The sequence below is a fragment of the Tyto alba genome, unplaced genomic scaffold, assembly GCF_018691265.1.
Source record: "Tyto alba isolate M040663 unplaced genomic scaffold, T.alba_DEE_v4.0 Super-Scaffold_10, whole genome shotgun sequence".
In the NCBI taxonomy this organism is placed as follows: domain Eukaryota; kingdom Metazoa; phylum Chordata; class Aves; order Strigiformes; family Tytonidae; genus Tyto; species Tyto alba.
Genome location: NW_024881262.1, coordinates 18,085,311 through 18,203,568, shown reverse-complemented (window position 1 = coordinate 18,203,568; position 118,258 = coordinate 18,085,311). Strand labels below are relative to the sequence as shown.

At 37.2% G+C, this 118,258-nt stretch overlaps 2 protein-coding genes and 1 long non-coding RNA gene across 11 annotated transcripts; 2 read left to right on the top strand and 1 right to left on the bottom strand.

The window, feature by feature from the left end:
• Nucleotides 1-8,983: 8,983 nt before the first annotated feature.
• Nucleotides 8,984-62,044, top strand: ZBTB38 (zinc finger and BTB domain containing 38). Of its 8 annotated transcripts, XM_042794259.1 has the most exons (9): nucleotides 8,984-9,258; nucleotides 12,918-13,050; nucleotides 15,305-15,487; nucleotides 34,521-34,659; nucleotides 35,344-35,564; nucleotides 36,041-36,472; nucleotides 40,947-41,056; nucleotides 46,139-49,188; nucleotides 56,086-62,044. In XM_042794259.1, the coding sequence occupies exons 8-9, from the start codon at nucleotides 49,171-49,173 to the stop codon at nucleotides 59,662-59,664; spliced, it is 3,597 nt and encodes a 1,198-aa protein (XP_042650193.1). In that variant the 5' UTR covers nucleotides 8,984-9,258; nucleotides 12,918-13,050; nucleotides 15,305-15,487; nucleotides 34,521-34,659; nucleotides 35,344-35,564; nucleotides 36,041-36,472; nucleotides 40,947-41,056; nucleotides 46,139-49,170; the 3' UTR covers nucleotides 59,665-62,044. The 8 variants fall into 8 exon arrangements, with proteins under 8 accessions (XP_042650193.1, XP_032861278.1, XP_042650200.1 ...); XM_033005387.2 differs by lacking the exon at nucleotides 36,041-36,472 and having other exon boundaries at nucleotides 35,499-35,564; XM_042794266.1 differs by lacking the exon at nucleotides 36,041-36,472.
• Nucleotides 14,611-30,613, bottom strand: LOC116964771. Its single transcript, XR_004408939.1, has 3 exons — nucleotides 30,551-30,613; nucleotides 18,591-18,765; nucleotides 14,611-14,889 (listed from the first exon to the last, which is right to left on the bottom strand). It is a non-coding gene; the product is annotated as an uncharacterized LOC116964771 (long non-coding RNA).
• Nucleotides 62,045-64,870: 2,826 nt separating the features above from the next.
• RASA2 (RAS p21 protein activator 2) lies at nucleotides 64,871-113,857 on the top strand. 2 transcript variants are annotated; one of them, XM_042797246.1, is made up of 24 exons: nucleotides 64,871-64,977; nucleotides 71,553-71,658; nucleotides 77,073-77,176; nucleotides 78,228-78,322; nucleotides 83,235-83,311; nucleotides 92,030-92,113; nucleotides 94,032-94,104; nucleotides 95,365-95,441; nucleotides 96,825-96,923; nucleotides 99,049-99,205; nucleotides 100,379-100,527; nucleotides 101,071-101,185; nucleotides 101,632-101,706; nucleotides 102,409-102,532; nucleotides 103,958-104,064; nucleotides 105,346-105,432; nucleotides 105,513-105,590; nucleotides 106,068-106,141; nucleotides 107,389-107,495; nucleotides 107,784-107,866; nucleotides 108,736-108,944; nucleotides 110,137-110,240; nucleotides 110,837-111,026; nucleotides 111,923-113,857. In XM_042797246.1, exons 1-24 carry the CDS (start codon nucleotides 64,914-64,916, stop codon nucleotides 111,951-111,953), a joined length of 2,469 nt encoding a protein of 822 aa, XP_042653180.1. In that variant the 5' UTR covers nucleotides 64,871-64,913; the 3' UTR covers nucleotides 111,954-113,857. The 2 variants fall into 2 exon arrangements, with proteins under 2 accessions (XP_042653180.1, XP_042653170.1); XM_042797236.1 differs by having other exon boundaries at nucleotides 64,885-64,998.
• The last annotated feature ends 4,401 nt before the right edge of the window (nucleotides 113,858-118,258 follow it).

The window sequence follows — 118,258 nt, the reverse complement described above, 5'->3', positions numbered from 1 at the left end:
TCCCCTTCAGCTAGTTTTAGACTGTTATCAGATCTCCTCTTATTTTCTTTGCCAGGCTAACTAAGCCCAACTTCTTCAATATCTCTTCACAAGTCATATGCTGTAGGCCACTTACCATCTCATCAGCCCTCTGCATGCCACTCTCCTGTTCCCTAACATCCTTCTTGAACTGGGGAACCCAAAATAGGACACATTACCCCAGGTGTCAACTCGTTAGAATTGAATAAGGAGGGATAATAATTTCTGTTCATCTGCTGTTCATTCTCTCTTCCTAATGTCGCTCAGTCTGTGGATCACTTTATTCACAATGAAAACACTGTTGGCTCATACTCAATTTAGTGTCCACTGTGACAGCCACATGCTTTTCAGCTGGGCTGCTGCTCAGGCAGCCTGCCCTGGTGCTTGGCACTGTTCAACCCCATGTGCACAACTCTGCACTCCTTGTTAAACTTCATGAGGTTTGTGTTGACCCAATTTTTAAGTTTCTCAGAGTCTTCTCAACTGCAGCTTCACTGTTTGGTTTGAGAACCACTCCTTCTAAGTTAGTATTGTCTGATAATCTGCTGCAGGTGCATCCTGTGTCGTCATCCAAGTTACAATTAAAGTAATGGACAATACTGGCCCCAGTATTGACCCCAGAGAGTTCTGCTTGGACTGGCCACCAACTAAATATCAACTCATTGATTACTACCCTTCAAGTCCATCAATTAATCCAGTTTCAACCTATGTAATGGTTTATTCATCCAGACCACACTTCTCAGATTTTTCTTCACCTTGGGCTTTAACCACTTGCTTAATCCCCATTTCTCAAAATGGCAGCTGTTCTGGAGAGTTTACAGACTGCTCAGCCCTCTGAAAATGTGTATTGATGAAAATATAAAGTGCTGGCTTAGCTTCCCAGCACTTTTCCTCTACTATTGCTGCACTGCTGATTATTCTCCTCCCTAAAGCTCTCATTAAGTCGCCACCCTACTTCCCATGAAATGGTAGCACTGCAGTGATTGATAAGGAAATAAATATTTGAAATAGCAGCTTGGTTGCTGCAGCATCAAGATACAGAAAAAGCATTTTGCTTCCAGTTTTGTTCGATCCCTGAACTTCTAACCAGTGCAAAGTATCACCAAATAATGTGGTCAATTCTTAATACACAGTCACTGTTGAAAAGAAAGACAATTTATGGTATTTAAAGATTTCACCTCCTCTTTCTTTCAGTAACCTCTTTAGATTACTGAAGAATTCTGTATATTTGGAAGGTCATGTCACAGTGGTCATGCATTAAAAGGAAAAAAAGGAAAACAAGTCAAACTTATTATTTTAATTTTGCATAGAGATTGCACAGCAGTACAACTTGCTTATGACACCCTAAAAGCTTGTGGTTCCTCTTAATTTTGGCAACTCCATACTGCCAAACAGAAGTAATGCTTATTTTCTTGGTTTTCCCTCTGCCTTTCTGAAGAGAATTCTTGCTATCCTTGGTGGATTTACCAGAAAACAACTTCCTCAAAGAATACGCCAAGCAAGTATAAACATTTTCAGCAATTTCTCCACTTCCTTCCATGACAGTTGCAGAGTCTTGCCCAAATGGGAATCTTGCTGTGTTCAGGTTCACTCAAGACTGAGGAATTCCGAAGTGGAAGAAAAAGCAACATTTTTATCATTGCTGGCATGGAGATTTCCATTAGGACAATAACTACTTGTCTTTTCTCTTTCTTCCCTCTCCAAGAGCTGATGCATCATAGCAGCTACAGATATGGGAGGAATCAGAAAGTCCTGTGCAATTTTCTTAGATCCTTCAGGGTTACCATGTCCAAAAAACTATTACGTGAATCCTGTGAGAGAAGTTTCCTGGACTGTATTAAAAGGACAACAGGATGGTCCTCAGCAGATGAGGATGTTGAAGAGGTTAAAAATCCTGCCTCAGAGTGGCATGGCTGTTTCATCAGTACCTTGTCAAGATTCATATTAGAGATTCCCCCAGCAAAAATGATTATTGCTATTCCACATCAGGGGTTGGCGCCAGGTTCTTCCTGCCACAAGAAATGCAGCAAGAATGAAGGGGGAAAGTGAGTGGGAAAAGGACACTGATCTGGAGAAGAAGCCTAAGGAGTTGGCAGGCTGTGTTGGATGGGTAGGAGTATGTATAGTGGCTTCTGCTTCTGAACTGAACTGATGCCACCCACATACTTTTAGGTGCCTCAGGAGCAGCAGCAGCAGCAAACATGGTTCCAGCTTATGGATGTAGAAGCCAGTAGGAAAATGGATGTTCTGCAACTCTGTGGTGGTGCAACGCCCCCCACGCTGTGCTGCTCAGTGTTTGGTGTGATTCCCCCCATTCCTGGGCCACACACCAGCCCAAGATGAGTTGAGAAAGGCAGCAGACCAGAGCATTTAGGCACCCCCTTAAGGTACCTGGCTCCTGCTTCCCCTGTGGCTTGGGAGCGATAATGACAATCGATCACCTCCTGACAGCCCAGTGCATCTGCACCTGGGTCGTGGCCCAGGGCAGGTGATGCCAGAACTTCAGAATCTAGCGAGTTCTGGGCCTGCACAACTGGTGGAAAGTACCAGAGTCTTTCCTCATCCAAGTGGAGCTGAAATGGAAAATTACCTGACAAAAGTCAGTTATCTTTGACCCTATAAATAGCGATTCCAAGCGAGACCCTTTGAGCTCTCCCGGTCTGTAGCGGGCTGTGACCAGCGTCTCCCCTGAGCTGGGACTCTCGGGCTCAGAGTTCTCCAAGTTTGAAGATCATCTGCCCACAAAGCCAACGGAAGGCCAGGGTGAAGTCAGGCTTCTTGACTCTCAGTTATCACCCGTTGAGAAATACTGATACGTTGTGAGTATTTGCTCCAAACTTGAGAAGAGGGAAATCTTAACCGTAGGCCAGCCTCTTCCATCCACCCTTTCATCTATCGGTGGGCTTGGATAGACACACTTACCTTTACGAGTGTGGATGTTTATATATATTTCACTGGATATCCAGGTATTTCCACGCTGCTTGTGTGTGTGTATGTGTATGTCTTGTTTTACATATATATATAAATATGCACACACACACGCTTTGGTTCAGAAAACCTTGTAGTAAGTGTGAATCTTGTCATTCTCAAATCTGTAATCACGTTGCTATTTTAATCGCATTTACCAAATCACTTTGTTAATCTTTAAATTGATCAACCATTATGTGCTGCTAGAATTTAACCTTTGATCTACATCACACCAATAATAAATCTTTACATTGCTATTAAATCATAACTGTGTGAGATACGTTCATCTGTGACAAACTCCTTATAGTCATTTTCCTGCTTCAGAAAGTCATAGCACAGGAGAAATGGCACTTGTTCACAAAATGAAGATGTGATAAAACAGTCCTTTTCTGCAGCGGTATTTTATTTCAACTCTGTACATTAGCAATCCAAGTTGCATATTGAGAAGGTAAAATAAACTATCTTATCAAAAGGTTCTATTATTTACAAGTGATATTGTAACGCTAACATGTTTTGCACATGTTGATATCTCGCTTTTCTGGTTTAAAACGTGTGAGCATAAGGGCGTGGTGGCAGTTGGTTAAACATCAGAAGTACGATACTAGGAAAAGGAACTCGGGGCCCTTGATGTGACTCACAGTTGTGCTGCAGTCACCTCCTCCTCTGGGTCAAACCTCTGCACATAAGAAATCTCAGAGCCTTCAGTGAGAAGTGTATGACTTCAACATATGTTGCAAATAGACCAAATTAACTGCAAATTCCAGAAAGGTCAAATTAGCACTCAACTAGTTAATATAAATTACAGTATTGATTTCAGTAGTACCAGGGTTTAGTCCTTCAGTCTGTGGCATTCAAATCACGGTATTCATCTGTGTGCAATAGCTTTCTTAATTTTCACTCTTGAAATATTTTAGTCCAGTGGGTACAAAGTGTTTTGCATCTGTCTTGTCTAAACCAATACATTTGCTTTTACTGCAGATTAAGCATAGTGTTTTAAATATATTGCTAGCCTTATTTGCTTTATGCTTATCTTGACAGGCACTTAGGTCAAAAGAATCTCCTGATCTGTAAACGTTTTGAAAATACATAAAACATTATTTCTGCTAGTAAACTTGGAGTTTGTCTGAAATGGATTTGAACTGTGTGATTTTCTTTTCTATTTCTCTTTTTATTCTCTGTAGCACCACTGCCAAAGTATTGCATTTGTTTGATAAACAGTTCATGAAATATCATAGCTTTTATGAAACACTAACATTAAAATTCTAATAACTTGATGTGTATAAAATCCTAGAGCAATATATTTTCAGAAAAGGTATTTTTTAAAGACAAGAACTGCAACAATATTATGATTCGTGTTGAACACAGCAAGTCAACAATGATTAGAGACAGGAGGAGAGACATACACAGTCCTTCACTGGAACAAGAGCTGTAAATATTTTAGCCAAGTTACAATAGGTAACGTAGTTCACAGCTGAATTGTGTTGTGTGATTAGTTGGTCAAATCTCATAAGGTCATCCGCATCAGTACTTGAACCAGATATTTTCAGGCTGTGGGAAGCTGACAGGGTGTTCTCACTGCTCCTGGACTTTGCTGCTGTCGCACTCTCCAAAGCTACACAGGCCATTTTGGAGGGCCAGAGCGTGACTGATTCGCGTTAGGCCAACAAAACCAGGGATCACTGTGAGAGTTCAGCCAAAACTATTTGTACAAAAGCTGAAGTTACATGTCCAAGATAGAGTCATTCCTTCCTTCTCAGTAACTGTTCTGATGTCATTTGCTTGTTTTGATGTTTTTTTTTTTTTAAATCTCTGTTTATGCAGCACACATATGTTCAATGGCCACAGTTCCATAAAGAGAGATAGGGAAAAGGAATGTAATCCTTGGACCATCATTTTTCAATATTTATTAAACTGCTTCAAGTTTTTTAGAAAATTTAAATAAATATAAACAGGAGTGCAGAATATAAATAGATTTTATATTTCTTTTATTTGTGAGCATTTTGTAAACTACAAAATTAAATTCAAACATTTATATTAAGGCCTGGGTTATGTTGCCTTGTTAAGTTTTCATTCTCAAGCAGTAAACAGAGGTCTTCCTTTGAAATCAATAAAAGCACAAACTAAACCATTGTTGCCTTGTGCTTAGTTTGTCCATATTGTGGTATATAAATACTTGCAACTTTTCAAGGTCAATTAAATTTTCAGTGCTATATTATCGCTATGCCAATTTACATATGAATCCTCCCACAGCATTTCTTCTTACCCTATCTGCAGTACATTTCTCCAGCGAGCTCCAAGTGAAGTCAACATTTCAACCTTTGATTGTATGCAGGTAGTCCTGCAGGTACTGGGCATCCTGTGCCCTCTTTCCAAAAGACATTCCATGCATCAGAAACTTAGTCTTGTTCAGTAGTCTCTAAAGCTAGACAGAGTGTCTCATGCTTTTGTGAGCTGGATCAGTTCCCATGTGCTGTGTGGGGCACACAGATCACTATCACTTGTTTTCTTACTGTAGGACAAACTGCAAACCAACAGCATCACGAATCTGTAGTACTAAAAGTGATAGACCATTTGTGTGGGTATAGTGGTCTGGACCATGACTGTTTTTATTTGAAAAGGAAACATCCACAAATTCTGTGCAGTTACTATTAAACTGTCTTTGGGGAGATAAGACTTCTCTGAGCTTCTGAGATAGAGGGTGACCTGGTGGATAGAAGAAATCATGCTCTCATTTCTAAGCAAGCAGTGAAAACCATGCAGTACCAGTAAGAATGATTCCCATTAGATACAGAACAGAAAGTACAATATAGGTGATTTTGTTTCATTGTCAAATTAAGAACTGTTTTTCAATATTACCATTTCTGTTACTTTTCCTATTTATTTTATAACTTTTAATAAATATGTTAATATCCATGTATAAAGAAATCAACATGATTTAGTAAATAGAAATAGAAAAAAAATTAATTGGGCCGTCGTTGACCATTTATATGAAATTACATTATCTGTGTTTATCATACAGTCCTAATGATTGCAGAAAATAACCTAGCAGCAATGAAATATTGCATTTCTCGGCTTTAATATTTTAGAAATTACTTCATATTTAGTAATATAATGGACTAAATTGTTGTGGGGTTTTTTTTCCAAATTTGACCTTATTGCTTTAAATGATGTAAAAAGAAATTGTTTTCTGAATCTGCCTAGCAACAAAAGATGCTTTCTCTCCCTCTAGTGGAAGATAATAAAATAGCTTTCTTTACGTTTTTGCATGTGTAAACCATCAAATAATATCAGAGGTCTAAAGCTTTTGTGAAGAAGAAAATATCATGGTTTGTGTTTAATGTAGAACATAAATGTTTTATGACTAGCAATGTAATAAGAGGTATTTTCATATTAATATTTTTCTGCAAGTGCACTGTTTTAAAATTGATCCTTAGTGATATGAATTGTAAATATTTACAGATACCTAGACACATTTTAAAATAACAATAAAGGCGCAGCAGTTAAGAGGAAAAATAATTCCTAATCTCAAAAGTAAAACACAGTGTGATTAATGTTGAACACAGGAGCAGCTTGCATGTGATCCTCATATTCCCATATTGATCCTCAGTTTAAAAAGCATGTGTGTAAACGATAAACTTCTTATTTTAATCCAAATGTTTTCAGAATTTGTGGTGTTCATCTGAAGGAGGAGACTGCCACAGTAATTGCATGCAATGTGCATCCCTCTCTTTTTCAAAATTAGATGTTACAATCTACGGTTTTGTTTCAGTCTCCTAATAAGTATATTTTTAAAGAACAACATAAACATCTTCCAGGCACTTAGTATTCATTGTAAGTGCAAACTGCATAAGTAATGATCTACAGGACTAAGTCCATAATTAGGATAGTAGAAAATACTTCTTATGTATTACTGATTAAACAAGATGTACCTATAATTACTCTACTTCTAGCTTCCAAAATAAAAGACCATTGTCTCTTGGCTAGATTCCTGTTACTGTTTTCACTGGAAAGGTTCTTTTCTTATTCTGCTCCTGAGCTACTTTTTAGCATATTTTTATTTTTTGTGTTTTTATTATCTCACTTTCTCTCTCAGTATTTTTATTTTGCTTCCTTGTTGCTGTGCAAAACTTCACACAAGCAGGTGCAGAAGCTGTTAGTCCAAGCAAATCTGAAAGACAATACACATGCAGGTAACTTGACAGTCTTCTTGCTTTTAGGGAGAGGGGCCTTCTGCACCTACAAGTCACTGCCTTGGCACTGTATGTCACTGTGAGCATTTTAGTTGTTAGTTTGATTTTGTGTATTTGTTGTTCTTACAAAGTCCTGAAAGTGTAACAAAGCTACTTAACAAGAAGTGGTGGGTGACAGTTCTGGGTTGCCACTGTCTCACTCAAGTACCAGCAGAAAGTGGATCTCTTAGCAAGGAGGAAAATCTTTTATTATCTTGTATGGGGGACTAACTCCAAGGGCAGTGGTGCAACGAGTCACTCAAGTTGTAATTGCTCTAAGTAGCACAGAAGCTGAAAGAATTGGGTGAAACAGTATGTGAAGAGATGATACGGAAGAGATGGTGGAATGCTCCAAAATTGCCAATATGGCCTCCTGACTAGGTGTACTTGAAAATCTCCTCCATCATGCAGAGTAGAGGTAGTGGAGGGACAGAGGTATGTAAGAGATGGTGCTTTTCTGGCTGCCACGGCAGCTCTGCACTTCTGTCCGGATAGAGAGAGATAGGCTGGTGTAAACGTATCCCAGGCTCTGGAATTTGGCATACTATTTACAGCTTGGTTAGTTTGTGCGGTGTTTTAGGGAGGGTGACAGAGAACAAAAAGCAGAGGCACAAAGTATGAAAGGGACATTTGTCCACTCACTGTCCATATTATCAAATGGGGAGAGAGAAGTAACATTGCTGGCCAGGATAAAGTTGTAATGTCATCACACACACCAGCCTGTGTTAGTTGTTTGTTTTCCCAAATGCTGTATTCCGTTCCCTTTAGAGTAGTAAGAATGTAATAAAGATTATTATTTGAGAGAGAGAGCATCGGCTCCTGGGGCATTCAAAGTCAGTTAACTTTTCCCTGGTTTCAAAATGGAGTCTCGAGCTCGAGTGGTGGGTAGTTGCCAAAGGACCTGGCAGAGGTTTGGAGATGCCCTTTCTGCTGCTGCAACCACGACAGCTGTAGTGGCACCAAACACACAAAATTAAAAAGAAAAAAAAAAAAAATTAAATGGTCTCCAATTTAAATCAGTTGATCATCTGTAGAGTTGCATTAATAGGGAATGTAAATACAATTTTAATGTAACTTTATTTATCTGTTAAGAAAGGAAATGATTGTTAACCTTTACAGGTTTCATTTTGGAAGTCAATTTTGTTCATGTTCTTAAATGTTTTTTCACCCAATTAAGGGGTTCCTAACTTTCAGACAATGATTACTTCAGCCTCTTAGTGTTTTCAGGTGTACTGTCTTTTAAGATTAAATAGTGTAGACCCAATTCTCAATATTTTCTTTAAAAAGCACATGCTTTATTTAGCTCATTTTGTTGCTGACCTGACAGTTCCCCGAGTTTGTATTTTTTAATTTATTTTTTAACAGAAATGTATCGAGACTGTAATGAGACACTATAATTAGTATTAATGAGGCTTCCTGGTATGAACAGTCACCACAGCATTTTACGGTCCCTAAAAATAACAGGGCCCCCGGCACCCATGTGGCAGCACTGCTCCCCTGAAGGGCTCGCTGCTGGCGGCGGCGGTTTCCCCTCGTGGTTGGGGTGCCGAGGGAGGGCTGCCCCGCAGCTGCCCCGCCGCCCCCCGCCGCCCCCCGCCGCCGCCACCGGCCCCCGCGCCCCTCACGCCTCACGGCGCGGAACGAACGGCGCCCGCCCTGGCGCCCGCCGGCCCGCCCGCCCGCCAGGGGGCGCTGTTGGCGCAGCCCGCCTGGGTGCCGGGGCCGCGGGGCCTCGTGGGGCCTGGCGGCGCGGCGCGGCGCGGGGCGGGGCGGGCGCTGGCGCGGGGTGCAGAGCCGCGGGGCCCTGCGTCAGGGGAGCCTGGCAGCGCGGGGGCTCCCTCGGTTTGGTGAGAGGCAGGACGTGGCACATCGTTCCCCTTGTGTTGTCACGGATAGAAACGGCGGCTCGGTAAGGTCCGTCACGTGCAGGTGTGACATAACAGACTCTTGGATCGGGAGCGAACCGGGGCTAATACCAGTTAAATCACACCACGTCACACGGGAATCAGACACGTTGTGGTTTCTGAAAATGTTTTATTGCTTGGTAAGGATACACTCATTTATTTTAACCAAAATCCATGGGAAAATGTTGCTACTTTGGATGTAGCAAAATAGATTTACATATATTTTAATTCCTACATTAATTTATCTTGCAGTGTTGCCAGATTATTGACATTTTGACAGGTGGTTTAAATAAGGCCATTATAGGAAAAGGGGGCTTATTATTCAACAAATAATTAGTCTGTATCCCTGGAATTATATAAAAGTTTGTTGCACTAAGTAACAGCTGTTAATGCTTGTTGAGTATCTTTAGTATGCACAATTCATAGTGCTTTGCAAATCATTATAAACATTATATTGTTTCACAAACAATGCCATTTACGTCACAGAGAAGCCAAGAGACAGAGCAGACTGCTGAGAAAACTGGAAATAATGAGCTTGTCCTCTGACCCCATTTTGACGATTCTTTGACCCAAAAAGCGGGTAGTGCTTGATAGGCGGGCAAGGCTGATAATCCCAAACCTCTAAGGTTACAAATCGCATGCAGTAAACCTTAGAATCTCTGGTGTTCGCATCAGGCTCAGAAAATTATCCATAGTTTCAATATTTATTGAAATACATCTGACAACTGTTATAAGGGAATGTTCCTTGCTGTCAGCTGCAGTATTCTCAGAGTATAGAATATAATACAGAAAGTGTAAGTCTGACCTCTGTGTTAAACTACCCTGGCCTTTTTCTTTGCAGTTCTGGGCGGGTGAGGAAACTTCTGAATCTCACCATTGACCTTATCCTTACTTCTTGAGAAAAAATGTTGTGGACTAACTAGTCCTACTAAATGATGAAGTCTTCATTTTCCATAGTTACAGCAGCTTTACAGAACCAAATCTAATCTTACTCTGTCAATAGCCAACTGCAAACCTTCGTTACCTTTTGTAGAGTTAGCATCAAGTCCCTTGGCCTGATTCCACCAGAGAGCTCCAGGAAGTTTTAGATAACTGGTCTCACGATATCATTTGTCAGACCAAGGTTTTGACTTACACAAGATCAGAAGGGAGAACAGTCAGTACCCGACTGCCAAGTCATGGTTTCAGTGGGAGAGAAGGGTTTCACAGGGAAAGAAAACTGTTACAAAATCTTTCAGATGTTAAATTATTTGAACTAATTCCACCCTCACTTTAATTCACCACTTATTAATGTTCTGTTAGAAGAAAAAAAAATTCCCACCCATTAAAAAAAATGTTTTATAAAATACTTTATTTATAGTAAATAATGGAATACCTTGGAAGGAAGCCTGGATTCTGTAAATGTATGTTGTCCCAAAATGGGGATTTGTCACACGGTATGCAGACACCCAAGTCACACACAGGATGGAGGTATTTTCCTCTATTATGTGAAGGCACGTGCACGGGTGCCTGTCCCAAGGCAGCAGCCCGTGGTCCCAAAACCTATGATTATTTATACACACAATTTTTACATATTCAGTACACCAATACATATGTATTAATATTCTACTAAGTGATTGGTCATAATCTCTTCGTTTAGCATGTAAATTAGGACACATGCCTAGTTTGCCCCCTCCACCTTGTTTGTTTGAGTCTGGGTGTGATCAGAATCAGTGATCGAAGAGTCGGTGGTTGTCATCTCTCTGTGCCAGAATTACCTTTTACCTAGTCTCCTCCTAATTTGGCGGTCATAGGCAGTTTGTCACAGTTCATTGTCTGTACTTCCCATTAATCCTACCTAGGCTTCTGCTTCTTTTCATGCATATACTAACAGATTGTTTCAAGGTTAATCATTTGTTTCTACCATTATCCTAACAACTAATCATTTGGTTCTACCGTGTTCCTAACAAAGCTGACCTCTGACCTTTTGACATTCCTTTTGATAATCCGACGTGTACACTGAGTATGAAAATTGCCAGTAAGTCTTTATATATAGAGTCTCATGAAAGACATAGGTTTCATTATTGGCTATTACTTAGGAGCAAGTCCGTAAGAAAATAACACATACAACACTAATCCTGCAATGAGCATATCTGGGGCCTAAACCATACAGAATACTGTTCTGGATTTTTTTTTTCCCCCCTTATGTTTAGAGCTATATTTGCATTTCAAATTGCTGCGTATTTTAACTCTCCTGTTTGTTTTAGTAGTCTTATGTCCATCTGCTGAATTCCTTCTGAACTCTGGCCTCTTTAAGATGTTTCAAATTTGAGGCCTAAAAATTGAGATGCTAATGACTTCTGATACTTCAATAGCAGGATAGTGTGTTGTATTGTTAAATGTATCTTGGTTTATGTATTTCTTAGTTCAGTTAATAACTTATTTATTTACAGTTAGCTGGAGTGGCCTGCAGTCGCTCCACTGAAGTCTCTGGGTGTTTTTTAGCTTTGACACTGGCATGAGCCTGGCTGTTCTCTAATCTAGAGGCGATGCAGCTGGTTTTTACCAGACTTAGCTGGCTATGATATTAGTCAGAACAATGAGGAGGCAGAAGCAAATCTAAAATTGACGCTTTAAGGATCTGACTCATTCAGTTTTTGGCACAAGGAGGTGCAAATTGCGCTTCCTGAGTTTGCAGCACACCTAACAAACCTCAATTACAGCACACCCCAAATGCACTATGCTATGAAAAGGCCTGCTCACTGCCTCAGTGGATACCCATATAATTTGCATGTTGTTGCTCCTCATTGCTAATTTAATGTTGGTAACGGCTACTTGCAGGATGTTTGCTGAAAGAAGGTTTCGTGTTTTTGCAATTCTCCTTACTGGTTTTGCAGTCTTTGCTCACTGTCACCCAGAGGGGACAGCTTGTAGTAACAGTCAGTTGGACACTAACTCGCTCTCTGCCTTTTCCATTTGATATTGATAGGCGGAATACTAATAATTGCAGTGCCACTCATGGTGGTAATAAGCAGCGTATTGCCTGGTGTTTTTTTTTTCTCAGAAATAGCAATAAACTTGCTTCTCAGATGTGTTCCATCTGTTCCATCGCCCAGAATAATTTTATGACCCCAATTCCATATATTTATATTAAAAAAAAAAAAATCCCAAAGCTGGCAAGTGTGCTGAGATCTTGCTGAAAGCATGTTGCAGCCCCTTTCAAGTCACAAGCCCTGTCTGAGAAATACCAGCAAAATGTAGTGTGTTGTAGTAATGTAACTCAGATTTAGCAGATGCAGATAAACACAAGGTATGCTCAGCATAGGGAACCATTAAAAGGAAATGATGTCTGCAAATCTGTGGTGGCTAGAGCAAAAGAGGAGCTTTTGAGAGCAAGTCAGAGAAGATGGCAGACATGTTTTAGCCAGTGCCCTTGTCATTGCACAAAATGCTCTGGTATGAGTACTCCTGCTTGCTGCTGTTTCCTACACAGGATGCCAGCTTGCAGCTGGTACTGAACACGAACAAAGCAAAGCATGCTCCAGCCAACTTTTTAGGACTTTCATAGATGTCTACTTTGAGGGAGAGGCTATTGTCATTCTAAGGCTTGCAAACATAATTTGGATTAAATATATGGAGGCTTTGTGGTTGTCTCACTCACATTTCCCAGGCCACTTAGGTTTTTCTTCCACAGTTAAAATTCACCATGTACATTTGAAAGTCTTAAAAGTGATGAAGAGAGTCCCAGGATGGAATTTTCCTTAAAGGTGAGTTAATTTTTCAGTGATACTGTTATTTATATATATATTTATTTTTACAGCACTTAGAAGATGCTTTCTGGAATCTCCCTGGACAAATGGAAGGCCATAGTACTCCATAAAAACAGCAGTGATCCAATCTCAGATGCAGAACTGAGTAATAAGCAGTGAGAATGAGTAGTGCTGCTGCAGAAGGTATGCTTGCTCAATCACGCCTTTCATCTTGCTTATCTATACTTACCTTACTGAGTGCCATGATCTTGTAAGAATCACTCAACCAGTTTCCCATGGGCTATTATTTTCCCTATTCCTTCTTATATTACTTTTAACATTCTCTTATTTAAGAGGACTTATTTCTAAAATGTTTTTATGCATTTCTTAGAAAATTTTGAAACAGCTTTGAAGGCTGGTCTTTGAGCTGTTTAAGCTGGCTGAAGAGACAGGTGAGGTGAACTACATGCAATTAAATAGCTTATATAATTCATGCTGTAAGAAAATACCAAAAGCACTTTTTTTTTTTTTCTTCTACCTGGGTGCACGAAGGAGTTTTGTGAAATTTTCAGAGAGGAATCCTAGAAAACATTTTGGGAACCCAAAGGCTATTGACAGAGTGATAGAATGTCCTACCCTAATAACAAAAAAAATATCGGACAATGGGTATATTTGTTCCATTTTCTGTGAAAGAGAATCAGAGCAGCTCAGTTGTATATAATATGCCATAGGCTATTAACAGGTATTCTCCTTAACACAACTGATTAAATAGGATTACATTCTAAGTAAGAGGATCTGAGTTTTGTTACTTCTTCTGTTTCTATAAAATTTCAGACAACCACAGTAAATCTATGATAGATGTGAGGTTATTGTATTTACTACTATATTTGTATCTCCTCCTATTGCTGTTTTGGTTGAGTCTGTGATGGCATAAAAACATTGTAAATGCCTAGAGAAAGACTCATGTTCTAAATACATAAAGAGATCCTAGACATTCTAGGGTTTAAAGTAACTTCTTTATTTTAGCTTCTTTTTTAATTTCTTTTGCTGCTCTTTTACAATGAGCAGTATTTTAACAACATGGAAAAGGAAACAGAAGCATGAACTACTCCAGTTTAAACAGAGACAAAATACAACGTAGGCTAACTTTTTTGAAAGTACAATCAAATTACGTAATTTTGCTTTAATTATCAGGTATTGATAGGCATGAGTGTACTGTTGAAATGGATATTATCTCTTTTTTTTTAAAGTCATATTTTCCAAATAAAAGCCTGAATATTCTTTACATGAAACTCTTTAACAGTAAAGGGATGAGTTTAAGACTACAGTTAGTGTGACACTGAAAGATTAAAACTGTACCCAGTAGCCTAAACTTCAGAAGAATGGGAATGCACCAGATTATTCTTCTTAGTATTAAGAAAAACTGTTTCTGGAAAATGTACTTTTATATTTAAACCCTGCAGGATATATTTGAAAATTACTTTTGATATTTTTCAGTGAGTCAGCTCCCTAAGATTTGACGACATACATGTCTTTAAATATTGCCTTAGTAGGTTCAAACTTATCAAGTTTCCCTAATTCTGAATTATTTTTAGATCATCCTTACAATTTAAGTTCACTGTGTTCCTATACTCTTTTTGTATTGTGAAACTTCTCCAAATGACATTCCTAAATTTCAAAATAGATTATTGGTACAAATCCAAAAATCCTTTTGAATGTGTCCCATCTTCTTAACTTTTTACCTGTAATTAACATTTTTTCTCATGAGTCTGAATGAAAGTGGGACACAAACTAGAAATCAGTTGGCATCAGTTCCCACACTTCCATCTTGATCCAGTCCTGTCCCATTGAAACCAGTAGTACCCTTTTGCTTCAGTGGAAGACAGCCCATTATTTTAGCAGGAATTTTACATTATTTTCTGGCATCATGTACTTCGGTCTCTGGTAATTTTTTATGTCTAAGGACAGTAAAGAAATCAGAAGGTCTCCTTCCAGGCATCTAGGTTTCCTTCATTCTTAGTTATGATGAGGATTACTGTGGTCCTAGGCAAGAGGAAACAAAAAATCAGAGATCGGGAGTTTAAATGATAAATAATAGACCATTCTGGGTACATATATAATAGTTCTGAGAGGAAATATGTCATCAAGTCTAAGTAATTAAGGCACTTCTGCACTGTAGAGAGATGATTGTCTAAATAATGTGGTTGTATTAGTCCTGTATTGAAACAAGACGTTCCTGCTAGTGTGTTGTTACTATTTCACATAGGTGGCAGAGAAGCCTATATATTGCAAATGTGGATAGTTTTTTCAGAACAGAATTTGATTCAGTCATCTTTATGACATTACAGTTTAGAAATACCTTACATCAAAATCAGTGTGACCTGTTCACAAATGATGCATTTTAGCATCTCACATTGTAATCCACATTTTTTCTTGTTTGAAATCTGTCCCATATTAGGATTACAATTAGGCCAGAATCAGAGCTGTTCATTCAGTCTCCTAACAGGGGCTTCCAGCACCTTTTAGAACACCCTGACTCGCCTAAGACATCCATATGAGGCTGTCAGGATAAGGAGACCCATGTTCTTCTGGAGCACAATGTGATTGAAAAGTGGGACACTGTATAGCTGCCTGATTTTAGGTAGGTGAAATCCCCTCCGTACTGTTAGCAGACAGTCTAGAGTCAGTACTGTCACAACTACCACCACTGTTGAAAGGGGAGCTACTTCTCATGTCATACAGCAGCATCACTGACCACAGGAAGGATCACACAGACTCCTTAGATACAGACACTTCACCGTGATACTGGCTAAGCAGTTAGTGATTACTAGGTCTTGAATGTCAGATTGGCCTGCCCCTCTTGAGAGGGTGAAGTTTCTTTCTGCTGGGAATGTACTCTTTTTGATTTGCATTACCACTTCAGCAGCTAAGTATAGAAGTGAAGTATAAATCTTTTTATTTCCACCATGACCAAACATCAATTTCAGATTTTGAGTTGTTCATATTGTGAAAAGTTTGCAAAAATACTTAGTCAAAATTAGTGTGGAGTTTTGAAAGTCAGTAGACATAGCAATTATAAAAGATAGTATAAAGCAGGTTAGAATGGTAACCTGCTTTTAATTTCCTTTAAATCTTTCCTAATTTATTTGTCAGTGTAATGACGTTAGTAGTGCCTGAAATAATACAAGTCACATATATCATGGATTTATTATTTTGCATGTCCCAAAATGGGAGAGCTTTATGGATAGTCTAATTAAAAACTCCAAGTGAAATCTTTAATGCTTTTAAAATGAAGCTTTAGCTTCATGTATAAACATTGCTGATGCACAAACAGCTTTCATATCCTATAAAATTCAGTCTTAACATTTTTTAAGCTTTTATAATATTGGAAAACCTGCAAGATGAAGACTTCTGTTCTATACTAGGAAACTCCTTCCAACTATGGCAGAGGGCTACAGAAAATTTCCTAGAAAAACAGAAATACTCCTAGAAAAAAATTCCTAGAATATACTAGAAATGTATCAGTGTGGCATTGAATGATACGCAATGTAGACCTTACAAGATGTCCTGGAATTGTTATGGTGAAGCCCATGAAGTGTTAGAGAAACTGCTAAATTAGGGTAATATATATCTCAGTGTCTGCCAGGATGATCCCTACACTGCTTTTGGTTATTTTGACAGTTGAATAGTCTACCAAATGAGAACAGCTCAAAGGTGGCTTAAAACTTCGGCATCTCAGAAATCCTGCTTCTTCAAGCCAGACAAGTAGAACCTGTGGGGCTTTGTTTTAGTATTTCTTATCCACACGTAATTACTATTAAGCCAATATAGTCACACTAGCGTAAAGCCAGTCCAATCTAAATAAGAGCAATAGACAGTGATTTCCTTTGTGGCAGATGAAAACAAAACCGTGTTTCCATCCCAGTGCCTCAACTCTCAAGTTTCCACTGAAAATCCTGGGGAAGCTCTGATATGCTGAAGTCTCTCCTATCCCAGACCATGCACTTAATCTTGCATTTTATAAACAACAAAAAAAAAATCACTTTTGCAAAGTGCATATATGCCATATATGATAGATTAACACAGTCTATGAATTTCTAATCATACAAGTAGTATAAGGGCATGTAGTGCATGGAAGTTTTGCTGTAACGTGATAATGCTGAGTGTCTGTATTGAATCAGTTTGTACTGTTCACGAAAGATTCACTGAGGTAAGACACATTGATACTGGTCATTCACTGTTAAAGATCCTTCTGATTTTGCAGACTACCTCCTGATAACCATTTTACATCTAAGCACAGACCTGAGGTTCCTGTTAAATCCCAACTAGGAACACTGTAGACAGCGTGGAGCTGCTGCCCACACTGGGTGCAAAGCCATGCTTGAATGTGTTGTGGGTAAAGACTTACATGAACGGGCCCCTTGACTCCAAGAGCTGTGAAGATTCATAAAGTGAAATTTTACAATATGCCAGCATACTGATCTAAATCAGCATACAGATCTAAACTGCAAATAAGACCCTTAAGCTACCGTTTCCTTTTGCCCATGCATAGGAAATGACCAACTGGTAGATGAATGACTAAGCAAAGCATTAGTTATTTATGCACACATAAAGTTTACTTTCTAGGGCCCCTGACAACCACAGGAGACAGTGGTTTAATTTTACTGTGTCTGTTCTGCATATTCCAGCAAAAACAATAGCAGTTTTCTGCTTATTTAGTGTATACTTTGAATGAGTTCATCCTTCTACACAATAAGTGAAAGATAGAGTGCCTACTCTGTATATATAAATATATATACACACACACATATATATATATTTTTATGGCTGAAGTATCTAAACATTTCGCTTGCTAAACAAATTATACTGGGACACCAGGAGACTGATTTGTGACATTTAAAAATAGCTTGATGCCAGTATTGACACTGTTGAACTGAAGCTGTTTGACTGCACGGAGCCCCAGTAAAAATGGAAGCTGGCCTGTGTGGAGTAGTTTGAAGCTTTGGAGCTGTGATTCTGAAGTGAGGCATTAGTGTTAACAGGTTGACAGGAAGAGGTGACTCTGCCTCCTGTGAGGGAAGCTACGGTTGGTGACCACTGCTTTCCCTTTTGCTTAAATAAAATAAAACGTGTTAATGTTTCTGTTTTTGCGAAAAGCAACTACACATGCAATGTCTGTTCCTGATGTATTAATCAAAATAAACTTCCTATACTCTCTAGTTTTCCCAAAAATTTGTGCACATGTAGATCATTTTAAAGCTGGCTTACCTCTTCTCCATGTGCTCAAAGGCCACATCTGTCTATGGAGACTATATGTCATTTTCTTGAACCATTCAGACTCAGTAAGGAGGTGCTGACTATACCCCATTCATATACTGACTGTATTCAGAAGGATTCTTGAAGATAACTATATGTAAATTGTGTAAAATCTAGCTATACAGTTTTGTCAAGTCAGAAACTATAGGTAGTACCTGTGTTTATGGCTTACTGTTATATAACAACCAACCGCAGGCTGGTCTTAGATCTAATAAAAATTAGGCCACGTTTTTCCCAGAAGCAGCCATCTTAGTTTGGAAACCTGCTTGTCTGTAGTAAGACTGTGGCTAACAGTTGAGTGACAGCCATGAACAAAATGAAAGCTTGCATGAAAATTATTATATGACTTCTGAAAGCAGGACTTACGCTCTAAAGTTACCTAACTGCTTTGGAAATGCTTAACCTATAGTATTTGTGTACATACATACCTCCTTAACTGTTGGTCACACAGAAAAAAACTGAGACTCCTCAGATCATTTACAGTATCCTCCTTGCCTCTGAAATATCTTTTTTTGTGTGCTTGTCTCTGTTCTCAAGTATTAAATTCATCCTTCTCAGCCATGTGTACTTTGGTTAAATGCAGAGAGCATGTATTAGGGATGCCTGAAAATCAAACACAAAATAAATTACAAGTTTTCTTAAGGAAACCCCACATTTAAGACTACATTTAAAAGATTCTGCATTTAAATAAAATTAAGAAAATATTTGAGGTTGGGGAGGAATTCATATATCAGAAATACAAGATCCTGAGACAGCTAAACTTCAGTGGAGGACCGATGCTTACAATAGAATAGCTACAAAGACTTGGTGCACATAACGTTTATATTTATGTAATTTTTATATATGGAGCTTTTTTAAGTTGGTAAGTAAAGTCAATTGCTAGTGATAATTGGCAAAGACAGTTTGTCTTTAAATGAAAAATAACGTCCTGCTGACTAAAATTTTATCTCAAATACTGTTCAGAACGGTCATCTTGTTTGGATATTTGAAAGCAAACATTCAGAGCAGATTATGGCATACTAAATGCCAGATGGATACTGTCATGAATGTACCTTATTTTTCTCGTAAATGTAGTACTTGTAAAAGATTCTGGAGTCATGCTTTTGGAGGCTGAAGTATTTTAGCCATTAGGGTTGTTATATTGCGAGTTTATTTCCCTGCACTACCCAGCTGCCAATTGAGGGACCATCAAGAAGGCTCAGTGAGCAGCTTATTCTCTTTATTTGTTTTTTACTTGCTTTACCCTATGAAATACCATCAAATTAATCAATGTATCTGTCAAAAAATGGTGCTTTTTATGATGAGGATACTTTTCATTTCCATGCTTTCTGTATTCATCTTTCTGCTAAATGGCCATCAAAAGGAGACAGTTAAGGATATGCTTTACAGGTTCTGGTATAATTTTCTTTCAGCCATGAAAACCAGTATGTCACATGTAAAGGTTACAGTAAAATCAGCTAACAAACGTGTGCAGACAAAGTACTCTTATTGTGAATAGCTGCTGTGTTTGTTGTGGGGAAAAATTGCATCAAGCTCACTGTACAAATTATTATACCTTTGGATTTTTTGTTGGTTATCTTTTTTTTTACAGGACCTGGAATCTGACTTTAAAGAACATGAACATGCTCAGTATCACTGCATATAGAAAATATAGTAAAAACCATCCCTTTATACAGTTGATTTCATTTTTATTACTTCAGTTAGATTTCTAATAAGATAGTTTGAAAATGCTTTTAAAGGCAGAAAGAAATTTGGTATTTTCTCTTGTGCCATCATCTCCTCTGTTGTTCTGTCTTCTGTGACCTTGGTGCCGTCTGTTATACAGTACAAGTACTTGATACGAGAACTCCACCATTTGTAATCTGGATGATTTTTGGAGTACAATGAGCAATTGGTAGAAGAACTCTTACTTTGATGACACTTAACCAGTGTCCTGCTGCATATTCTGGCCTTTGCAGTATTTTACCACTGGTGCACTCAGTGAAACACCAAGTCATCATTTGTGTCTGGATTGTAACAAAGCTTAAAGCTATTTGCCTATTACTAATAGAAGGCATAAAAGAAAGACCGGAAGATATATTCAAAACAGAACCTCCTTGGCCAACTGTGCTTGGAGCTACTTTTGCCAGGACAGCTGGAATTGTTTTAATTGTAGTTCTTATAATCATCATTGTGATTAGCTACTGCCTCTTCTGCAGAGGAGGAAAACATGATGGCCATTTAAATAGCTCAAATAAAAAGACCAGAAAAACTGTCATTATTCATGGACTGCAAATGAGTTTGCATCTTCTGCTACTTCTGATAACAGCTGTTGGAAGACACCCTGATAACACTATTTTACATTTATCAGCTTTTCTTGTTTTGTTGTTTGCACTATGCTTTAACCCTGTGGTTTATGGTCAGCGAAACATAGAGCTGCAAACCAAGCTGTTCAACAGGCAAAGACTTTGTGCACTCACCACACGGCAAACAGTAATGACACAGCAGCTATTTAGTTTACTGAGTTAGGTGACTGATCTAGGTGTAAAACTCTAGCTCTTCCACCTCCTAAGAAAGTATGATCATCAGCACTGTAAAATAAAGAAGCAAGCCATGAATGCTCCTGCATAAAGTGTTTTCATGACACTGGCTGGAACTTAAAGGAAGTTGAACTGTTTGACTTGAACAATTTGTGTATCCTTGTTATTATGACCATACTACTATAAAGCTTACTATGAAACAAGATCAAGGAGAAGACTGAGTATGGGTTGGCATGTGAAAATGCTACAACTTTGCCAAAGGAGGTCTAAAACAGGATTTATTTTGAAAGAAATTAAAACCTACTTTCATTTGGCTGTAGTAAAAATGATGATTATAGAGAATATAGTAGAGTCCAGCTGCAAGTAACTATTGTTAGATAGGAAGATAAAAGCAGTAAAGTTGGGGTCACAGCCTTTCCAAATGCAAAATCAACTTGCAGAATCAAGTGTCAAAATTGGTTTTAGTATTTGAAAAGATGTACACTATTTTGTCTTCACATTTACAACAATGAAGTCTTATTAAGTCTTTAGTGAACTACCCTTTTTTTGCAAATCTGTCCCTTTTACAGTTGAATTCTGAAATACATAAAAATTAGGAATACGAATCCTTTTTTGTTTGAAGCAATGACTTCTTGATCTAACAAGGCTGATACATTGTTCTTGTAGGATCTCTGAAAGTGCTGTACTTGAGGGAAGGATGTGTATTTTATACCTCTTGCTTCCCCACAGTCACTATATCACCTGGAAAGCCTAGAGGTTGCCTTTTGGAGTAAGGCAAAGATAATAAAGTCTTTGAGTTTTTATTTTTAAAGAGGCCACCTAGACTAGGTAGACTAATTTTTGCTGAATATTTTTCCGGCATTGCCAGCCCCAAGAAACTCATTCATGAGTATGTACATCAGAAAATTAATTGTCAGTTTTTAAATTATTATAAAACTAAAGGAAAGGAAATCTGGTGGGCACTTGCCTTTTAATGTTTAACCTTTTAGGCTATGCTTGCTTTTAGCTTTGATATACATCTGTGAAACTGAAAAATACTGTAAAATAAATAAATTTAAAAAGAAAAGCTAATATTCTTCCTAATAATAGGATGCCAGAATCCTATCCCGTGATGCTGTGATGAGGAAAAAAAGTTACACTGTACTTCAGGATAAAATTTCAGTAACTGCTGCATTACTGTGTGATTCACTACATATTTATATGCTTAACTTGTGACATTTAAATTTGAAAGCAGTGGCCTTGTGTATGTGATCTTCTGCAGATCTAACAACCAGATGAAAAAGAGAAGAAGAAAACTGCTTATTTAGCAGTGAGTTTAGACGAACCAATGAGATCCTCCACTGAAACCTAAAGTATGAAAAAAAAAAAGGAGGAAGTAGGAGTCCAACCACTTGCCAGTTTCTTCCGTGATCAGGCAGCAGATAAGCTGTTTTCAGCTCGGTGTTTATTTTAGCTTAATGTCATCCTAAGTACAGCACAGTTTGCAGAGGAACTGAAAACTAAAGCCAGCTGATAATGAGCTCTACTTTGCCGGTTGGAATGAGCCCTGAATTTTAGGTACGATGAGGGGAAAAAAGTTTCCTGCCTCACAGTATAGCATAAACAGAGGGAGTGGTATCCAAGTAATGACTTGGGGAAAAAAGTGGCCTGAGGTCTGTGTGTAAGCTGAGCCCTGCTTGGAGGCTGGTGCTGCCTGGTGCCTGGCCGGCACCTGCCTGGGGCTGCAGCCCGGTGCTGCTCACTGGTGCCCCCGTGCAGCCGCCACGCAGGGCCGTGGGCGCAGGGCTGTGGGCTGGGCTGCTCCGCCGAGCCTCTCGGGCTGCACTGGGACTGCGCTGTCCCCAGCGCTCGTTTAAACCTAGAGCTCAGTGAAGAAAACATCACAGGATGTCGGAAACGACAGATGAGCTCTGAACTGTACGTTCACACCTACTAAACAGGTCTTCCAGAGATAGACACGTTTCAGCATCACTGAAATGCCATGTTAAAATATGAAAACAAACTATATAATGATACCGTATGTCCATATTAACAATGGAAGTTGAGAATTATTTCAGACAGATACTAGAAAATAAAAATGTTGTTTTCAATTATTGGGGTTTTTTTTACCATAAATAAATTTAATTCCTGCTGCTTTTCTCATTTCATATTGTTATGCATGGTGGTAAAATGAGGCGGGAGGAGGTGAGAAGAATTGTGCTCTAGGGAGGTGGGAAAAGCCCAAGCTGATAGATGGAAAAAAGCGGTGTCTGTTTGAAGATTGGAGTAACACAGTATGAAGCGGTCCATTCTGAGTATCACTTAACTGCATTGCAAATACAGTACCAGATTTAGAATAACTGCAAATTGAAACCTGAATAGTGGTGGAAACTGTTATCTCTACAGAATTTTGGTAACATGAGTAGAGTGATCGATGGGGTCTCTCTTCTGAGTGTCTTGTTCGCAAGCTTGTCTTGTTGCCCTGGCAAAGAGTCTTTTATGTCCTAGATACCAGGAAGCAGTTCTCAGTTTTCCCTTTCTATGGCTTCTTTGGGGTTATAGGCCTAGGAGCAGATGGTACTAAGTTCAGCCACTAGTGCAGATTTAGGGTGGCTGCTACAACCATAATAATTTCAGTACCTTTTAAAGGCAGAGTTTGCAGTTAAATTAAATTCCAGTTGAGAAACCTTTAGGTAATACCAGATTTTTGCATAGTTTCATCATTAGTAACGTGATTATAGAACACAGGCTAAGGCAACCACAGACCTTTTCAAACAAGTATACTCAGCAAGTTATATTTAATAAGATGCTAAACATTCCAGAAGCATCAAATCCTTTTTTCCAATGGAGCTCGACCTCATGAAGGTAAAAGGTAATGCCAGTGGCATTTTTGTCAAGTAGGCAAAAGCTAATGAGGGATGTAACTAATTTCTGACTTTTTCTCCTTATCCCATATGAGAGTTCTAAAATTGCTACTTTTGCTTTGTTGCATTTTTATGTTTTAGCTATTTTGTCCCTGCTCTTCCTCTGCATTTGTCCGGACATTGGTCCATTTTGTAGCAGCAGAGAAGCTCAAATAGCAGAAGCAGCCAACCTTTTTTCCTGCAGTGAGTAACCACAGGCTTGAAACAGCTGAGAACTATATGCCACGTAGAAAAAAGAGACATAGAGACTGTTTATCCTTGCTCTGATCCTTTTCCCTTTGGTGGATTATTATTGTTAATGCCAGTTATGATATTCATGTATTTTCCATTGTTAATGGTGAGGTTATCTTCTGATGATTTATTTTTCTGAGGATTTCAGAGTAGTGATGGCTGTTGATGCGCTGTCATTTCAGAGAATGTAGATAGGAACACCTTGGAGTGTATCTTCAAGCTTGCCTTCACTACAGATGTTCTACTGTCCTGCAAAGCTTTTCAACACTGGTTCCAGGAAGCTCTTTCAGGCATTGTGGTTTTGCCCACATGTAAAGATAGGTTGGGAGATTTCACACATGCTGATTGAAACCAGTCCTTGAGTATAAGTAGGATGGAGGCTAGACAGCAGTTTAATAAACCAGCAAATATGTTCTCCTCCACAGGAGCTGACATCTGCCAGCAGTAACTGCAATCATGGGATTAGTTTTCCAAATTTTAGGTATTTCAGTAGAAAGCATGTTTTTATATATATTTTTACCTTTTAGTCTTTCTACTCTCTGAAGTAAAGCTGGAATCGTGCATATCAGGATTATTCTCAGTGTTGTCAAAAGGTGATGGGTTTTGGTGATGTGTCTTTTTTTCTGTATTTGCAAGCACAGTGAATAGTGTGGTTGCTGACAGTGAAGCAGTGTGCTTTTCAGTACGTTTTTTCACTGATAACAGATATCCTGTAAAACAAGTTGTGCCGTTACTGGTATGTGTTCAGCCTGCCTTCATAGGCCTAGAGCTTCAATAGCACTTACAGTAGGACCATACTGGCTTCACTGAATTTCAGTGATGTGACAGATTGAAATTCAGCTTGAGAAAGAAGGAAGTAGATTCTCAACTAAGTAGAAAGACGTTGAACTTCCATGATTACTTTCCAAAACAGATTCACTCACAGCATTAGCTGTTTCCAACAAAGCTGGTTAGCACATTGCTGGCAAAAGATTTTGTGAGCAAGTTTTGCTTGGATTGTTTTGCTTTGTCAGTGTGGTTTGGAACACAAAGGCTATTGTTTAAAAAAACATGCATGTTAATTTGCATTCCATTGCTGGGTTATTACACAGGATGTGGAAAGAAACAGCAAGCTCCGTTTTTGAAAAAAATACATTGTTTCCTTTTCCCTTTCTTCTTCCTTGTGCCTGGTTCTCCTTTATTTTAATGCTTCTTCTCCAGACTATGCAATTTGAGATGGTGACTGCCCTCTAGCACTTTTAGGCAGATGTAGGCACATGTATAACTGCGCCTGTAGAATAGAATTTTTTAGTTGGAAGGTACCTACAACAGTCATCTAGTCCAGCTGCCTGTAGATCATCAGGCAGAGCTATATAAATGTAAAAATGAATTTAACTTACAGAATCAATTCTATAGTGATGTCTGTGAGCAGTGACACTTGCAATGTACCTGCTCTGAAATTGGGAGGTAATTGCAGTATGAAAATCCATATCCAAGCTATTCCAGAAAACTCTGGGTGTAGTTTCAGAAGTGGCATAGGTGCCATTTACACCACGCTGCCACTACATCTGGCACCATCCACTGATTCACAAACCCAAGCCAGATGCTCCCGCTGCCTCTATAGCCCTGGTTCTAGTGTTCATATAGCAGTGTGGTCAGATGGATGAGCTCACTAATACAACCAGAAATAACCTTACCAGAAGAGGGTTAGTTTTCAGTTGAACTGGTTTGACTCAACATGCAGACTCACAAGCACTAAGGCTAGTATAGGGATAGTGGGAGGAACAGGACAGAGGAAAGGGGAAAGGCTAGGACTCTCAGGGCCCTGAAGGCACTCATAAGCCTTTTTTGGCCCCCCACCTGGGGTCTCACCCCCACCCCCCTGCCCATGGGCCCAGGGGCTCTATTTCAGTTCGTGTGTACCTATTTCTACTACAGCCGTGCCTGTGCCTGTCTGTTGGTCCTGTTGATCTGGGTCATTGTGGACTGTCCTGACCCCAGACCTGTGGGCTGAATTCGCAGCTTGACCTTGGCTCTCTCCTGTCACTGTGGACCTGCCTAGTGATCACGAGGCTGGGCCTCATCCTGAGCTGTAGACCGGCTTCCTGGCTTGACCTCAGCCCTGCTCTGGCACCACGGACCTGCATGGCAATCACAGGGCTGTGCCTGACCCTGACCTGCAGTCTGACTTCTCAGCCTGACCTTGGACCTGCCTCACTGCCATGAACTTGCCTGATGATCTGGTTTGACCCCGGCTACTACCCTTAGCCTGCCCTGCTCCCTTATTTTAGGACAGTAGGGTGGTGTCTGGTGAGGTCTCTGCTCTGCTTGCTGTGATACATCTCCCTGTCCCTTAGGGAGCAGCCAGCCCTCACTGTGCCTTCACAAGGACCAGGCACTGGTAGCAGTGTGGTCTCTGACTGGCTCCTACCAGTCTAAAGTAATTACAAGACTGTGTTAAGAGGTGGCAGTAACAATGAAGATGATGTTACTTCTTCCCAGAAGAAGCAATCTTGCCTTTTCCCTAACCACACCTTTCCACCCCTACTTGTTTCTTTGTGCCAGCACAAGATTTTGTGTAGCAAGGCAGTGAACCAGAGCAAATGTAATGAAGTTGGTTCTTGAAGAAAATAAGGCATGGATTTACTTGGGGCAGGAACAAGCACCTAGTGTTGAGAAGAGCGGCTGACAAGCTTCAGCCTCAAGTGTTTGTGGAAGTCTGGCTGAAAGATCACCAAGGTTAGGGGTGTTCTTGTGATCACACCAGGCCTGTCTGGGACCCTGGGAAATTGTATAATTAGCCTAGGCTGAAGTGAGTGATGGCGTGTCCTCCTTTCTGTCACTACCCAGATTAGCTCAGGCATGAAGGTGCTGCTGCAGTTACATCCTGCAGCTGGCAATGTAGATACAGCTGTGGTTGTTTAGGCCTTTCTTACATAAGTAAACAAAGCAGCAAACATATCCATCTAGACACAGATGTGCTGGGCACAGGGTTTATTTTCAGCTCATATTGAATGAGGAGAGGGTCAAAACTTGAGTGTTCTGTGCTTGACTCTGCCAACTTAGTTGTGTGACGATCAGCCCATTCAGTACTGATTGGTTTTGGGTTTTTTTACTGCCTAGTATTTCTATTGTTCTTTTCAAATGTCGTCTTCTGTCAGAATCAGCATGGAAGTAATGTAATGACTGGTATGTATCTGAAGCAGCTGTGTTCAGAAGATGTTAACTTCTGAAATCTTTAACCCACTAAGTGAAATCTCCAAGAAAAAGCTCTCACCATACTTGTAGCAGGGAAGATAGTGATTAGTTGGAAATGGAGACTAAGCTATGCTCTTGATCATGAAGGTGTTCTCTCTGGATCTGGATTTAGGCATGCTGAGGAAGCTTGCACTGCAGTTGACAACTCTGGATCTGCTTCATGTCTTTAGTATCCAGCTCTTATGTTATGCTAACTTAATTTTTATTAAATGAGGAAGGAGGGAGAGTTCTCATAAGAACTGATAAAGCCAGAACTGGCCAGCAAATAAAATGTGTCTTCAACATAAGCAGGTAAGAAACATTTACGAAGATTAATGAGGAAAGAAAATAGTAATCAACAATAATTTATTCAGTATATTGTAGGGGAAAAATACAGTTCAGTACTTATTTATTACTTGTTGGATATTGATAACAGAACATTTTCTTTCTTCTGCCATTAATATTGAAGAATCTGTTGAGGACTTAAATAAAATTATTTGCTTTGGGACTAACAAGATACATTTGCATAAAGACTGTGGTATTCTAGAAAATTCTGAAATTCCAGAATTTATCGCATATCACAGACATATAAGGAAGGAATCATTGAAAAGACAGTCTAAAGGGTAGTAAAACCAAGCAGGCATGTGAAACAAACTGCCAGTGTAAGAAGCAAATGATGAATGGTATCAAGCGTGGAAGAAAGACTAAGGATTATTTTTCTCTGGAATAGAGTCTCTGATGCTTGGTAAAGATGAAACTGTTGCACATCTTATTGTGAGCTATGTTAGATTAAGGTTCATGAGTGCCAGATAAAGTGTTTTTGAGGATATTCAGTATGGAAAGGAAGCCAAAACAGCTGTTAATTTTTTATTTTTCCAAGAGCTGAAAGTGTTGAAGGAGATCAGAATGGTACTTGGAGAGATATTTTATTATTTTAACTGGTTTGCCCTTCTTTCTATATCTAGCTTGATGTTTTAAAGATAAGTGGGTACAGTCATGTTGTCGTCTTCTTTGAAGTAATAAATAATGTGAATAACACAGATGATTGATTCAGGCCTAATGGCCATTACTAGAAATATCCTCCACTTTTAGATTTGCACCTGAGTAAACCAGTATAACCAGCAAGAAATTCTCAATGTTTATGAATGATCCTACAAAGGTCCAGTGAGAATTACAAAATGAAAAAACAAATGAAAGAAACTTACCTGCTATTAGTCCACAGCAACACTGTTTCCTTTTCTGGTGGGCACTTCCTTGGAGTAATTGTATCATGGTTTTGGAAGCCTTTTATAATGTTCATATCTGACATCCCACTTCCATTTGTCTGACAACAGTTCTTCTGGATTGGTATAACCCACTTGTGCACGTGGTTCTGGGTTCTGTTCCTGAGTGAATCACTTAACCTCTCTGTCTTTTTCTCTTTCCATCCATAAAATTAGCATAATAATGCTAATTTATTACAGGCTATAGTTAGGCTCAATTAATGTTTGTAATGGTCTCTGGGATTGTTGGATAAAACATGCTGTAAAAGTGTATTATTATTGTTAATAGAGCCTTTTGTACAACTGCACTCTAACAAAGCACTACCACTGCTCACTAGCTTTAGTCCTAAAATTTCACTGAAATTCCTAAGGACTTAATGGGATACAACTTTCTGTTAGTGTTTCTATTTCTCTTCCTGACTCATTCATACCATCAGAAGAAGAGTTTCAGTTCTGAAACATGGAAGAGCTGTGGAGTTTGTGTGAACAGAAATTACATAATTTAGTAAGTGATGTAGGACTGAAAGCATTTCAAACAGGGCCTCATTTACACTGACCTCTGTTCCGGCTGAACTAGTTCAGACTTCAGAGAGCTGTGATTTGTAGAACAGCTTTCTTAAAATGAGGTACCTGTCAAGTTGGGAATATAAATAGCCCTTACCCATGGAAATGATAGCAGCGTAAGAGAGCGGTAGTAGGCAAAACTCAATCCGTGCCACTGAAGGAAAAAATCAGTAATCTGGGGTTCATAGTTAATGCGCTTGGGTTTTGGTTACATACACCAGGTTAACAGTTGGAAGGCAAAGGCTTAGAACTCCCATCCCATTTGTCAGGAGCAGATGAAAAATGAAGGAACGAGCTTTGCAACTGGACTGGTTGGGAGAAATGGTTTGAGCAGATCTACTGGCCTCAAAGAGCAGCTCACACTTAGCAGCATAAGGGATAGGCTGAGTTTGAGCAAGTGAGCTTGAAATGGATTTTTTGTTGCTTTGGTTCTACATTTGTTAGACAGTTTGGAGTTGTGAGACAGTCATCTATACCCATGGGTTTTAGGAAGTGAGATTTCTCTGTCCTGTTATGTGACATTTGAGCTTATTGAATGCTAAACAGTTTTCTTGGAACTTCCAAAACATTTTCTCTTCAGCTGACATACTTCAGCTTCCTACCCCTCCTTGTGCTGGTACTTGTATTATTCAAAATTGATTTCTTACTATTTTTAATAACGAGAAATGTGTATTATTCTCATCCTGTCTGTTCTTCAAAATAGCTCAGTAGTCCCTACTCAAACTTTAAGGAAAAAAAAAAAAAACACCAAACCAGTAATTGAGAAAGACAGTGTCCATAAAACTGATCCAGCTTAAATTCATATGTTTCAGAAGTAACTTTAATCAGGAATTTATAAAAGGAAATTTTCTGCTGATTTGAAGATGTAAAATGTCTGAACTTTCTTTTGCAAAGTATAGATTTTATGTTGACTGCTCTGATTTTATGTTGACTGCTGAGAAACTTCTTCAGCCTAATTCTTATTGCCCTCCCTGTCTACTGTCTAGTATTAATGATCTGGCTAAAATGTCCATATTTCTCTCCAGGATTTTATGTGACTAAGTGGTGTCTCTTTCCATATAAAATCTTTGAGTCCATTATTCTCTAAATGAAAACTCTGCCCCTTAAAACTGGAGGAAAAGAAACAGGAGGTGATGTGAACATGGAAGTGCTGATCAACATGAGGGAAGCACAGGAAAAGCATAGGTATGGGCATCAAGCAAGTTATGCCATTTAGTACAGACGAAAATAAAATTTATATGAACAGATTAAAAATACAATACCTAATTTCACTAATCAGGTAAATTAGACAGGAGTGATAGGAGACAGAAATTTGAAACCTCTGGCATGATGTCTAGCAGCAGTTTAGAAAGCAAATAGGGCCTTAGGAGGTATAATTAGAGGGAGAGACCATGCTCATCAGTAATTAAAGCACTATTCAGAGAAGAAGCAAGACAAAGCCACTTGTTATTGCTAACTATTTTGATTGTCATGTTACACAGAAAATACAGAAATAGAACCTGTAAAGGTGAGTGCAAATATCTATAAAGGCATCACTTTTTTATATTCTATGGATGGATTTACAGTTTTTAAACAAATTCTCTTTGCCATTTGTTTACAGTGAAACCCAGGTCTTCTAATACTTAAAGATTTTATAGAGTACTAGATTGTAAGTGGCTGTTAGAAATGTTTCACAAAAAAGCATATACAGCACCTTAATATATGACTTGTCTGTGATTCTTCAGTTTAGGCAGGCCCATGCTTTTCCATAATGCAGATTCATAACTCACTGATACAATGCAGTACATCAGAATACATTTCACAACATTTACATATTTGCTATTTTTGTAGAACCTCAGTATTTGCCTTTTATAAGAGGAATTGCCTTTAAAGGCTGCTCTGCTTTTAATTCAGTAGTGCTGAAAAACATTCCCATCTGATAGGAATAGCAAGAGTTTTAACTTGCATTTTAGACCATTTGGATATTATTTTTGATGTGAGTGTGGCAATTAAGAATGAAGGTGTGTAAATCATGTATAGGAATAACTAAGAACAACTGTTTTCCGTCCTAGCAAATAATAGAAAAATTTGTTTAGCCCTACAGAGACACAGAGGAATTGTGGGAAAGCCTGGGAAAACTGTCAGCACTCAGCTGATTTAGTCTGTATCCTTGGGGCAACTTGAGCTAGATGTGTGCACAAATGGAAGTCTAGGGCGTGCTTTACTTTGGCTCTGAAATGGCAAACAGCTGAGGTTCTATCATCAGTCCTTTTTTCTCCTTCCCTCCCTGCCTTGTTGCCCAACAACAACTAGCTGAGGTTTCAGTACTGAAGAAAGTAGTAAGCAGTGGGATTTTGGATGGAAAGCATTTGCCCAGTGAGATGATTCCTAGCCTGGATGCCTGGGCATATGGGTCCTTTCCTGAACGTGAGTGTTAGATCAGAGAATTTAGTTCATGATTAAGGGTGTGTTTTTTCTTTTTCGAAATAACTCTAATTTCAAACTGAGTATTCATCAACAATGTGTTTTTTTGCAATGGCTCTAGAGGTATGAAGAGACAAATAGAATCCATGTAGCTAAATTCAGAGGTTGAAACTATCATTCCAAGAGCAGGTTTGTTGAAAGGCTGTAGCCAGTTTTGGTACACACTTTTGGAAACACCCACCCTGGATTCCCAGCTGTGCTTCATGTCTCCTTGTCATTGCTTTGCAGGGATGGTAACACAGAACAGTTGACAGTTTCTTGAGGGCTGGGATTGATTCTATCCTTTGTTTTCTGTTTGTTGCTCATTTACTTGACAAACAGTTAAAAAACCCAAATGTAAGTACTGAGGTGGGAATGAACCCAAGCATATGTATGTCTGTCCAGTCATTATTATATTATCAAGCATAACTCCCACATCCAGCATATCTTCCGTAGCTAGAGGGGCAATTTATATCTTGTTCCGGCTTGGCCTGGGTTGAATAAAGACAGAAGTGAGCTGATCCATATAAAACTGAAAGTGTTTGTCACTTTTTTCTCAAAGTCTTCTAGTCTTCCTTCCAGATATTTACTGCTACAAGGTTGGTCCTTGGCAGAGTTCCCAGTCTATCAGACTGCCCTCATGTATTTCCTTCTAAGGATGACAAGGTGTGGCAATACTTTCAGACAAAAATCAGTACAGTTTTAGAGACTTTATGTGAGTCCTTCCACACCCTATCTCCTTTTGCTTCTGCTCTCCAAATGACCAATGTGGAGAACTAGGACTTTTCCTCTAAGAAACTATATACCACAGGGTGGAGGCGGCGATACAAAGTGACTTTGGGACTTCTTATTCCTCACCAATTGTTGTTGCCCTTGTGGTGATAAACAGAGGAAGAGGAAACATGTTTACAAGTAGGAAGTTTGAAAGTTGGAAAGGTTGCAGCACAAATGGCCTGTGAGATCCAGGGAAGATACTTGAAATGGCCTCACCTTAAGCTGATTGAATAAAGAATTGATACAAGCTCGTGGCATGGGCTGAGATAGTTCCTGACCCAGCAGAAGCAAGGAATTTTGAAGTCAAGAATCAAGAGAGCCAGTGCCTTTGGACTTTAGCAGTTTTGGCACAGATCGGGTTAGAGCTTAAATCTAAGTTTCTGACTGAGAAATAACAGACAATACTAGTGTACCTCTACCTTGAAAATTTGGGCCTACTTTGTGCAACCTATGAGTGCAGTTTTTTGAATTTATTTATTTACTGTGCCATATATCATACAGCTGTAGGAAGGCCTGGAATCTGATTTCTGGACTGAAATTATGTTGAGGCTGAAGCAAAATCATTGGAAAATCTAAGCCTGGCAAATTATTAGTTGGCACTGAAAATGGCCCATTAAACCAAGAAGTGTGCAGAAAGATTTGGGCAGGCTCACTCCCCTGGTTCAGGGTGAGATGTTTATTCCTCTGCTGCATTCACTGCCAGCAGGCAGGCTTTTAGTATTTCCTAAATCGCACAACCCAAAACACCTTGCTGTGGCTTTCCCAGAATAGTACTTCTCTGGGAGAATGAGAATGCTGACTTCAGGAATGCAGGAACAGATATATTTGTTGTGAGACTCTGCTGAAATCTGTCTTTTGCTGAAAATCATTGTCTTTAAACAAACCTATCACTTGGTTCTGAAATTGTAATATCATACTTCCTCATAAACCTAACAAACTGCTATAGAAGTCCTAAATCTTCTCTTCTTGAAATCTACAGACTTGCCATGGTTTTAAACAGGGCATGACTAGCTTGATTGCATACATTTGACTAAGAGATGAACATTAAAAAACCCTCAAAATTAACCCATATTTAACATTTTTAATTTAAAATTGATACATGGTGGCATGTATATAATCAGAGAGCTCTTAGTTTAAAAAGGTCAAAACAAAAAAATCCAAATAAAGGGTTGCTAAAATCCTAACTTACTTCGTAATCATGTATTGGAATAGCAGTTGTTTTTGCTGGTCTGGTCTGCCTTTCTGCTGGCTGGGTTCCCTTTCTGTGTGACAGATGTGCTATTTATGGAAGGGGATTCTGAATATTTTAAAGCACTGACTGTTAGGATCATCTCATTCCCAGGCTTTAAAATGAAAGAGAACAAAATGCCAAATAACTTCCCAAAGAAAAACCTCCAAATTAAATAGATACCTGTTTAATCATTAAAAAAGAAAGAATAGGGGAAAAAAACAAAACAAAACAAAACAAAACCAAAACCAGATTGTTTGGTTTTTACAAGAAGTGAATACGTACATACAGCAGTCTAGTTGTTGCATTGCAACATTTTCTGATTTAACACAATACTTGGTATTAGTTTTCACTTTTAAAAGCAGGTGCTCTTTTAGAAAAAAAGAAAAATCACAGGGTACACAGGTTCCTAGAGAAAGGATATGTGGATGAAAATTTGGCTGCTTTCTTTCTCAGCTGTATTGGCAGGTTGAATGAAAGATAGCGCTTCTCTGTACAAATGTAGCCTCACAAGGATCTATTTATTTCAGCAGTTGGCCAGAAATTATTTATATTCACTTACACATATGGTAAACAATATTTACCTAAGAAATCTTCCAGGGAAATATTTTCAGATGTAATTCATTCATCTTGACAATTCTGTTTATGTGTTGGGTATCAGCTTGCGGTATTTGCAGGTAGAGAGATAGGAATCTGTGAGAAGTCACTGAAATAGTGCTGGGGGGGGGGTTCTGCTCTCTAAACAGGTAGATCTTATGTTTTATTTTACTTCACCTGATGGTTTAGCCTTCTGGGAAGGTAATTCAGGTTATAGTAAACTGCAGTACGGTTCTCTCGTTCTCCCTTTGGAGACATGGTGACAATGAAAATAAAACCAGTTTTGCTTCATAGGCATTTTTTTAAAAATACAGATAAGCAGTTTTTCATGCTTTTTTCTCTGTAAATTTTTCATTATATATGCAAAATATTTTATTGTATTTTGAAGTTTTTCAGCAAATAAGCCTTTTTTTAACATTTATAAAAATCTACTTCCCACAATTAGGCTTGCAGTCTCTGCAGAGGGTGATACCAATTTAACGTATGTGGCTGAACAATGTGCATGCTATTTATTAATCTAGAAAGGTAGCAGGAAGATGTTAAGTAGGTGATGTGAAATTTTTAATTATTATTATTACTTCTGCAGCTGTGGTTTAATATTTCAATTTTTTTTTTCTTAAAGACGACAGCACTTTAGTATCTGCATTGACCTCCATGATGTCAGAATGTCATTGTGCAACCGTAGCTAAGAAAAGCCTCTGAGAAAAAAAAAAAAACAAAGGAGCTTTGCATCTTCCAATAACATGAGATGTGCATATACAGTACGTAGCATTTTGGAATTCATACCGTGGAAGTGAGTTGTTGCTTTCAGTTTGATTAGACAATCATTGTTTCGCTTTCCTTGCTTTGACAGTGAGTATGCTTGTATGCTGCTTAAGTCTTCTTAGTGCTATCTAGGTCAGTATACTTAGGATAGCTTTTATGTTCTGTAAGTCTGACAGATACCGTGCCTGACAGAGATCAGCACCAAATTTTCTTTTATTTATTATATCTGAGGGTAGGAAAATATTTTATAATTAATCAGAATTGTATACCACATAGCACCTACTGTTTCTGCATTGCAGATATATTTAGCTCTAACACTGCTTGTGGTTAACAGGGTGTAGCGTAGACACAGACAGCTGATCATGCAGTCAGACCCTGTGCTCGTGTGGTTTGTCAATACTGCTCAGGATTTTGATGGACTGTAAAAGAGAGAAAACAGAAAGGAAAGAAAAAAATGTCTTACTTGTATGAACATTAGACCTTTAGTTATGCTATTTTTGCTGTCATTGTCTTTTTATTTTATTTTTTAACTGTGAGACTTAAAAATTAGGAAAGCACAGCAAATGCATCCAGGATTTAATATGTGCGACGTGAAATCCTTCTGCATCAAGAGGATGTTACTGTAGTCAATCCAGCGTTTCTCCAATAAGCAAGAAGATTGTTTTGTTTTTCCTCGGCAGGTGGACTCAGCCATTGCACACGCAGATTTTGATAAGAGTTTGAAATTCCTACTACTATATCACTGTAGAATTTGGAGTTTGCTAACAGTGTTAGTGACTGGAGCTCATCTTGCATCACCAGTTGATGACAATTTTCTTTGTTCCCTCCCACCCAGTTGAACCAAGACTCTGTAGCTGATACGCAATGTCACTTACAACATTAATCAGATACTGCATTTAAGGTGAGCTGTCCCTTGCCTCCTCCCTTACCAGAGCTGTGCTGCAGTATGTATCTTACTCCTGCAAGCCTAAAATGGCAGGCAGGATTAACGTTGCTTGTGCTGTGTGCATGCTGTGTATTGAATTCATTATACTGTGCCTAGTATTTCAAATGTGAGTATGTAAATGGTCTGTGTGCCATGTCATGCAGGAGTGAAGACTGGTTTGTGCTTCATTACAGGCTTAGATATTTGAGCATCACCTTAAGAATTCTTTTTTCATTTGCAATGTGGTGAGCTGTTAGCTTGTCATCACATTCAAACTACATTATTAGCCCTTGGAAAGGGAAAAAAAAAAAAAAAAAAAAGCAAACTGTGCTTCCAGATGGTGTCACCCTTTTTCTTCTTGCGTTTACTGTAGTTTAAATAATGTATATTGTATTGTTAATTAATGTGAATATCGAATTAAAGCACTTGAAAATTACATCTTTATTATGCAGGTAGGAGGCACGTCGAATCTATTTTTAACTCTTACGCAGTCCACGTTGTGCAATGGGCTTTGGTTGTTGAGTTTATATTTTCAGCTGTGATATCAATAGGCTGATTTTCAGTAAATGTGACAAGTGGCCTTTGCAGTGGTCAGCTTCAAGCTTTGAACCCTCTGAGGAGGAGAGAAAAAAAAAAAAACAACCTTGTGTTGCAGTTTCGGAAAACCTTGGATGAGGACATTTTTTTTTCCCCACTCCTGCTTTCCCTATTGATAAACTCGGTTCTCCTGATCACGGTCTATTCAAGCTGCTTCCCATCTGATTTTTGACAACTGCTTCTAAAAAATTATCAAGAAGACCAAGAATAGAACTTATCTCCATCGCTTTACATAAAAATGGCTGGGTGCATTGCCATGCTAACACTGCACTAAGTGGTGCACGCAGGTAGGTTGAGATTTGCATGTTTTACTGATTTCTCGGTCAGTGTTGCAAGAACATGAAATGGGCTTTGGAATGTAGCTTTCAGTTAAAAAATGTATTAAACTGTTAATGAAAACAACCGAATATTAAACTGTTGGGTTCACATACTGGCATGACAATCATTCCTATCTGTTTTTAAAAAATCAATTGTGAAAGTAGAGCAATCATGTCTGTTAAAATAATCATATGTACTAAGGGCGTGGCAACGCTTATGCAACAAAAGAATTTTTGAAAACCCTATTGATTCAACTACATTTTAAAGCTGACTATAAGCATTACTAAGCTTCCAGTTAAAAAGCAAAAATAAAAATTGAGGTAGATAAGAAAAATGAAAAATATTTAAATTCTGTCGTAAGCGGTTTTGTGTTTTGTGCGAAATCTTAAATAAAGGTTAATATGCTTTAATGCATATTTTAATATTTTCACTATTAGCTACAAAGACAAACCTGCAGTATTTCTTCTTATTTTAAGGTAGAAGGACTTTAAAGAGAGAGATTGATATAGATGGCCCTGTCAGCTTAAACTGAGTATCAGTTCACTGAAGTGTGTTTTAGTTCACACAAAAAAGGTTATGAAATAAAAACTTAACAGCCTTAGGTACAAAGACCTGAATTTGAGCATTAATAATAAAAAGAATTATGAGTATTGTATTACTTACACCAACTTTTGTAATATATTTGTTTCAGATTAATACTGGGCCAGAACCAGTTTCCTTGGCAACCAAATCCTTTTAAAAGGTGCAATAGTAGAGATGTAGAAAGATGTTATTCTCTTTAATAGCAATATCACAATGCAAATGGAAATTTTGCAGTTGTTTCCTTTCAGTTCTAAATGAGAATCTGATCTCATTTTATGTTTCCATGCGGCTATCATTTCTTAAACGATGCCATGTTTATAAAGCTGTACACAGCAAAAAAACTGTTTTATTCCTGTTTTGCATTGTTTGTTTCCAGAAATGTACCCCAGTTTCTTTTTTTAATTTAGCCTTGTCTTGCATGTAGGTCAAGGTTTGTACTGTGTGTATATAAAGTGATAGTTTCATTATCACAAGTATAAAAGTATCACTGAAATATTTAACAGCTGATAAATGTAGAGAATCAGAAGTATGTTTAAACCTTCTTTCACCTTTGCTGAATTCAGCCACAGTAATGCTAATAAACCTTTCTATATACAGTGGACCCTTTCTGAAGTTCAGGTAAAGAACTGTGTTTAAGCATACTGGAAAAGAACTTCTGTTGGATCTTAAACAAGCCTTTATAGAACAAGCTCACTTGTGGTCTGCGGTAATCTGAAGACCCTATTGATTTTGCAAAATTGAAGTATCAGAACTCCTTATTTCTATTTTTAGCTAATATTTTTAACAGCATAAGTTAAATCGTGTATGTACCACAGGTAACTGCTTATACTGAATCAGATGTTACCAAACGTCTCCACTGAGCTTATAACGTAGTGTATCTCCTTGTGAATCTCCTCTGTACATGACTTGAGAAATTCTCACTACTGCAATGAGACTTTTGCAGCAGGGTAGCCATTTTCCTTTCATGTCCTTGACTTTAAAATGACTAAGTATATTTTGTGTGGATGAGGACCCAGCACTGAAAATGAATGCAGAGGAGGTATTTATCAGCACAGCCAATTATCAATAATAGCCTTGACAGTGTCAGTAATATCAAACCAATTCTCATTTATTTCTAAATATTTCAGTTCAGTGCATTCCAAATAAATAGAGTGTAACTGTTCAGGAATATGACTTGTCTTGATAGGCCAATGCTTAATAATGATAATAAAACCATTTGATTCATAATTATGAGATTAGTTTGACAGAGTGCAGTGTTCCCTTGTTCCACCTAAAGAAGCAGAACTGAAAATGTAATAAACAGCATCTCTCAAGTGACATATTAAAGTTTGCATTTTTCTGTAATTTGATTTATCTCCAGTAGCTTGCTTCTGCTGATTATTTTAGTATCTGAAACGTTAATACGGAGTGCAGCATTACGTGTAGTTATCAAAATTGCATTTCTTTGTTTATTTCTTCTGTGGTTATTTTTAAAGGAAGTTGCTGAGCAAACGCTATGTAGAAGCAATCTATTTATTGCTGCTGATATTTATCTTTAGAAAAGATGGGGCACTTAGCGATAAACTGTTTTTATGTCTTTGTGTTCAAACATACCCACTCAAGACATTTTTAAAAAGCGTAGCTCTGTTACATGAGCATGCTTTGCTATGGTTGTTTTAAATCCATTTGTAAATTTGCTCTTTTGTTAGGGGGTGCAAGTCCTCTTGTAATTAATATGACTGAACTCAAGTGCTTTCATGAGTCGGGAAAAACTCATTGGCAGCCTGTGAAGGGTAATTTCTTCTAGCTAAAGAAACCGATGTATTTATTACGGAGGAGTCTGGTAATTAGTAAGCTGTTTCCAATTTAACTATTATACGTGGGTTGCTGTATGTATTTTAATGGTAGTTACATCTAGCTAATGCAGAGTGTCAGAATGTTATAGCCAGAGGTGCCATAAGAAATCTTGTGTAAACTTCATCCATTTTACTCTCTTTGGCTAAGGGGGCACGTAGGAGCAGGTGCAGTTTTTCACACCTCCAGCACAGCCTGCAGATGTTATTGTTATGGGGGCTTGTGGGTTTTTTCAGTTTTATCATAGAAGTCTAATTGTTGATACTGAGTCCTCCCTTTTATAATTGAAATGTGTTCTTTTATCCATGCGAATTCCATTTCTGCCTACCAGAATATCTATACAACGCATGAATAAAAATTAAATACAACTACGTATCATTCACTCAGACACTATCCTACTTGCTTTTCAATGACCTTTCTGATTGAGGTTATTTCTGCCTCTAAACTTAATTTTGATTTGAAACTGCAGGTCTCTCAGTGTGAAACTATGTGTTCGGATAATATTCGTCAGACTGTTAGACAGACTCTGGTAGTAATGAACGGGTACCAATTAACCCTTTCGGGGCATCTAGTGTCTCTTGTACTTTATCATGTGATTTGCTTTATTATGTGTAATATTACTTTTGAATAGAATTCAAAAGCTTTTATTATCAAATTTGGGAATTCTTTAGCTTTGGTAAGATCTTTTACTGCTGGATTCCTCCAAATGTGATGTTTTGGCTTCCCATTCACCATAATATTTCAGTCATTTGTGAATACAATTTTATTGGTATTTGAAGCAATAATAATGGCTTGATGCAATTTTCTTTCCTTCAGGCCTTTGTTACAGGCAGGTGTGAGCTATAGAATACTTACTCAAATCAGGATATACTACAAACATACTTAGCTAAGCCAACCAAAAAAATTAGCTCACCTTCTTACCTTTTAAAGCCAAAGTAATGGATCCTGTATTTCCTGTATAATGCTATTTTTAAAACTATATGGTATATTTGCGAATGAAAGATGGATCTGTGTATTCTTAATTACTGCTATATAAATGTCTATCAGCTGAGTCATAAGGCCTAATCAGTAAGATTTTGCAGTTGCTCTATGGAACAATTTAATTTTGTTTAGTATCTTTAAAACAAAGCCCTGTTCTGAATAATTTTTACACTATTACACAATAACCTTATTAGGATGTTTGATACATAATAACATAAAATCAGGATGTTTGACAATGAATAATCATTTAAGCAGAGATACAGGAAGTGTATTCCAGAGAACAAGAAATGCCTAAAAATGTCATTATCACAGAGTACTGCAATGACATCTGTGACAGAAGAGACCAAAAGAAAAGTGGCAGAATAGAAAGAAGAGAAAGAAAAGGCCTTTTGAGAGACTGCAGGAAAAAAAAAAAGATTAAGGCTTTGAAGATAAAGGATAACTTGTAATTGGTTTCAGCAGTTTATGTGGAGTCAAGGGAGTTGGCTATCAATGGTGATTGTTTCTCCCTGTACCATGGTTTGTTTTCTAAACTGGCAAACTGTGAAGCTAATCTTAAAATACACTTGCTTTTCCACTGACTTGACTTAGTGAAACTCAGGAGCAGACTAACTGAGGAAGCTGTGAAGCCTCCATTATTGACATCTGATTAAGTAAATGTGTAAGGAATAATTTAGATATAGTTGAAGTGGGGGAAGGGAAGTAGAGGCAATGATTGTTTTTACCCTGATTTTTCCAGTGACCCCAGTGAAAAATTATTTTAAACTTGAAACTGTTCTTACATTTCTGTCTAGAACTTACTATGAAACATTATGTCCAGTTTGCACTACACGGGTTAAACCATAATAAAACAATGCAGGCAGAAGTAGTATTCACAACTGTTTGGTTAATGGTATTGTTTTATTGATGATGTTTTGTAAGCCTCCCCAATGTAGATTTGGAGTCCTACAGCACTCCAGGGAAAATTTTTATGAATTCTACAATGTATCTGGAAATTAGTATTTATCTAATAATTTAGTGATTAAATTTGGATTTTCCCCTTTGCAGGCTGATACACAGTAGCCACAAAGTTCACAAAATTACTGAGATGGTTTTGCCGAAAATACCTGTTGATACCACATTTAAAAGACTCTAACAGAAGAACAACCTGATTTTAGGTGGGTAAGTTCATGGGGTGATTGTAGCAAGCTGAAATCTCCTTAAAACTCAATAGAAACAGTGCTAAAATATTTAATACTTTAAAACCACTGCATTATGTGATTTTTTTTTTTTTTAGTTCTATCTTTTTTAAATAATATTGTAAGGGTTGTTCTCGCTATGGTACCACATTGCTCTATTCTCGTGTCAATATTGTTGGACTTTTCCAGCTCCCACTGGATTTTTATTGCCACAGAGGTTGGACAAACAAAATCAGGCAGAACAGATCTCTGAAACAGGTTGTTACAGCCTCCAGTGGTCTGTACAAACCAAACATATTGGCAGGCAGGCAAACCTCCTGAGCTTGCCAGAATGTGAACTCTGGATCCCAGTCACTAGTGTTGGTTACAAATCCGTGCCAATCAGTAGAGGTAGAGGAACTCCCTTAGTGCCAATGCCCATTTCTAATATTGTTGTTTTGGTTAAGCTGTGTATAGTTTATCTGATCTCTACCTTTATACATGACTGCAGTTGGGGTAGTAAAAACCTCTCGAATCATGAGCTGCAAAGATCACTTTGTAAATTCAAGTATAGTATTGTGATAAATGATCAGGATATTTCAAAATAAGAGTTTCACATTTTGCGTGGCTTTTTCAAATATTAGCAGTTTGCTTTCTTCTTACTGTGAATGTGCAATAGTCATCTTGGTTAAAATAAATTGTGTGGTATCCGTGCATTAGATTTGAGATATGTATGTACTGAATGAAAGAATGAGTGAAATCCTGATTAATTCATTAATTTTGAATATGGTTCTTTGTATCGTAGAGTATAATTCGCGTTACAGAAAGGGAGTAGTTTCATTGATTTCAGTGGCACTATTTGCACAAATTTCTGCAGGAAATAGTTTGTTGCACCATAGTCATTAATGCTGTGATATCACTAAGCAGAAATAAGTAATTAAGGCTACCAGGCAGGATGTAAGATAAGGAACCAAATTTAAAAAACAAAACCAAAACAAAACCCAAAACCTCTTCAATTCCTAGAGTATCTCAAAATGTTTTCTATATTTAAATTTACATTTAATACACAATGTTGTATGATGCAGAAAATTGTAATGGATTTTCAGAGACAATAAGATGGCATTGGTTTAAACTAATCAGAGAAACATTAAAATTAGATAAATTCAGGTTACCTGGACTTACAGAAGCAATGGGCTACAAAATCTAAGTTGTACCTATTTAAGTAAATTATCATAGAACACTTGCTCAGTATATTTTAGATAGAATACTGGGCTATAACCTGTTTCCTTGGCAACCACATACGAATAAAAGGTACATTAGCAAAGCTGCAGATGTGTGTCAGTGAATGCTTATTAAGCAGCCCAATGCATTTACATACCATGTGCTCACAATAATGCATGCATCTTGAAAATCACCATTTAAAAGGTTTCTGGACATGGCCCAATATGGATTCTTTATACTCAAAGTTTTTAACCTAAAAACATCATGTTTTCAATGGAAATATCTCTTATTTTTTTTCATCACACTTTAAATTGGACTTGCAATAACTGGACAAAAGTGGCATGGTAGCCTTGGTCTGCAAATGGAAACCTTTCTCCAAGATTCTGAATACTTATAGCATTGCTTTAAGACAACAAAATATGAATGGAGATGAAGGTTTACAGTGTCTTTCAGAAATGCCTGAGTCATTCTGAATTTGAATCTTGCACCAGCATTCAGAAGTAAGTATGATTATACTGTTGTACACAGTGACAAACTAGAGCCACTAAATAAAAATGAAACTGGTGTTGCTTGTAGCACTCTCATTCTATTCAGCGTTTCCAGGCAAAGGGATATGACCAAGTGTTGTTTTCTAACAGCCAACAACAGAAAAAAGCAGGGGGGAGAAAAAACTGTAGAAGTCAAAATGGCCGTTGTTCATGGACTTTCAGAATAAGATTTGGATGTAGTGTTGAGGCAGTACTCGCTCTTTCTGGGCAGGTGTTTGTATAGTAGTATTTTGGTTTACATTCCTGGATGTAAAAGAAGCTCAGATATATAAGATTAGTTTTGACAAATTTGTTTACTGACTTCAGCAAGTTTATGTACAGGTTATTTTTGGCCTTTCTTCAAGTATTATGTTGTATATAAAATGGAAGGCATATACAAACCTTCAAGTTAACTATGTTATCCCAGGATTATATATGTCCTTAAGAAATAAGTCTAAAATGCTAATCATTAAAAAGACAGGAAAAATGGGAATCTGAAAATCCAGATCTTAAATGCAGTTGGTGTAATCTGAGAAGTTGTTTATGTGATCAATAGCCTAATTAAAACCCCCTTGAAATCAATAAAAAGATTCCCATTGACTTTTTTTGGAGTGTGCAATGAGAGGTGGCTTTGTACATAACAGTGAGATTTAGCAAATAAAGATTATCCTGACAATGTTAAACATTTCCATAACTCTCAACAGTCAAGTGTACCAGAATCTAGTATTAATTCCAGATACTTTGAACACTATCACATGAATGTTTTCATGATCCTGAACCATAAACAATGTTATAACATACCATCATGCTTTTGAGTGAATGAGATTGGGAAATTATTAGGGAGATGTAAGTCAGCTGATTTTTTTTCTTTTTATTATTTGCTGCTCCCCATCTGAGCTGAGCTCAGGGTCAGGCCAGGATTTGTGCCTGGGGTAATTCACATTGGTGGTGCAGCATAAACCAGAGCTGGAGTCATCAAGATTTTCTTCTTCCTGATAGCTGCTACCTGCTTTTGCTAGAGTCTTTCTCCACTGCATGAGTAGAGGCCCTGGTATAGCTTTTAGGTTGGAAACGTGCAGCAGGATGGAAGAGGAGGAGTAGGGCTTGGGCCGGGCCACTTAGGCCAGCCCAAAATGGAGCATAAGAATATTCAAGAGCATATAGCCAAAGTAATTGTGTGTCCAGTAAGTTGTCATAATAAATGGCCACACTAAAGCAATGATTCAGAGCAAGAGCCATCACTTGTGCATTGTTTTTGGCATGCTAAAGTTTACCAATATAACAGCAAAAACATAAAAATATATTGCAAAATTTTAAGGAATACTGGAGATCAGTGGTGGCCAGTTAACAGCTTGAAGACCAGTTCTAGCTTTCAAAATGGCTGTGTCCAGCCATCTAGCAGATCAACTAGATCAGGTGTTTCCAGGGGAAGGGATTTAGCTCTATTTTCAGTCTAGCATGATTTGCTAGATTAGCTGTAGGAAAGGGCAGGAATGGCTGCGTTGGCCTGGCCCCCAGCACACCTGACTGGGAGTAGCAGCAGCCGCTGAGCGTGCAGCTTGGCTGCTGCTTTTGTGGACAGTGGTTCAGATAGTCAAAGGATTTTTCCTCTGAGAATTGGAAATTGAGAAGCTAGATTCAACGACTTTTATTTTGTCTTTCTGATAACTGAATGGGCATCACAATACCATGTAGTAATTGTCAAAAATTAACAAAAATTAAATGTTTGATCTGTTACTTTTGTTTAAAGCTATTCAAATATATAAATTATATTTGACAACAGTTAAAACAGAAAAATGTGTCTTCTTGTCACTCTGTCTGTAAACAGAGCTTCATGATTGCAGTTGATCTATGCTAGCTAAGGACTGTGGTATGTCCCAGAAGTGTAGGAGGCTAGGAAGTGGCTTGTCAGCAGCACATAAAGAAATGAAAGGCTGTTGTGGTTTAGGCCTAGATGGCAACTGAGCACCACACAGCCCCTTGCTCTCTCCTCCCTCCCAACAGTGGGATGGGGAGGGAAATTGAGGAAAAAAACCCTCATATGTTAAGAACAGTTTAATAACTAAAATTTTCAAATATAATAACAATAATAATACATATAATAATAGTTGTAATGGAAAGGGATATAACAGAAATAAAACCAAAGGGAGAAAAAAAACCCCAAACTACCACCCAAACTCAAGTGAAACAAGTAATGCAGAACATAATTAATGTAATTGCTCACCACCTGCTGACTGATACACAGACAGTCCCTGAGCAGTGATCTGTCCCTCCTGACTAACTCCCTCAGTTTCTGTACTGAGCATGATGTCCTATGCTATGGAATATCCCTTTGGCTAGCTGGGGTCAGCTGTCCTGGCCATTCTCCCTCCCAGCTTCTTGTGCACCCACACCCTGGCAGAGCATGGGAAACTGAAAAATCCTGAATTTAGGATAAGCAGTACTTAGCAACAACTAAAACATCAGTGTGTTATCAGCATTATTCCCACACTAAATCCAAAACAGAGCACTGTACCAGCTGCTAAAAGAAAAATAACTCTATCCCAGCTGAAACCAGCATAAAGACTTAAATGGAAAATAATACTGAGATTGTTCAGAGATAGCAAGATGTAAAGTCAGCTGATTCTTAGTAGCAGTACAATATAAGCTTTTGTACTGTGTGCAAAAGAAGAATTTGGATTTATGTCACTTACTGCTGTTGCTTCATTTTCTTATTTAGACTGGTGGAGAGACAAAGGTATAGTTATACCTTTAAAAATTGCTTGCATGTCTTTTGTTTAGTGTTAACAGGACTCACATTAGGCCATGCCTAAATTCTAAGAAGGCCACACACCTTGGATAAAGGCTTTCTTTGGTGCACGTGCACAGCTCATGCACCAAAGAGCAGGCAGCAGGTCTCCATGCCTGTGCGCCTTCCCCTCCACATGATGCTCGAGGAGAAGGGCTACACAAAGGAACTCTTTCCCTTGCTCATGTAACAGAAAGGGGTGTGAAGCCACTTTAGGCTGCTGGGTCCTTCTTGCGCCCCACTTCTGAGTGAAGTGCTGGCCTGCCTGAGGGGGAAGAGGAGCTGTGTTTTCCTTCTCAGCAGCACCAGTGGCTGCTTTGACCTCAGCAGTGAGAGCAGTGAAGACAGTCCACCCAAGCGCTTTCCTCACGGACAGGCTGGCCTGCGCTAGGCACCAAGAAGGAAACCAGTCAAGCCCTGACCAAAATCCTGACACTCATGAGGAATTTGCAAGAGTTGGTAATGCTATATATGTTGTTTCCTGCTGTTGTTTAAGAACTGAAACTGCTTGACTAGAGAGGAACATTGGAACATTTTTTTCCCTAGGCAGTCTGAAATACTCTTAAGGAAAGAATACCATGTGCCATGAGTTGCAGAAGTGAGATTATCAGACCTCAGCAAAGCATCCAAACAGCACCACTTCAGTAACGCTGGAACTGTTTTATACATTTTAAAGGAGTAAAAGTTTGCTGATGATTTTCTCTGTATCTTGCAATTTCACCACATAAGTAATCCACTGATAAACTACTTGGACTCTATTTTAAAATAACATATTTGTGTGATGTTATGTGCAATCATTTATATGTCTAGTGGGAATTGGTACACATACGCTAGCAAGGTTGCTATTTTTAAAGTGTGTAATTTTTACTGTGGCTTATACCCTGAAATCAGGACTGCAGATGCAGATAAATCTTGTCCAACTTCCCACAGATACCAGTGCCAGTCCATTCACATAGGTCTGACTACAGCACCAGTTCCTCCATTTTCTTTTCATGCAATTGGTTCTACATGAAACATTATAATGAGAATGTAACATCCTGGGTGCGGCTAAGATGGCCTTATAAAGAATTTCTTACTCTGAAGAGTATTTTTAATACACCAGGAGATGCTGGGACTGTGAATTTCAAATAGCTCATACTATTTATATATAAATGGAAATTAGCACCTTCAATTAAAATACTAGTCACAGAAAAATTTTTATTTTTTTAGTGGATGAGCTGAAATTGCCTTAAGAAAACACCCTATCAACTAAAAAAAAAAAAAAAAAAAAAAAAAAGTCCGTTTTCTCCACATCTATTACATTGTCTATAGATATTAAGACTGCCAGAGCATCAAATGTATCTGCTATACAAATGATGGTTATGCCTCTGATTTTCAAAACAATTTTAAATAACCAATTTTACTTAAGATTTAGGAGGAATTCATAACCTTATCTTCCTTAAATGTTTCATGTAATCTAAAAAGATACTTGTATTTATTGTTGCTTGCCTTGCTGCTGCTCACTAATGCATTTCTTTCTTTAAAGGATTACAACAGGTTTAATTTAATCCATATTATTGCATTGTTACGGACAACACATTTGTCACAAGCACTTCTTATGAGACTTGTGTCAGAAATCTTTATTTATATATATATTACATATATGCACCTAGAACAATATTAAAGAAACAACAGTAGATAAGCAATAGACAAAGTCCATGTTTAAAAGTAACCTACATGTGAGTTATGAAACTCTGCTTCTTAGTTAGGTTGGAATAAAAAATAAGGTTGTGAAAACTTTGGGACACACTTTGCTTTTGCAATCCATATTGCTGTGTTCTTCAACTGTTCCACCTCCCATAGCTGTTGGTAAACAGCTACTGATAAGAACAGCAGTTTGTCATGAGATGAAAGAAACTATTTTTTGGTAGCATAGAGTCCAAAGCTAAAAAGATACTTATTGCTTCAGTACACAAATTTATTTGTAAGAATTCCAGTGATCCAGAAGCAGTAATTAACTCTCCACAGAGATGTTCAGTATTTCTAAGATGTTTTTTAATGTGGATTGTGTAAAATAGTTAAAGAAGAGGGATGTACACGAGTGTTAAATTACAACAATTTCCTGACAAGAATAAATTTATTTCCATATCTTTTAAACAACCAGGAAAGCATATGATAGTTCCAAGGCAGAATTGCTGGGAAAAAGACCTCCCCTCCTTATAATAGTGTATATTAAGTTGATACAGTTTTCTCAGATAAGCAGCATTTATCATGAAGGAGCTCTAGCAAAGTTCTAACATCCAGGCCCATCAAGGGTGACAATTGTGAAATTGTTTATGCTTCTGGATTTTGTTTAAAAGGAACTGGTTCCTACTATTCAGTGCTCCTAAGGCATAGGCTTAATATTTGAAAACGAAGTAAACTGTCCAGCAAAACCTCATACAATATAACATGTAAAAATGAACACAGGTTAGTCTTAGGCAAAATTAGTTTTTTCAAGCAAGCTTTAAGACAAAAGCAAATTGTCACGTTTTTCCAACAGTGTTTTCCATCTGTCTCAAAGCTGTTTTTCTCTAAACTTTATGATTCCAAGTACTGGAAAAACAGGTTTTGCTAACTATGTAAAGTGGGAGGCAGAGAGAGAGAATATATAGTAAGACTGTACCAAATATATTGGAGCATCTGGTTAAATGAAGTGAAGCTAAGCATTTGTTAGTGGTTATGAAGCAGTAATAGTATTGTTGTGTTTGTTTCCTGAGGCAGTAAATAATCTGAAGAAACCGAAATTTGAAAATAAACATCCTCATGATACTGTATGAGTTTCTGTATATACTTAAAACAATATATATATAAACAGGTAAGGAAAATAAAGTAAATGTGACTAGGCTTCAGTAACAAATGTAATTTATTCCAGATACTGATTTTTCAAGGAAGTACTTAATCTGTCCTTTTTAGTGAGAACTTGCAGGAGTTCTGAACGGGACTACGTACCTCCGCAAATGCTTTCTCCCTATGGAAAAGGCTTTGAAAGAGAGAAAGAAAGGCAATAAAAATCCTTTTGTTCTGTTTAGGAGGAATTCTAAACGATGTGGACAAAACTGGACCGATGACCATGGAGGGAGGGGTTGGATATAGGGCACACTGGATTTCCTCATTTTTCTAAATTTACAGTCCTTGCATATAAACAACTTGTCCGATACGCTCCGTACCCCAGCTGGCTGCGTTAATTAAGCACAACGCATTTGCTGTGAAATAAGCACGTGAAAAAAAAAAAGAAAAAAAAAAAAAAATAACGCAGCCGCCAGCCGAGGAGGAAGGCGAGCCGGGGCGCTGGAACCAGCCCGCATTTCACAAGCCACAGGCAAATCTGATTACCGGGGATTATCGGAGCAAAATGGCTGCTGCGCCCTGCTGCTGCCGGCCGCGGGCCGCGCGCCGCGGCGGGGCTGGCGGGCGCCGGGGGCCTCGCGCCGCCGGGAAGATGGCACCTGTCACCGCGCGCTGCGCCCGCGCGCCCGCCGCGCCCGGCCGCTGAGCCGCCGCCGCCGCTGCTGCTGCTGCTCGCCTCTTCCTCCCCGCTTAGCGAAAACCCCGCAGGCATGGTTTATAATCGCCAGGTAGCGCAAAAACAGTGAGTTGTTCTACGTTCGACCGTGAGAGTTGCGTGAGCGTGTCTGTGACTGCGAGGAGGAACCAGACTGCGCGCTAACGTGCACGGCTTCCTCGGCTGGAGGCTTCGTTTAGTCCCGAGCACAGTTATTACCCATAAACAGGAAGTGTCTCCAAGTTATCTGCAGCTGACGGGGCGCCAAGAGTTTGATGTCTCGAGAGGCCCCGCGCTCAGGCAGGCAGACAGACAGACAGACAGACATCCTGGCCTCAGCGCGCCGCCGCGGGAGCTCGTGTTTTGTGTAATTCATGCAGGATTACGAGGCGATCGCGTTTGAACCCTGCGGCAGCCGCCAGCATCCAGCGCGGCTGAGAAAGCCTTGATTTCGTATCTTGCTTTAATGAGGAGCGGGGCCGGGGGCTTAGCGCGCGCGGCCGGCTCCCCCGTGTGGGCGAACGGCGCGAGGGAGCGCGGGCCAAGGGCGGGGCCGCCGCGCGTGGGAGCGGGGGGGTGGGCAACAACCTTTCGGTATTGGAGGGGGCATCGGGAACTGCAGGGTTTGGGTCGTTTGTTTCATTTTATCATGATCTTTAGAGCCAGGTGAGTGACGGGGTGCCCCGCTGCAGAGGCGGGCCTCGCTTCGGGCTGCAGAGGGAGAAACGTCCCTCGACACAAAGCGTAAACCTGTCCAGAGCACCGATAAGGTTTTAAAGGCCGTTTTCCGTGTGGTGGGAAACGGTCATAGAAAGTAAAGTAGGAAGTGAGAGATTGAGTTAGGGATGCTAATAGTTGGAAGGAATTACCACTCTGAGAGAATGGCTCAGCTGGTGGCTTCAGAGATCTGCTAATACTAACATAATGTTCTTTTGCTAAATTCCACACCCTCACCCCCCAGCTGTCTGAATTAAAAAGTTAGAGGAAACAGTATGAGGCTGAAAAAAATGATTTAAAGTCTAGAATGCTTATGAGGATGTAACAAATAGAAAAGTATTCAATGGTAATAGGGAAGGATGTGAACAGCAAGAGTCTGAAAGAGAAAAAATACAAATGTACTCGTAGAAATAATGTGTAGTTATGTAGACAGAAGCACTAAGCTACATGCCGCTGCAAGCTATTAAATATAATTAGACATCATTAAAACTTCCCTTCATGCCTGAGGTGGTAAGGAGACTGCAGGGACCCTGTCCGAGGCAGCCCTGTGTAGTCGTACTGTCCAGAGGGGGCTGGCGAAGAGATTCCGTAAAAAAACAGAGCTACCATCATGAAAGCGATGGTCGGACAGTAGGTTTCCAGGTGGGCAAGATTCAGGATACTAGAACTGGGGGGCATGTGGTGTGAGAGCACGTGGTTTTTGTTTGGCTTTTTTTTATTTGTTTGTGATGCCTAGCGCCATTTCTGCTCTAGAACAAAATAGTGCCCTTTAGGAGAGTTAGATACAGATACATGTTCATCTTAGCTGGGGAAACAGGCCGGAAATAAAGCAGAGGCAGCTTTCAGAGTAAGTTAATAGAGTGGAATGAAACTGAATGTAAGAACCTTATGGCATGAATGTGTTTCCATAGTGTCACGTTGGTAAGTACCAGAAAATACTAGCAACTTTAAAATCCCAGTAGAAATGCATGGAATAAGAAAACAGAGGAAGAACTGTTACTACAGTTTATCAGGTATCTTGCTGGTTTTTATTTTGCCTTGGTACTAGCAAGTGGCCCTAATGTTTGGGGTTTTTTTGTTGATGCCACTAGCTTGTCATTCGAATTTAGGTGGCCAAAGTGGAATAAAAGAATCTCTTCTTTTATGTAATGGGGTACACTTGCCTGGCAGTGGACTGCAAAAGTTAAAAAAAAAAATATTCCTAGATTGCAACAGTCTTCTTTGGTAGGAACAAATTTTATATTTGTTTAGTATTCACTGGCCAGTAAAACTGTGATCTCTTTGTTTACTTCAAAGTACTTCTAATATAAAAATTAATAGTAGCTTCTTCCCTCTGCAGTTTCCATGTACAGCTGTCTGCTCTTATAATTAGCAGTGTCATCTGTGAAGAAAGTATCAAAGTAGTCAAATATGTGTTTGAATACATCAATCTCTGATCTTTCTATTAACTTTTAGTATTACTTATTTTCACTTATGACTGTTATCCTGGAGTGATATTCTGTTGATGTCAGAAAAGGTAACATTATAGTTTAATCAGCCTGTTGACCATTACCCTTAAGTTTCAGATGAATAATTAAATCTTATTTCTCAAAGTGATCCAACAAATTCTAATTATGGGTTAAGTTTGTTATTGTTTTCACAGAAGATGCACAAATAGTAAGGTAACTCCCAATCAAAAATTATACCATTCAGAAGCCAAAGTTATCTATAGGTGCACCAAAGACTATTAAGTTATACTACAAAGGTATTGTTCAGATTCCTAAGAAATTATTTATGTCTAGATTGAGAGTAAAAAGTATCAACACACATATTTGTGTCAAAAACGAATGGCTTAGTAGGCTGAAGGTTTTGTTGACCTATAATAGGTCAAATGGTATTATGTTTTGGGCAATGTTATAAATACTACTAGAATTTCTTTAATAATTCTATAATAAAAATCATACAGAAAAAGAGTAACATTCTAAATTGACTTTCCATTGTTTTAATTGGAAATACTGAATAATAATAATAATACACAGGGATCAGACTTTTCAGTTGTATCTTCGTCTCAGCAGAGCTCACTTGGAAACTGAAGAGCAGGTTTTGCTTTTGAAGAATGAACTGCAAATGGAATGTAAAATATTCCTAAAATATTCCATTTATGTGGGTGCTAGATAGAGCATTCCAATTTTGTTGCATTTCAGACACATTTTTCACAAATGCAAGAAGCAAGATAGAATAAAAGGCAGTAGAGAGAGAATCATTACACACGTGAATAAACGGACTGTTTAGGGAATGCATAGGTTGAAACAGAGAACCAAGAAGTATTGGCTGGAATTTTTCTGTATAACTTTCCAATGAGATACATAGCAAATAGTTTAGCACACAGTAAAAAAAAATTAAGCCTTTAGATAGCAAATAATAGTTTCTACTACATTTATACAAGGAATCTAGTTTCGTATTTTACCGAGTTTACCAAAATATCCAGGCCTGCAAAAACGCAATTTAGGTACATGCAAGTAGAAACTGAAAATATTAACTTTTCTCCTTAGGAGGTTAAATTTTGAAATAGATAGCTGAATAGTGAAACAGCTTGGGTTTGTAGGCCTTGTTTATAAATGCCTATTATGTGTGGTGGTGCAACGCCCCCCACGCTGGGCTGCTCAGTGTTTGGTGTGATTCCCCCCATTCCTGGGCCACACACCAGCCCAAGATGAGTTGAGAAAGGCAGCAGACCAGAGCATTTAGGCACCCCCTTAAGGTACCTGGCTCCTGCTTCCCCTGTGGCTTGGGAGCGATAATGACAATCGATCACCTCCTGACAGCCCAGTGCATCTGCACCTGGGTCGTGGCCCAGGGCAGGTGATGCCAGAACTTCAGAATCTAGCGAGTTCTGGGCCTGCACAACTGGTAGAAAGTACCAGAGTCTTTCCTCATCCAAGTGGAGCTGAAATGGAAAATTACCTGACAAAAGTCAGTTATCTTTGACCCTATAAATAGCGATTCCAAGCGAGACCCTTTGAGCTCTCCCGGTCTGTAGCGGGCTGTGACCAGCGTCTCCCCTGAGCTGGGACTCTCGGGCTCAGAGTTCTCCAAGTTTGAAGATCATCTGCCCACAAAGCCAACGGAAGGCCAGGGTGAAGTCAGGCTTCTTGACTCTCAGTTATCACCCGTTGAGAAATACTGATACGTTGTGAGTATTTGCTCCAAACTTGAGAAGAGGGAAATCTTAACCGTAGGCCAGCCTCTTCCATCCACCCTTTCATCTATCGGTGGGCTTGGATAGACACACTTACCTTTACGAGTGTGGATGTTTATATATATTTCACTGGATATCCAGGTATTTCCACGCTGCTTGTGTGTGTGTATGTGTATGTCTTGTTTTACATATATATATAAATATGCACACACACACGCTTTGGTTCAGAAAACCTTGTAGCAAGTGTGAATCTTGTCATTCTCAAATCTGTAATCACGTTGCTATTTTAATCGCATTTTACCAAATCACTTTGTTAATCTTTAAATCGATCAATCATTATGTGCTGCTAGAATTTAACCTTTGATCTACCTCACACCAATAATAAATCTTTGCATTGCTATTAAATCATAACCGTGTGAGATATCTTCATCTGCAACAGTATAGAAATAGCAGTCTGTTATATTTAGCTAACAGTGTGTCAGATGATGTGTCTTTGAAATAAAACCAGCTGTCTCCAATAAAAAAACAGAAGAAACACAGTCAAGTTCCTATGGGCAGTTCACTGGGAGGTAGAGTTGACATCACTTATTTCCTATACTCCGGAAATAACTCTATCAATAGCTCCTGTTGTGAAATGTTTTTGATGTCCGACAGTTGGTTTCTAATACCACATCACATGAGCAAGTCAGATGTAATCTCAGACATTGTCAATGAGAAAAAAGAATCAATTATGGGATAGTGGCTGCTTGCTTGAAGAAAAGTGTTCTTGTCAGTATTTCTTCTGTAGAAGACTCAATACATTAGAAACCATCTACAATTATATATGGGTTTTCAGATACAAACCAAAGTAGATAGCCATACCTAACTACTGTGAATTTCAGGTTATTGTTCCAGGGGAATAAACAGTATTTCAAGCCAAATAAATGTAATAAACAAATACATTATAAACTATGATTTTAAGATTTAAAGGCACAAAACAATCCATCTAGTTTTACATCTCTTGTGAGTGACCAGAGAAGAAAAATAATATATGTCTACATTTCTATCACAGTTATACTGGTGAATTAATTTCCTGACATCTGTGATAGAAGCATCAGAAGTATTTTTTTGTGAATCACAAATTTGATTTTTCTGTATTCTGTGCATTGAAAATTCTCAGCTACTAAACTGTATTAGAAATTTTGGCCGTTTGCATAGGGAATACCTTCCTGATGGAAACAGTGGCCGTACTACAAAGTACAAATTTTACTTCCAAGTTTCATCCATAACGTACCAAATTATGATCGTTTTCATAGTACATGGTGTTTGTCTTCACAGTAGGGTTGTCACTCTTATGTAGTTCTCTTTGCAGTGAAGTAGGTGGTGGATGTGTGGTAAAGTGTCCCAAGTGTAACTAGATTACCTAGAGCAAGGGTGTATGTCCCATATTACTTACTTTGTGATAAAGACCCTAATTACAAGAAAGGATTATTTCTGAATAGCTTGTGTGAGAGTGCCAGCGTGTTCTTAATGGCCGTTGCTGTTTGCTTAGTGAATATGGGTCAAACCCTTGTTTCAACATTGGGATTGAACCCACCTTAATAAATATATTCACATTTTTAATGTAAACCATTTGAGGGTAAGAGTCATTATAAACATTTTCAAGCTTGTCATTTAAGTTTGGAACAGTAGATGGAATGTTTGGAAGGTATTCCTAACTTAGACCACTGCAGTGTGGTACTATTTTAATCTACCTTACAAAATATCTGTAGTTGGTCATTTTCTTTAAAGGTACATTTTGATTCAACAAGTTGAAAGAAAAAAGGTCTTTTCTCTATGCAGATTTTTTTACTGTAGTGATTGGTGAGTGCCAGCAGGACTGTTTCTCCATGACTTGAAGTCATAAATGGGCAATAGTAGAAAACACTACTCAGAGATGGAAAAAAAGGAACAAAACTCATTATATGGTACAGATCTGAATTTGAACAAAACAAAAACATCATCTGGTTAAGTCAGATTTTTCTCCAGATACCTACTGTCAAAATCATCCATTTTTTCAGTCTATTTTTCATTCATGTTTTGCATCTTTTATCTCAAATAAACCAGTATATTCATACAGTAGCAGTCTGGCTAATCTAAACTTTTTTTGTCAGCATTAAACCTTATTATTATAAATTGACAGTTATTTAATGGTATTTACTATTGCAATTAAATATTATTTAGTAGAACTTAAGAACACACTGTCAAATAATGAAGTGTGAGCACTATAAACTGTAACTGAAGAAAAAACATTCTATTACTCTCTACTTCTTTTATTCACTGAATTTATAAATTCAATTATAAATTTTCAGTCATTTTAAAATAAGTGTAAACTATTTTAAAAAATTTAATCACTATTTTAAAAATAATATTCTCTATATGTAAAGAGTGTTGTACGTATTCCACTGTTGTTTACAAAATTTGTGTTGCTTGTGCATCAGTTTGTTTATAAAGCCTTATCCTGTCACTGAAACTTTATTGCATGGGATATCTGATTCCTGTTTTAAATATCAGCTTAATAAGGGGATCAGATGCAGTTGTGTTGTAAAGGCATTGTCTGACAAATAGCCCCAGAAAACAAAGTCCCCAGTATCCACAGAACCACAGCAATTCAGCCTTCCCCATCATGTCCACCGAATACCTCAGCCACATGCTGGGGGAATTACCCCAAAGGCTCTGTGAGTCAGTCAGTGTGAACCTGAGCAGATGCACCAGCTGGCGCAGCAGAAAGCTGGTGGGTGCGGTCCCCCGTGGAAGGCATGGAATGGGCGATGGACCCACAGGGGGACAGAGAAGAGCGTCTGCCTCCTGCTGAGGAGCTACTGGTGTTCCTGCATCCCTGATCTGCACAGAGATTACCTTCAGTATTGTTGGCATGAGTGAACTTGAGATGACTTCAACTTAAAAGGCTGTGACAAAATTTTGCTCATTCTTATAATTTGAAAGCTAATCAATTTTAAAAATATATAAATATTGAACTATAGACTGTATCTGTACTTGAAACGAATGAAAAATGCTTTCTAAATCTATTTACTGTTTTTTTTTTTCTTCTCGTAGATGACAGTCATGTCCCATTCAAAGGATCTCAAGGACGACTTCCACAGTGACACTGTACTTTCCATTTTAAATGAACAGCGTATTCGGGGTATTTTATGTGATGTCACCATAATTGTGGAAGATACCAAATTTAAAGCCCATAGTAATGTGCTAGCAGCTTCAAGCCTTTACTTTAAAAACATTTTTTGGAGTCGTACTATCTGTATTTCAGGTCATGTGCTGGAGTTAGATGATCTCAAAGCTGAAGTGTTTACAGAAATACTGAATTACATCTACAGTTCCACAGTAGTTGTTAAGAGGCAGGAGACTGTAACGGACCTTGCAGCTGCAGGGAAAAAACTGGGGATATCATTTCTAGAAGATCTTACAGATATTAATTTTTCAAGTTCCCCCTGCCCCTATGCATACTGTATTAATGAAAAAGGGACTGTCAAAGAGGAAAAAAACGAAAAGAGACATGAAGACTCCGCTGTGACAAATGGACCACGAATTACGAATGCATTCTCAATTTTTGAAACGGAAAACAGTTTGTTTTCTCCACTTGATTTGAGGGCAAGCTTTAAAAAGGTATCTGAGACAATACAAGCTCCCAACATCAGCCTCGACAGAAGCGACGCTTGCAAGGATGCTGAGCCAGCCAGTACACTGGCTGAACATTCCTATGCAGTTTCTTCTGGGGGAGATTCTTTTCAAGGAACACCTTTTCTTGAGCAGGACAGCAGCCCTTCATACAAGATGGGTGAAGACCACTATGAAAATCTCCAAGCCACACCCCTCACTCAGCCGGGAAAGCAAGCATGTAGTACTCCTAAAACAGCCTTTAAGCCCCAGGGTACTGGTTTGGCTATAGCAAAAGTACCGGCCTCTACAGTAACCACTACAGAAGCCCAAAATGAAACAGTTACTGATCAGACAATTATTTCTTTTCCAAAACCTCAAAATAAAGCAGGAGATTTCCATTTACCCAGAGAAGAGGAAAACAATTCTGCTAATGTATCTGGATCCACCGCAACTGTCGTTCCACCTGTCTACAGTTGTAACTGTTGTGCACAATCATTCAATGACAGGGCATTACTCAGTACTCATCTCCAGCTCCATCCAGAGCATCAGGAAACTTTCATATGCAAATACTGCAGCAAACAATTTGCAAATCTAAATATACTAGAAAGTCATGAACAAGTCTGCATGAGATCCAGTAGCTTATCAGTTCACAATGGAAATGAACAAAATTTTGCAGATAACTATTCTGCTACAGACGGAAGGAATGGCAGTTCATTTGCAAACGCAGAGTCTCTATTGTCTGAAAACAGCATCACTGATTACTCTAACACAAACTGCACTTTACCAGAAACAGATCATTTGGTTAAAGTTGTTGATGGGCAGATACTATATACTTGCATTGTTTGCAAGCGTAGTTATGTAACACTGTCTAGCCTTCGAAGACATGCAAACGTGCATTCCTGGAGAAGAACATATCCTTGTCACTACTGCAATAAAGTATTTGCATTAGCTGAGTATCGGACCAGGCATGAGATATGGCACACTGGAGAAAGACGGTATCAGTGCATTTTCTGTCTGGAAACTTTCATGACTTACTATATACTAAAAAATCATCAGAAGTCTTTCCATGCAATTGACCATCGTCTCTCAGTAAATAAAAAGACAGCCAATGGAGGCTTAAAACCAAGTATGTACCCATACAAACTTTATCGACTTTTACCTATGAAATGCAGGCGACTACCGTATAAGTCCTACCGAAATTCTTCATATGAAAACATTCAAACAAGTAGCCAGGTTAACGAAACTGCTTCTTCTAACTGTTTCATTCCAAGTTCTCTAAGCTCTGAGCTACCACCGCTGAATTTTCAAAGTAATATAATAGCAAACAACAGAACTCTTGCCTTGGATACATCTTCATGTAATGATACAGCATCTTCCACAAATGCTCAGAATTCTTCCTCTTGGGGAGTAGGTATCTTAAATTCTGACCTGCAAAGGGACTTTTTCACAGCTGAAAAAGGAGTTTCCCCTACTGTAAATGACTCTGGTTCTCAGGAGTGTGATTCCTCAGCTGTGCCTTTAACTAATGTGAGTGAAAATTCAACCTCTGTCATCAGTTACAGCAGTTCTGCACCCTCTGTTATAATGCACAGCAGCAGAGTATCATCAGTAATAATGCACAGTAAAACAGTTGCTTCTGCAGAAAACAGTAAGACAGAATCTTCAAATAATCTACCCAGTCAGTCTGTAAATGATGACTGTAAATATGGGTCAGATAGTTATGGGAAGTGCATTACAAAATCAAAAACTATTAAGGAAAAAAAGAAAACACTGCTGTACAACAGAGCAGAAACAACTGAGGATACGCAACACGTCACAGGATCTGGAGGTTCATCTGGCAAAACAACAAATACTGTCCAAGAATCGAGTAAAACTGAAACGTATATTGCAAAGCCTGCCTTACCTGGAACATCTACTGACAGCAATGTTGCACCTCTTTGTCAAATAACAGTAAAAATTGGTAACGAGGCTATTGTCAAAAGACATATATTAGGATCTAAGCTGTTTTGTAAAAGGGGCCAAAAATCTAAACATGAGTCCAAACAAGACAACCTAACTGAGGAATCAGAAGTGGAGATAAAGGAAAGAAGCCCATCTAGGCTCTATAGCTCAGAATGCGTGGAGCTGACAGAAATGTGCGATGACGTAAGTGACCAGGACTCCAGTGATAAACCCTGGAGACCCTATTATAATTACAAACCAAAAAAGAAATCCAAACAGCTAAGAAAAATGAAAAAGACCAAATGGAGGAAAAAGCACGGAAGCAAGAACACTGTTATGGAAAGCCACAACACATGCAGTCGAGAGTATGCACTCCGGAATGCTCCTGAGGAAAAGGCAGTCAGTCAAGAAGAGAACAGAGAAATGCCCAGTCTTCATTGTGAGCTCTGTGAAAGAGATCAGTCTTCCACTGCAGAAGTTCAAGAACACGTACACTGGCATGTAGCTACTTCAAAGCCTTACATTTGTGAATTATGCCAAAAACAATTTCAAAGTCCATCCACCCTAAAAATGCATATGAGGAGTCACACTGGGGAAAAGCCCTACACTTGTAAAACCTGTGGTAAATGTTTCTCAGTTCTTGGAAATCTGCAGAAACATGAACGTATTCACCTGGGCGTCAAAGACTTTGTCTGCCAATACTGTAATAAGGCGTTCACTTTAAATGAAACACTCAAAATACATGAAAGAATTCATACTGGAGAAAAACGCTACCAATGTCAGTTCTGCTTTCAAAGCTTCTTGTATCTTTCTACCAAGAGGAACCATGAACAAAGGCATGTCCGTGACCATAATGGAAAAGGATACGCTTGCTTTCAGTGCCCCAAAATTTGCAAGACAGCAGCTGCTCTGGGAATGCACCAGAAGAAACATCTATTCAAAAGTCCAGGTCCACGAGATAGAAAAGAACAGTTTTGCAATGAAAGCACTAAACTTCTGGAAAATCCACATTTCCTTGGCTCAGAAGGAAGTGAAGTAAACAGTATACAAAATGTAACTCCAGAAGTTATACTCTGAGTGACAGCTGTGCAAAAGAGAAGAAAAATCCAAGGCTATATATCAGAGAAAATATAGATGCATTGATCAGGGAAACGTCTCCACTCAAATTAGTATCATTTACTCAGATCAAATATAGTTCGTCTAGATAGGTGTCAATATATGCAAAAGAAGGAAGAATAACACAGAAAAGAAAAACCAGTATTTGCAATAATACAAACTTAATGTGAAAGACCCAAAATACTTTTGCCACAATACACTTCTAACATGTATAGAGAGAGAAAGAAAAAAAATATGACCAACCAAAACCCTTCTACTCAGCATTACAGGAAACTAGTCACTGAACTATTTTACAGTGCTGTTTTTGAGTCAGAATCGCTGTAGGCAAAATAAATATGTAGGTTCACAGTGTACTCTGTAAAAGGAATTTTTGCTGCAGAAACTATATATTGCATTTTTTAAACAAAATGTGTTTATAAACAAAATAATTGTAATCTAGTGTATTCTAAAGTGAAAGTGGGAAATGTTTAATGAACTTGGGTATGTTGAAGTACAGTTGAGTGCTGGTGTGTTTTTCTGTAACTCAACATTTATGAAACATATTCAGGAGTTTAAACCTCTTTTCCTTTCCGTAATCAGTTTTGTAGTTACCATAATAACCATTAAGTCTGAGTGCTTTTGTTGAAAGTATTCCAGATTTATGATGTCTCTGAGACATTTAATAAAGATTTGGTGGAACTCACAATAGCCAGTCTTCCAAACTGCATAGATTCCAATGTCAGTGGCCTGGTAGAGCTATTCGGGTGCATTTGTCTAAAGAAAATTGTTCTGATGAGACAGCCTAGCTTAAAGAAATTCTGTATATAAACATCCACCTCCTGGTGGGTCTGCAGCTCCTGTCTTTTAGGAGTATTATTATTCTCAGCAGAAGAAGAGGAGACTTAGACAGTCTTCCTCCTCATCCTGAAATAATGCCAGGACAACAAATGACAGAGCAGTTCCCCGTAAATACTTTGATTTTGTAAGGAGTAGGTAAATACTCAGATTCTTGCTTCCCTATGTATCCCTGAGGCACTCGCTCTTTATAAACAGGGATACGGCCAGTTTATGGGGTTCCTCGTCATCCCCATGCCTTAAATACAACATCTAACCTTTGTATGTCCCTCCTCAGTGATCCCCCTAACCACGCCAGCATCTGGCCCCAGGCAAGCATTGTTGCAGTGTCCCTTGGCCCAGCACTGGGGGCCTGTGGCAGAGAGGGGCCTGGAAGGGGTTGCTGGAGGAAGGAAGCAGTGCTGGCCTTTCTGCCTCCCTCATCTTGCCGCACCAAAGGGTTATGGTGAGCCTCATGGCTTCACAGTTTGGTAAGGATTGGAAGAACAGGCTTCTGAAAGACATCATCAAAATACTACAATTAATATTATTTTGTGAAAAAGTGATTAATTTTAACCGAGATGAAGAGATTTAAAAGAAGTCAGAGAGGATGTATGTCTACAAGTTGCATTTTGTATGATAGGGCTCTGTTGTACTGTATCTGCATTTCCAGTTACTCATGTATGTTCATCTCTGTGAAGTGTTAAAAAAATCAAGTCAGGACAAAGGTTAGTGATCCTCAACTTCATTCTATGTGCAAATATGGTACACAGTTTGTTTACTTACTTCGTCTTCTTGCATATTTTAAAAGAAACTATAGCTTGGGTACAATAAAACTGCAATTGAAATGATAATACAGTATTGATTGAAGTAATAATATAGTCCACTTATTTATTCTATCATTGGTGAATGCTATGAACCCCTTGAGATATTTTGGTTTCATGGCAGCTTTGGTTCCATTCAAGTAAGGATAATAGAAGCAGAAACACAGAAAAGTACAATGTTTCAAAGAAAGTACACAAAGATATCTTTTAAGTGGACTTGTATGATGATAATTATAGACCAAAGCAAATAAGGTAGAATATTTATAAAGATAATTTTACAAATATTTTATATAACTGTATAGTTCATAAGAAAAATATTGATAGCTTGTGTTAGGTTTGGGGGGGTTTGTATATTTTGATAAAAACACATTGACTTTGTAACTCTGTATATTCTCTACAGTTTATAGCAAAGCAGTTTTAAGACGGCAATGTCATGTTTATAGTTCAATTGTGGCACTTTTACTACAAGTAATATGTTGCAGTAATGAGTCAAGTCTTAATGACCAAATTAGAATTAAAGTAAGTGTAAGAGAAAGTAAATACTGTACGTTGTCAAAGACTGTAATTTGCTACATAACTGCATCTGTATTTTTGTTTAGAAGAAAATATTAAATGCAGATGTTACGGATTGATAAAGAGTCTAATTTTATTTTTAGAGAGTGATTATAACTCTGTTTTTGCTTAATTAAAATAACATCTTCCTATTTTTCTGTAAGTCTCTCCATTTTTTAAATTATGTTAATACTTACATAATCTGTAAGATTCAGAGATATGTATCTTCTAATAGTTATTTCGTTAGAGGATTAAGCAACACAGTTACCAAACACTCTCTTCGTTAAGGTCAAAACAGTGAATTGAGAACACGTCAGAGCTGAAGGGAAGTGATGGTATCTCCTGGCATTGTAACATTAAGGGTGAACACAGTGCTGAGGTGAACAGAATCTGCCTGCTCAGTATCTTAAAGGACTTGGAAGACAGGTGAACTGCATTTGATACTTTGCAACATCTTGAACATGTTTTCTGAGGACCTGAAACTTTAAAAATTCTTTTCAATTCTGATAATAACCTTGCAGTATAGACTGTGTATTTTACACACTGTACTTCAAATCTTTTGGGACTACTGTCAGGGAGCATAGTTCAGAATGCAAATATCTAATTGCATAAGGAAATAGGAAGATACATACAAAATAAATTACACATATTCAAAGTATTCCTTCAGCTAAGTATCACTAGTCTGTAACTTGCATTAAAAATTAAATTTAAGCTAAATTATGCAGGTCATTTTGGGATGCTCCTTGGGAGAGATGTATAACTAATAAAAATCTGGAAGATTGCTACACGTAACATACATTTTTCTCTACTTCAAATGCTGATTAAAAATATAGGTGGATCATCTCAGAGTTTGTGCATCTAAATAAAATGTTAGCCAGTCCTCATTTATGACATAACCAAAATTAGAACAAATGTACTGAATGATATTGCTGTCTTCTGTGAAATTAGATGACACAGCTAAACTACAGGCAGAAGCATATGAAGCCATTAATTGTCATCATGCCGTGTATTTGTTCTAAACTTCCTTAATAGAGCAATTATCACTGACAGTTTAAACCTTAGCTGACATAAAAGGTTATCTCACAAGAGCAAAGATCCCCCTACTTACATCCTCACTGTTAAATGAAGATGTCTTTCCCCTAAATTTGTAAGTTAGCACACCAGTGTTTTAACTATCTCCATAGCTGAACAGAGCTGTCATACAGCTGCTCCTAAAACGTAACTTTGAGAGAGGCCAAAAATAAACATTATGCAGTTGAAACAGTATTCTGAATATAGTATGTTAGATTAAAACAAGACACTTTCAAAATAAAATGGAGTGTCGGGTACTAGACAATTAAAGTTGCACTGATAATGCCGATAGGAGGTCTGTGCTTCGAAGGAAGCTGATGCTAAATTAAACAGTAAACTCCAACTAATCATAACTTTTGAGAGTATGGGAGAACTAGAGTCACACAATCTAGCTTTTAAAATGTTGCAACCCACAGTTTAAGCATACATCTTCATTCTCACAGTTATACCCTGCTGTGTTTCTCAGATCAAAGCTCTGACTCTGCCCAGGTTAGCCTCAGCTCACCAGCCAGCGGTCAGACAGGGCAGCCAACTCAGATAGCCAACTGTAGATAATCAAATCCTCAATTTGTACTGCAGAGGAACCTCTCAATTTCTAACAGGCTATAATTTAGTTTATGCAAACTTGCGTCTTTGTGCAGATTTGGGTTTTGCATGCATACAAATACACTCGTTACTGATGTGATGAAGCAGCTTATTCCCTACCAACCCCCCCTGCTTGCCACCTTTAAACACACTCCTGTCCTCCCCCAGCCATGGCGTGGTGTGGGGGGAAGGGGCAGTAGGGGAGAAGTTGGATGCAGGAAAAGCCACCAAGGAATGAGGCACAGTAGTGCCCGACTGTCAGATGATGTGGCTCAATGCTGTATCATCATAATGGCAAGATTTGTGCAGGAAAAATATAAAATGGTCAGAGCACCACAGCAGATGACTTCAAGTAGAGACAAAGGACAGATGCTGGCCTGGAGCTTTCCAAACTCCACTTTAACAGGACAGACTGAAGGGGGCTTTCTAGGTGCAAAGTGAAAAATCCTAGACCTTTACTGTTTTCTGAAACAGCTTTAGCCCAATGAATTACCTCCATTTTAGGATTCATCAGCCACTAAAGGCTGTAACCAGTCTCTGCGCTTACAGGGCCTGGAAGCTGCTGTATCCTCAGCGTGTCACCAAATTGGACATGCCTCCTGCAGCGGCCGGCTGGGATGATTACGCAGACCTAAGAAAGACACCCACCAGCGATGTGAGAGAGGGGCGAACACCAGATGCAAACAAGATCGCAGAGTTTCAGATTAGCACCTGTATCTTCAAGAAACATTGGTGTGGAACGTGATGCAAAGGCCCCTTATATTTTGATGAAGGCGGGCTGCGGCAGGACATTATCTGTAGTTTGCCAACACCTTCAGGAGTCTTGGGACTCCAGTGAGCAAAGCCCGCGCATTCCAGCTTGCAGGCGGCACTGGAAGCTGAACCACTTCCTACTTGTTTTATGGCACTTCTTACGCGGCCAAACAGGCAAATAGAAGTGGGAGCAGAGAAGACTGAACAGAGGCCATCAGGTGCTCGTCAGAGAGACTGGCGCTCAGCATGCAGGAAGCCGAAGCAACCAGCTCCGTCACTCGTTTCAGCCGTTTAATGCGATTAATACGGTAAATGCCAGCCTTTAGCGTGCGTCGCAACTAGGGCCCCTCTGCCCCCGTGAGCGGGACAGGAAAGACCGAGGCGCTCAGGACACGGACCTGGAGCGGCGCGGCCCACCCTGGCCAGGGCCCGCCGCGCAAGGGCCTGCTGGGAGCCAGGCCCCCGCGCGCATGCGCGCCGCCGCCCCCCGCCCCGCTCGGTCTCTGGTGCCCCCCGAGGGCGGCGGCCGGCGGGGGTGGGGCGGCTCGCGGGGCCGGGCTGCTCCCTTCCCCCCGCGGCGCGCGGCACTGCGCAGGCGGCGCTGCTGGCGCGATGGCGGCCGGCGACGGCGTCGGCGACGAGGTGCGGGTGCTGCAGAACCTCCGCGGGAAGATCTGTAAGTGCGGCGGCGGCCGAGGTGGGGACTCCGCGCTCAGGCGCCCGTTGCTGCCCGGGCTCCGCGGCGCGGGCCGCCGCTCCCGCTCCTTCCCTGCGGCGGGGCGGCTGAGGCCGTGGCGCGCGGGGCCGTGAGGCGGCGCGGCGCTAGGGGGGGAGGGCGGGCAGCAGCCCCTCACGGAGGTGCCCCGTGGGCCAGGCGGCGGGGGGGCTGCGGGGGCCCGGGCCGCGCTGCGCGGCGGCGAGCAGGGGCTTTATGGCGGGCGCGGCCCGCACGTGCGGGCGGGGGCGGGCCGGGGTCTGCGCGTCCCCGGAGCCCGGCGGCGGGAGCGAGGGTGGGGCGGGCAGGGAGGTGGAGGGGAGAGGGGGGGATGCGGCGGGGCCGCTGCGGGCCCGGCGCGGCTGGCGCGGGCTTTGCTCCGGAGGCTTCCTTGAGTGAGCGGGCGAGCAGAAATGCCCCCTCCCGTCCAGACCTCGGGCATCGGAGTCTGTTTGTCAAGCAGAAATTGCGAAATTATTGATGTGCAGGAAGTTGGTGGTAGAGGGTTGTTCTGGAAACGGTCATTAATGCTTCTGTTTCTTTGTGTAACGTGTGTGCGAGTGAGAGGGAGAGAGGCCGGTGACTTTATTTTGGTGGTTAGGAAGTGCTGACTAAAAATACCTATACATTCAGTAACGTGGGAAACCAAAGGATGAGCTGGGGAGGAGGGGCCGGGGAGGAAAACAGATAGTGTGGTGCGGCTCGGGAGGACTTCAAAGCGAGTAGGAGAAACAGGATGTGCAGCGGCTTCCTGAAGGGGTATCAGAATACATTCATACAATTCAGATACAGCCCATTTATTTCCTTTCTCACGCAGTCGATCGGCTTTTTTGAGAATGAAGCGAAACAAGTTGTATTGGGCAAGGCGCTGGGATTGAGAACCGGTTGGGAAAAATCTTTTGAAGGATTAAGTTTGGTGGAGGAATGGAGTTGTATTTACTGAAGTATCGTTGTGCAGTATAGGCTTGAATATGTCTTCAGTAAATAGGTCGTTAAAATAGGAGACTGCATGAAGTATAGCTGAAGGTCATCTTGATCTAGTGTGTTAGTGATAGTGACTGCCTGTTGAGTAGACAAGGCTGAACACACGAAATTTCTGAACACAGAAATAACACATGCCAGCTTGCCTTTAAGAAAGAATACTGTTAGTTTTGGGACTGATGCGTTAATTAGTGAAGCTGACCTATTTATCGACACTGTTCTGCTTCCTAACTTTTATCATAAGGTTTTTGTCAACACTGGACGTTAGAACATTGAAGGAGTTTTACATTTTGTGATACTCGAACCTGATAAATTTTTCCATTAAGCATTTAAAGACAAACAAAAATGTCTCAAGACTTATGGGGAAACTAGTTTTATTGTCCCATTTATTTGTTCTGGATTGACCCTGCAGATGTAACTGAACATTCAAAGTTATGATACCTGGCAAAAGTAATGGTAAACTGAGGACTACAACCTGCTTCCTAGGGAATGTGTAAAAACTTGGTTGCCAAAGATGGACCCATAAGAACTGTAGGACCCCATTTGGAAAATGAGGGGAAGTAATAGCTGCAGTAAAAGGTGTGTCTTGAAACAGTGTGAAGATCACTTTGTAAAGCTACTTGTTTCTTCTAACAAAACAAAACCACTGTTTAAAAAACAAAAGGTAAGAGTCAGATATGCTGTGGAAGCTTGTAAACCCTCTAATCCCGCGTTGCTCTTTTGGCTTCTTTACACAGCAAATACTGTTTTATTTACACTTCTTGCTAGTATTTTACTAACGTGTTTTTTAGGGGAAAACCCACTGAATGAACAATAATAAATGTAATACTGTAATCTCCCTTGATCTGGAGGGATTAGCAGTAGCAGACCTCACTTTGGAAAACTGATGTTCATAATCTGTAAGAATTCCTTGTAACGTGTTTCTTAGAAGTGGAATGTTTTGGTTCCTAAGCTTTGTTGGCATTTAAACTACTACAAGACTTGACACTGACTCATTCTGGATGTATTGCATGAGGGAGTGTGGTAGTTTTAACGAAGTAATGTCAGTTCTATGTAATTCTACATGTATAGAAAACACCGTCTGCACTAAGTTCATATTTATACTGTTGTTTTACAATACACAAATAGATGGTAAAATTTAAAGTTAGTGATGTTATACAAATCATCAGGAGAGATTTAGAATTGAGGCATATACTTAAAGGTGGCTTAAGTAGCTGTTATATACCTAGAAGTAAAAAAAAAACTAGAGTAGGGACACATTTTCAGTCTCTGGTACTCTCTCGGTTTTGTGGGATGCCAGTGTTTGCAGCCAGTCTCCTGCCTCTGGTTTTCAAGAAGCAGGATGAACTGGTCTTACCAGTTCAAGACCCCATAGTATTTTTTGAAAATGTGGTATTATACTTTAGCAGGCTTCCACCAGAAATCCACTGAGGGTCTGTCTTGTCTTCATGATGACTGTTTTGTATTGGTGGCTCTATTTTATGCATCATGAGAGAAGCGCTTTACAAAGGTATGTGTATATAATGTAGTTTTAGGCATATCTCATGGTGCAGTGTTTTAAGCTGTATAACTAGCTTCTGTTTTCATTTTATGGCATACAGGGGTACATTTTTAGGCGGTAAGTGTTTTAGTTACTTTGATTCTTGGTGTGTTTACTGAAACCTGTTTTAGTGGAAAATGTCTCTGTCGTCTCCCAGAGTCCATTTGACAAAAGTCAGGACGTGTTCTTTTTTAGACTTCTTGCACTGAGTTGTTAACACGGTGTGGTTATCTTAGATTATGTTGCACTCTTGGAGTGGATTTAATTGTTGCTATATAATATGTTTAATCATGTGAAGTAAATACTTTGGAGTTTGCGTACCTAAACATCTTTTGAATTTCTTTGTTCTGGATCTCTGTCACAGGATGTATGCTAATTGCGCCCTTTCAGTTAATAGGGGTTATTGTGAATAGCATTTATCTATCTCACCTTCTGCTTTTGTGTAGTTTCTGATGCCCTGTTAACAGTGAACAAGCTTTAACTTCATGTTTTCATGTAGTGTCTACATTTAATAAATGATGTGCAGGCAAGAGAGCTTGACAGAACTGTTGAATTCGGTAGGTGGCTCCGTTGCTGTTATTACTAACTCATAATATTGTAAGTAGTGTGGAGAGTTTGAATTTATTAGATGTTGTACCCCTGATTTCCTATTGCTCTAACACTTGAGTTTTTATTGACACTGCAGTTTTTCCATTTTGTTTAGGTTTGATCTAATATTATGAAGTGAGGTTTTACAAGATATTTATATAGAGAACCTAAACAATATTTTCTAAATATTTTAAAATCCAAGCCTGTATGCATAATTGGCCAAACTGTGGTTTGTGAGGTTTTTGTTTTCTTTTGCTTTTTAATTGCTATTATTTTTTTTTTTTTTGTTCTTTTCCCAAGATAGCTGAGTAGCAATAAAGAAAGTTAGTTTAAAAGTCAGGTAACTAATTGCAATTGTGAACTCCTGTTTTTTAACAGTAAAAAAGTTGATGCTTATTATTTTAGTGGTGCATTTCATGGTTTGCCTATAGAACGACTATTAAATGTGTCATGGGAAAATAATTTCTGGTTTAAGTTAGTCTGGTGGCCAAAACTGGTGAATTGATGTTTGTTATTGCTGCTGTGTCATCACTTGCACGTTTCACCATTTGAACTGCAGGTTTAAGTATCACACTATGTAGTTTTAAACAACAGCCTTTGTGAAGAAGCTTGAAGTGTAGTTCCACAGTTAGGTCTAAAATTGATTTAATTTCTCTCTTCTTCTCGAAACAACATTATTTGGTGTTTCTGACTAACCATTCATCCTACCTACACTTTCTAAACAAACCTTTGGAAAACACTGGTGTACACTTCCTCAATATATTTCTCTCACTTTTTACCTTTTTTCCTTTGCATCCTTTGAACAGTGAAACGTATGCAGACTTCAGAATTGCAGATTACATAGTTGATGAATGTACTGAAAATCGAAACATTCAAGCAAATATCTGGTGTTGTTCATACTTGATTTTTATGTAACCATTACAGCTTTAGATTTTTGAGGAAAAAGTAAGACAATGCAATCAGTCAAAGACTTGTGCTGGTTTCTGCCCTCCCCGAAAATAAGCTTCTTGGAAAAATAGGACCACGGCTGCAAAGTCTCCCACAACTATAGATGTTTAAAGGTGTTTGGAAAGATGTGAAATCTCATGCTCTGTACTTGACCGGATGAGTGCTCTGAGGTTATTTTTAACTCAGAACTGAGAATCATCCCCCTATGCCTCCCAAAAACTTCACTAAATTTGTCCATGCTTTAACGCTAAACATGTGGGCTACAAAATAAAGGTTTTTATCTCATTAGAAAATCAAAACTTCTATTTCTTCTATTCCCTTGGGTAGAAAGTTTCTTTTAATACTGAAAGACTGCTGTATAGTACACATATAAATTGTGAATTATGTATAATTATTTAATTTTTACTCTTTTAAAAAAATACAAAACTATAAGAAATGTAATTTCCTTTCGAAGTCCACAGTACAGTGCCTTTACAGTTCTGGTTAAGTACTGTTACATCTTAAATATTTCATGTAAAAATAGGATGGTAAAGCTACAGAGTATTAACTAAAAAATAAAGATTCTTATCAGGAACAAGGGACACATACAGTTCATGCTTAATAATTTCAAACTACAGTATCAGAAGCTTTCTGGGGATTGCTAGCCTCTCATGAATTTATTTTTATATTTTCTTTAATATGCTGTATTAAAATAGCTTTTTTTTTTTTTTAAGGCAATGTTCAATCTTTCATGTTTTTCTTGGTTCTTCTGTAATATCTCACTTAAGGGTATTTTTGAGTTGAGTCTCTTTTTGGAGTCTGGCATTAAAAGCTGGTTTTGTTCATGTCTCTCAATCTGTCAACATTAAATATGGTGTTTAAAAATAATATGTATACTTCCTCCTCTCCCACATCCAAGTTGGTGAAAAGCTCATTAATGCTTCTGAGAGCACAAGTTTTAACTGTGGAAGTGTTTGTTCATGCTTTCCATCAGTGTATGTATCCCTGACATGGAAAACATCATGCATGAAGTTCAGTACCTTTTCTTGTTAAACTGTCACATTCTCTGCTCAGATACAGTTGTGGTAGCCTTTCCAATGCCAGGCATTACTTCCGTAACATTCAAGACTGTAATAATCTATTTAACAAAAAAAAGGGGGGGGGGCAGGGAGAGAGACAAGAAAATTCTGATTTTACATCTTAACGCTGTTAAGATGTAACATTATTCCACGGTGCTTCATATTTGCAGTTCTTAAAAAAGGAACATATGTATGACACTTCAAATCTAACTTCAGGCTATGGAGGTGATATGTTAGTCAGACATAAGTAATTAAAACTTTGATGTAGTTTTCATCCTATTACTTTTTAATAACTTTTATAAAGTTTAGATAACGTCGATTCTCCATTTCGTTGGGAGAGGTATTTCCAGTATCGGATAAGAATGAGTGCTACTGTAAGGGTTGTGGTTAAGATCTAACGCAGAGTACAATCCTGGTTGCCTGTGTTTAAGATAACAATTAAAGTGGAACAGGGGCAGAGAGTGGCTATTTGCCTGTTAGGAACCTCTCATATGAGAAAGGCTTGTCTTGTTTCTTTTAGCAGAATAAAAGATGAAAAGGGTCTGTTTGCTGTCTTCGAAGATGTTCAGAGGGGAAGGAAACATCCAGGGGACATAACTGTTTAAGCTAAAGGATGGTGTTGCTGTAAATAAATGCAGATATCTGCAGCATTCAGATTTTTGGAAGAGGTTTCCAGTTTGAGCACTGGGAACTGGTTTTAGTTGTATTTCTTTAGAAATAACCATTTCTGAAAAGGGCTGCCTGATGTCCAGCGTGTCTTATTGTAGTGGCCTAGACTTAATACCCAGAAAATCTTCGTACTCCTGTGTTAACAATCATCCCGTCTCATTAGAAACTTCCTTTTCTACTTGTTATGACCCATGTTGCATTTAATCAGTAGGTGATTTTCCCCTTTCTACTAGACCAGTCAATAAGGAAAAAATAAAAAAAAAATTAAAAATCAGCTGTCCATTGCAGAAAAGGAAATAAAGATTTGATGGGTAAATTCTTACTAATCAGCTTCCTTTAGCCAAAGTATTTATGGAGAGAATACCAAGTGAGCAACAGCTTAGCCAGATCATGTCTTGGTCTTATGACCTAATGCCTTATCACCTCAGGCTGCAAGCTTCTTGGATGTAGTAAGCTATGCAGGGTCAAGCCCAAGACAAGACCTCTCAAGGGAAAGTGCAGGTGCTGCAGGAAGTGGTTGGTGTTTATGAGTCAGTGTGCCATCCTCTTCCCGTCAACTCTCATTCCACCTGAAGCTAGATGTAGCAATATCTGTACATTGCTGGATCTTATGACTTGAGAATGAATATGGAAATGCATGCTAACTGAATGGAAAAGTGAATTTTGGACACAATTAAAACTGTAAAATTCTCGTGCCTAATATTTTGTGGGGTTTTCCCCCTCAATACTTACAGTATTTTTTTTATTTACAGATGATGCCAAACACTTAGTACCCAACAAAATGAGAGACTTTTTCTGTACCATAAACTTGGACCAAGAAGAAGTTTTTCGTACACAGGTGGTTGAAAAATCTTTAAGGTAAGCTTGATTTTTTTAAATGGAGATGATAAGCAAGACTGCCTCAGTTTGAATAAAACCAAGATATGTTTCTGTGTGCATGTGCTTTTGATTATACATTTTTAAAGTGAGAGCTGACTTGTGGCAGCTACTCAGAAATGTTACAGGAATATGTAAGTCTTGGGAGTAATTGAAAGAAGACAAAATTGAGGTTTGTGAGTAGTACAGTGCTTTTAAAATGAGGCATACTTAACATACTTCACTATTACTTTATTCTGTTCCACTGGGCAGTATAACATCCTTTTTCTTGCCAGGTTGATTTCAAGGGGAAGAAATCTGCTTGATACTTGTTCTCCATATCATTTCCTACTTCTGACATGCAGTTGGTCTGTATTGGAATTCTGCTTTTAGTATCTGTCTTGTAAAACCTGTTTCTAGAATGAAGGAACTGTAACTTCTCCATGTGTTAGAGTTTTGTGTGCTGTGGGATGTCCCCCTGAACAGGCCTCATTCTCTCCTGAAATTCTTGTTTTGGGAACTGTAATCTGTGCTCACACAGAATGGCTTGCTTTGCCTCCCTCAGCTGTATTTGTAGATTTTGCTACTGTCGTAGAGCCTTAAAAGCAATCAAACAAAAAAGTCATGATAACATAGCTGTAGAAGTGTAGGCACTTTGTCTTAAAAATCTGAAGTTCACTGTTGACCCATACTAAAGCATTGTTGCAGCTGTGGGGTTCAGAATGTCTGAGTGACAGTATGTTATCTGGAGGAGACATTAAACCTTCCTTGTAAACCCCAGAAAGCCGGTTAAAGCTCTTGACATTTTTTCTATTTCTTGTTGCTTCCCGTGGTTTTATTGATAGTTTTCATTCTTTGAGCCATCTCACTAGATGTTTCCAGGTGAGGAACAGTATACTGCTTACGTGGCAAATTTAAATAGGGAATTTTACTTCTTCAAAACATAATTTTAAAGCCTCCTTATGCTTTTGCATGAGAAGAAAACACCACATACATGCAATCAGGGACAAATACTTTCCTCATCTTCCTGATCTGTAACTGCTATAGTCAGATTGAAAAAATTTTCTGAATTTAACTGGCTGCAATTGAGATTGATTACCAAACCGAACTCAACTGAGTAATTCTTCAGGGAAGAATGTTAGAGACTGTACTGATAAAGCAGAAACTTAAAATCTCCCCTTCAAATAGACAGCAGTTTGGATAAAAGGGAACCCAATGTCTCTTTTAAAAAGAAAGACTTTGCTGCCTGATTTCTGACATGTTAATAATTGAAACCCTGAAAGTAACTACTGTGCTTAGCAACAAGACTGGTTACATTTAATATTTTTGCGGACATTCTTACTATATTCCATTTAGGAATTACTAAATTTATATACTTGAATCACTTGATAAGAAAAGAAATATTAACTGCATAGTAAAACATTTGATAAAATAATTGCCTTAGAGCCATCAAATTTTTGTAAGTAGTACTGAAGTTTGACTGAAACTTGATAAATGAAAACAATGCCATTAGTACTTTACAGAAGAAGGGAAGAAAAATCTCACTATAATAAAACAACAGCTGTGTGGGGGGGTATGGGTCTGACATGATGCACACACTCTCTCCCCCTCAAACTGAGAATATTTCAAGTGATATGAAATTAATATTTCTAAGTTGAGAACATTTTATTAGGAGTTAGTGTTCTGAATCACTTTGCTTTTCTGTCTCCACTAACTACATAGGGAGCGCCTTTATCCTCTTATTTATGGCTGCGTTGTTGGACTCACAGCATAAGTAGGGTTCTATACAAACTGATAAAATGTAGTAAAATAAGTCATCCTCTATATAGCAGTGACCAGTTGGATACTTATGCTTGATTACTAGTGTGTATGTAGTTTTGAAGGCTGATGCTTGTTCCAGAAACTTAATTATACCACCCTGTGCTAAAATACTGTACTAACCTAGAGGTACTGGAAGGGAAGATGAAAGCTCTGATCTCTTACTAGTCTGAAAACTTTATAAATTGTTTTTTAGTAAGGTGTAGTACAGTATAATTTTAGTCATAAATGCAACTTGGAATTTAATGGTTTTGTTCTATAATAGTCTTGCTTTTTCTTACACATGCAATTCAGTCTGGTTTTGGCACTGTAATCTGGGTTGTAAATTTGTATTAGCTATAATATAAATTGCATTCTACGAATATCTGCTAGTTAAATGTCTGTGGAAGTAATTATCATAAGAATGAAAATGATCGTTGACTACTGTGATAATAAAACTAAGGAAGAAATGTTGTGTTTGTTTTTTTTTTTTTAAACGTGCAAATAGGTTTGGGCTTCCACCAGCACTGGGACTACGGTTAGAGTGCAAATATGAAGCAAATGACTTTTCAAAGTCAGAAAAAACATGAAATAATACTGAAGTGAAAGAAGGATATTTTGACTAATGACTCAAAAAATATTTCTTGATGTGGTGTGGGATTTCTGTGGGTTCTGAAAAAACAAAGTTTTCTTCCTTTGTAAAGTTTAAAGAACATCTGTGAGCCTCCTCAAATATCTATGGTCAAATATGAGGAGTTGAGGATGGGAGGGGTTGTGGTACATGTGTGTTGCATTTTTTATTCAAAATAAATTGTTTCTTTTCAAACTGAACTTTGTGTGAATGCAAGGTTATAGCAAAAATGTATTCTCTTGTTGATATAAGTGTAGTTTTTATCAAATGGCAGGTCCAGAGACATGGGTCAGTTTCCGCATGGAGCTGCCAGTTTAATGTAGCAAGGAAAGGAAGAGCAAACGCATATGTGGCACATTTAAGTTTAATCTCTTGTATTACTGTAATCCAGTTCTTCCTGTATGACAGTCTGGTCTCTGAATTAGCACTGTCTTCTAATTTTGTATCTGTCACAGTCTTTAAAGTTCTTGCATCAAAGTCACAAATTAAAGTACTAAACTGACTGAATCCCTGAGGAACAAGTTGAGTAAGTTCTCCATTTTAATTATTCCTCATTGGTATAACCTATTGTACCCCTTCAGCCAGTTGTGTATCCACATAAGAATTTCTTTACTAATCCTTTTTATTCTCCACCTTAATTTTTTTCTCTGCCTCATACCTTACTAAAAAATAATCAACAACTGATTTGGAAGACAGTGGTGTTAATCTAGGAAAGGAAAAAACTTGTCACCGTGAATAAAACAATGCATTACCTTATGCTGATACTATTGACCTGCTCTTTCTTGACAAATCTGAGACTTCATGTAATGTTGAAGTCAAAATAATGATTGTTAGTGGCTGTTCATTCTTGGTGGGGTGGAAGGTGGGCCAAGAAATATAGTTGTGAAGTTTGCTCTCTTTAGCTGTAGGATATGGCTGCTAAATAGGTTTTTGGAAGTCTCTACTAATAGTCTCCATCCCAGACTAATTATCTGGCTAAACTTGGGTGCATAGCGTTATATAGATCCAGCAAGAATAGGGACTTAACACTTAGTGATACGCAGTAGTTGATATTGTAGATGGTAGTTTAGTGTCCTGACTGAAGCAGAGTTGTAGCACTTTCTGTTGATACCAGTGCCTGCTAGTTCACTCACTGCTTACTCTTTCTGCTCTAATAAGTCTTTGTACTGGTGCAACTAATATTTGTGTAGCTGTTAGGGGAGCCACATCATGGAATTGACCCAAGTTTAAAATAAGCCTTTGTTTTATCTTTTTTGGTCTGAGTTATTGTGTCAGTACAATTAAAATGAGCAGCCAAGGTAATAAGGAAATTGAGGCTGCTTAGGGCTGCACTGCTGCTAAAGGTAATGTTCATGAATTTATACCTTTAGTGGTGGTGCTGACAGGAAGAACCCAGCCATTGAAATCAAAGCTGAATTTGTTGGCTTTGAAAATTAAGGGGAGGGCAGGGGGGAAGGAGAAGGGGAGCTGAAAAAGTATAAGCATATTTTTCACCTGAGAACTGTTAAATTTTTTCTCAGTGTAGTGCAAAGACTAATACTGATTTGTCTCCTTTGAAGCCTATGGTATAAGGTCAGTGTTTTAACAAAAAGAAAATTTTCACCTGTGAAATTTCTCCTAATGGATACCTGCAGTTAAAGCTCTTATTTCTAAAGATTAGTTCTAGGAATTTGGAATGCCAATTTTTTCAGCTGTGTTTCTTCCTTACTTCCTTATTAAGTTAGTTACCAGCACTTCTCTTATTTTTGACTTATTTAATGAACCATTGGTCCTTTAGCATTTGATGTTTTTTTCCTGTAATTATTTGAGGGAAGAGAGTAGGGATGATACTCTGTTCTTCCTGGTATCTTTTTGGGTAGGTAATGCTATGAACTGATTGTTCCAAACATGAGCATATTTGTATTAGTTTATTAAAGTATTGTAGCAGTACAGTGTCAGAAAGGTACTTTACTGGGAAAGAAAAAAACCCACTTTGTTTCTGGATTTGGTATGACTGTTATCCCAGTACTTGTCTGTAGAAAGAAAGAATAGGCTGAAATTAGTTTCATGAAGCTGCATACCTTTGCTTGGTGATGTTAATACATTGTAATGGAAAGTATTTTAAGTCTTTAAGAATCTAGTAGTTCCAAATTAGCAGGGTTATTTATGTGGATGCACTTCATCTTCAGAATTCACAACTTGTAGTGACAAAGCTAACAGGTTTTGTTCAGTCTTGAAATGTAACATTCTGACTACTGGCTGTGATTGCATCAATAAGTACTCCTTAATTTTAATGGAAGTGTAAGAGTAGAGATGACAACACATTGTGTGACATGTCTAACACAGAGGAACCCAGAGTCTTTTTACATAGAAGGCTCTGCAAATGGAAGTTAAGTAGGGTGAACTGTAAACGTTATATTGGACTTCATTAGATGGAGAAATGTGATGACCATTTCAGCATGCAGAGAACATGTATTTGAGATAAACATTTCTCTTTTTCACTATAGTGTTTTATAGTTGCTAATGCTTATGACTTCTTTTTATAGGTCTGAATCTTTGAGCATTAAATTTTACGCAGAAGTTAGAGCTAAACAAATGTCAGTTAGTGAAGTAATTCCTAAATTGTGTTTTAATGTAATTTGTGTACTGAATGAAAAAAGAGAAACGTAGAACTTGTGTCTCGAAGTCGTTTGGGTTGGGTAGAGAACCAACTAGAATAATTTAAAGACAGAAAAATAGGATTTAAATCACAGAGGAGACAGTACTTTCTGTGTGTGCACTCATTTTTTTTTTTAGTTTTTTTTGAACATATGTAAGGCATTCTCATTAAGTTTTCTCTTGCAGCTTTATTGTATGTTTTTGTAATGAAATAGTTGTGGATGGATTTAATGATAGATAAGTATAGTACTAAGGGCCAAGGTCTGGGACTGCAGTAAAAATTTTAGTGTTTGTCTTCTGTATAAATTACATAAAGTGTTCTTCTGCTTTAACTTTCAGTCTTCCTTTTCAGCCCTTATTTTGGGGAAGAGTTTTACTTTGAGATTCCAAGAACATTCCAGTGGTTGTCCTTCTACATTTATGATAAAAGTGTTTTACAAAAAGATCTGCGTATAGGTAGGTTCTGGGATACTGTCTACATCTTGCGTAACATTTAGTTATTTTCGGTGTCATCTGTATTATTAATGATACAATTATTCAAGTGATGCATTTTTAAAAACATAGTGTCTAGTGCACTTAATCTATATGTTCTTTTAAAGCTTGAAAATCAGGATTTTGTTTCCTTGCTTTATTGATTAAACTGAAACATTTATTTTTTAGGCAAATAGGGCATTTCATAGTCTTCTAATTATGTCTCAATATGTTTGGTTTTTTTTTTTTAAAGTCTATTTGTTTTTTCTCCACTTCTGTTTCATTGGAATATTTGAATAATTGTCACTATCTGTAGGTCTTTGAAGAATGAATTCTGGGATAATTACACAGTAATTGCAATTGTGGAATAATTCTTAAAACCATTTGAAGATAATTTTTTTTTCTCTGTTGGTACAACCTGTAACTTCATGTCTTATAAGTTGCTGAAAAATGTTTTATGTAACTTAGGTGAAAAATTACTGGAGGTGTATTCCCACCCACCCTCCACCCTGCCCCTCTCAGCAGAGCAGCTGCTATTTGGATATAGTTGCTATAAAGCTCTAACAGTCTGCTGTGGAAGAAGGCATCACATTACTTAAATTGAGGAAGGAAATAATTTGCACCAGGATGCCAGATAATTTGGTATAATAACAGCTTTCCAAATGGCAATCAGGAGAGTAAAAGGCATCTACTTTCAGTTTCCTATTTAAACATTCTTCAACACCGTTACGGTTCTTTCAAATCCATAAGTTATTTCCAGCCACAAGTGTGTTCTTTATTTTACGGAATCTTGTTATTAGTGATATCCAAGATAGCACATTATACTTAATTTAATTTGGCTTTATTTAAACCATTTTTTTTATTTACTTGTGCTTCATGTTCCTTGTTTCCATAGGCTTTTCATAGAGCAGCATAATCTTAACAAAAAAAAAACCTAAGAGGGTTTGAACAAAAATTAAACTTCAGATCTATCTAAATATTTGTCCTGTTCATATGGAAGTGAGATTTATGCCTATCTCTCCCTGTTCTCCCCTAGGGAAAGTGTCAATCAAAAAAGAAGATTTATGCAACTACACAGGAAAAGAGAACTGGTTTATGCTTCAACCTGTTGATTCTAATTCAGAGGTTCAGGTAACTTAAATTGTACATTTACATTTTTAAAATTAAATATAGATAAATGCATTAATGGTAGAAGTTTATGTGGACCTGTAGCAGATAGAGGTTAGCATCTGTCAAATTTTTGTGAGACAGTTGTGCCTTTCAGCTTGATTAGAGAATAACGTATGTTCTACATTTCTAAAATTGGTTGTATTGCTCCTTATGATACTTAAAACTGTCAGAAGACTTGAAGCAACTGTTTGGGAAATGTCTTAACAGTACTTTGATGTCTAAAATCTTTTCAAGATGAGCTATGTACTTGAGACAGGTGAATGATTTAGGAAACTACTGGATCATTTTTTTAGTCAGTTTTGGTGTTCTCTGAAATGATATCTAATTATGTGACATGGAATGATTAAAGTTTCAAAACGAGGTACTTGTGCTGTGCTCATGTATCTTATTTTGAAATATTTTCTGCATTCAGCATCAAGTAACTTGCACTTTGGAGTTGTATTTTGGTCTGCGGTTCAAGTTCTTCTGACAGGATTGTTCCAGTAACGTGTAAAAATGAGATGGCTCATGAGTTGTAGCAATTCTGTTTGGTTTGAGGAAGAAAAGGGAACAGTGTTCTTGAGAATCTTTTAGCTTTGTTGCTGTGATAAACAATTTATTAGGTTTTAATGTTTTGGTTTTTTTTTTTTAGATTTGCCTCAGGGAAAAAGTCTTGAACTTGGCAGTGGTTTTATTTTTCTAGTAACTTGGAAGTCCCTCTGGGTAGGGGGAATCCTGTCTACTTTCCTAAGAGGTGAATGTGAATAGAATTCTCAAAAAAACCCCAAAACCCCAATGTTATTTTACAGGATTAATCATCTATGAGGTGTAAGTTTAGCATGCAGCTGTTGGATATATAGGAGGTCATGTCATTGCTTTACATAAAGACAGATTTTCAAAACATCTGAATAGTATTTTCTCTTACCTGTTGAAAATCAGACCTTATTCAGTTAGGATAGAATATAATTGAATAGTTCAGTTGGAAGGGACCTACAGATTGTCTAGTCCAACTGCAGGTTGTCTCAGTCTTCTTCCGATTCTTCCATCTGACCACTCTAAATATTCTAGAAAGTCTATTCCAGATATAAACTCAAATGCAGTTTGTGCTTTGACATTCAAAGTGGGTAAAAATTACTTGGATTTTTGGAAAACATCTGCTCTGTGTTTTGATCTTAGCTGTTTTTTTGTTTTGCTGCTGGTTACAGTATTATGGATATCCATCTTGTTTTCTTAAAACGCTTTCCTTTGCCCACTAGTTCTCGAAAAAATGTACATGAATGTGGGAGTACTACACAAATCAAGTAGCGTTTGAAAAGTTGAGTGGAACAGACCATATTTAATTGCAGCTGGCATAAACTTGCTAATATATATTTATTTAAAAAGTTTTCACATTTTCTGAAATGTAGATAGCCTCAACATGCTAATAAAATTCTTATGGATGCTTGCTTCCTTTTCCCCCTCCCTTTTTTTTTCTTAATATTCATTTAGCTGGTTTGAAATGGGGTCATATTGTTAAACGTGCCCTTGATCTTTGTTATTCACAGTAAGAAACATTTTGTAGAGATTTGATCTATGCTTTTAAAATACATAGATAAGGTCAGCATTTTTCACTCATTTCTAAGGTTTTTGAAGGTAAGTTTAACTTTCATTATTCTCTTCCCTAAAATTGATAGGATTTGTAATTATTGAAGTAATATACTCCAAATAGATTCCCCTGGTGTTCATGTAGAATGTGTAAATTTGGGAGAAAAGGAGATGGATCCTCAATCCAACGGCTCAGATCTCTGACCCTAGGAGAGAAGAAAGGCCTGGGTAAAGTAAACCTTGCAGGGTTCCTAGTGCTATGGAACTGTCAGCCATAACATAGTGCTGGAAGCTCAGTGTGGTAGACAGCAAGATGTTCATTTCAGAAACGTGGTATATGTTTGCTCTAATTTAGAATGGGAAAGCTGGAAAAAAGTTGATGGAAGATGATAGAACCAGTATCTGCTATGTAGAGACATTTTGGCAGTAAGCACACAAAAAATAATTTGGGCAGTATTAAATGTGGGAATATTATGTATTCTGTGGAATATTCTAGAATCAGTTTTATTTTCCATATGCCGCATGGACTTCAGTTTACCTGAGATTTCTGAGTGGATAATCTGGGTTATTTTAGGTTCTTTTATTTTTTAAATGAAAGTTCTCTGACTTTTGGCTTAGAATTTTCTTCTTCTACTTAGCTGTTGACATAGTGTATATGGCATAGAGATGTTCTTTCTTATTCTTGCAAATTCAGTAGTTCAGTTGTGATATTTGTTCCACTGAGTTGGGGAAAGTGGAAGGAAGAGGACAGAGTTCAAAAGAAATCTAGGGTTTCTGTCACTGAGGGAGGAACTGGAAAATAACTATTAGCAGTTCTGTGTTCAAACCCCACCAGGTATTGTTGACTACCTTTCAAATAAAAGAGTATGCATCTCCTCCAATTTAAAGGAGAGAAGGTTTTATGAAAGAAGCTAACAGTGTCAAAAGTTCCTTTGTGGTACTCTTGGAATAGTAGTGTGATTCTGTATATGGAAAGTGGGCACAGTATATGAGCATCTGTTGGGACAAGTATTTAAAATACAGTTGCTAGCCTAGTTTCTACTTAAGAGCTTTAGAAAACTAGGAAACTTGTATTTATTACAGATGCTTGTAATATTTCATAGTGTGGAAATGATCAAAGTATTGAAACTGAGGGGAGGAAAAAAAAAACCCTTTTAAAATACAGCGTTCAAATGTAGTAGTAATTCTAAAAACAAAACTGTGTACCTAAATGGTGTTTGAAGTTTAGTTTGGTGATGTGGGCACTTTTGTTACTATGTTAATCTTGGCCAGGTGATCAGCAGCTCCATCCTCCTCTAATCAGTATCTGAAAGTTGGTTGTTAATCCATTTGTAACCTTAAAATGGTACCTACCTACCTTTCAACAACCCTGAGTTCTACAGATGAAAAGTGTGTTCACATAAAGTACGCTGCTTACTTGTAGTAAAAGAATGGCAGATTTATCTTTGTTTTGAACTAAAATTGATCTACAACCACGTTTAAAAACTGGTTGCGTATTGTGTCAAAAGTTCTGATATAGATCTGCAGATCAGGCACTTTAGGAAACGACTGTGCTGCTCTTAACTAACAACAACAGAGATGTACTGAAGTGCCATACGTGTCAGGGAAGTATTTACTTAGAGCCATGTTTCTGTAGCCATTATGGTGTTGAGTTTTGAACAAACTGCACCTACAGATAGTTCTCAGGAGCAGTAAACGTGCTATTTTACTCCTAGCAATGAGCGTAGAACATGATTTGTGTGTGGTGTTGGTTTTTTTTTTTAAAGCCAGAGGAAGATGTTTAAGCCATTTACAAGGTCTGTCTACTAAAACTAATTAAGTCAGCTATTACAATAAATACTACTAATGTTGTCTTTTAATTTGTCATTCAAAAACTTTGCCTTGTAAGGCTGTTGGCATGTTTCTTGGTATCCTGTTTTTATCCTGTAAATCTATTTTTGTAATTGAGTTTCTCTGCTTGACAAATATTTTCCTAATGTACCTGTGTTCCAATCCATGTAGTAACAGTTTGCAAAACACTTGGCAGACATCCCAAAATAGTTACGTTTAAAACTTCCTTATAAAAGCAACTTCACTTCTCCCATGTGATGTACAGAGAGAGAAGCACAGCCCTTGCCCCAGGGGATTTACAATAAAAACATTTCAATTTTATGTCAAAACATAAGTACTATAGAACGTGTGCAAGGTTAGCTAAGGGTTTTAGTTTCATTTTAGTTTTGTACAGCAAAACTGTAGTTCAAATTATAGCTTGCTTCCTTTGCCACACTTTAAAATTACCTTGCAGGTCCCTTCCCTAAGAATCATAATCATGGACAGACCAGTGTCATCTGAAGTTCCATTTACCAAATAGACAAATTCCAAGAATATTAAGGAGAATATGGTTTAGAGGAAGGACTGTGTCAGTGGTTATCTTAGATGTGAAAACTAGCACAAATAGACACTGAAAGGGGAGTAGCGTTATTGTTCGGGCAGTAGTTGTTTGGAGCAAGGTTATGGTACCAAATTTTGGTCATGCCAGGAAAGTTGCTTATCATAGTTTGGAGTTTTTGGAGCCTGTTATTGAGAAGGTAGAGTAGATAGGCCCTTGTTGAATTCTGAAGTTAATCTGTGCTTTGCCGTCATTTACGTATTCTTTTTCTTAATACACCTTACTATATCAGAGAAAGAAAAGAAGCAAGCCAGGTCTAGCAATTATTGCCATCTTTTCCTCTCCTTTGGTTGTGTTTACTGTTCCATGATTACATCAGCAGACTTCATGGGATAGTTGAAAGCTGCGCTGGGATGCATAATAAATTTCTGGATGAAATTTCTAGTCTGGTGGGATGGACAGGAATTCACAGTTAGATATTACATGTTGCTGGTTATGGCTACTGCATACTATTCTACTTCTCTAAATATACCTTACTGCCTTCAGAGTCCAAGAGCACTTTAGACCTTTCTCCTGAAATACTCTTAAATTCATTGTCTTGTTTTTTCAAGGGTTCATCCCATGTTTAGGGCAAAAAAGCTTAGAGGAAGGTAGTTCCTCATGCTGGAAGGATTATTTGTGTGTGTGTGTGTGTGTGTGTGTGTGTGTGTGCAATCTGTAGAGGCTTGGCTGATTCACATGCTGTCTGCAGTGGAGGATAATGTTTCCTTTATATTATACTCCACTTGTAGGACACATGCTTTAGAAGACATACTTCCTTGAAGTGGTTATATTGGAATTAGTTAAAATGACCTCAAACTGTAAACTGTATCAGTGTTCTGATTACTATTTTTAAAATAAAGGCTTTTAAAACTATTTGTGTTTCTCTCTTGTTTTTTTCAGGGAAAAGTTCACCTTGAATTAAAACTGAATGAACTGATAACAGATAATGGATCTGTGTGCCAGCAACTAGTAGTACAGTAAGAAAATACATTAATCCTTGAATATTTAGTTGTTTGTAAGAACATTGTGATTTGTGTCTCCTAATACTGAATGTCTGCACATTCTGGTATCAGTAACATTTTTCTTTTTATATGACTTTCCTTGGAGCCTAACTTGGTGAGGGAATGGCTATATGTTTAGGGAACTCCTGCAGATGTTTTTCACAACTGCTCATCTCTGTTGCTTCCAAAACACTCACTCTTACTAGGACTCAGCATGGCTATTTGGTGTCATTAGTTCAGTGTCTTGTAATTCCAAATGAATTTGATCTGGTGAGAAAGCTGGGAATGCCCACTGCAGCTGATAGCCAGAAGTTGCAGTACTGCTGTTACTGCCAGAATTGAGCTGCTGGTGGTAGTGTTGGGAACAGTGTGAAGCTTTTTCATTAATAATATTTTGGTTTGGTACAGGAAAATCCACTTTTAGTTTTGCTTCAAAATTACTTTCACATGGTTAACCATGATAAGGAATGTTTACAGAAAAACAAAGTACAGGAATTGCCATTCTGGAGCAGCATAAAGTTGCCCCATTTCAGTAAAATTTCTTAGAAACAACTTCAGGAGTTTTTACTACCAAACTTAATTTTGACTCCGAAGTGTGAAGACATCAGAGTATGTCAAGGAACCTCATAGAAACAGTCAGGTTTTGGTACGTTATTTCAAAAAAAAGACAAATTTCACCAATAATAAAGAAAAAGCACAGAATGAGACATATTGGAAGATACTAACCAGTCTGTACTCTTGTATTGTTACTCCTAGAGCTGTGTTTGATAATGATCCTATGTGATGGCTTTGGGAGTCTGAATGTACATGTTACAGATGTTCGTCACAGAAGACTGAAGTATTACGTGTACTGGTCATTCTGTTTCTTTTTATTCATTATTAAGCAATACATTTAAGGCCAGAAGTTGATAAGAAGTTAGTGCAAATACAGCTATACAAAACTGTTTTGACACTTGTAAAAATTTTTTTCTGATAAAGGCATATTAGAAGATACTGGTCTCTCTAGAAACTAAGCCTATCCTTTATTTTGGAAGAATTCTGACAGTCTGCTGTTACTTGTCTCTGGGAGACTTCTTTCATTGAAGAGACCAGTGGAAACCACTGACTTGAGAGACTCAGTGTGATTGACAATGTTCACTTGTGACTCTTCTTTATGTTCTCAGCATGAGTAAGGTTCAGGAAAACAAGATGATCTTACTGCAGTTTTTAATTTTTAGTGCTTCAGAAGGAAATAAAGGCTTTTCTGTATTTGTCTTCTAACAGGTTGTGAGATAGGCCATGTGAAGAAAAGGGTACAGACAAGGGGGTTATAAAGACTAAAGGAAAATTAAGATTTAAAACTCAAAAGGTAGTAAGATTCTTTAATTTTGCTTTCCAACATTGATCGTGAACTTATATTTATTCCGAGACTGAAGTTTTTTGGTTTTGTTTTTTTTAAAATCTTGTCCCAGAACTTAGTATATTAAAGAGCATGTTGAATTGTGAAACTGTGAGGAGAGGAAATGGTGAGTGGTCTTCCATTCATCTCCATGACTTCAGATCAGCTGCAGGGAGCAGGGGGAGACCGTTACACTGTCGTTTTTGCTAATGTAATTTTCATTGCGAAGATTAAATTACGTTCTTTCTGTCTCAGTCAATTATCTAAACCAAGATGAATAGTTTAGTTGGAGCAAGACCTAGCAAAATAATCTCTTTTCTTTTACTTAATGTGATATGTAAAGGAAAGCTAGTTCTGTGATAGAACTAAGCCATTGAAACTGGTAATGTTTTAGTGGCTACTGGAGGCTGGTAATTCAGGCAATATATGGAAACATGCTGTACATCAGTGTATATTTATAACTTAAAGATAATTCTGAATGTGTTTCTGCTTCTATAGTGAGTGGCAGCTTGATTCCTTGGGAGCCCTGGTGCTCTTGTATCTCACTTGTAGTGCAAGGCAGATTTAGAACAGCTTTTCACCCATGGACTATTTACCACCAAAAGCTGGCTGGAGCTTTATGACTTTGTGTTCTCTTTCCAACTTGCTGATAGATGTAATTTTTTTTAAATTATTTTTTTTTATATATCTATGCACTTTAGTCTAAATTTTTTTTTTTTTAAAAAAACTTACTTGGATTTTTCATATGATGAAGAAAAGTTGCTTTAGAAAGTTACTGTTGCAGATTGCAATTTTGAGTAGGAAGTAGGTTACTCACTGTGCCCTTGCTTAGGATCTCTTTATGACAGAGATAAATGATCAAAAGGAAGCCAGGGTTCTCTTGTGGTTGCTGTGCTCACCCACTCACTGACATGTGGGAGCGGATTGTGCGTTAAACAGCAGTATTACATCAGTACTTTGTCTTCATCTGAGATTATGAAATGCACTGAAGTTCCTTAAACTAAAGATGTTTAGTAGCATTTTATCACACTAGCTGATAGCCTTGAAATAATTAGCTGTATAAGTAATATATTGTACGCAAATATATTTTTGGGTATACACGTGAAAGTATGAGAAGTAAGAAATCTCTCACTGGATTTAGTATTATAGAAATGGATGTGAGGGCATTTTTGAGACACTTTTGATATTAAAGCATGAGGAACTTAGAGAAAATACATGTGAGATTCTTTAATAGAAAATTTAAACTCTAAGAGTCTGCATATTTTGTAAATTTCCAAGGATAATTAGTAAGTGATGCACTTATTGCTATGTTTTGTTAGTCACCAGGCCCTGAGAAGTCACTGTATTAGTAATTCCTTTTGCAAAGCTAAAAGATAGGAAGTAGCAGAGCTGTGTTTGAGTCAAAAAAGACAAAGAGTGAGCATATAGGTATATTTCTGTCCCTGCCTCCTTTTGATCTTTCCAAAACTAAAAAAATATTGGCCAAAGGAAAAAAAAAAAAAATATTATGGAAAAAATAATTCTTAAAGTACAAGCTATAATACTTGCCTTTCAGAGTCATGTTTTACTTCATGTCCAAATTAATGATCTCTCAGTGTAAGGAGACAGGGGAGCTTTTAAACCTTCACCAGTTAAATTTTTTACAGGATAAGAGAATTCTAGATAGTTGTGCTTACCTGGCTTCTGTGAACAGGTAAGATTCTAATGGATTTCCACCGTGTATTTCATGAGAGTCCAGAAATTTTACAAAGATGAAAAATAGTAGCTATAACTTCAACAACACAGGATTAAAGATTGTGTTAAGCATGTAGAAAATAGCAAGTAATTAAAGGGCTGTGATTCTGAGCGTTATCTGGAGTCCCCCATCACCTTTTTGTTTGTAGCTGAACCGAGGTGATAGGATTAGACCTGAGTAGGAGATGGATTCATATTGTTTTGGTTCTGTAAACATGGCTGTAGAAGCTTTTTAGCTTTTTTTTTTTGGACTGGTCTTCTAGATGAGTTTTATAATGAGGATTGAGTTAAAAACAGGGTAATTCCAGTAGGAAGCAACTTTTAAGTTAAAGATTTGAACAACAGAGAGCTGATGGTGATGTTAGCCTATTACCGCTCATGTGGGAGGGAGGAAGGTTTCATTTATTATGTTAGTATGTACAGTAAAACCAACTTTTCCAAACAAGAAGTGGTTGGGAGAAGAACATGTGATTTTAGGAAGGTAACTGTTGCTGCATACGACAAAGGGATGTTCAGTTGTGTAACGAAATCAAGAATGCGATTCCTTGCATTTTTATTTTTTTTTTTCCTTTGTCCTCTATCCCCCTGCCCTCCCCCTTCTGGTTTTGTTTTTAATATAGATCCTTATTAGGGCTCTGTTCCCCAACTTTATATAAGGGAAGTAACCTTAAGGGAAGGATAAATATTAATATGTCACAGACTATGTTTGTATAAGCAAAGCTGTGAATAACAGTCAAAAAACCCCTTGCTTCTTAAAAACTGCAAGTTTCCTTCTTTTGGTCAAGTTGACAAAAAGTGGTCATGTACAAGACATACCACAACTGACTGATCTGGTCTTGCTTGATGCTGGAGGAGGAGGGGAAGGGGAAAAATGGTGGCCAATTTTCTTAAGGTGGGACTTTCTAAAGCCAGCTAGGGCTTTCAGGTGGTATAAGCATTCTAAAAACTTGATACTTGGATATATTTTTCCCTGAAGAAAGTAAAAATAAGGCTTGTAATTGCTTTATCAATGAAGCCCTTACACTTTTTTGAAATAGAAGTAATCTTCTTTTAGTGAAGGGCTATGTTAGAGACCACTTACAGTGGTCTAAGCTCTAATTTTACACAATTTTTGTATTAACTGAAAACTTGCTGTTAAATTTCATGCAGATACACCCACAGACTGTTTCTGAATTAAAATTTTGTTTCTCATACTAGTTGTTTCCTTTTCTAATGTGTGAATGAGGAGGGGAAAAAGATAATGCAATAGATTAACTGCTGACTCAGTGTGGGCTCTTTTTTTCAAAACCACACGGGCATGTATAGTAGCACATTTCAAAGATACATGCTTGCAGCTCTCCTTTCTGGGAGTCTGTAAAAACAAGTTTGCGTGACCACTGCTTGCATGTTTGCTTCTGCTGAAACAGATGATACGTGAACAGTTTCTTGCCAAATTAGGCTCTTGGATGGTAGCACTTGCCTTCTTTGTGTTTAACATGACTTCAACTTCGAAAGAAAAAGCCTTATGTATTTACAATACAAATATTTGAATGACCAGAAATGCCTTATTACAGCTAAATTTTGTCGTTTTTTCCTCTTTTCTAAGTAAATCATATGCTATAATATCTTAAATTGGCCTGTCAGTTTGTTACTGTCCTATTTATACTTTGTCTGCTTGCATGAAGTTATTCAAGGGAATATAACAACTTTTATGAAGTGTACAAAGCATAATGGCTGCAGTTTAGTTTCTGCACTTGGAGGACTTGAGTTGGTTTGAATGGTGGAGATAGAGTTCCTCAGTCACTGAGGGGGTTTATTGCAGGCTGTGTCTTTTTAAGGTTTTATTTCCACGTTGTGAGCCAGTTGTATCTGAAAGGCTCATGTTTCCTGTATGAAACTCCTCTTGCAGAACAAACTACTGAGCTGTGAAGCAAGAATTAATGTAAACAGAAAGATCTCTTACACAGTACTGTAACTGATCAGTAGTTTGAAAATAGTCGTCCTTTGGTTAGCTATTACTTAGGCTTTACATAAATATGTAGTAGTTCAAAATATAGAATAAAAGGTTTTTAAGTTCCTGTCTGCTTTTCTAAACTCTATGCACTTAAGCCTTTTGAATAACAATTGCTTGTGCCAGCCGAGATAGGTGAAACCATTTGTCAAAGCTGAAAGGTCTACCATATGGTGGAAATATATTTATTATGGTTTTCAGAATAGGAATATATATTTAATGTTACTTTCTTTTTTGATTGATCAGAGTCTTGGGGTGAGGGTGGTTGTTGTTGGTTTTGGTGGGTTTTTTTTGTTTGTTTTTTTCCTGTTGCAGAAGATTGCAGTTCTACCACTTTGCCTGATTCTTTGGGGAGGGGCAATATTCATGTGAGATTTGCTAGCTGGTAAACTTCTTGAGGTTGCACTTTTCCATTTCTGTCAAGTCTAATCTAATTGAGCCACTTCAGACATCTTCAGACAATGTTAAACATGTTTACTGGAGGCTGCTTGTTTGGTAGCTTAAAACTATCTGCAATAATTCAGTCTCGTGTATTCAGTCTCTAGAAACTTAACGACCCAGTTTGCTAGTGGTGAGTTGATTTAATAGCTTCGTACCCTTAATGGCTACTTGATTTGCACTGCCTTTGGGGCTTGTGAGATCTTCTGTGTGACTAGGTTAATTCAGGTTGCCAAACTGACTGAAATGTGGCTCAAAACCAAAATAGCATTTTTATAAGGTTAGGAAACAGAATCACCATAGGTGAAAGATGTAAGGCAGGAGTGTAAGAGAAGAAGTATGCACCATTTTCTGTGCAGTTCAGTTGACTTAGCTGTGCTGTCATATGTGTCTAAAGCAGATTCCAGGCAGAAACTGGAAACTTAAGGAATGGTTATGGCTGGCTAGCTTAGTATGAGAGAAGGAAGGGGAGGAGGTGAGATAAATTTGTAACAAATTCCTGAGCCTGATGGGACTGAAAATGAAAGATTTGGGAATATTAGGAAATGATGGTCAGCGGGACTGGGTTATCTGTTTTTTGAGATGTTGGAACAGGGTAGGCTGTCTAAGGTAAGTAGACCTTACTTGCTGGCAATAGCACTGAGACTTGGGCAGGAGATGAAAACGGAATGAGAGAACTGCCTACACAAGGAGACTGACTGGAGCGTGAAATCAGCTTGAAGTGACAGGTCTGTATGATGAATCCGGAGATTCTAGTTCTGCTGCAAGGCTGTGTAGTTGTCAGTAAAACGTTTTTCAACTTGCAGGAAATCACAAGCTTTCCTTTAGTTTGTGTGCGTTGTGGTCAAGCTGTGAGAACATGGGAGGCTGGAACAAGCTGGTTCTGTAACCAAAAGTAGGGCATTGTGGTCAGTTTTTGTTGATATGATAATACATGTTTTCCAACAGGATCATTATGTCAATTATGCAAGTCATTCACACTGTGATCAGGGAAGGAGTGAGAAACTTTGTACATAGGGAAAGAAACTGCTTTCTGTGTGACTTCTGTGTGTTTGCTAGAGAAATCCAGGAGCTTGGTGAACAGGCTGTAGGAATACAAATAGTGTTGTTCTAGTTAAAATAGTTGAATTCTATCCAGATAAATTTGACTTGATCCCTTTGCTACGAAATTCCTATGAGATTCCAGTTGAGGCTAATTTACAGGTACACTCAGCACTCACACCTGAAACCAAAAATCTCTGGGAGCTGCAGAGAAAGCATGTTTAGTGCTACAAAATGCTTGATAGTCTGAAAGAGTCAAGTCCTAGCTGTCTCAAGTCAGAAACCCCAAATGACTGAAACGTCTAGACAGTTGAATTTTGTCACCACTTTCCTGTGTCACGTGTATGTTGGAGGAGGAATCAATTAATGCTTATGAAACAATTGGGTGTTTCAAGAACCTATTTAAATGGTGGGTTTGAAGTCACTGTAGGGTTCATTGTGATTCAAAAATTATTGAAATGCTGAAGGCCATGTGAAAACTGGAAGAAAAATAACAAACGACTGTGAAGTATTTGAGCACTAAATGTTCCCTGAACTGGCTAAGACAAAGGGAATAGGGGGGAAGGAGGCGGGAAATACCATCTGGTGTATAATAGTGCATACTTCAAAGAGGATGGAGTTTTGAGTCAGCACAGGAGTGTTAGTGTCTGTTGTTTCCCTACTTGTGAGTGTTTGTTTGCAACTCTTGCTATTCTTTTAACATTTTTTCTACAGTACAGAAAGCATTTACTTAATATCATTGTGTAGCTATTGTTGCTGCTATGTAACTTTAGCTTGATCTGCACAACTTAATATTCCACATTATAGTATTAGAACATTTACTTAATTATTTATATGAACTTAGAGCAGAAAAGTCTATTTTCTCTGTAAGTTACATAGGGTTTGGATTTTATTGAAACTGGCTAATCACGACAGTCAGAACTTACCTGCATTAATTTAAGTTCTGGCAATACATTAGAAAATAGTTTATTTTTTAAAAAAGAGATAACAGGACTACAACATTCAGATCTCATTTGTCTCGTTTATGAAATTTTGTAATCTTTGGAATGTTTCCGGACTTAACAAATACTACAGAATGCATGGCTACGTTAGAGCATCGTATTGCTAGAATGTCTGGTTTCTGCAGTAAATTTACAGACTGTTTTGCTTTACTTTTGTTATCCCAGCTGCTTTTATTTAATACTCATACGTGGTCAGCATCAGAAGGTTAGTCAGCTTGCTGACCCAGCTCTGCTTCTAGCAGTGTTGCTGCTGTGTTGTTTCAAAAAGATTGTAAGCCTTCAGAAAAGGTCCAAAAAATACGTCTCTGTCCCCACGAGCGTTACTTGCTCACCATCCCATCCCTTTTGCATCAGGAGTGGTGAACAGTGTGCTTACGTACCTGTTAAACACCATCTTAAAATTTTCTGCATGAATTATGGAAGAAAACTATATTTTTAAAAGGGGTGTTTGATCATGCATTGTTGTGAAAAGAGTTTGAAAATAAACTTTAAATGCTATTTCAAAGGTAAACTGATTTTCCCTTTGTGGCTGAATAGTATGGATGGAACCTAGACATGTTAGGACTATATACTAATGGCTTTGCATGTTTAATTTTAAATAATATTTTAGGATATGACTTTGCATTTCTCAGCTTACTCAACTCAGAATGTAGTTTAGCCAAACCCAAATATTTGAATCCATTTCAATGCCTTCCAAATGTAGTTGCTGCCATGTGGATGAGGCCAGATAGCTTTTTGTGGGCCTTGAGAAATCAAATTTAAAAGTTAGTGAAGTCTGCAGATTACCCTAATGTAGCAGTTCTTTTTACTTAGCACACATGCATGGCAGAATCCTACTGGAATATCTTTTATCGAAGCAATTCCAAGAATTTTGTTCTTACAGAGTCCCCTAAGTCTGACTGTATACTTAAGTATTACCTTGTGTTACCATCCAGAGATCTGTAGTTACGATCTACTTCACGTACATATGTTATATTGGATCAGCGTATATATTGATGTGTAATGCAGCAAGGCTTAAAATCTTTTTAAAAAAAAAAAATATTGATTGAGTTGTATTTTTTTTAAGCCAAAGACATTGCTTCACTGGTGTATTGATTACCTTTTCGTTGTAGCATAAAGGAGTGCCACGGGTTGCCTCTTATAAATGGACAGAATTGTGACCCTTATGCAACAGTCTCTCTTGTGGGACCTTCCAGGTAACATTTTAGTATAAAATTAATGTATCTAAAATGCTGTTATCTTAAACTGGAAAAGAAAGTCATAGCCTTTAACCCAAATCTTTAAAATTCGGAAAAATCTTAAAATGATTTCTGCATACATCATATCTTCCATGGTTACTGTACTTTCCCCTTCTCAAGGTTATGAAAGTGTTTGGTCTGTCTGAATGGCCTGCACTAGTCAAGAACCAGTTGTCACTCAGTTCATTTGTTTTTCTCAGGTTTTGTACTGGATTCTTGATATCTGCACTTCACTGTCTCTTAATTTTTGACAGATTCCTACATCCATATGGGATGACACAGTTAATTGCTCACTCGCTTTCCTCTGTTCTTTGTTTTTCTTAATACATGAGTTTCTTTGCAGAAAATGTTTAGCTGTTGGGCAGAAGCAAAAGAGCAAAAAATGTAGCATGCTGCCTTCAGGATGCTATGTTCAAAGTCCTCACAGTTTAAATGTCTCCTTTTTTTTGGGTCAGTAATCCTGAATACCTGTTGGTGTTTTTAGTTTAAGAAAAATTCCACCTCTCACACATATACTGTCTGCAAGTCTTTCCCCAATAACATCTAAAATAAGCTAGGTTTCAGTTGTTTCTTTTTTTGCAACATCAAACCTAAGTTCATCTGCTTTCTTTGGTACTCAAGAATTGCCACTGAGCATAGTATCAGAACATCTTCTAGAAAACTCCTGTGTTTTAAAGACTCTGGAAGGAATGGTCCTGAGTAAGCTCTGAATGAATGGGGCATTTTTTCCTCCTTGGTATTACATGATCACTTTTTTTTAGGTTTGGGTTGGGATTTTTTTGGTGGGGTTATTTTGGTTTGTGGTGGTTTGGTTTTTTTTTTTTTTTGGTTGTACTTTTTTTAAGAGGACTAAGGAGGTTCAACCACTATACCTAGGAAGCATGGTATTGCTTGCCAAGGAAGGTAAATTGGCATATATTTCCTGTTTGAGTCCTGTGGTACAGTTGGAATGAGGTGAATGCTGGGCCCACAAAATATTTGCCCTGTTGGTATGGGAATATATGTGCAAATCTGACAGAAGTTCCTGGTTAAGATTTTCCAATCTCATGAATGTGTGACTCATGTACCACTACTGGAATATTTATATGACCAGTGCCTAAAACAGCTGATGTGTAGGACAATTTTCTTCTCTCTCGCCTGTTTTCCCCCCACATTTCATATTTGTTTCTTTTAGAAAGCACTTTTATACTATCATAGCCCTTTACTAACTAAATAAGACTGTATTCTTCCATAAAATGTGTAGAATTAAAAAAACAAACAAACAAACAAAAAAACAAAACAAAAAAAAAAAACAAAACAAAACAAAACAAAACAGTATAAAACACAAGGGAGTGGGGAGCAATTATTTTGTCTGTTTAGCATCTAGCATTAGCAGCAATTCCTTCCAAAGTAAACATTCAGTGTCTTGATGCAAGCATCTGTCTGTAAAGAAGTAGTGAGTATTTCCCCAGTAAAAGAAGGTGGGAACACCAGAAATTGGCACTTGTGAAGAAGATGAGGAGAACTGTGCTGGTAACCTGCAAGCAGTGGTAAAGAAATTGTCTGCAGACTTAAGTTTGAAAGGCTTTAGAAATTGTTGATATATTTTACTTGATATGTGTAAGTTATACTTGTTTATGAAATGAAATTAGAAACTTTGAGCTGGACAGATGCACAATTAACTAGATATAGCACTTGAAATTTCAACTTTTCAAACTATATTGTGAAGATGTACTCATTTTTTTTTAAGATTTTCTTCATTGATCAAAGTGATCTCTAAAATGACCAAAAAAAAAAATGTTTTGACTTAAATGCATGAGTCCTTCTTGACAATAGAATGTCTTTATAATTGTGTATTTAAGTTGTCTATGGTAAAAATTTTACCACATTGGAACAGGAATGACCAAAAGAAGACCAAAGTAAAGAAGAAAACAAGCAATCCGCAGTTTAACGAAACATTTTATTTTGAGGTAACTTTTTGTGTGGTATTCTGCCTGTTTATCTATTTTATGCAACCCTTCAAATATTTTTAAGCAACCTGTATAGCAGTACCTAACGCAGAAAGCTCTCTTCAAGCAGATTGAAGAGCTTTTACTGTTCTCTCAAATGTGAATGACATACTTAAATTCCTGGGAGCTGTCAGACAAAAGCATTCCCCTTCAATTGCTGAATGAAAAATTCCTCACTAGCACATATGTGGAGATAATGCATTATCTTGATGATTTTATATATCATTTGTTATCATCAAGAGTTCTGAGAGAACTTTAACCTATCCAATGGAATTCAATTTAAATAGTTTCATGAATATTGAGCTAAAAAAAACCCCCGACTTCTTCAATAAAGCAATGTAGCGATTATACCCAGTAAGGCTAATTTTATTCTTTTATTTAAAAAAAAAAATGTTAATCTTTCTGTTATTTAGGATTTGATTTAAGTTCTACATGAGTTACCCTACAATAACCAAATAATGACTTTGAATTTTCATATGATTTGTCTTGAATAAAAACTGTTTGCATGTAAGCATACTATACTGTTCAGCTGAGAGTTGGAAGTAGTGCAACTATAAAATGTGCCTCAAATGCATTATAATTTACTGTGTTTATATAGATCCTGGTCCTGCTGTGGGACTTCAGGGAGAATTTGTTCCATCCTTATGTATAGAGTATCAGCGTATGTCATGTTTCAGTTGACCTGCTCAAGATGTTGAGTGTAATTTCTTAGGAAGATTAGGATAAAAATGTGATACAAACCACTTCAATAACTTTATGACTTATGATTTACTGGAGTTAAACCAAGAATGCAATCAGTCAAGAAATGAGGAAAATTAAAATAAGAAGTTACAATTATGATACGTCTAGGGCAAGAAGAGTGGACTTATTATTCGTTGTTTCCTTAAATGTATCAGAACTAACTTTAATGTTTTCTTGGGGCTCATGCTGAAACCAGATAAATTCTTCCCAGTTCCATGTCATACTTTCTTCTTATTTTTTCCTAATAGATCTATACTATAGTTACTTTAGATATCAGCTAGCCCTCATCAGGCTCCACCACAGACCTTTCTTGACCCATTTTTTACCTGCTTTCTGCCAAAAGGCAGTTTGGTGAACTGAACTTCCTTTTTAAAAGGAACAGTAGCTATTCACCAGTGTTCAGAGGCACAATTTTCTTTGTTTTTTGATATCCATAATACAACGGTAAAAAGTGTGTTAATAGGAGGAATTTACTTGCAGGTAACCAGGTCCAGCAGTTACACCAAGAAGTCCCAGTTTCAGGTAGAAGAAGAAGATATTGAGAAACTAGAAGTCAGGTAAGTTATGTAGATTAGAAGTGATTTATTTTATCATTAATAAATCATAATATTTTATCATCTAGACAATAAAGAAATGTTTTATTTTAGTGTAGCTCTAGAGAATTACTGATCAGACTTGTAGAAAAGATCCTTTTAGCATATAAAATCACTCAATTTTTTTTTAGTTTGTTTCTTACTGAAGAGAAGGTTTTTTGTTTTTAAGCAAGTAGTGGTAGAGTGTATCTAGCAGCCTAAATTTGTTTCCCGTGCCTGTGAGGAAAGAGGCATGAGCATCTCATATCAGTATATATTAATTTGGGCAGAATATTAATAATAGAATTTGTAGTGAAAGATAACAGCATACCCAATGATAGTCTGCTAGTCTGTAGTTGACTGTTTTAATAAAAACAGACAGAAAAGTCTCTTTTTTGAGATTGTTACGGTTTTGCATTAGTTATTAGAGGAACATTTGTGTTGCATCTTTCCCTTGCAAATGCAAAGAATACTTCAAAGTACATTCCACTTTTCTGCTCCTCTACCCTTAGAGCAGGTCTGTTTGTATTTATGCTATGTAGTTAAAACAGTTAAGAGCCCCTGTACTTAGTTTCTTTTCTTTATTGTGCTCATGCACATACATGCACCAAATCTGCTGAATGACAAAAAGTCTTCAAGGCTAGCATATACTTCTTAACAGGGATCAGAAGAAGAGTTTAGTGGTTAGTTTTAATAGCCATTGTAGAACTCACTTGGTATGTGAATTTTTAATTATTAGCTTCATGAATATCTTAATTAGAATTGTATATTTCATTACAGATGCAAATATATTTAGAAAAACAGTCATGCCCCAACCAATCTAGTATTAATTTTTTTTGTTCTTCTTAACAACTGCTGTCTGTCAGAAATGTCAGAGAGGTAAGAAGTAATAGAAAAAAAAAAAGGTGCATGTCTGGAGTCTGTGATTCCTTTTGAGGTTGTAAGCATACAAGCTGCTGTTGGAAAGACGAGCGCATGTATTGGTGTGACATTGCAGTGTGCTAAATTCCAGCAATTAGATAGGGATGTGTAAATATATTGATTAAAAAGTTCACCTGAATTATCTGAGAAGAAATGTGCACAGTTTTGGGGGTGGAGACTGCTCAGAATACATACATGTTGCCAATATCACTTATTTACTCACGCAAGGTCTGAGAGTCTAACTTTCACTGTTTGTTTCTTTATCTGTTCTTTATGGGTTAATAAGCCACTCATTTGATTCTTCTTGATTTAATTAGAATGGAGTGAGACTTCTAACATTTTCTGCCTGCATGCATGTGGATTAGTGCTGTAAGGCAGTTACTGTTAACTTGAAGATTTTTATTTCTCTCTGGGAGAAAAAAAAAAAAGTAATGTTCTTATTTTCAGGGTTGACCTATGGAACAATGGAAATTTGGTACAAGACGTCTTTCTAGGAGAAATTAAAGTTCCTGTGAAGGTGTTAAGAAATGATTCCTTTCAAGCATGGTGAGAAATAGTGGCTCAGAAGTTAATTTGCTTCTATCTTGTAGATCATCTCTTGCAAAAGATATGTTTTATTCTAACTATCTATTAAAATATGTCTTCCTTTTCTCGTCTAGATAAAACATCTTTCTAGAGTGTTGCCCTGCTCAATAAATTACACTCGCCAGAGGGTACATTTAGCTCTTCTTTCCCCTGGTCTGCCCACTCCCACAGAATAGTTCATGTCTTTGAGAGGAAAGTGCAGAGAATGAAGAAAGGGATGGCTGAGCATTAACTATCTTTCAGTCAAGTTGCTGGATTTTAGTGATCTGTGTATGTTTTTTAGCCTAACCAGCAAACCTGGAACTTCTCAGAATTGCATCACTTTTAATTAAATTCCTAAGTCAGACTTCCAGAATGACTGATTAAGAGTTTAAAAATAATCATTGTATGTCTTTTTGTTTTTGTTCCTTCCTTGAGGGAGGTTCAGAAAGTACCTTCTGGAACCAACCCAATGTCATTTCAGGGGAGCAGGCACAGAAGTTTAAAAGCTGTAAGGGTAAAGTATGAAGGGAATTGGAGGACAGACAGACCTCTGCTTATAACACAGCAGCAACATCCTTTCTGAAGCTACTGTCCCAAATGCTTAGTGGCAGGAGGCATTGAGTACAATAGATTCAAATGCCTCAAAGTGTGTAGAATATTCTGCTTTTAGTGAACTTTTCAGTACAGAGAAAAGAGTGGAGGAAACCTAGGATATCCATGTAGAAAACACATAGGAACTGAATGGAACAAGGTCTTAGCCAGGAACTGTTATGGCTCTGTTCCGCATACCCATCTCAGGCTCCAAGTGTCTAGGACACGTCAAAGTTGAACTCTAATTCTTAATGTTTGAATGTGATCTAAACATAATAAATGTTTGTGTCAGTATTTTCTATTTATTTACATGATATATTGGAGAGATAGACCTGTTCTGCTGGTGCTCTGAACTAATCAAAAGCTGTATGACCATATTAACATAATGACATGCCTCCGTTAATAACCTGCTAATAGAAAGGTTATATTAGCATGGACTCATTACCGGTGTATTGTGTTCATGTAGCTTTTTGAATTGACCTGTCTCATGTCCAGCTCACTTGAAGCATCAATAGAGAGGCTTGTGTCTGCTAATATACTTTGTAGGCACACCTTGTATTGATCATCCTCATATCCAATTACGATCTGCTTATCAAAAACAGTTCTGTGATTTTAAAATAACTAATTTTTTATACTATTACTACTTTTCAGCTGTATTCAAAAACATTTTTTGTAGTACAGCAGATAAAACAGTATCACTAGTACTAAATATTGGGAAAATAAACCTAAGAGTTATTCTGTCAAGTAGAGGTTCTCCTTGTAAATCAGTTTTACTTTGAATTAGCATGCTTTCATGGGCAATGCATCTGGTTATATTTGTACTTCTACAGTCAGGAGGATCAGACTTCTTTAAATAAATGATTGTAAAACAATATTTGAAGATATGATTGCAGTTTGTTGGGCTGAATATTGTAACTATTCTGTGACACTACTTAAAAACTGTTAAAATTAATGTAAGGCTGCACCTCCTGTTGGAATACAGTTAAACTACAGCAAAGGCCAATAAAGAATTGCTTAGTATATTTAGTATTGACAGTAAGAAAAAAAGCACAGGTTTTTTTCCTTTAATCTTACTTGTTTCTCAGGAATGCAGACTGTTAGTATTGCGTATTTTTACTGGTTTCATACTAAAACATTTAAATTTTTGATACTAGTTGTTCCATCTGCTATGTCCAACCCCGTAAATACAACCTAGATATAAAATGAGAAGGTCCAATATAACTTCTAACTATTCCTGCTATCCCAGTTGAGCTACAAGTATGTCCTATTTCACTGTTCAGAAAGACATGAGAAAATTAAAAATGTATTTCATTACGTGCTAAAGGTGCATCAAATGCTACTTAGTGTTTTTTCTTTTGTGTCTCAAGCGTTTTTAATGTGAATTTTATTGCCAGTTTTCAGACTCAGTTTATGTATACTGAAATAATTAAATGTGATACTTTGCTTTATTGTAAAATTAGTCAAATTAATGAAATGTGAATCTAATATTTTAGAATTGTCCTGTTGCTTTCAGGTACTTACTTCAACCAAGAGAAAATGGAAACAAGTCTTCTAAAACAGATGATTTGGGGTCACTTAGATTAAATATCTGTTACACTGAAGACTGTGTACTTCCATCTGAATACTATGCTTCTCTAAGAAACTTGCTGCTAAAGTCATCAGATGTTCAGGTACTTCTGTTGAAAATATCTTTTAAAATGAAAATTTTAAATGGATTATGCAATCCTGTATGAGACAATGTGAATTACGCATATCTAGAGAACTTACTTGTTCCTTGGCATGAATTACTTGCAGATGAGCAGCTTGTAGATTATTTACTCCTGCTCCAAACTAGCAGGATTTTCTTATTTGAGAAGAACCACCAGAGGTAGTAAAATAATCTGTGCTGTGTGACTGGAAGAGATAAAATAGTTTTTTCTTGTTGGTTGCGCTTCTCAACATTCTGTGTTCCCACTGGCTACTCTTGGCCCCTTTGATTTAGTGGTTTTCCAGGGATTGGCACTGAAGGGGCAGATAATCACCTGTAACAAAAACAGTCTGCTTCAGAATTGATTTCTAATTCCACTTCTTCTGAATTGTTTCTCTTTTTTTCACTATGTTTATCAGCATGACTGGATTTCTCATGTGGACATGGTGACAAATAGGGAAGTATGGTAGATGGTTAGCATAACATTGAGACGGGAATCAAATTATGGTAACCAGGCTTTATATTCCGCGGTCTTTTTATAGCCTTTCTTCAATTCAGTGTTGGTGAAGTACTCACAGAGGAGAAGAAAGTAAAGAGGAAGCAGATTGTGACGAAAATATTTGCTAGCCCATGTTTAAATACTACTTCACTGGAATTCAAGAAGAGCTGAGTATGTAGCTAGTGGCAGTCAGCAGCTATCTTTTTTTACCTAAATGAAGTAACTTGATAAATTTTTGTACTGAAATTCCCAACTGCAGAATGGAAACAGTCACTTCAGTAGTGTGAGAACTGTATTTTGATGTGCTCTGATTATGAAGTCCTGTAAAGATGTATGACATTATAGTAAAGCAGTTAATTACTGCCTCTTACTTGGATTTGTGACAAAGCCATACTCTAACCCTTTAGGGAGAATGAGAAGAGTGAGTAGATGCTGAATTTCTTTCTTAAATGTCAAGTATAGAGTAGAAAATACCAATTTTCAGGTAAGTATTTCTGTAGAATAGAAACACTTAGCTACCACATTGTACAGCAGATGTTGAAGCTTTCTATTAAGAAACTGTGTCTATAGCCTTGTTAGATTTGATCTGTACTTTGCCAAATACATGACAAACATTTAACTACTTCACTCATTATTTCATATTCTGCTTTCTCACAGCCAATTTCTGCATCTGCTGCCTACATACTGAGTGAAGTTTGTCGAGACAAGTATGATGCTGTTCTGCCTCTTGTACGATTGTTGCTACACCATCATAAGATAGTTCCATTTGTTGCTGCGGTGGCAGAACTAGATCTGAAGGACACCCAGTATGTATTTCATGTTTAGTGATATCACACTTCTAAATTTTTTCAGAATTTCGGAGGGCTTCATGATATGACATTGATAAGTAAGCATGTCAATTTTTTTTTCTTTTATTATGACTGAAGACATTAATCTTTTAATGCTAGTTTGTAACAACATTTATTAAAATTACACTGATGCTGGGAGTCAGACTTAATGATTGTGTGCTATTTGGTAAAATTTTCTTGGAGCTAGTATACAGCTAAACATAAGCTAGCTGTTGTGTCTAAGAGTACACAGATTTTATTTTAAAATGTCATTGTTTGGCCACTCCAAATGTTTCTGGTTGTTAGATTGGTACTTAACATTTTGTAAATTGTTGAGAATCTCATCCTGTTTCCTTTAGTATTAGACTTAAATGAGAGGTACTTTTTTCCTGCAAAGATGACTTTTAAGTACATGTCCTCCTGCATGTCTTGAAAGTAGCAAGCACAGGAGTTTTTCCAAGTAGCAGTGTATGGCTTCTTATATTTTTTCCTGTTCAAATAAAATAAATTATTTTCTTACAGAGAAGCAAACACAGTCTTCAGAGGCAACTCATTGGCAACTCGGTGTGTAGATGAAATGATGAAAATAGTGGGGAAGCACTACCTAAAGGTCACTTTGAAACCTGTTATTGATGAGGTATGTTATCCTACTGAAACTTTTTTCAGGACACTTAGACCACTGAGGTATCCTGCCTCTTTCATAGGTATTCTTGCAGCTCTCTGTGTGGCAGTAATCACTCAGGTGGGAGAATTCTAGAGGAAAGTGAAATAGAGCAGTAATTTTTTAAGTTCAGTGGGAAGAGCTGTTTTTGTTCTTTATATTCCAGATGCTTGAAAATAAACAGTCAATGGCAATTGCTTCAGCCTTTTAACACATTGCAGAATTTATGCACATGATGCTTTATTTAATTAATCCATGTAAAAAGGCACACACAGAATTGTGGATGATTAATGCATGCTGTTACAGATAGTTAGAACCTATTTAGAATTTTACCCCTAAGTCTAGGACAGAATCTGGTTTTAAATAGGTGCATTTCCATGCTTTCTGTCTGAAAAGTTGAACTACAGTTTTCTTTGTTTCAGATATGTGAGTCTCCTAAACCCTGTGAAATAGATCCCATCAAGTTAAGAGAAGGGGATAATGTAGAAATTAATATGGTGAGTTTCCTAATCTGTTTTTTCTAATTTAAACTTTTTCAAAATCTGATAGAAAAACATTTCAAGAAGCACCTCTGTGTAATGGAAAATTAGTAACTTAGGGTAGTAATATAATTATCGGATTCTACAGTAAACAAAGAAGTTGTGTGTTCTTATCCCTGTTTATGAAAACAGCAAAGGAAAAGACCAACAGAAAATGGAATGGGGAGGAGAAACTAGACAGAGGGTTACAGTCTTCCTTACCAATTTGTTGGGTGTTGTGATTCTTGATGTTCTGTACTTGGTATCTAGATGATAAAGTATCTAATTACAACTGCTTTAACACTTCTCATTGAAGTTTTGCTTGCCTCTTATCAGAGAATGACATTTAAGGCAATAGTTGCTGCAACAAACTTAACATTCACTAGGTATTCCTTGTAACGTGTTGTCAAATTACAAAAACAGGTTTTGATAGATAGCTGTCTGTTGCCAGACACTGTTTATGTACTTCAATGTAAGTATCATTAAACTATCTTTTAACATGAATAACCCCATATAAATAGTATGAGACACTTAAAATATGCGCTGTACTAAAATACGTAATTGAATAGTCAGGCAGTGTTTTGAAAAAAGGAATTGTAGTGTTATGTTTGCATTCAGGAAAAAAAAAATAGAAATACAGATGTTAATGGTCTGAAAAAATACTTTTTTTCATAATTGCAGGAAAATCTACGCTATTATGTAGACAAAGTATTCCGTGAAATTGTGCGATCGAGTATAAGTTGTCCTACCCTAATGTGTGATGTTTTTTATTCTTTGAGGCATCTGGCTGCCAAAAGATTTCCAAGTAAGTGTTCTCTAAAAACTTTTGAAAATGCTGGTTGGAGTGAAATACTGAACTTCTGCAGTTACCTTATGGGGATTGTTAAAGTTCTTGCCTTGTCCAAAGCTGTGTCCTGAACTTTTTACCTTGACAGGCATTTGTTTTTTTGTCAGTCTGTAAGTTATATTAAAGCCTAGTGGTGAATCAGCAAGAATTTTCTATTTTCTGACAGAAAAATGTAGCGGGGCAGAAACACTGCACAACAACAGCAAATAAGAAGTCACCAACAAAAATATGAAATACTAGAAGAAAAGCATGAGTAATACAGAAAGTTATTTAGTTGAGATATATAGAATTGGAAACAGATGATCTACATATTGCTTCTAAAGCAGCAAGGTGTAAACCTGAAAATAAAATTGGTATTTATATCTTACCTACGTGAACTGCATCTATGGTTATGACCAGCACATTCATAATTTACCTGAAGCTAGCTTTTACTATTACCATAGCTTTACTACTTATGAGTAGTTTTGAGGAGGGTGGATAATGTAAAATATTTAATGTTTGTAATGTGACCAGTATTAGAACACTTCTATTCTTTCAGAATGGTTTTAATATAGCAATAATGTGGTAGGTCTAAAATACCTTTATACTTACTTTAGTCAATTAGAACCTGAAATGTCATTATAATAACTTAAAAATGAAGAACATACTTCTTATAATCTGGAGCCTTTCTCTGATACTGGTTTGTTACTGGAACTGATGACATAAATTCTTCTAGTTAAGACAGTCTTAAATTCCTCTAGTTAAGACAGCTTTCAGAATACCTAACTTCACAGTCAGATCAGATTGAAGTGGTCACTAGAGTAAGAATGTGATCCCACCGTATTGCCCAGTATGAAGGTGTAGATATACCCAAAATATTAAATGAGAAAAAAATCCTCATTTACAGCATGAGAACTATGTAACAGTGTGGTTTGATGTAACTCAGTTAAAGTTGTTCATATATGTTGACTGCATCAAATACAGCACTAATGTATTTGAGTTGATCAGTGATTAGCTTTATGGATGAATAAACTTGATAGCCCTAGTGTTCAAAGGCAATTGCTATAGTATTTTCTCTTCTGGTTCAGTGTGCATACAGCCGTACCTAATCAGCACTCTGTATGTAAATGCTTGCAGTAATCTCACTGTTCCTAGTAGTGGAGCTGATGAGCTGGTTTTGTGAGAACAAAACTTCTTTTCAAAGAAATAAACCCGCCATTACAAGTAGAACATTTCTTACCATGATCACCTTTCTCATTTCATGCACTTCATTGATTTTTCTATTCTGTTTTAAAATATAAATGTCTCCTTTGATGCTATATTCTTAGGGATTTTTATGTTGACTGTCTTCATTATTTCCTATTAAGTTTAGTGCATGTTACATTTCATGGTTTTTCTCTGCAGATGACCCTCATGTACAGTATTCTGCAGTGAGCAGCTTTGTGTTTCTTCGTTTCTTTGCTGTAGCCGTAGTCTCACCTCATACTTTTCATTTACGACCTCACCATCCAGTAAGTTTTGTGAAGCTTTGTTCTGTTTTATTCATAACCGTCAGATGTGTTTATCTGGGAAGGCATAAGTTACTTTCAGTGGGTATGTAACTGGGAAATAAGATTACTAAATGTCCCTAGGTTGGGTTTTCAGTTTTATACCTCACCAAAGGAACTAAGACATTGGCAGTACTTTAAGCATCAGATTTCTTAGACTTTATGAGGTGTTCTCAAATGATGTAGAAGAACTATTGACATTAAATATGCCATACCTTTTTTGTGAATGTTCTTCCTTGTTAGAATAGCAACGTCTGAGGGTTCTTTAAGGCATATGTCTGAACTGTATCGATTCCTTCCACTGTGGAAGTTAAATATCAAGATGGAACTTACACTTTTAAAAAATTATTTCCATTTGTGTCTTAAACAGAGTTCAGAGTTTGTAGAATTATCCAGTAATTGGTCTGTGTATTTATTCTGGACTCCACTAGTTGCAAAGAGTTGCCAAATCTTCCATTTTCAGCTTTTGAATTGTCGAGTAGATATGCATAAAAGAAATAGTCTTCAAAGACAAGAATATGGAGCTAAGAAAAAAATACTGTATTATTTTCACATACAATCCAGAATATGTATGAAATCATCTACTCGAGGTTATCTTCATTATCTTACCTACTTGTGTGTTGTGCTTTCAAAAGAAAAATTTCCTTACTCAAATTCATTCCTTTGACATTATCCACTATGAGTAAAAAAGATTGCAGGGTTTTATCACTTGAGGGTTAAGCATTTTAAAGAGAACAGCAAGGCCCCTTTCTGTGGCTCTATTTCTAATCCTGTACTAAAATGCAAGCAGTGAGGTAGCAAGCAAATTTAGGCAAATGCCTTAAAGACCAAGTTTTAAGTTCACTTCGTATTATGAAAATTTCTACCATTTGTCCAGCAATATCTCATTATGTTTATTGTCAAGTTTTAAATAGTTCAGAAGCATTAGATCTGTAGTAAGAATTACAGGATTTGAGAGGTTTGAGATGTTTTATAGGTAAAAATATATTTCCAAGTACTAATATTAAATTCTAGTGGTAGTGAGTAAAATACTAAACGCTGCAGTAGCTTATGAAATATATTCACAAAGCACAAGTGCTAATGCTGCATATACATTTCTCCTCTTTGGACAAAGAATGAAAGGAATGAAGATGTATCAGAATTACTACATTGCGTAATATAATTTTGTGACACTTTCATTTTTAAATCAGTTTCATGTGGAATTGTGAAAAAATGTGACTTATGAGTTTTGTTTCTCTATTTTAGGATGCACAGACTTCTAGAACATTAACTCTTATATCAAAAGCTATCCAGACTTTGGGGAGTTGGGGAAGTTTGACCAAAAGCAAACTTGTAAGGCTACTAAAATTCTTTCTCATTTCATAGACAACAGTCTTTGCAAGATTATTTATGTCAATATACCTTTCTTTCAGTCAAGTTTCAAGGAGACGTTCATGTATGAGTTTTTCAAAACATTTCAAGAAGAAAATTTTACTGAATCTGTTAAAAAGGTACCTTTCAACTAGATTTTTTTTTTTTTTTTTTTTTATGGTTGATGTATTTGATCAGTTCTAGTTATTAGAAGGTGGTGTTATTGTTCAGTTTTCTACTAGAGAGAAAAAGAAAAAATGTGGTCCATTTCAGATGTTTTAAAAAAACAACCAGGTCCACACAATTGGATACACAAGAGTTACACATACTGGCTTAAGGTGATTTAGTTTAAAAAAAAAAAAAAAAATTTTTTTTTTTTTTTGAAACAGACTTTATTAGGTCTGCTTTTTAGGAACTAATTAAAGAAATCTTTGTGTGGCTTTTGGGCATCCCTTGTTAAATTTCCTAAGTCTCTGCAATATATTTGTATTTCACCTGTTGCATGAGGTAACTGTTCTGTTCTAGGAGAAACTATACATGTATATTTTTAAAACAGCTTTTGGTTGTTCTGTGTTTCTGAATAGCATATATATATTTCCTGTGTATTTTTCCTTAAGTTCCTAGATGATGTTTCCTCTACTGAAAGTAAAGAGCCCAGTGGTCTGAGTGAGCCAGTACATCTAAAAGAAGGGTAAGTATAACTTAAATCTATATTGTGCAAAACAGAATTGGTATTACTGTTTTTTCATTAATACCAAATTAATGCTCTTTAAAATGTTTGATATACTGTTGAAATTTTATTTGGTTTTTGTGATAATTCTTTATTAGTTTGCAGAAGTAGTTTAAACCAACAGCTGTTCATTTGCATAACTCATCTTTTAAATACTTTGGAAAACATAATTAAAAGCAGCTTAAAACCCATTAAAGCTTGTCTGCATTTCTGTTAGAATTCCATGTGTGCTCTGTGATAGTTTATTCAGGATTGTGAAAGTGTATTTTGAAAGAATGTATTAATTTAATTTAGAGTTACTTTGCATTCTGTTTAAGCCAATCCAGCTAAATGTTCTGCCTTTAAAGTAGGAGAAAAAATTAACCTATAATTGGAATACTTAACAGTAAATGATAGAATGCCTTTATAAAAATTGAGGTGGAAAACACTCTAAGAAATTAGCTGGTTTTTTTTTTTTTTGTATATTGATCATGAATAGCTGATGAATTAATTCAAACCACATTTGTGGGGAAATAATATTTGTGTTTATCTGAGAGGCAGATTCATAGCAAATAAAGATAACTTATGTGAAGCAAGCATCCAAATTTCAAAAAAGTAAGAAATGTACCTCTTATTAAAATGCTAAATAGAAATGAAGGAGGCAGTTGTAGTGGATCAACACTTAGTTATAGCAATTCAGAAGCTAATTTGTATTATCAATAGGTGGCTTTGCAAAAGAAAAAAAAAATTGCCAGTGAACATGCTTAAAGTGTACTAAATACAGTTTGTGTCTACCCTTGCTATTGAGTTGTGTTTAGTGTCATTTCACTTCTGTTTAGTTTCTGATCCAAATAAGGCCAACTACATTCACATGTAGAAAGTGGCAGGAATGAGAGAATCTTGTAGCTGGATGCACCTTGCTCCCTTTTGGGAAAAATCTGAATTTTGGATCTGAATAAGTACCCACTCCAAATGTACTGCTACAAACAAGAGCCTGAATTGCATGTTTTTCAAACTTTACTGTTTATGGAACCCTGTACATGATCACCGTATTGGGAGGTTATTTTGAGGATCTATTTTAAATGACTAGTAGATTTTTTTTTTTAATCCACAGTGAAGTAGATTTTTATGTTGCTGCATGCTGAGCAGTAATGTGTTACCTCAATAAATGGTTTTGAAAGCTCTTCTGAAGACTAGTGTTTGCATTTCATGTAATTCTGTCTTCACAGAGAAATGTACAAAAGAGCTCAGGGAAGGACTCGGATTGGTAAAAAAAATTTCAAGAAGAGGTGGTTCTGTCTAACAAGTAGGGAATTCACCTACCACAAGCAGCAAGGTAAATTACATTTATTTTAATTATTTTCATTTTCTTAATGTTTTCTGAATGTTTACATCTGATTTCTGCTTTTTTTAAAATGCATGTTTTCTTTTCTTTTCCTAAGGTACATATGATATGTTTTAGTTACCTTGGCTCCAACTACTAAATGCTTTTGTATGATTCATGTACATTTTCCAAATTTCTCAAAGTATGCTTTTTTATTATTAACTTACAGTATTGGTGCACTCAGGTTATAAAACAGTTTTTTACAAATCACTTCACTCATCTGTTCACAATTTTTTACAGATAAAGAACCAATTTTCACTATTCCAATCAAAAACATCCTTGCAGTGGAGAAACTTGATGAGAGCTCCTTCAACAAGAAAAATGTGAGTTAAAAGATAGTTTCTGTGTAATTCTTGATGTATTGTTTAAATAATAGACTGTAATTAGTTTATAGAGTTACTGAAATCCTATTACTAAACGTATCAGCAAAAAATCTTTTTTGGATCAAGAATAAAAATCTGTATGCAGTATTTTCAGATATTCTGAACTTGGAACTTAACCTGGAGATCTGGATTTCTGCGCCAACTTTTCTGACTGATTTTATGACCTTTGCCCCTCTTTCCAAATTCCTGGAATGAAGGTTAAAACTACTGTACTACAAAGCACTCTTATGTAAGATATTAGTAGCATGTACATTAGTAGCATACATTCTACTAGAAATGTAATATTGCCAAACTTATACTTACTCCTTTTGATGAGAAGTCCCTATAACACCTTCATCAGCTGAGACAATTGTTGGTACTCACAGCCTTGTTCTGGACCCGTAACACATCAGTATTTCTATTATTTCAGTCCAACATTCTGAGACAGATAAAAGTACAGCTGTTACTGAGGCTGAGGCTGGCTAGAGCAGAGACTTCTGGGAATCTTCTGTTACTCTCAGAATATGAACCATGAAGTCAAAGGTCACATTTAAAGATATGTGAATGAAGATGACAGACAATGCATCATGTTCTGATTCTTTAAGAATTCTTTTTTGGATGAGGAAATGGTGTAGGCAGAACACAGGGAGCTGTTACGTTTTGGTTTTTGTCATAGAGCTGAAAGAAACTCTTCCTTTCTCCCCTGTTTCACTTTCTGTTTTAATTTGACTGCTTCGAATTGCCTGAGCTTTGAAATCTACTTCAACATATTAAAAGTTGCTCAGCAACTGGATTCTTTTACTGAGCAGAATGTTGTGTGCCTTCTACAGATGTTTCAAGTACTACACGGAGAAAAGCCACTCTATATCCAAGCAAATAACTGTGTAGAAGCTAGTGAGTGGATAGAAGCTCTTTGCCGGGTAACAAGGTGCAACCAGAAGAGGCTTAGCTTTTACCATCCTTCTGCTTTTCTAAATGGGAACTGGCTTTGCTGCAAGGCTACAATAGAGAACACAGTGGGCTGTGCTCGATGCACTGCGTAAGTTGTTCCTCAAATGAAAATATATGTGTTTTGTAGGACAAATAATGTATGATTCATGCTACAACTTGAAAATCTGAAGGCAAGGCTATCCCTGTCTACTTTAGCAAGCTACACTGCTAAAAACATGCCTTACTAATATAAAGCATGAAGTACTGGATTTTACTAAGTCTGTTACTTCATCAGCCGCCATGTGAAATGGAAGGTAACCGATTCAGCATGTAAATCAGAAATACTGAATGGCTAATTTCTTTCCATGAAGAATAACAGGTTTAATAATTCAAGTTTATTCAGATGCCAAGCTGAATGCAGAAATATGACACTCCTAGGTGACATGTATAAAATAATTGAAATACTTTGCTGCAGAAGGCTCAACCTGGAAGTCTGTCTCTTTCCCTAATGACATTGTTTTGTTTCATGCTGTCACTTTTGTATTTTAACCTCACATTTCAAAACACAGTGTACTAAGAAAATCAACTAAATAATCTTGGATGTAGTTTCTGACAAATGATTTTTACAGGTATGTTGGGAGAACTAATAACATCCTGTAATGCATCATTGCCTTTCTTAAAGCTGCTGATTTCTGAAATCAAAACAAATGCTCTGATCTTTTTTAAAACTAAATTTATCCCTAACTGGGTAGGTTGCATTAATTACAGACTAATTCAGTATAAATCTTGTAAGATAACATTCGTGAGAAAATATATATAATAATTTTCTCATGTTACTCAGTTCATTCTGATATTAGGTTTCTCAGCAGTTTAAAAGATTCCTGTTACTAAATAATTTTTGGTTGTTTTTGTCTTTCTGGTTTTTCACTTGTTCTCATTCAGGAATGTATCTATTGTTCTGGTTAACTTTCAAGTATAGTAGATTCTGAAGACACGTTTACTTGTCATTTAGTAACAATGAACCTTACTTCAGTATTTTTGAAAAATTTTTCTCTTGACATACATAATAATTAATTCTATTGGAAAAAGTGTTTTTTAGTATTGCTGGTTTTGTCCTCAAAACCGTGTGCCTGTGTCTATAGAACACTTGCAATGAATGCTAAGTTTTGTGTATCAGTTGTGAAGCTGTGAGTGATAGACATATCAAAAGGTAAAGTATATTGAAACATAATCAGCTTTTACTTGCTTTCAAACCTTTTAAGAATGACTTATATTGACTATCCATCTCTTCCACCTTTTAGGGATGTTCCTGCTGATACACAAATTGAGATTGATGGAGACAGAGAGACAGAAAGAATTTACTCACTTTTTACTATCAACATGACTAAACTACAGAAGTTGGAAGGTATTCAAATAATAATTCAGGAGAATTATACTGATACTATTCAGCTCCAATTCTTTAGGCCCGTAACATCAGTTTGAAATCTTAACAATGTACCTGTAAATAATAGAGAATGGGGATACAGGTTATGTTTTTTGTCTTTTTAGTGCTTTGCTATCAAGACATTCCTCAGTCGTTTCTTTACAGAAAATCAGGCATACGCATTGTTCTAATTGAACTTGCATGCATGAAATACCTTTAATAGTCTAAACAAAGACACTGCACTATAGGCAGTGGCTCTTGTCTTTGCTCTCCTTTTCCTGACACTGGAGTGAATTCTTGTGAACATGGTTGAATTGCAAGAAAGGATTGGTCTTCTGTTAATGTAAACAAGAAGGGAGGTGGATCTTCAAGACACTGAATGCAGTCAGCAGAGGATAAACCACAGAACTTTAAATACATCTAATGGATACTGCTTCCTGCTTTTGTCTTAACCCGTTTTATGTATAAACTAGAGTAACTTTACATTTCAGAATTTCAGAATCATCATTTACATAAGAGGTAGAACTGTTGGTTAATTACTGAAATTCTAATTGGGATAATTGTGGTGATTTTTGTAGAGGCTTGCGGCAGTATAGCAGTCTATCAAGGTCCACGGAAAGAACCAGATGATTATTCTAACTTTACAATTGAAGATTCTGTAGCAACTTTTCATACACTTAAACAGATAATAGAGATAATAGAAAAGCTGAATGAATCGCATGAAAAATACCGAAAGAAGAGATCATCAAGTGCTAAATATGGTAGTGAGTAAGTATCTTATGTAATTTTGACATACATAAATGTGTATTTAAAAAAAAAAAAAAATCACAGAACAAGGTCAGGCTTGTTGAGGTAGAGATAATTAAGCTAAAGGTAGATTCAGACAACACAAAGACATGGAGAAAGTCAGGTACATAGTTTGTAGTAATGCAGCTTTTTAACAGTTGTTAGAAGATAAGAGAAGTTCCTCGGGTGGGGGATTCATCTGTGTTCCTGTTGAGATTCCCATAAGCGGGTGTAACGACTTGGTCATTTCCTTGCAACTTAACATTTGAAGTGCATGCAAAATTTATCCCTAAATGTCTGCCTACCTTCTAATTTTTTTCAAAATTTCAAATACCAGTTAAGAAATAAATTAAATACCAAGTTACCGAAAACTGTAAAAATTACACTGCAGAAACACATCTTCCGTGCATTGTATTTGCTGTTTGTAATTCACTTGCCATACTCAATGATAAATACTATTTCTGGTGAAGTTAAAAAAAAAAAAAAAACAACCTGTTCTTTGGAGTACATTGTTCTTCCAGAGTAGATTCTTTCAATTCTCTTCAATCCTGGTTGATATCTATGGAATGCCACTAGCAAGTGTTCTGATTTCTTCTTCACATCCATAAGGCTTAATTCACCAGAAAAAAAGAATGCTCAAACCCCAATTTGGTTTGCCTAGCTTAGGAATTGACCCAGGTTGTTTAGAAAAATTGACTTCTATTTAGAGGTTTCACGTGAAAGTATGTGAGGTTTTCCACAAATCCTGAAATTTTGCAAGAAATGATAGAGATTATGTAAAAAATATAGGTTTGCTTAATGAATTAAAATTGTATGATGACAACTGGAAAGCAAATATTAACCATAAATATTTATGTACAATATTTTATTTTTTCCAGAGAAAATCCAATTGTTGGAAAGGTTTCCTAACCAAAACAAACTGTGGCACACTTGGATGAAAAAAGAAACTGGAAATGTTTTTGAGTGTTCTACTTTTTTGTTTTGTTTTTGTTTCCTTTTTTTAGATTCACTATATGCATTTTTACAAAGTATTTAAGAATGAGCATAAATGCTAGTTGTGTTGACAATCTATTTATTATTTAATAGGAAAATATCAGCTTGGAGACCTGGTCTTAAGGTTTATTCTCATTTTGCTGAAGAACTTGAAGTTCCAGGTTCTTGAAGTAACATGTATGAATAAACCTAAATGTTGTTTTGCCATCCTTGTCTTATTGGAAAGAACTTTCTAAACGAATAAGCTTTTTAATGGAAGAAAATCCACATGGCATTTGTTGGTTGGATTACATCTCTCAATACGTACACTGCAAGTTTGTATGAGTTTACCATGAGTGCCTGCCCTGCTGATACGGATCTTGAAATAGAAACCTCAAGATACTATGACATGGAAAAACATCTGAAGCTTCACACTCAATTCATTTGACATTTTTTCTTGTATTAGGTGTTGTCAGTACTTGATTGATCTACAACTGAAGTCTTACAAAATCATGCAGTATGCTGCAAATAATCTGGACAGCAGATACCAGTGTTAGTTACGTTTTTAAGTACTAAAGAAGAAGAAATCAGGGAATTTACGTTATACCTCTTGTTTACATTTGGGGTGAGTAATATAGGGAGTGACATTAGACCACTATCTATTTTCTTTAGGATTTTTTAAGGTACATATTTTTTCTTAATCTAAAAAGAAGTGCAGGGTAGCAACATTCTTTTTAAATAAGTTTGCCTACAGATACGAAAATTTCAATGTGAACAGATTGTGGTTAAGTACTGATCAACTTACATCATCCCATGTATGATTTTATTTTTTGTTGTTTATAAAAAGTAATAACTAGATTCAGCTCACCTTTTGACTACAAATCTAATAATCTCTATTATAATCACTCAAAGCACTTTAGATATCTGGACTATCCCAGATTATTTTTAGATACTTTGTAGTATCTGCTTGTTATGATCAGTTGAATGATCAACATTGTTTTGTCTTTCAGCAATGCTTCAGTGAATATTTTTATATCTTTAGTTATACAGATTCATATTTTCCACTTAACACAATTTTAAACTGGCATTTTTGACTTTAATAAGATTAATTTTTGCTCATTTGATCTGAGAAGTTAGGTTTGTGCTGAAAGAACAAATGTATATAATCAGGAAGAGGCAAAGGTATTACTGTGGCAACTTTGCTTCACCAGTATTAAATACAATGGTACTCCTTGGAATATTATTTTTAATAATAACTATATGTGGTACTTTTTATTTTTGGAGCATTTGCTGTGGGGTCTTGTTGTTTTGTTAGATATTTTTTGGTTTTGGGATTTTTTTACAATCATGATTTGGCCAACTTAATTAGGAATGTAACGTACAAATAGAATAGAAATCTCCAATGCTTGAAACTGTAAGATGTTTAAATTACTTTTATTATACTGTTCTAGAGATGCTTTCTATAATGGAAGCAAGTTGACAAGACAGGATTGAAATCTCTTTTGGAAAGAATGTAACTTGTTAGAGTAACTACTTGGTTTAACACCACACAAACTGTTTCAGAATATCTGGGATTCAGTACTAGTACCTGCAACATTGTAGCCATTTAATCCTCTCAGCTGTTTCCGCCTTTTCCTGTTTTTACACATTTGATGTATTCTAAGGGACTTTTATTTGTGAACAGTTGGAAAATGGGGGGGGTGGGGGTGGGCGACACGAGGGGGGAGGAGGAGGAGGTGTAGGGAGGAAGAAGGGGAATATAGTAATGCCAAGAAATGTGTTTTGCCAAGATAAAGTGGGTCTGATTAATTGCCATTAATAAAAAGCTACCATTAAACAAAGTTGAATGTGGTTGAGTGTCAAAGTTAGGTTTTGCTGTATGTGGATTAACCCTGTGGCAAAATGTTTGTTCCTTGGAGCCATTTTCTGTTGTTTTCAAAGTCAAATTTATGAAAAAGTAAATTGTATACTCTTGCAACATTTTTTTTAAAAATATGCACTTTTTTTTTGCTTTGGTACTGGAATATCTGGAATAAAACAAAGGCCATTGAAGATTTGATTTCTCATAATGTTTTAAAATGCAGTAGGTGTTCTAGAATTTAATTAGGTACGAGTAGGATGATTAATAATAAAATTTGCCTTCATTTTGATTAGTCTAGAAAGATGATGTTATTCAGTAATTAGTTTTATTAGGATTGTAAATTATCCTTAGTTTTAATTTGTATTATGATGATGTATTGTTGAATGTATTTTTATTTAAATTTTATTTTCTTATCAAGACATTAAAATGTTTTGTAACATTGCTTGAGAATAACTCACAAATAAATCACAACAAACTTGAGATATGCTGTATGTTTATTGTGAGGCCTGGCTTTTTAAAATGTTAGCATTTATCTGAAGACTGAATTAATAGGGGTTTACATGCAGGAGTTGGGTATAAAGAGATCCATCTAGTTAACAGGGAAAAAAAAAAAATTGATGGATCTAGCATGGTCATGTACAGCATTGTTACATTTTGGCTGAGATCTATGGTTGGAGAGAGAAGTGATAGTTACTCATTTAGCATAGCAGCATGCATACAAGCCTTAATAATCTGACAGTTTTTAAAATGTTTGCATTGACTAGTCTGGTGTATTGAGGGATATCTAGTACTATGTTATTAGTATTACATGACTTAATTTTTTTTCTTGCTTACTGATTTGTCCTTTATTACCTGTCCTGTGTACCAGTAACCAGCTATATAATTTGTCAGACTTATTTTAAATGTATTGCATACAGAAAAAATAGTCTTTATTTTTCTCAGTCTTCTTTCTTGTGTATGTAAGCTGGGCACGTTTTTGCTACCTGCTCTCCCCTCCTATGCCTGTGGGCATTTTTTATAAGGTAATTTTATACAGGCATGTTTTAATGACATTGTACAAAGAGCTGACCTGTTGTCCTTTTGTTGATGGTATGGAAGCTTCTATTAGGAGTTGTAGTGCAAACCTTCCAGACATTTTGGAATTCGTTTTATTTAATTCTGAGGCAAGCTGTATTAAGGCCCAGTCTGTGTGGTCATTACATTAATTGGCACAGATCAGAAATCAGAGGGAGTTAAAGGTGCAGTTGGAAGTACAAGAGGAATTTTTCTGTGGAGGTTAAAAAAAAAAATTTGTAAAGATTCTGTGATGATTATAGCAGAATGATTTATTCTTTTCACTGCTAATATGCTGCTTTCTCTATCTGTTCCATTAAGCTGAGTTTTCTCTAAACCAAGACATGAAAAGGGCATTCCCATTTGGGATCTGTAGATTCTGTGCTGATCATACTTTCAAGTTCTGGGCTAGGCCAGCAATCGTAGGTGCATAAAGCCTCTGTAGATGCGAAGTTCTTCCTAGGACTCCGGATTCCTTGAAAATGAGTGTGCTGTTTTCTCGCATGGTTCTGTATATCTTTGTCCCACATTATACATACAGATAATTATAGTGACAAAATTCATAATTATAGCCTATATATAGGTGAGCATATATATTTATCTTCATATGGCCTACCTATACACTGTATATAAACAAGCAATAATATATGGGAAATTAAGTGTTTACAAGTAATTATTTTTAGTTTCTGCTCACTTGTATTTTAAAGTACAAAGTTTGCAACATTTACTCACGTGATAAGTACTGATTCAATATTGCTTTTAAAAGAAGGTACAAATGGAATAAAAATTAAGCCAATAGGCAACAGCTCCCAGTAACAAATAAGAGCAACTTCCAGTAGAATGGACAGATGCATACAGTTTATTTAAGGTTCTTATAAATAGTTACAGAAGCATATTTAACTAAGGTTTATACGATTTATGCAGATTAACTAAATCAGAAATCCTTTTCATAACAGTAAGGACACTGTATCAGTGTTACTGTGTTCAGTTGTGATGAGACTGCTGCTGGAATATTTTGTTCCTGAGATTCAGCAGTATAGACAGCTGTTAAATTCTGAATTTTTTTATTTTTTTGAGAGTAGAGCTATAAAAACTGGGAATATAGACTAATTTAGCTGCATTTACTTAGTTTATATATGTAAGTTTAAAAAGTCACTCCGTGTACCTAAATTGAGGACAAAAATTTGATAATTAGTTGTTCTACAATCAGAATAAGGCTTAAAGAGATCCAGAGGCTGCAATGTTCAGGAAACGCATATACTTTGTAAGAATGTTTGTTGGTTTTCTTGTGGTTTTGTGTTTGTTTTTTTTTTGTTTGTTTTGGTTTTTTAAAGGCAATTAGACAACCTTGCTGAATTGCTTTTAAGATGTTCTTTAATAAATGTATATGCAAAATAACAAAATTCATCCATATATAAGTCTCACTAAACAGGATGTTCCATAAAACTGTATGACTAAGCTTTTTAACTGTTTGAGGTCGTAATTATTTTAACATAAATACTATTTCAAATGCTGTGGCGGTTATATAAAATCTAGTTAACTGTTGCACCAGAATGAGGATATAAACCTTTATTCCCATTTTAGAAGCATTTATTATACTTATTTTTTTTTAAATACAATCAGACAATTTACTTTGCTTTAAGGGGCTGTGATTTTGTTCCCCACTTTTCATTTTCTATTTTTGGTCGTTCTTCCTACACAGGAGAAAAATGGTGAGAGAACATAGAACAGCCAAATTAAATCTACTGTGTGACTTGAATTCAAGATGTAAAGGTAAAAATCTCTTACCTGGTCCCTCTGAGATAGTAGCACAGAAGATACTGGCTCTGGTTTCTCAAAAAATGCAAGCTATCCCCTGCTTTGCTCCAGGTTGGTGTTTCAGTGACAAACTCCACTGTGTCATGGAGCAGAGAGATGATGATGTTTTGAGGGACGTGTGTGTGTATGTAACAACAGAAGGCTTCCAAACCAGCCAGGCTTGTGTTCATGCAGTGTTTTCCTCCTAGATCAGCATGCAGACCTTGTACCTACTGAAGGGTTACTTCAGTAGTCAGCTAAGAAGCTTAGGGGTGGGAGCTCCACAGGGTTTAACACCGCCTGCTCAGCCTTCACTTTTTCTGGACACTGTGATGTGGTTGCTAGGTGATACAGAAACAAGCCTTCATCAGGTGGAAAAAAGCAGGTGACAGAGATAAAAATCAATCCCTGATAAAAAAAAAAAAAAAGTGATGTACAGTAATTCTCAGACCTGACGTTTCTGTTGCATCTTTCATCCATAGACCTTTAAACTGCTCAATGAAAGAAGGGTAAGTATATACGATTCAGTCTTGCTGGGGGATGGCAAGGTGCTCTGTATTGTATAGCAATGCAAATTTAGGAAGTCCGAGAGGAAGGAGTACTTCCCTGTAGTTTCTGTAGCTAAAAAGCATTTAAATGGTGCCAGATGCAGGCAAAATGCTTTGCCAAATAGTTGGTCATTTTAGTCATCTCAAGTTGTGAACTGACACCCAGAGGCTGACAGTGTAAGCTGAGAAGTCTGTACAAGCATTTTCTCCATATGAAATTGATGCTATATAGCTTATAATTCACCTCGCAAAGTTGTATTTAGTCCTGTACCTTTATCTCTCTCACCTTTTCTCCTAATCTTGCTGATCTACCCTTGTAAAAATTAGAGCAAACATGTTACAGATTACCTGATTGATTTTACAAATATCTTAAAATTGAAACAAAAATAATCCTAATCCTAGATATGAGATCTTAAATAAAGCATCAAGCTGTACAAATGGAGAAATAAAAGGACAAGTTTCAGTACTTCTGAAAAACTCTGTGAAAGATCTTTTTTTAAACACAAATCATACAATGATTTCTGTAACAACCAAAATAACTCGCCTAATTTCCTCCTGAGTAGGTGATCCCGATTCTTCTCAAGTCATCCCTGTGACAGCATTCTGTCATGGTGTGACATTTACATGATTTTGGTGGGTGGTTTTTTTTTATTATTTATGTATATACTGGAATTGTACATGCATATATTCTGGCACTATCTTGGCCAAAATCTAAGTAGATAAGTGGGTCAAAGTCAAAAAAGTGTGAGTGATGTGGTATATAGGATATGTCTGCAAGTGTGAATGATGAGAGGATAAACTTCACTTACTCGGAACTTCCCAGTAGTTTAAACATGTGAGTAAAGGGAGTGTCCATAAGACAAGTTTCTTTGTGGCTTCTCTTGCTGGTGTTTTTGTTTTGGTGGGTTGTGGTGGTTTTTTGTTTTGGGTTTTTTTTTTTTTTTTGGTTGTTGTATTTTTCTTGGATTGGAGGTCAGGATTTG

Excerpts from the sequence above, each read along its gene's own strand:
- RASA2 (XM_042797236.1), top strand. The coding sequence starts at position 64,914 with ATGGCGGCCGGCGACGGCGTCGGCGACGAGGTGCGGGTGCTGCAGAAC. Across the intron at positions 71,659-77,072 it reads GTGGTTGAAAAATCTTTAAG|CCCTTATTTTGGGGAAGAGT; the intron begins GTAAGCTTGATT and ends CTTCCTTTTCAG. Across the intron at positions 92,114-94,031 it reads TCTCTTGTGGGACCTTCCAG|GAATGACCAAAAGAAGACCA; the intron begins GTAACATTTTAG and ends ACATTGGAACAG.